The following is a 103711-nucleotide window of genomic DNA, read 5'->3' on the forward strand; positions in this document are numbered from 1 at the left end:
AAGATGTTATCAGCTCACCCTATTCTTTGCACACACATTCACATCTCAATGCATCACCATGTAAAATACACATCATAAATATATGCATCTTTATTAATAAAACTTGATACATACAGAGAGAAAAACAAACATTAGAAGAGCATACATTGTATGCTTCACCTATGCCTGAATCACCTCAATACTTTATAAATAGTTGAAAAATATAATTCTATACTTAAAAAAAGCTTGAGAATTTCAAGAAAAGTGAAATTTATATGGGGGTTGTCTCAGAATTAAACCAACAAAGTTTTAGGGAGGAGATGTAAATGAATCATACTCCACATACGAAAGTATGACCGGAAAGTTATAGCTGGCACTTCTCTCTGGCATCACACTGCCCCCCTTTCAAATTCATCAGATTTATATCTAGCCTTTATTTTTTTTTCCAAATTCAAGTGTGGCCAACAAATGGCCTATGATGATAGTAAAACCAGCATGCGAAGGTTTCCCACAAAGATTTCAAAACAAAAGTATGTGAAAATAATAAAACAAATTAACAAGAAGATAAAACAAAAGCATGTAAACAAAAATATTGTCAATATGATATATTATGCTGTACACCAGATTAAAAAGTTTTTAGCCCATACAATAAATGAATGAATGTGAGTGTTGAGAGTCAAAATTTTGAATTCAAGTAATGTGTGCCCGAGCTTAGCTCAGAATGAGTAGGAGCAGATAAAATTACAAGAAACTCGTATGATTTTTTCAATATTTTTACAGGGCATATAGCAACACTAAATTAGAGCAATAATAATAAAAAAAAATTAATAGTGTGCGTGAAAATTTTATGTTAGAGTGGGTGTACATAAGATTTCTGGTCTTGATAGTTACATGGGTTGTGTATAAAATTGGCTAACACTGCTTTAATTGTGCATCAAAAAAAAAAAAAAAATGCTACTTCTGATACAGATCTTGATAGCTGGAATTGCCAAAGCCTTTGCTTTTATCTCTGAAAACTGCAGGATGGTTCTACCATATTCAGCAGTCAATGCGACATCGGTGTGAGGCATGCATTCCCCTTTAACAGTGCTAACTTTTAAGCATCTGTTGTGATACGATATACTATATTTTTTAACATGTAAATCATACTCTTACATCAGATGTAATATAATTTCCCTTACTGATTATATTTTTCAGCATCTTTCAGTCATTCCATCCATTTGAATATGATTCATTTACATATTCCCTAACACATATATATATTTTGAAACACACACAAAAATTACTATTTTAGTTCTTTCTTTTGTTTCGCAAAATGATTGTAACACCAGAAAAATCAGTATAGAATCTTTTCACAATGACACTGGTAAACAATTCTAAAAAAATTGATTGCAACAACTACTGTCATAAAAACAATATTCCTTCCGTTATTCTGTGTGACTAACAAATTTTAAAAATTTTAGTTTTTTCCCCCTCTTAGTAAAATGAAAGATATGTATTTATTTCTTGGTGCAAATGTTTGAATCCGAACTTAATGAAAAAAAAAGGAAAAACTAAAACACAAATGAGCCAATACATGGTAGGCAGAATGATAAAGTATTATGGGGAACAACAGTCTTAAAAAAAGTTCAACAATAAGAAAGTATTAGTTTTTTCTGCAAAAAAAAAATACATATATTCATATATTTATGTTATAAAAAAAAATTAACCAGTCACGAAATTAGGTAAAGAGAATATTATGCAATATCTATTGCGTGTGCGTAACTTATGCTATATTTTCCATGGAAATAAATCATTAATATATTAACAAACATTCATAAATAACTCTGTTCTTTTTAAGTAGGAAAAGAAGAGAAAAAAAAAATTCACTGAAATACATAAAAGTGCTTTGAAAGCTATCCAATGCAATACTAAGATAAAAAAAGAAATAAATTACACACAAAAAACTTTTACTGTATCATTGGAATATACAGATGTACCTGTGTGTTTTCACCAACATGTCCTGCAAGATGATGAAATAATTTTAGTTATAGAAAAATGTGAACAAAAATATAAAAATCAATAATTCAAAATATTATGAGATGAATACAAGTTATTAGGTACCAGATACAAACAGCTGCATTCAGTGATTTTTATATATAGAGTGAAACTTCACTAAGGGGCCAACTTACCTTCATGGCCAGTTTTTCTCGGAACGGACAATAGGCTCCACAGATATAATACAAAAATCACCCCTATTCCGCGGCCACCTCTGTATGTGGTCATTCTTTTACAGATAAGAATTGGAAAAAAACAGTTTTTGCGCATTTTCCCCCCCTCCCAATGCATCCAGAGCTGACAGTTCTTTTTGTATAATCTTTATACATCAGCATAAATACCTTTTTCCATATAATCAGATTTTCCGTTCATGTGTGACACAATCAGGTTGGAAGCATTTGTAAATAGATGACAAGGGCTGAATGCTATACAGTTGCTGATAATTAATAAGAAAAAGAAAGTTCACAAAAATTTGCTCCTGGGGTGACAAGGTAAACCAGACAAATAACCTACAATCTTTACTGAAGAGGTAAAGCATGTGGAAGTTTTGGCTTTGTGGATATTTTCTTCACTTTTTAACACAAAGAGATTCAGTAGAACAACAGCGAGGTAGTAAAAGAAATGTGAGGAAAGAACAGATCCTTGACAATACAGATTAAGGAATAGATCGGATGATTTGGTATTTCAAGTTCTGGATAAAATACAGCGAAACCTCGATTTACATAATGATGCTGAACTAAGAAAAAATCTTGTAGAGAGATTATCATTATGTTGAGAGGATTTTAATACATATCATCACTTGTTATCAAATTTATGCTGCTATTGGCATTTTTTCTAAATCAACATTGCTAGTACCACCAAAAAATGCGCTTTTGAGGATTTATTCATGAAAAATATTTTAATTCATCAGCTGATAAAATAAATTCCAATATATATAAGTACAAACACTGTGCATAATACAAACAAGGGGAGCATGGCATTTTACTGGTGAACTGCTGATCCTAGAGGTATACTTTCAATTAGAAAAAGTATCCAACTAGCTCAGATATGTCAATCATTTTGCAAGGGATTGTGTAAATATATAGTTTTTAAAATAAAAATATTAACTTTTTATGCAGTCCCATGTGTCCTAAAACTCACTTAGAAAGTTGTTACCCTGTCTCTTCTGATGCCAACAAAAAATATTCCATGTTTCTAAGTGCAATATTCACTGAGATATTCAAAAAACGGAGGAAATTCGGAAAAAAACAGCAGTGTTAAATGTGGGTAAAACGGTTTGTCTGCATTTAACGTTATTTTTTCCCAACTTTCCTCCGTTTTTTGAATTCCAATATCTCAATGAATATTGCATTTAGAAAGGCCGAATTTTTTTTGTTGGCATCAGGAGAGATGGCAACAAGTTTCTAACTGGGTTTTGGGGCACACAGGGATACTGTATGAAAAGTTAATTTTTTATTTTAATAACTATACAACCCCTTGCAACATGAATGACATATCTGAATACTACAACCTATTTGGAAATTTAACTGGAAGTACACTTCTAGGATCAGCGGTTCGCCTGTAAAATGCTATACCCCCAATCCTGTCTGTTTTATATGCATCCTGTATATTGCCCCTGTAAAGAGATTTATCAAAGTACACTTTGGTGTATCATTGGCCAAAAGTAGCAATGCCGAACAATTCCTTGATTGCCAAATGCTGATATTATTAGGCATCCTTGGAGAGAAGAACAAGTACGTGACCAGTTTGAAAATATATTGAAGGATATTTCAAACAATAATAAAAATAACTTTATAGCAGTTTTAAAATCTTCCTAAAAAATATCATAACTGAGAGGTAAAAGATATTGGTATGTCTAGAGGATTTAACATTACAGACTATAGGTGATTCCAAAAAAGATTTGGAAAAATACCTTTGCAGAGGAATTTATCGTAATATCGATAATCATTGTAGCAAGGTTTCACTGCACACGTGTCTGTTTTTTTTGACATTGTAAATAAATTGAGCATAAGATTTTTTAGATTATTAGAGATATTGAAAACTGTTGTTTCGACATCCCCCCCCGAAATGTATTTTTCTCGGTCATACAATTTCTATTTAGTGGTCACCTCTACAGACAGCCACTTTTTTATGTAATGCAGAGTGGCTATCTTAGTTGAATTTACAGTATTTCTTGGCATGTTTTGATACTGTTCTAATACTGCATTTCTTCCTTCTAAATTTAAATTATTACAAAAAAGGAATTAAAAAGCGAGTTGCACTTGAGTGTAAATATTCAAAACAAAAGATACATATATATGAGTATTTATATCGACTAATGCAACTTCCACTCATTTTTCTACATAATTGTTTAAGGAATTCAAACAAATATTGCAGCACACAATTTTTCCCCCACTCATGAAAAATTAGTAGCTCTGAAGTAGTGCTATTAATTGTGGTTTAACCAGTTCAAAATCGCCATCAGTTTTCAAGAGAAATGCTCTATTACATAGGCTGGGGATTGGCAAATTATGAATTATGCAAAAAAAAATTAGCTGCCAATAGAATATTTTCGGAGCCAAGTGTAATTTTTTCCCCGAGAGAGTAATCACATAGAAAATTTTATAGCCACCAATACCAATTTTTTAGTCGCCATGGCAATCTGGCATTTGTCAAACCCTGATATAGGCTATCTAATGGCTCCAAAGCAGAATGTTTTGCACTGTTCTGCAACAAACCCTCAGTTAACTGAAAATGTTCTGCAGTAAAAGTTCTTATAATAGTGTTTTCTACATAGATGAGTTCCACAATTCTTTTCAAGATTGTTCTGCAGTAGCACTGTTTGTTCTGTGACGTACGGCATAGTTTTTGGTATGTTCTGCTTTGGGGCTACTGGTACATCCATATATTATCTTTCAGCAACTTGAATAGACATAGAAGGAAGGAAAAAAAGTTCTACTTCGAGTACTATATTTCTTTTCCTGTTTTCAAAATCTGAAAAATATTTGCTTTCCACACTTTCTACTGCTGAAGAATGAGTTTTAAATTTTAGTCAAATGAGGTTGCACTGAGATCTCAGCCCCCCCCCCCCCCCAACTTGTGATTTGCTAATGTACATGATCATGAAATCATTATTGAAATTTAGTGAATAAACAGCATCAGATGTTGGAGGGGTTATACCTTATCTTATGCAAAACAAAAGCTCTGATGCTTTAACCAGTCAAAGTCAACAGCAATTACAGACTAAACTGACTACGCATTTCATCTTATTAATTATACTATTACTCAACCATAAATGCTTGAATTTTCATGTTTTTAAGTATGATGTTGAAAGTCTGCTCTCTGTGGAGAGGCTTTTTTCAAATGGGAGATAGGGTCACCTTGAAATTAGAAAACCAACTTTGGCTGACCACTACTGTCTCACACAGTATAGATAGTGGCAAACACATAAGAATACTTCATCTCAATATCAAATTGAAGCTGCGATATACATACTTAATAAGCAGCTGAAATATCCAGTATGGAAGTCATAAACTCATCAGCATCCTCCCATGGCTCTCTGTGTTCCTTGTACTGTAATGAAGTCAACACAAAAGTATAATTTTCAACATGAAAACACTAAAATTTATACATGGTAAACACTACATAGTAGAGAAAGTCTCAATTTGATTGGGGGACAGTCGTAACTAAATTAAAGGGGGGAAAGGTAAAATTTATTATGTGATTCAATAAGTTTTGATCCAGTCAAAGCTGATGTGACGTATGGTAGATTCCAGATTCTACTGTACTTCTGTATTGCTCACAAAAAAATTGCCGCATGTAGTATTTTCTATTTGAAGAATGAATAATTTCTTTTAAGTGCAGTTGAATTTTTACTTATACCATCAAGCCAATTTGCAAATAATCTGCAGAATATGTCAAAACCAGTCAACTGCATGGATAATAATCAAAAGTCTACAACAATATTTGACTGGCGATTTTAATATCAGCACATTTCATTTTGAACAGGTTGTTCATTTATATTTGGCAAAATGGTCTAAAGTTTTTCCCCCACTGAAATGAATTTTTAAGATGTTATAATTTTGTAATTTATAAATACACATGTTTTTATATTTGTATAACTTATTAATTCTCTGTATAACTGTATGAAAGTATTTATATAGGTGCTAATTCCCAGAAAACCTGTAGTTTATCACATGACGACGCACTTCGCTGACGAAGAAAACATATGCAAACAAAAGGGGAAACCACATAACCCGTTTTCCCAGGACATTCTCATATTTTCCTGAATTTTTGGTGCTCCAGACATTTCTTTTTCTTTCTGTGTTTTACACGAAGCCAACTTGAATTTATATTTTTCACAGAAACCAAGCATTAAAATTATTTTGCCAACTTATGATTATCATGACTATAAATATGGATATTCATCTCAAATAGGTTTCATCTCAGAATTTTTTGTTTCCATCCTTTCTGTTCATTGAAGCATATGCATTTGTCATGTCAAACATTTTTTTCATGGAATTCATTTCAATCCATTGTGATTCAATCTAGTTTCCAAACTGAAGATCTAAATAAGGCTTGAAAATCAGAAGCATTAGCACCCATGTACTATTGATTCCTGTTTTAATGAATACTGTTATAGAGGAAAAATCTTGTTTTAATGAAAACCTTTCTAATCCCCAGATAAGTTTACATAGGAACAATGTAAAAATCTAGATTTGACTATATTTACATTCAGAAAATAAGAAAAACGGGTTTTTTTACAACTTACATCATCTTTACTGCTGGGTGGTGATGAGAACTTCGAGTCATCCTTTATCTCTGCTATCAAAACTGCCTTTTTATCTCCTTTGACCTGTTGTCTAAAAGCACTGAATGGACTGAGGCAGCGCTGCTCACTGCTCCTGGTGCATTTCTCTGTTGCAAGTGCAGAACTAGCTAGTCTATTTTTATCATCATCCACAGAATATGTTTTTCCCCTAGATTGGGATACCTCTTCATGAGTAGTTTTTACAAGGTTAGTATTCTTACCAAATAGTCCTCCACCACTTTTGGAAAGTTTTGGCACGATTTTCTGTATGCCACTGTGCTGTATTATCTGATTGAGAGAAACCCTGTGACTGTCTGTTCCTGACATGTCATCACTTCCAGCAGGTGATGGACTTCCGCTCAGTCTACTGTAATTTGTGAATCCACTTTTTTCAAAGTATTTGTCTGCTTCTTTGTTTGATTTTGAAATTCTAGAAGTAACTTTTGCAAAACAAACCTGTTCAGTTTCAGGGTGCTGTTTATTTTGTGTTTCACTTCTGTAATTCTTACTAGTATTTGACTCATTTTCACTGCACCAATCTAAGTCTGTGTTTATAGGTTTAAAAATGGCTGTTCGTGAATTTTTTTTCTTAATAACATCATCAGATGAAGAAGAGTTGTGTAAATCTGGAACTCCTTTCAGTGACTTTTGTTGAGTTTTAGCTCGCTTTCCTTTCGATACCCTATTTCTACGATAAGCCCTTTTTTCAAATTTAGAATGTTGATTAGCTTGTATTGTTTCTGAACTCTTCTGCTGAACCCTCATTTTGTTTTTGTCACAATTGCTTTCTATGCATGATTTCTCGATAGCATTATTTAAAGCAGCTTCTGTTTTGTTACTTTTGCTAGCACCAGTAAAAAGATTTGCAACAGAGGATTCAACTCCATTAGTTGGACTGAAAGTTCCACGCACACCCATAAAATCTGATTCTCGATAGGTATCATCATTTATTATCTCGTCAATAAATTTGTTATTCACTCCACTGTCAGAAGAAATTTCATCTTCTAACTGTACAACTGTGGGAATTGCTATCAGACCCTTCAACTGTTCTTCAGAACCTGAATCTGTAGCAAAACTATAATCATCAGATGCAGAGCATTCTTTATCACTAGATGTAATTTTTGGAGACATCAAACCAGTGCTCAGTTCACATGCCTTATAATTATCTATGAAGTCTTGTGTTGGTTGATTTGTAGTAATTACTAATTGCCTTTGAAGGGTTATACGGGTTTTTGGCATTTCTTCTCTATTTATTAAACTTTTAGACATTTTTTGATTATTTGCTCCTTTACCATGGAAGCTTGAATGGAATTTTCCGACCTCATCCTTAGTATATGGCAGCTGATTTGCAGATTCATCTCGACCATTAGACACATGAGTGGATACAAGCTCTTCAAACTGGGGTGGTGAATCACTAAGGGTGTGCTTTGTGAATGGGGGAGGTGATTCATCGAGCCTCTCCTGCCTATGATTTGACATATCATACAATTTGGCATAGTAATCTGTGGGTTTAGAATCCATCCAACTGAACTTTTGTGGAGATGCAGGTGCAATATCATTTAATGACTCTTCTCTTTCTCTCATAATCGGTTCTTTTTTCTTTACCTCCAAATAAGAAATCTTGCTAAAACAACTATTATCTTTTAGACTTTTGTTCCCACTTTGAACTTGAACAAACATCTTTTCTTTTGCCTTTCCATGGGGAGTAGATATTTTTCTATAATGAAATGACTGCTGACAAATATCAGTGGATTTCTCAGGTCTATTTTCTGTGTCAGTAGATTCATCATCACAAAAATTATGAATTGTGTTAGTCTTTCTGATATTATTCTCCTGCAAAAAAAAAAAAGTTTTCTTTTTTTACCTTTCTCATGCTTGAGTATATAATGTTCAAAGTGCATTTAATAGTACTGATATGAAAAAAACAGGTATCCAAAAAAATAATTTATAACAACACAAAGAGAGAGAGAGATTTGGTTAGAAAAAACGTATAGAGTTATAGAGTCAAGGTGGAAATGAATAAAAATGTTTTGTCTACATCTATGGTAAACAGAAGGGATCACTTTGTAGCCACTGAAGGCTGAAGATGTGTATAACAATATATGTTACTATATAAGAAATGCTGAATTTAATTCAACCCAGAAAAAGGTTCTATAGCCCAGAAACTTTTCAGAATGAAACAGGCTGTAAAAGTCAGCATTCTTTACAGCTTAACAGGCTAACTGGTGTTGTTCAACCTTTTTACACCAGCAGAGTGGTGAAAATTTTATGGACCAGCAAAAAATAAGATAAATAATTTGCAGACCTGCTGACAGACCAGGGTTTAAGCTACGGTCACATTTTTCGCAAAATGCGAAAGAAAATCGTAGAATGCAAAAAAAGTAATAGCCACTTTCGCAAAAATGCCTACAGGAGGTATGCAACGAGTAGACATTCAACCACCAATCATTACATTAGGGGTCATTCAAGTATTACGTCAGCATCGGGGGGGGGGGGGCTTTCGGATTTGCTGACTTTTGATGACAAGGAGGGGGAGGGATTTGAAGGTTGCTTACGTCATCAACCACCCTTTTTGAAGATATGAAATATTCTAAGCTGATGACTAAATTTTGCTCACAAGGTGTGGAGGGGGTCAGTGTTTTGCTGACAAGGGGGGAGGGGTCAAAAATGGCTCAAAATCTGCTGACTTGAATGGCCCCTTAGCATTGTGCTAAAACTCCCCCCCCCCTTTCGCTTTTTTGCGAAAGGAATTTTTTATCCAGCTTAAACCCTGTGACATACAAGGCAAATAAAAGCCAACATAGAGATGGTATTTTACATACTACATGTAAAATTAAAAAAGCAACTAAGTGAATTGGATGAATGTTTATTAGACCAGCAGGAAATCCTCATGGACCGGCACACAGCAATTGAAAATCACTCTCTCTCTAATTACTGCTCCAAATGTTTTCTAAAATGAAGACTGGAGTGCATGCATTCATGCATTTTCAGTATGTAGACCTAATGTATAAACAGATAGAGTGAAACCTTCTTTTACAGACACTGGCTGGACAAAAATATTTGTCTACAAAAGAGGGAATGAGGGAGGTCAAGACTTTAAAATAAAACTTGATCGTTAAGTGGGGGTTCCACTGCATTATATTTGCAGTACGTTCCTATCTGTATAGATGGTGAACCCTCCTTGCGCTCCTGGTAATTGAAAAAGGCAGCTGGAATTGTACCACTGATTTGTATAAACGTATGTCTTTCTTCTTGTTATATTTATTTCGCATAAACAACTGTTAAGTTTTGATTGTGTTTTATCTTGTCACTACAAGCATCCGATCACTGGTGACCTCTAGGACGCATCTGATTTTGGACATTAAAGTTAATTCCTTCAGTTGTTTACATTTCGTTTTTGTGCCTTGTGCTTTCCATTCATACGCTCTTCAAAAGATGAATATTTCCTATTCTCCTAGTCTTTTGGATATTTTTTTTTTCAAGCCTATTCATTCCTACCCAATACGTTCCTGGAAATTCAAGGTGAGGAATAAACTTTCCACTCTCGATTTTCCGCTTGTTTATTTTTCCGATCTACATACTTACATTTGTTATGGCTCAACCCATTGCATCAAATAAATAAATAAATAAATTCGGTGATGCTTTGAAAAATGGAAGGCTTTGCTGGTATCGAGCAGTTTGGAGAAAAAAGCTCATAAATGTATTCCGCCATGTCAGTTTCAGGAAAACTAGTGGGCTCATCTGTTTCGGCAACAGCCTTCTCCATAGTTGCATATTTGTCATTGATGTTAATACGGGGGTTTCCGATTTCTAATGGACACTGGCGCATCAATCAGTTGTTTTCCAAAACGTCTGACTAACTTGACAAAACCTCACAAACTCTCACTGTATGCTGCAAATGGAGACCCAAATCCAAATGTTTGGCAACAAAAATTTAGTTCTGAATCTTGGATTAAGGAAAGACTTTCCTTTTTCATTTCCACTGTGGCAGATGTTTCACATCCCATTATTGGAGCTGATTTTTGGAAAGATTTGGTTTGCTTAAAACTCTCGTTTGATTAATAACAAAACTTCGCTATCAGTGAATGGTTTAAAATCCCAAAACGGCTCTTTTGGTTTAATGCAGATCTCTGGTGATTCTCCATACCACAGCTTATTAGCCACCAAATTTCCTCAGCTTACAAGCTCAGTTTTAAATGCAGGTCCAAAAAAAAAACACTGTCATGCACTTCATTGAAACTACAGGACCACTGGTTTTCGCAAAAGCTAGAAGATTGTCTTCTGAAAAACTTGCAGCTGTTAAAAAACAATTCAATGAATTTTTGCAACAAGGGGAAAATTAGGCTCTCAAAAAGCCCTTGATCGAGTCCCATCCATCTTGTACCCAAAGAAAGCAAGGAATGGAGAATTTGTGGGGACTTCCGTGGACTCAATGCAATAACCATCCCAGATAGATATCCGCTTCCAAACGTACAGGACTTTTTCATCAACTTGAGTGGTAAAAAGATTTTTTAAAAAATTGATTTAATAAAGGCATATCACCAAATACCCATCAACCCCAAAGACATTCCCAAAACCGCCATAATTACACCTATTGGGCTATAAGAAAATGTTTATATGTGCTTTGGCCTGAAAAATGCAGCTCAAAAGTTTCCACACTTCATTGACAAAGCACTTCATGACTTACATCAGCGGTTTTCAACCTTTTTCAGTCCGCGTACCTCCAGCTCTTTCATAAAGATTTTATTGATAGGGAGGTCAATATTACAACTGATAATGTTAGTAAAAGTCTCTACCTATTTTTTAATTTCTTAATTCTTTTTTTTTTAGATGGGTGGCTGCCATTACCTTTTTTTTCGCGTACCCCTGGTTGGTAACTGCTGAGTTAGACTGTTACGCTTACCTCAATGATTTGTTAATCGCTTCCATTGACGAAAAATCTCATGAAGCTGACTTAAAACGTGTTTTTTCAAAGACTATACATATCGTGATCAATCCATCTAAATGTGTATTTGGTCAACGTCGAATTAATTTTCTGTGGATTTTCTTGTTTCTCCCAATGTGATTGCACCTTTACCAGATTGAGTATAAATATTGCTCGAATATCCATTGCCACCAACAATCAAATTGGAGTATTTTGGCAACTGGAAATTTCTATCACAGATTCCTTAAAGATGCTGCCAGGGTACAAGCTCCTTTGCATGAATTAGCAAAAAGCAAAATACAAAAAGACAAAACAATTTATTATGTACAAAAGAAATATAACAAGAAGGAAGACATGTTTATGTGAAAATCAGTAATACTTAATGGGCAAATTTCAACTGACTTTTTATTTTTTACAATCACCAGAAGCATGAGCCATCTATACGGATAAGAACACACTACATGTTTAAGCATGTCCATCTCAAAAGTTTGGACACTATAGATTTTTAACTGTGCCATGTTTCAAATTTTGATTTTTTTTGCCTGTGATCAGAATGCAAAAACCTACTTCAAAACTTTGGTCATTGTGTAGGAAAATAAGTTTTGGATTTTTTAAACTTAAAATTTGGAAAATATCTCTCAAAAGCTTAGAAAAACTTCCAATTACATGCAAATTTTGAAGATTGTGTCTATATGGCGTATCAGAGACGTGATAGTACAAAAGTGGAAAGCTATCAGATTGGTATTTATTTTTAAAAAAATGCAGAATTCGTTGCATATTTTGTATGATGAAATCCTTGGAGTACTTCATTTGAAGAAAACAAAAAAAAGCCTGTAAAAGACATTGCTATTGTTTTGAGCAGGTCGAAATGAAGTGTCTGATGAACTGTCCCAAAAGCCAAAACCCAGTTGTGGTACGCAACACAGTACAAGTTTATGCAAAAACACAACAAAACCGTTGGAAAATTGGCTTCAATGCAAAAAATGACCTTGTATGAAATTATGAAAGATCCTAGTGTGAAAATTTCAACAGATACAGTTAATAGACAGATCAGAAAAACTTTTATTTGATCCATATAAGAGTGATTAGGAAATCGCCTGCTACAAAGAAGCACCAGAGGTGGAGAAGAAAGACTAAAATGGGCATGAAATTATGTCTTATGGAGACAAATAGCTTGGTATCATACTTAGTGGTGCAAAAAATGAAAATCACATATTCCAGATGGATTTTTCAGCAGACAGTAAGGTGGAGCTTCGATAATAGTAGGGGCAGCATTTGGTCTAATGGTCAGGCTTCCTTAACTTTTGAAATTGGTCACCAAAACTTTGATGCTTAAAGGAGATACTCGAAAACAATTTGCTACTGATTGGAAAAGATTTAGGAGGACCAAACTTGACATTTCAACATTATAACTTGCCTATATATCGATGAGTCCTGACTTGAACTCTATTAGGAATGTATAGGGCATACTTACAATAAATATGTTTGCAAATGAAATACAATATTCGTCTGCTGATGACTTGAAGAGCTCTATCGAGTAAGCATGCTATAGTTTTGATGTTGAAACCCTACAGAATTTAATTAGATCCATGGAGGATAATGTGAGGTCGTTAGAAAAAAATGAAAAGACTATTAGCTATTAAAAGCCTGTAATTTTTGGGAATCTGAATTTCCTCTAAACTTTTGAGACAGTCATTTTTTGTATATTTGATACTATAAATATTTAAAATATGTTCTTTCATAGAATTTTTTTTTCTATAAATGTAGAAATGCTGTGGGTATTATCCATTAAAAGGTGCTAATTTTACTCGCCGTATCTTTCTCGTTATTTTAAGAAAAGTGTATTATCTAAACTTTTGAGACGGACTGTAAACATTCATTGTTTTTTTAAAATCATTTTAACACAATCATACTCACACACACTCTCTCTCTCCCCCTCTCCTATATATATAATTAATAACTGCGATAGTATCTACAAAAATTACTTTGAAACTTGATGAGCATACAAAGCATGCTAACTGTAATATACTTTTGATTTATATTAAATTTTAGGTAATTTGTTGAGATATGAATAATTATAGTTTGTGAAAAAGTTGGACTTACTAGAACTACTGGTCTGGTTCGATGGATTGGTGTAGCTACTTTGCGCATATCAGATATTATTTTCGTCACCAGTTGGGAAGGAGAGTACTCTGAATATGGTATGATTGCTGTTGCAGAGTCTTGCTTATTTATCTCAAGTGCATCAACAGAACTATAAACTTTAGCCAGACTTTTGTCATTTGAGCTCTTTATCCATTCATTTCCAATCAATACTTGATTGGTTCCTTTGTCCAATTTCTCATGTTTTGCATCAGTTTGTTCAGTTGCCTTTTTTTCTCTAGGCGAGAGATCATAACTGGACTTTGAACTGGTGCTAAGAGTTGACAGACGTTTGAATGCATTTCTTACAGGCGATAAAACATTTGAGTCATCAGTGAAGCTTGAGAGTTCACCCGATAAGGATGCATAATTTCTTTTCCTCTTCAGAGAACCAAAATGTTTGTATCTTTTGACTTGGGTTTTTGCCATAGTTAAATTTTCACCCATATCATTTTGCAAGTAATCTTTGCTGACACTTTCATCATTATCATTGTCCCGTAAACAATTTTTAAATTGCTGGCCGGAAGCCCAATCTACTTTGGATTGCTTAACTTCATTATCTTCAATTTCATCTGAAGTTCCATTCATCTTGTCAATAGGCTTGACTGCTGAGTTGTTTTCTAAATCATCAGGGAATTGATCAATTGGATCAGACTGTTTTGGTAACCTCAACTTCTTGACTGAACTGGCTTTCTTTCTAAACTTTCCATCAGAAATATTCCCTAATTTTTCAGTTGATTGAGAAATAGTATTTTCATCACAATGAATATGTTCTTGTCCATCACTTTTATTGGAAACTGTACCTTTCTCTAGTTCATATTTAAAATCAGAGTCTATAGAGCTAGAGGGTGGTTGAATAAACAAATTTGACGTATCATCTACTTCTGGTTCAGTATCAGATGTTGTTAGTGATGGCTGTTTTGAACGATGATGCTTTTTCTGTGTTAAAGATTTCCCCCTCTTTCTGAGTTTTCGCCTTTCAACAGGGGAAGCAATAGAAGTTATATTGCTGAGGTCACTTAAACCTGGATTATTTTCAGATCCTCCAATATTTTCCTCTGACTGATTCGCTAAATCCTTCAAGCTTTTTTTGAAATCTTTACAAGCTCTTTTCGATATACTTTTTGCTTCAACATCTTTCGACCCCACACTTGGCGTAATGCATGCTATTGAGCTTTTCATGTCAGCGGTCTGAAATTTGTTTCTGGTTCGAAAGTTATACCTAATTTTAGGCTCTGTGTGGAATGAATCATCCGAATGAGTATCACATAAAGATGTACTTGCTGCATTCTGATTAATGAGAGACCAATTCGTTAAACTCTGTGATGATGATATTACACTCTCATTCTTCAGAACATTGTTTTCATTAGTTTTTTCTATTAACTGAGTGTCATATATTGCAGAAGCATTACTTTCATCAGAGGTATAAGCCAAATTTTGCAAACCAACCTGACTTTTGACTTTACTGGTCTTTTTTACACCTGATTGAGTTTTATTTTTAATATTTTTTTTACTGTTCTTTGTTGGAGCTTCCTTGGAATCAGACAAGATTTTACTGCGTCGAATCACAGGATTCTGCTCCATGGGAAGGATATCAAAATATTCTGAATCGAAAGACATGGGAACATTTTCGGGATTGTTTGATGCTGCAAGAGCTGCATTTTTTAGAAGTACTCTGGTATGTAATGGAGAAAGGTCTATTTTTCTTTTAGCTTTAACTTTCTGTCTCTTCAACGGGCTTATGGAAAATGACTTATAAGATTCAAGGGGTGAATTACTACAGCTTGCAGCTGATAGGCTACAGTTATTGAGCCCTTCAATATTTTTCTCTCGAAATGAATCTTCATAAAATTTATCTAGCTCCTCCTTCAGTCGAGAAATTCTATTTTCATGGTCACCATTTCGGAGAGATGTTGTGCCATCTCCTGAATTAGATTCATTCAATTCTGTAACTGAGCAAAAAGAATTTTCAATCACAGAATTTTCATGTTCAGATCTAGAACATGAATTTTCAAATGATATTTTTTTTTCAACATCCAGATCTGAAGGCTGTTTTTTAATAGGAACTTCAGTGGCATTCTGTTTGTCTGTAGGCGGTATAATACTTTCTGATGAAGAGTTGTCACCAGTAGATTTTTCATTTTTCTCACATGTGTATTCTTCAACGTTGCTGGAAGCAAGATTATTTACATCATTATTTGGTGAAACCTGCACTTCAGGAGAGAATCTTGTTTGCAGAATATCCCATTCTTCATCGCTACTACTAGAAGATGAAAATGAAATTTTTTTTTTATTTTTTGATAATTTACTTTGCTTCTTTTTTTGACCATATCTTTCAGTTTGGTTACTGGATCTTTTTCTTTTAGCTTTGCTGAAAGAATTCTTTCTTTGTGAAGCATTTTGTAAAGGGGTTCTTCTACTAAGAAAATCATCCTCACTGTCATCAATAACTTTTCTCTCAGAAACTTGTTTCTTCTCCAAACATGGCGAGTTGTCTTCTGCAGATGAAAGATCACTTTCTGGTACAGTAAATTTCTTTGAAGTAACATTGCTGAAGGATTTGTGTCGTCTAGAGCTTACTTGGTTGAAATTATTTGAAGATTCACCATTAATTTTTTCCATCACTTCCTGGGAAGGTAAACTGTTTCTTGTGTCCCGTATGTCTTTGCCTGTCTTAGCAGATTTGTAACTCCATGAACAATTAGGATTTAGTTTTTGTCGCAATATATCATCTTCATTCTTATCCGATTCAGACTGAAGTTGCTGCCTATCAAAATTGCTTGAAGTCTTCAAGCCACAATTACACATCTTTCTTAAACTTCCAGTACTTGCCTCACTTCCTGTTCTGTAATGGATTTCGGGTTGACTACTAAATGTCACATGCAGTCGATTCTCTGGATCTGAGGCTCTCTTCACCCTTAAACAAAAATTAATAAAATAATAAAATCTGTATTACATATTTGATTTGAATGAAATTTTCTATTTACAGAATATATATGCATCCCATAACAGGCGCTTTGAATCATATGGAATATGTAATTCACTATCTACTGATAAACATTCCATATTGGCAGACAAAAATTTAGGTACCCCCTATCGAGAGGTTTCATTGTATAATAGGTTTTCTTTAAGACTAAATTTTAGTCTGAGAATGGGAAATAGTAATTTAATTTGAAGATTTCAACTGCACCTTATACCTCATACAATTCTAATTTGTAACTAATTTCTTGCCTGAATATTTATTCACTTGTGTTGACCCGTTGGGTGACTTCTCTACTTAATTTAAATAAATATATATATACCCATTTATTACTGACCACGATTTCTAGTGGTCTGCATTGCATTGTGTTGATATAAAAAAAATGAATTAACTCAGTTATTTTATCTACAGTAACTCAACCCAGTGATTAGAAGCATGGAGGAAAGAATAACAGGAGGTGACATCAGGAACGAAAATTGAAGCCGTTATGGCAACCCTATGGGCTGACGAGTAAGCCCAAACAAACCGCTCTTTTCCCTATACTTAACATGTGTTTTGCCGGATCGAATTCTTTTAAAATATTAATAACTAAATAAATTTAAGCACCATGACCATTTAATGCGTCTTCAGGTAATCTACATGATCTAATAAAGGGGGAAAGATAAAACTTTATCCTTGTATAAGGGGTATTTATATTTTTAATTTATTTTTGAAAGGGGAAGATCATTTTTCACTCTCAACTCGTCATAAGTTTTTAGTTCAGTGCCTTCAATTCATTTTAAAAATTTGATGCATCACATTAATGTCTATGGGAATATGATTAATTAAAATAATATGAAGCTGCAATAAAATGCAATTTCATAATTTTGTTCTTTTAACTGTTTATCTTGCCTTTTTGTTTCGTTCATCATTATGATAGATCCGGGACATTTCGAAAGTGTTTCAGGCCCGTGGGCGCTCGTCTTAAGCTTTACATGAGAAATTTTGATTTCTGAATCAATCCTGAGGTGCTCGAGCACCTTCTGACAGGGCCGTAGCTAGGATTTTTGGCACCCGGGGCAAACAGCATTTTGCGGCCCCCGTGCCTCAAACATGGGCGGAGATCCGGGGGGGGGGGGCAAAGGTGGAGTCGACTGATCTAATGTATATATGAGCTGACATCATCATCATCGCGCCCCCCCCAACAATAATGACCTTGCCCCCCCAGACTTCCAAGTCAATCGCCGCCTATGGCCTCAAAGTACTGGAAGTGCTCGAGCGTCGTCCGCCACTGTGTATTTATGGTTTTGCTGCCTGTAGGCTGTACAAATTTCGCCACCCTTCTTCCGTTCCACTCTCATATTCTTGAATACGTATTACTGGAAATATATGCCGCCCATCCGAACTTTCCGCTATGTAGATGTATTGAGAAAAAAATATTAAAAAATAAAAAACTTTTTTTTACGAGCCGCGATAAGTCATCTCTCTGGCCTATAGTGTTTATAAAAATAATCTGGGCTGTTTTTTTCCCTCTTCATTTTGCACCAATTACTTTGCTTTTAAAGTGGTATGTGTACGAAAATTTAACACAAAAAAGTTTCGAATTGAATTTGAAATATAAAATTGTGTCTGTGTTCGAGTTTTTGCCTGGAATGGAGAAATATTTCTACAATATTTTAATATAAACAGCTGAAAGGCATTATATATGCTAATGTTTTGCATATATAATTTTCGCAAAAAAAGTCAGATTTTTTCAAACACCGCTTGTTCAAGTGTCTTTAAACATTGTCTTTCTCTCAGCACTGAGGTGTTACATGTTTTGGCATAATATTTTTAAAATTAAAATGCCGAGAAGAAATTTTGTGGCACAAGATATGGGTAAATTTTGGTTATTTTTGCAAAAGGTTGTTGAAGTTAATATTCGAAAACAAATAACAACTAAAATTGTAAAAGCTCTCGTTCAATTGTATAAATATATCCAAGGAATTTGAGGGTAAAAAATCGAGTTCCTAAAGTGAATAGTAAATTTTTAAATGATTTTTAAAAACGGGGATGTTTCTCATAGGAAAGCATGGGAAGCCACGGTTTGTTTGGGCTTACTTGGTCCCTTTAATAGAGCGATCACTGGCTTCATCTGGCAACCCAGATTCCCCATGGTTGCGCTGGTGGCGTCACCTCCTGTTATTCTTTCCTCCATGGATTAGAAGCATGGAGGCGATTTAAAAAATAACATTTATTCTAGTAATGAGTTAGAATATGTAACATTGATTGACATAGTCTCCTTCATCCATTTGACTATGCTATAATACCCTCACAAAATGGTGTTCAACCTATTTACCGATGCATTTGAGAGTTTAATCTAAAATTTAACATCACCTCAACCAATATATAACTGGACATTCAGGTTACAGGTTAATAGTCAGGTTAGACTTACTATCCTCTGTCTTGGCTCGAACGACAGCACATTAAGACACCACAACACTTGAAAAGTCTCCTTAACTCAATATCTTTGGCTTTTTGTTACACCACGGGGGGAAAGCTTCCTTCGCCCCAACACAGCATACTCAACTTTTCCAGCGGGAAAAAAACTTGTCTCCTAGAAGACTAAAAACTTCTGTCCCCTCTTCCATCAGACATTTTAATTTTACCTACTTTCTGACTTCTGCTTAGAACACTGGATTTGCTCCGTATTTCCATTCTTCTTTCCCTGCTAAACTTTAATTTGATGTCTAAAGCCAGGACAATTCCATTGGACTTCTAGTTGACCATTCCTGAGGAAGATTGGTCCTATTTATCTGTTCTAATAAATCTTGACCCTTTCCAAATATCTTGAATACTGACATGCACCTGACACCTTCGTAATTGCCCTGACATAATAATGCAATTTGGCCACCCATAAGCTACTTGCCGATCACAGGTGCTCCAACGAGGCAATGTGGTTTTGTATTTCTGCACGTGTAGATGTCTTTTCTTATAGTCAATTTCTTAAGTGAACCCATCCTTACTATTCAATTATCATAAAATTTCCTTATACTCGCTCCCTATAACTTATCTCCACACCTATGCTTCAAGAATCGAATCTCATTCCCCGTGTGACAGCTCCTATTCATGCATTACAGAATTAAAAACCTTTCTCCTGTCGCCAAAATCTGGGCTTATCCCATGTATTGCCAAGTGACTAAATCACACACATTTGTGAATCTCTCACCAGCAATGGGTAGGGTACCTAACTCAAATGATCTATGTAAAGATATTGACTCAAATTAATCACATTTAATTTTTTCTTTTTAAAGGTATTTTGATATATAATAAACACAAATTAACCAAAAAGAATTTTTTTGTCAGTTTCGGTTCAGGGTTGAAGAGGATATCTTTTTGACAAGATGAAGGGATGTCATTGCTGAGATGTTAAAATCAAATGTAAGAAAAGACTGAGAGGCAATGCTTAGCTGTTTTACGACATATAGCCCATAAATATTTAATGGTATCATAAAAAAAAAGACATGAGTGAAATAAAGAAGAAACAGCTGGCACAACTGACAGCTACACATATTGCATTGCTTTTTTTTATTAAACAATTGGTGATGCCTGATAATGGCAAGAAAATTGCTATATTCAATTAACTTCATAAACATTAAAAAAGTGATAAGCCACATGGGAATCCTCTCAGACAAACTGAAAATGAATAGTTTATCAAGTTTATTATCACAGTTATATAAAAGGTACCTGATAAAGCACTGAAAAGTAGAATACTGAGTGATTACAAAATTGATGTTTCATTTAAATAATTTAAAATGAATTTTAAAGACTTTAAATAAGATCTCATACTTTTTAATAATTCCTCTGATCTTTGATTTGTCATTTTCCAAACTCACTTTCAGAGGCACTAATGCTGAACGAGATTGTTTAACACCTTTTCGTGTTTTCATCGGAGTGGAAGACGGTTTCCTAATAGTTGTTGACTTTCTCTGCATTTGATGTTGCTTCAAGCTGCCAGTGGACTGACGAGTTCTATGGACAGTCACCCGATGTTTTTCTTTGCTATCAAATTCAAAAAAAAAAAAAAAATCTTTGAATACACACATGATCAAAATATTGTGATGTATTAAAATTCAAACAATTAGAGTAATTCAAAAACATTTAAGATTCTAATACCTCCATGTTTTGATCACACCATGGTGTGTTTTACCTGAAGGGGTTGGCTAATTAAGAGCTACTTAACAGCTTTTCATGAGAAAAATTTGAAAGTCACATTGTTATGTAGCCTTAAGCTCTGGGGGGGGGGGGGATGGCATCTATACTATTCCATAAGAGCTTCACAGCAATTTTATTATCACTTTCGGTAGGTAGACCAGTGCAAAACACTGATATTATTAAAAATCCTTGAAAGATCAAACACTGGTGAAGAATTTAAATATATATTAAAGTCTATTTTCAGTGAGATTCAATAAAATATTGTTGTAGCAGTTTCAATATTTTTTTTTAATAAACTACAGTAAAATCTGTCTTTAACGGAACCTATATTAAGCGGAAACCTACCTTCAACGAAAAAAAATATTGGTCCAGTGATTTCAATGCCAAAATACACATTAAAAAACCTGGATTAAACGGAACCTGTCTAATGCAGAAACGGAAAGGAATTGTACCCTTTAATGGAAAATGTCACACAAACACTGTGAGTGTTTAACAACCAACAGACCAAAGGATCATACAAAATGTTAAAGTGCTCCACCAAAACTTTTTACGCAATCTATGCTTGGAAATACGAGTTCTACATCATCCACCCTTAGATTAGTGAAAATCTGTTTCTGTACTTGATGCTGTGGTTTTGATAAACCATGTGTAGTAAAGCAGTTGCTTTCTGAAACTGTGACAAAACATTTCAGAAAAGCAGGCCTTACCACAGAAGAAATCAGTGTAAGAGTTGAATTTCCTAATGATATGCAAAACTTCCAAAATTGCATGTGAGCCGTGTGCATTCCATGATTGCAAGGCTGACCAGGGGGGGGAATTAATCAGATAGAGGCAAAGGGGCCAACTGCCCAAATTTACATGGGAACAAAAACACCATTACAAAATCCTTAAATTTTACAGTGGTAGCGGCAGCAAAATCATGTTCTATCTCTATTTCTTTCCCTCACAAATTTCTTAGTTATGGCCCTGATGCTGTGGATTACATACAAGTAGTATATAGGGATATGATAATGTATAAACTGAATCTCACACGACAGATATTGACACCCTAATTGAATATTTTTGAGGAAGTTAGAAAGGACGTAAAATGTTGCTATTTTAGAATAAAAACAGTGTAGGGGTCGGAATTTAATATAGATTCTGTCAAAACCTAAATACAGTATTTATAGAACATTAATAATTAATTATAGACTAATTAATTATTAATTTAATATATTTTTTAATTATTTACTTTATCTTCAATCAATTTATTTTGTATTTTATTTCAATTACACACAAAATTGTTACATAATTTTACATATATCAATTGAACCTTTGTTAAGCAGAAACCTGTGTTCAATGGAAAAAATCTTAGCCCCTTGCAATTCCGTTGAAGACAGGTTTTACTATATCATAAAAAAAAAAGACTTATCATAGTTTTTGGTGTCATTGTACCGAAGCGTTAACAGGCAATTCCAGACAAGATTCGAAAAAGTATCGTTGTAGAGATTTATCATTATATCAAGTGTCATTGTAGTGAGGTTTCACTGTAGTTATCAATTGGTTGTTGTTATCAGATTGCATATCAAACTCCTGTCACATTAAACGTTGTATACTGTAATATGCATCAGAATTCTGATTTGAAATTTAAAGAAAATACATAAGATTCATACCTTGGTAATAGTTCCATAGTTTTATTCAATTTTTCCCTAACTTTCTGTTTGATTTGGTTCTCAGTCAAGAACGGTTGAGAGATTTTCATGAGCTTCAACTGTTCATCTAGACACACTGCATAACTTTTCTTTTTGACATCTGTAACATCGTAATTTTTTATGCCATGAAAAGCATAATGATCACTGGGAGAATTTATTTCAGGAGTAACAGGGGAACTAACTATGTTCTTTAACACTTTTTTCTTTCTCATTCTGTAACAATAACAAAGAAAATAATTAAAACTCATGTTTTAAAATAAGGGAAAAAATTCAACTCTCAAATAAAATTTTAGAGTTAGATTTCTGTAAAGCAAGGTATCTTAAACCTGCTGCAGAACTAGTTAGGAGCACTACAGTACAGGATAAGCCAATTTAAATCACTTGATTTTTCTTAAAAAAATCATTGATTTAAATCACGAAATTGAAATTTAATTGTTTTTATTTTATAATGAGGTAAAAATAACCTAGTATGATATACATATTATTGAAATGTGGTAAACTTCTAGAATAAAATAAATATAGAAGATATAGTAAATATAGACTTGAACCTAATCCCTAGACATAGTGCAGAAAGATAGCTGTTCTATTTCTACATTTTGTGTGAGAGAAAAATTACAGAAAAATATAGGGAGCTAAACTTAAGATATAACTGCACCAAGTATTTGCGATGCATGATAATGGGGGCACTAGGGTTCCTCTAATAAAAAAAACCAAATTATTTTTGTATAAAGACTTGAATTCTATACCCTCAATGCTGATTCAATAATAATTGTTGCACCAACATAAATACTGTTGGACTTGAAACTTTAATACGAAAAGTCTAGAGAAAAACTTTCTTATTTTTTCACAAAAACTTATTAAATCTTTGAAAGAATAAAAATGTGTTGATCTAAATTATTAGCAACATTATGCAAGTCAGCAACACATCACACAATAAATGCATGCAATTGTTTGAGCAAGAAACAATCTTGTCAATAGAATATGTTTTTCATTTAGTTGATGCTGAATGACCCTTTGATTGTGCATCAAGTGAATTGAGAAACCCTGCACCATATGTGATACTGAGTCGTCACCAGGCATTTACTTCAAGGGAGTGGAGGTACTCATGAATAAAAGCACTTATCTACACACTAAAAATGTTAATCCATGAAGTTAATTTGTGCTCAACCAACCTTTCATGTTACATAGACAGATGGATGTTCATATCTCTTGCTTGTGGTTAGTTTGTTGATTAATGCTGAATTAAATTTGAGGGATTATATATAGGTGATATGAAAATATGCATTCTTAATGATTAATGAGATGTGTTTTAATTAATAAACAGTCAGTTAATTTTAATAAAAAAATCAGAATTTAAATTTAAAAAATCAGATTTAAATCAAAAGGATTGGATTTTTTTATTTAAAAAAATCATGATTTTTTTGTACTCTTGGGGGTTAAGTTGAAGTTGGTTTGCTGAAGTTTTCCAACTTCAAAGCACAAATACTAGTTGGTCTTCCATTTGAAAAAGTCCCTTGGCAGAGAGCAGGCAGACCTACATCATGGTACTCTTACATAACATAAAATCCAAGCATTTATCATTTTTAAAAATTTTTGAAGTCAGATGGCTGCACCAGTAAGAACATGAAGCAAGTGCAACTCTCACAAGATAAATAAGTTAGGGGCACGCGCTATGTATACCCTTCAGAACACACATTCCAGGATGCACCAATTTGTTCGAATTTCCGAAGAGGAATGTGTACGAGATGCACGTGCAGTTAAGTAGTAATAGTTTTTTAAATAGATAAATAAATAAATATCTATATATATAAAATTGATTTTCTGTGTGTGTGTGTATGTTCTCTATACAAATCTACAATTTTAGATCGATCGTCGCCAAATTTTGCGTATATACCAAATGGGACCCGACTTGAACGATAGGCTACTTTAAAATTTTGTCAGACCAGGGCAAATGCCCCAAATGGACAAAAAACTGTCCGGCAACAATGGTTTTTGGGCCTCAACAATCACTTTCCGAACGTTTACTTTGGTTACCGTGGTTCCCTAGTGATGAGTTTCAGACGTGTTTATGTCTTTACAATGGTTTGTCACTTCTTATGATACCAGTTATGTATAATAGTTTATGCCTTTATAATGGTTTGCCACATTTTCAATACTCTCAGTAATGAGGCTTTTGGAATAGACGTCATAATCATCACCATCATCGCTTTGAGGGTCAGGAAAAGGGTGATCCTCATAGAAATCACTATTAAAATTGCCGATTTAACTGCATAAATATGGAAATTTAGTGTGGGGGGGGGGGGTTCCCTGCCACATCAATAATTTTAAAAATTAAATTGAATTCTCGATTTTTGAAATATGGAATTCACTTGGAGATACGAAGCCCAGAAAATTAAAAATATGAATAATTAGCCGGATCTACTTTTGAGTTGGATATCCATGTAATAACATTGATTTCAACTTTTTATTTATATCTTCTCAAGCATGAAAATTAAGTTCTCCGTATTGTCTTTTGATATTTATTTGCATAAATTCATATAGTTTAGGATGTTTTTAAAATTAGTTATGGGCCCTGTAAAGTGCATCGAAAAAATTCCACAGCTTTAATTAAGCATTTTTGGAAGATAGCGAAACCACAGTCATTTTCTGCACACGGTGGCTAATTTGGCTTGTTTTTTTTTTTTTTTAATACTCATTGAGAGGTTGGTGCACTAACCCTTCGATGGGGGGAAACTCCCTGCGGTAGCAATTTTTTCTGTGGCCATGTCGCCGTTTCTATTGTACCCCAGTGTCAGGAAAGTTTTATGACAAGGACGAACCGGATATCGAACTCACGACAACTCTAAACATCCTTTGGTACTTTAGACGAGTATCTTATCGACCTGGACTACTGCGCTCTGTATATATCTCACCCAAAAGGTAATTTATTTCTATTTAGTTCACTACTCAATCACTTGTGTAAACAGGCCTTAAGTTCAGCAATTATAAAAATGTGCCTCATATTTTTTCTAGTCACTTTTTAATTTTATTTCATTTTATACATATTGAGACCAACAAAAGAAAAAATTCACCATCCAGAACAAGACATCAACAAATTATTATTCAATTAAATGAGATTAAACAAAAAACATTCACCTTTCAAGATAACCACCAACGATACTTCTTATCATCAATATCAGTTTTTTTACTTGTTACAAAGTCCTATATTTATTTTAAAAAAAAGACTAATTGTATATATACATTAAAAGCATGCATTACTTGCGATACAACTGTGTTCCCTAGATCAGAATTGGATACGCATATTCTAATTTCCATAGAAACAGTATTTTGCAGGCGACATTTTTTTTGGGACGACCTAAACACATATGGCAACCTTGCCAAAACAGAATAAAGCTTGTACACCAGACCACACCATTGCTTGTAGGTGTCCAGCACGCTTGACCTTTCTACTAATAAGTATTTTGCTCGGGGCTTCCTGTGTAGTAACAGCCCTACAACCAGGATGTCTAAATTTGATCAACTTATATGAGATACCTAAATATGTTTCATTTTTGGACAAACAATATTTTGCAGACGACATGACAACCATGACAAAAAATAATGAAACTCCCCTACCAGGCCAGTAGAGAACAATTGTCTTTGGGTATCCCATAAACCCTCTTACCTTATCCAGGACTATGGTTTGCCCCCTATGTAGCATGGTCAGGCCTTCTCCCCTCAAGCGCAGGGATGACAGGATCCAGCCTGGGGTGATTCTATAATTTTTTTTTTTTATTGATTCACTTTAGAGGGGACAATGAAAAATCTGGCCTACTGGAAAGCTGAAGATCCCAGCCACAGACCCTGTGCCTGAAATAAAGAAAACATTGGCAAGGTGTAAAGTTATAACTCGTCTTGCATAACTTCTACCATACATGATCAACCCATGTTTACGGGCCACATTTGGCCCGTAACCTCAAATCTAATGTTGCAAAAATTAACTATAAACAACCTATTTCCCCTACTAGAGGGGGAGGGCAGCAGCAACATATTCACAGATAAATTGAGTGACTCATAGCAAGTTCTGGCTCACTTATAAAACCTGTGCAGCTTCACATCACTTGGGCGACCAGCGGCATAATTCCAGAGGACTTAAACAGTCACTGTAATTTACGGGTAACTTAAGTAACCCGTGGAGCAATTGTGCATCACTTTTGTGGTTCGTGACACATTCCCAGATCGCTTAAGTGACCCGCAGCATATTTACAGATCACCTGAGTAACCTGTGACACAGTTACATGGCACTTAAGCAGCCAGTGCTGTGCTGTGTGCTCTCTTCAAACCGCAAGTAAATTTTTCACGTGCAGTTACAAGTACCTGCGGCAAAGTTTGTGATCACTCAAACAAGACTACACATCTACAGATCACTTAAGTGACTCGCAATAATATTTAAAGATCACTTAAGTGATCCTCTGCACAGTTTCAGAGCATTTACGTGGCCCTCAGTACAGTTCCACATTACTTGTTACCCGTGGCACATGTGCAGATCAAGTGAATGACCTGTGGTGCTGCTCCTCCATCTCACTAAAGTGACCTGCGACACGTTTTCAAAGCAATGAAGTGGCCTGCACTCTCCTAAATGGTGAGCACCCTTGACTTACACACATATATGCTGGAAAGGGGTTCCCTGGTCACTCCCTCCACCGTAAATTTGATAATTTATAAACAGTTGTTTTTGGTTCCCCGTAAAAGTTGCCCCCTGCTACCCTCTAGTTCCAGCCCTGAGTCACCTGCCCAGGTCTTCAGACTGGTTAAAATTTTCAAAAGTAAGCATGTGAATTGTAGGAAAGCAAAAATTTACAGCTAGGTGGGTGGGACCCTCAGAAAAATTATTTTCCCTGGGGGAGCATATGATGCTCTAAATATGGACCACGCTCTGCGGCAGTACGTGAGGCAAGACAAGGGGGCCCAGCACTTTGAGAAGCACTTCACACTCAAGGAAATACAGTCAACGCATGATATGACGACCCTCCCCCACCACTCCTTCCATCGAAAAAGGACTGGGGGAGGGGGGTGGGCCATGGTAGCTGCTATTCTCAAATCATGAGAATTTTCTTCATAAATAATTGTACTCAAATTTACACATTGCATGGCCCCCACAAGTACGGGGGCTGACAGGGGTCTGGGCCGATTTTTTTTTCTTCATCTGAAAATTCACTATAGAGGTTCCTGAAAAACCTGGTCGGGGCCAGACCTGGACAGCAACTAACACTTTGTCAGCCAGGGCAAGAATGCATTTTGGCGCCTCCACGCAGTTAGCAAAAAAGGTGAACTCTGTGTCCCCTCTAGTCCAGCGCCCAGGGCACCAGACCCATTTACTTCTTCCCCCCCCCCCACCCCAATGGAACCACAACCATGACATACTGAAATATGAGAGCCTTGCCTTCTCCCCTGAACATTTTGATTTTTTGCCACTTATCAAGAATCATTGGTCCCACAGGGAATGTGGGGTCCACCTGTATATTTTCGAACAGGAGCACCTCACGTGCAGATTACATTTCCCGCCTTTTTACCCCTTCCCCCCCCCCATCCTAGTGCCCGCGCATTTCGCATGGGCATCAGAGGCAATACCCCAGGATCCGAACTTACACGAGGGCATCCTAGCTGTACTAATATTTCCAAATAGTACACGGACTTAAAAATCTGCCCTGGGAAGAGAGCTGTGTGAACTAATGGGGGCCACACGATGATGAGATCCTGGTTGCGGGAGGGGCAGCCTCAGAAAAAAACTTTACCCGAGGGGCCTATAATGCCATAAAAGAAGAGGGATTATTTTCGTGAATTTTGAAAGAAAATCCCAAATATCTGAAACCAAAAATTGCAAAGAAAATCTTAACGGAACTCACGTCTGACAGCGGCCATTTTCAATCATAGAAATGAACTTTTCTTCGGATGAAGAAACCAATACATTCGCAGACGATTGAAACAATTCCAAGAAATTACGAAACAATAATCGAAACAAGTAATTAATCGAAAAAATTCACATCACCTGTTGAAAATAATTCCCACTCTCTCGTATTTCCAATCGACGATAAATAATTCAAATAATTGCGCAATAACCGGCGCACGTATAAACAAGAACTAAAACCCACATGTTACGGCTGTGCTTTCTCATCTCGCCGCCGGCCGTCGAACAACAAGACACAAGATAAGATCTTTCCACCGTCAGGCTGCATCAAATCATCGTACACTTACGAGTAGATTCCTCAAGATAACTTTTTCTCCGATAACAAATCTCAGAACATAGACACATTTACGACTTTTCACCACAAGCTTGATACTTTTATCTTGGAACTTGCGACTATTATCGGATTTGTTTTCCCGCCTTCATACGAAATGAATTGTGGGAAGGAAATTCGGAATTAATTTAATTAAAGCGTTGTAGTGATTAAAAACAGTTGTCGCTTTAACTTTTTTTCATAATTATTAATTAATTGTCACCTAATTAATTAAATTGAAATAATTTATTTTTAGCGTGTTGGGACATTATAACTGCGCGTACTCTATCGAGAAAAATGGTAGTTGTGCGGAACATGTGACAAAGTTTTTATCTTCTCTTTTTTCAATATTTTCCCCCTTTCCCGACATTCGATAGTTGTGGTGATGTCAGGCTCAGAGGCGTTCGCAAGAAGGGGCGTTGGGCCAGTGTCGCTACTATGGGAGGGGGTGCCGGACCAGCTGGGGCGCAAATTTCACACTTTAAGCTCTTCTCCAACATTGCAAGGGGCCGGAAGCCCAAATACGCGCTTGCCCCAGCTTACCAAGCATCCAGAGACGGATTTATATATTCCACCACCCCCCTTAATATAATTAGCGCTTTTGTTAGACTTCATCATTGTTTTTGGCGACAATTGACACAACAGCCTGAGTTTTACCGTTATTCCAAATTCCTGAATGTTTCTCGGGAAAAAATCCACGCCAAGAGAAATACTGCTACTCAACCGTACATGTACCTCGTATACATTTCCTCTACGGAATTTCTAAATTCGTACATGTCGGAATGTGCGTGTGGTGAACTTGAAGTTTGTTGTTGTGTAATGATTGCTATGTGCATAGTGCCGCCATCTGCTATCAGTTTTTTTAACTATGAGTGAAATGTGATTTAATAAGTGTACTGTTGTGGGCCTGCTGCTCTCTGTGTGTTTTTATTTCAACGCCAGTGTGTTAATTATGTGGGCGCCATGGTGAGTGGTTATTATATTTTCCCCAGGCTCACAATTTATAAGATTATTCTCTTAATAACCGAAAATCTTTGATTATCATCAGGGGCCACTGCCGTCTTAACTCATAAGCAGGGCCATCTCAAGAGTATCATGGACCCCGGGCCAAGTGGTTTTTCGGAGGCCCTACCTGGTAAATCCTAGAAAATTTCAACTGGATCTCATTTTTGTGAGGCCTCCGGACTTTGTCCGGGTGGGCCCATGCGTTAAGACGGCACTGCTCATGAGCCCACCCGGGAAAAGACCCAGGAGCTTCAGGTACATAGCAGGCCATTATGAGATCTGCTATATGATGGCTTTCAATGGTGAATCTAGATAAGCTTTCTCCCTTGCTTTCTTTGAAACCGAGCATAACTTAGGTATATCGCCATGGACAATTTACTACTAGTGAGTTGTGTCGGAAGTGTAAGTGTTTGTACCTAACAGTCTGAGTGCGTATCTAGTGTTGTGCCTGATTTTTCAGTGCTGCCATCTATATTTTAGAAGCAAAGTGTAATGGTTGAATATTTGTACCGTTTGTAGACAGGCCTGTTGCTCTCTGTCGCGAGACTTTTTAACGGGGAGATCAGCTCACATTCGCGCCTCAAAGTTGGAAATCCCAGAAAACCAAATTCAGCCGAACATCACTGCGGCGCCAATAGGGTTTGAACCCGGATCCCCGCGATGCGTATCCGTCATTATGACCACTCGACCACCGCAGCGGCTACATACACATTCCAACATGCACCAATTCGTTAGAGGTTCCGCAGAGGAATATGGACGAGGTACATGTGGGGTTTAGTAGTAGTAGTAGTAGTAGTAGCTCTTGCAGTCAGCCGCTGTGGTGGTCGAGTGGCCATAGTGACGGACTCGCATCGCGAGGATCCGGGTTCGAACCCCACCGTCGCCGCAGTGGTGGTCGGCTGAAGTTGGTTTCATGTGGTTCTCAACTTCGAGGCGCAAATGAGAGCCGATCTCCCCATTGAAAAGTCTCGCCACAGAGAGCAACAGGTCTGTCTACAAACGGTACAAATATTCAATCATTACATTGCACTCACCATGAGTTGAGAAAAACTGATAGTTTGAAAAACAGATGGCAGCACTACACGTAACAAGCGTTACACAGAAACAAACTTCACGGAAGGTTCACTATACATACACACACATTCCAGCATGCACCAATTCGTTAGAAGTCCCGCAGAGGAATATGGACGATGTGCCTGTCTGGTTTAGTAGTAGTCATTTTCTGCACACGAGGGCTAATTACGCCGGGACCTACAGTTTATTGCCGATTCCGAACGGCAGCTTTTTTTGTATTATACTCACCGAGACGTTGGTCCTCTAACCTCTCGGTGTGGGACACCATCGGGTGGCAATCTTTTCCTGTGGGGTCATGTCGTTTCTGTTGTATCCCTGTGTCAGGAAAGTTTCTGACAAGGACGAACCCCCCCACCCCCCGCCGATATCGAACTCGCGACACCTCTATACGTCCTATGATACTTTAGGCGAGTACCTTATCGACCTGGGCTACCAACGTTTTATTATTATTATTATTTTTTACATGTCAACAAACATGGCAACCCTCATGTTGAATTTGAATCCAGGCCCTAATGGAATGTTCCTGACCATATTGCTGATTCAGGCTACCATCGATGTAACTAACTATCCCCTAATAAGCGCCAGTTGGGAAAAAAGTAGTTGTCCAACAAGTTCCAATGGTTCTACCGATGATCGACAAGTACAAACACAATTTATACACGTTACTAATGTAAATACGGTCGGTCTTGACTAGTTTCTCCCGAAAGCTGTACGGCTTTGACACCGTATTGTGAAAATTATTTCTTTGATGAATGGTTTGTTGTCATCTCATTTTCAAGGATGGTACTAGAAGATGTGAGTTTTGTTTTATTTTTATAAATATCAGACGGCAGCAGCTGTTCCATAATCGTTTTCATTTTAACGATGATGTTGTCCAGTCTGTCGATAGATGTCACCAAAGGTCCCAATGTTTAGCCGTTAAATTAATATTCAAGAATGTAAAATAAAACTATTAACCCGCATTTAATGCTATTTTTTCTCTTCCCAACTTTTCTCTGTTTTTCGAACATCTCAGTGAATATTGCACTTGGAAACGTGGATTTTTTTTGTCTTCAGGAGAGACAGGGTAATAACTTTCTAATTGGGTTTTTGAAGACAGGGTGTCCGTATGAAAAGTTAATTGTTTTATTTTAATAACCATGCGACTCTTTGAAACATGAATGACGTATCTGAGTTCTACACGGTATTTGGATAATTTTTTTTTAATTGGAAAATTGGAAGTATGCCTCTTGGATCAATGGTTCGCCAGTAATTTGAGGCAAGAGGAGTTAGTTATGCACCCTGTATACATGTACTACTTAACTGCACCTCGTATATCGGTACATGCCGAAATGTGTATTCTGAGTTCATGTGCGTCCCCTAACGTATTTCTGTACCAGATTAGTGCTTGTTTCGTGTTCAAGCTGGTGCTGCCATCTTTTTTGCGATATTTTGAAGTGAAGACTCTAAATGTTATGTAAACATCATATGGTTAGGTCTACTTGCTATCTGCAGACGTAGATCCAGGACGATGTGACGGGAATTGCGCGAATTGTGTCAGTTTGATCGTCCCGTATTATTCGGCTCTTAGGAACGACCGCCCCCCCCCCCAACCCGGATCCACTTCTGCGCGGAGGCAAACATCATCAACTGGGAATAGGGCGGAGGCAGGCGGATCCAGAGTGAGATGTGTCGGAGAACCGACTTATAGTATAAGTGCATTGGATCATCCCATATTTTACGAGACAGACAAATTTTCCCTCTATTATTTGGCCCTTGGGAGGGTCGATTGACCACTCTGGATCCACGCTTGGTTCTCTGCGGAGAGAGGTTGTAGGTCTGCAAAACTGCCAACTTTATTCTGCAGCAATTGAACCAAATTAAAATCAAGATTAATTTCATCCATTTTGCATTCCGAGACCACCTCGCGCAAATGTGCGTAATGCTCAAAAAAGAAGCCTTCAAATCAATTAAGAATTTCGACTTTGAGAAGATTATCGCTTTTTTCCCCTCCATACACCCTTCCGTGTGTATTATTTCCCCTTCAGATGCGCGTACATGCCCTCGTCGTTTTTACTGTAATTTTTTTCCCATTTGAACTTGACGAGGGTGTGTGTGTATGTGAACGTGCGCAACGAAAGGCTACGGCGCCGCACGTCTCGAAAACCAAAACTAACCGAGTTTTATTATTATTATTGTTATTATTATTCCTCCCTTGTTATTTTTTTTATTTTGCCGCCGCTGCTATTATTACTACTATTACTTCCGTCAACTTGAAGGAAACTTGTTTTTGCAGTGTTGTGACGTCAGTTCAGAAGACCTCGAAGATGCCCTCCTAGAAAGAGTTCACCAACCAGATCGCCGCCGGTCCGTTGTTGTTTGTTGTAACCTTCCACGCAGCTGCTGGAAAAAAATCTCTCACTACACGCACCGTTATATAACAACAACGTTATTATTATATATATACAACACGCATTCTATACTTCCCAAATAGAAACGAAGAATGAGCTTCCCAGAGAGACCTAAACGCATTCTTCTTCGTTTCTGGTGGTACGTTTTGGCATATTTCATTGCAGCTTATTACGTGGTTCGCGAGCTGATTGCCAGGAAACGTGGAAGAAATTCTGGTCTTAAAGAAAAAGGTATAGAAGAAAAATTCTTTTTCTTTCTTTCTTTCTTCGCATACTTAAAATTTTTAAATAGCAATGGCTATTCAATGATTTGAAATGTAATTTAATGATAGAGAATTGCAATTTTTACTTTATTCATCCATGTGTTTTATGCGTGAAAATCATGTACGAGTGTGAACACAAATTACCCGGAGAGAGAGAGAGAGAAACATTGCGTATGATCTAATAAATTCCTCTTTTCTTTTGGCAACCACAAAAATTGTTGACCCTTTCCTCCGGAAACGGTATCTGAATCCGATATCGATTTCTTGTTGAATGGATATCCGCCGTGCTGCCAATTTTTCTAATGTCAACGGATTTGTGTAGTATATCTAATGCTGACACTGAGGGTTCGAAATCGCAAAAAGATGGGAACCTGTGTGTGTGCATCTGGTTCTTCGGGTTCAGTATCTAATGTTGGAAGACAGATGACAGCACCGGTATACATCGGAACAAGCCACAAGCTCTGACCAAGGGCGGCTCGAGAAAAGCCTTTACCCGTACGGGACTATTTTTGGCGGCCCCTGAAAATGGTTTTTTTTTTGTCAACAAAGCTTTCTCAATTCAGATTTGGCGCTCCTTTTAGAGCAGCTTTTGATTGTGACGGCATAAATACGTTACACACACACACACACCACGTTTCTGCATGCAACCAATTCGTTATTTTATACACATATATAAACGGTCAATTAGTGGTATAATGGATATCTAAAGCCGATTTCCTGATTCCAAGGAATTTGTATCTAATGCCTAGTGAAACAATCCGTGATTCATTTCCTGATGAATGAGTATCCATTTGGGAATCAATGGCTAATATCAAAGTGTACTGGCGTTTGTTCATCTTTAATATATGATAAATGAATACCTGAAGACGTTTGTTATTATACCTGATGTTTAGAAACTTACGTCTAATGCCTGGTTAATGAATATCATATATGAGTATCAATACCAACGGAAAACGCTTTTTTCCCTTATTTATGCTGTTTTTTTCCCTTATTTATGCTGTTTTTTTCCCTCCCTCAACTTTTCTCCAATTTTTTGCATCGAAATATCTCAGCGAATGCTGCACTTAGAAACGTGGAAGTTTTTTGTTGGGCCTAGAAGAGACAGGGCAACAACTATCTAATTGGGGTTTTTAACGCACGGGGACCGTATGAAAAGATTAATGTTAATATTTTTATTATGTGTACGATCCTTCGAAAAAATGACGTCATTTAAAGAAACCGCATGCCATTTGGAAACTTTTTGTAATTGGAAGTATACATTTAGAGTCAACGGTTACGGAGTTAGTCCTGCGGACAAACAGTTTGAATCACCCTGTATAGTGTAATAATCCAGCGTATTTCTTTTACAGCTAATTATTTTGCGTCTCCGCAGCAGAACCTTCGTAGGTCTGGCCCTATCTGGTACGGCCTGACTCACAAGGAAAGAGTCCCAAGATGATATCTTCAAAAAGTTTTGAAAAAATTAGCACTGATTCTACTCATTGGAATGTGCACGAAAATACCAAAAATGAATTTAACCTCCTTCATGTACAAGCTGTTGGCGATAAATTTGAATGATTTATATTAGACGTATAGGCGATAAATATGGTAGCCTTGTTTCATGTTAAAAAAAGGAAGAAAGGGAAAGGCGAAAAAAAAACGAAATATAAGGGTGGGGAGAAACAGTACAGAGAGATAATTGGATAAGTGAGTATTAGTACAGTGTCTTGCTTTTTCGCCCTCATCCACAAACTTGTAGTTTTTTTTACTTGTTCTCTTTCTCACTTCTATGTACTGTATATAATGTATAGAAGGATTAGTTCTGAGATAGATACATTATGTGTGTGTGTGTGTGTAGAGGGATGCAATTGAGAACGAGGAGGGGGGGGGGAACTTAGGAGAATTGTCATCATCGTTATCTCAATTACTCGTTATCTCGTTGAGATATCACGATGGTGGTGAAGGGACGGGTGGGGGGAACACACACACAACTTTGTTTCATAGGGTCACAATAAACCTTCGCAATGAGGAACAAAAGGGGTTGAAAAAACAGTCAGCGCTCGGTTGAATTTATTGCACTGGCGTTTGTATGCAATATTTCGTCCCTGATCGTAAAAATTCCGTAACCCTACAGTCTCAGGGTGACGGCATTCAAACAACAATGATCACGTACTGCACAAAAAAGAAAAGTTTAAAGAAGAGAAAAAAAATAGTTTCTATATAGAAGATAAAAACAGCTGGAGGAGAGGAAAAAGAAAAATGAGGAAAAAAAGGAGAGAGAGGGGGAAAAAAAGAGGGGGAGTTTTTGAGTGTGGAAAAGAATTTTTTATAAATCTCGCCAAGAAGCGCATGAGAAGGGGATCAGGGCCGTCTTAAGATTGTCATGGGCCCCCGGGCCAAATGATTTTTCTGAGGCCCTACAAGGGAAATTCTCGAAAATCTCAACCAGATCTCATTTTTGTGAGGCCCCTTTTTTCTTGAGGCCCCCCGGGCCGTGCTCGGGTGGGCCCATGCCTTAAGACGGCACTGAAGGGGATATGAACAGAAAACTGTTGTCATCATGATTATTTTTTGCGGCTTTATTAATTGAACTTCGCCGCTAATATTTCGGGTTTTATGTGTTTCTGGGTGCGATGAATGTACTTGCATTTTTTTTCAAATTTTTTTAGGGCGACACCTTTGGACCCTTTCCTTGTCAGTCATGTTTAGTTAGTTTTTTTTTTTTGTATTTCAATGGTCCTATTTGTTACTCAACGACTATTTTTATATAGGAGGATATCGAGGCTTATCGGAAATGGGCCTACATTAGGGCTGTATTGTTGTTGGCGGTGGGGGCACATTCTGCTTTATTTAACTTTGAATGAGTTTCGCATGGTTTTAAACCAAGGCTTCGGGAAAATTCTTTAAATATATTCTTTTATAAAGAATTCTCTAAATATATTTTGGTATACAATTTTTTTTTAATATTCTTCACTTTTCAGATTTGCAAAGGAGCAACAACGGAGAGACAGTTGTTATTACTGGCGGCAGTCGAGGCATCGGTCTCGAAATAGTCCATCATCTATTCGATTATGGTTATCACGTCATCATCGGTAAGTCTTAGGTCAGGTACTTCATGTTCAGTTTTTAACACATGGAGGGTCTAGATTTCTCTTCTTTTCTCGTGCCAATTTCGTATCATTATTCTTTTTCCATGGAATTCTTGTATTTCTGGAATACGCTTAGTGATAAGGGTGGGGGCCGCTCTATATCCACCCGACCGAGTCCAATTCATTCATTCATTACAAGGAGAATAGTGTCATTGCAGAATGAAATTTAAGTTCTTTTTTCTCGTGGCTTCGCATCGTGGGAGGTTTCTTTCATAATGTAATTTCTCACCCGAAAAAGAAATAGGTGTTGACCGAACTTATCATATACACGTCCCGTCCATTCTCAAATAATAATACACAGTCGAGTCACATTATTCTGACCACTTCCTGTTTCTGACATCAACTGCGTGTAGCTAATGAACTAGAGCAAGACTCTCAAGTTGGTTTGGTGTGAGTATAAGGTGGTATCTATAAGCATTTTGAAAATTCACCAGTCATTACTGTCAACTTCGAGATACGAATGCAAGCCGATCTCCCCATTAAAAAGTCTGCAGAGGGGCACTAGGCCTACAACAGTAAAATCTTCAAACATTACACTTCACTCATAGTTCGAAAAATACGTGGCAAATGGCAGCACTATACAAGCATTACACAGAAACAAGCTTCACGTTAGGTTCACAACACAGACACGTATATCCCAACTTGCACCAATTCGTTAGAAGTTCCACAGAGGAATATGGCGTAGGTACATGTGTGGTTTAGTAGTAGTTGTCATTACTGTCATTTCTGTGGTTTCCAACGTCGAGGCTCAAATACTAGCCGATCTCCCCGTTAAAAAGTTCCGCCTCAGAACAACAGGCCTACAACGGTACAATTATTGAATTATTACACTTCATAGTTAGAAAAATTGATGGCAGATGACAGTACTGCATATAACAAGCATTACACATAAACAAACTTTGCGTTATAGGGTTATTTAAATTTGTGTTTTGATTCACAACACGGACACGCGCATTTTGACATGTACCAATTCGTTAGAAATTCCGCAGACGAATATGGATGAGGTGCATGAGTGGTTCAGTATTTATTACTGTCACAGGTTGAACAAGCTACTCATAAGGTTTCCAAAAATGCTCTGGGGGGGGGGGGGGGGGCGACTGTCGATATTCAGCTAATTATCACAGTATATCTGAAACCAACAAATTAAATTATAGTATTATTAATCGCGTGCTGGTGCTATTTAAGTGTACCGTAAGAAAACGGATGGTCCCACTGCCATTAAACTCGTTTTTTTAAATTTTTAACTAAAGTAAACACAGTGGAGCACCAAGTGCCATTGATCTGGTTCATGAATATCGGATGTGTGAGGACCCGGGGCGTATGCAAAATTCTGTGGTGTTTGGTCAGAACATAACTCCGAAATCACATTTTTCAGATATAAGCATTTTCATTGTCATTTAAAAATCAAAAATAAAGCATACACAAAAATACAAAGGAAAATATCATTTATTAGCATGTTGTTTAGCTGTACACAGGTATTTGTGCGTTTATCTCACTTCTAATTAGTTATATGTAATTAGCAAGACTTACTTTTAGATCAAAAATCATTTTTTGGAGATATCATGTTCTGACCAAACGCCACAGAATTTTCAAGTAATGTTGATTTTTTTTAGAAAATTTAAAACGTATTTATTTACGAAGCTACTGCTTTAAGTTCATGCACGATTTCTGTTAATTTGATAATTTTCAAGACGTATTTTTTTATAATAAAAAAATTAACTGGGTGCTACTCTAACTCCTCTTTATCCTTTATAGCAAGGGTGCACAACTTCCGGCCCGCGGAAGGTGTTCCGGTAGAAAAGCATCGATACACACAGAAGGCTATACAGGTCGATTCAGAAAAAATGGGGAAACTTTTAAGAGGTGATAGTACACACCAATAAGCGCCCGAGTGGCGCAGTGGTAAAGATGCTCGTCTTCCACTATGAAGGTCCACGGGTTCGAATCCGGGCATAGAACATCAGAAGCAAGTTCTTTACCTACCGAACCTAGGGCGACGACCGATGGATGGAGACTTCCTTTCCCACCCAACTCCACTGGTTGGAAATTGCTGTATGGCGATATATGACCGGGGTTGGTGTGCGGTGAAATAGTAATAATAGTACACACCAATACAAACAATTGTCATCAAAGAGTGCATGGTCTAACATGAAACGCAAACGCGCCAGCGCGTTTCGAAACGGCCGCTCCGCAAACGTTAAAACGGCCATTTAAGGCCATTAAACGGCCAAGTTGTTCCAGCGTGCAACCGTTCTAACAGTTATAACGTACGGGATGATTTCACAGGGCTAGCGTGCACGCCTTTTATTCACTGTGACGCAGATTTGCATACGGTTTCTGTGTGTCTGTCAGCAAATTATTTCTCCTTTCAGTATTTTCGCCGGTCCGCAAATATTTTTTCAAATTCATGTATTTTTTTGCGGGTTCGCAATACTTCTGACATTTGACGGCCCGCAAATGCTCTCTCCTATTTGTGTAGTGTTTTCCCGGTCTGCAAATTATTTGTTTTTTTCAACTGATTTATTTTTTAATTAATTTTTTTTTTTTGCAAATTATTCCCCCCCCCCCCCCCATTTCCACCGATACGGGGAAATTTTGGACTATTTTCGCCGGTCCGCAGCTGTAAGAAAGAGGCCGCTGTGGTGGTCGAGTGGTTGTAGTGACGGACTCGCATCGCGAGATTCCGCATTCAAACCCCACCGTCGTTGCAGTGGTGGTCGACTGAAGTTGGTTTTCAATGGTTTCCAACTTCGAGGTGCAAATGCAAGCCGATCTCTCCATTACAAAATTCTCGCCGCAGAAAGCAACAGGCCTACAACGATAATATCTTCAAACATTACACTTCACTCATAATTCAAAAAATATGTGGTAGAGGGCAGCACTATAACAAGCATTACACAGAAACCTTCTTCACGTTAGGTTCACAACACGGACACGCACATCCCAACACGTACCAATTCGTCAATTCGTTAGAAATTCCGCAGAGGAATATGGACGAGGTACATTTTTGGGGTTTAGTAGTAGCTATAAAAAGGTCAGAGAACATTGCCGTATCGTACATTGTTTAGTATTTTCTATAAAAATGACTCTCCAATATGTATATGAATACCTCCGTATCCTGTATATCCTCTCCAATATAATTTATGTTTTCCTTCTTTTTCCCTGCATAGGTTCGTCATCGAGAGAAAACGTGCGAACAAATCTGGAGAAATCACTCAAGGACAGGTACCAGAACGCATCAGGTAAGAGTGACTTTCAAATGATTTCTAACGCAACGTTTCTCAACCACTCTGAGCCGAAAGACATTTGAAATGTCTAAAATAATTTCATGGACCACCAGCTTTAATACCAGCTATCTGGCCACTTTTGAAATTTAGACATTTATTATACGCCATTTTTTGCATAAAATCGCGGAAGAATTGATTCTAGTAAAAAAAAAAAAAAAAACGGGAAAAACTGGACAATTTTTGCAATGAAGAAAGTCGGAACGGGTGTAATTCTGGAAAAATACAGTATACAGGTCATATTAATTAGAGGTCCTTATTTCATTCGTTAGGTATCAAAAACGCCACAGAACGACGAAAAATTCGTCGTTATATTTGAGTTCGTAACGCATTTTCATCGACGTTATATGCAAGGATCACTAATATTGTTCTCTATGGGGATCAGTCCAGACCAATTACTGACGTTACATCCGAGATGTTACAACCTCGGTCGTTACAACCGAGTTTGACTGTACTTCAAATGGCATTAGCGATGAATGAACCGGATATTTTCTTGATTTGATATTAACTTGAGATTTCGATAGAGAAAATAGATTGTTTTTCCGATGATAATCTCTTTCTGACGTTGTCTAACTTCATATACTCTTCCCATTTGAATAGTCGATGTATGGTACCTGGACTTGGCATCACTAAAGTCTGTTAAGACGTTCGCTGATAGGTTCCTATCTTCTGGTCATCAACTCAACCTCCTCATCAACAACGGTAAGTTGTGAATCCCACAAAGTTTGAATGTTTGAATGTTTTCAATGTCGTTTGTGAATCCACATATTTTCGTGGCCATTCTCGGTAAGTAGCATTGAAAAAGTTATGCTGATCGTTTGGCAAATATCTTTCTTTCGACATTTGACCTGCTGGAGTTGCGGAAATCTTCGATGAACGACAGTGACTATTACTCCTGAACAAGGCGGCAACTAAGGGGGAGCAGGTGGTGTTAAAGATGCTATTAATTTATATGATCTTCATTATTATAACGAGTCGCGGAATGGCAACAGTAGGGCATTCCAATGGCGGCTCGGTTGTTATGGTAACTTAGGGGCTCAGCTGGATGTTGAGTATTAAAGTGTCAGTTGTAGTCACGTTCGTAATAGATGTTGTCGCATCACTAAACAGGTGGGTCTAATGCTCCGGGTGCTGGACCAGAGAGAGAGGGCACAAATTTTACCCTTTAACCTCTCCTTCACCATTAAGAGGTGCCAAAATGCATACTTGCCCCAGCTGACAAAGTATTTAGTTGTTTCCCTGCTCCTGAAGATCTTCACCACAGAATTGGCCTAATAATTTTCACATAGATACAGGGTGTTTCGGAAAGGACTCCTTAACTTTGAAATGACATAACTTGCGATAAACAGAAAGGTGAAATGAATAGTTCGCTTAATGGATATGCCTGGAATTTCAATGAAGCCGGTTTGCAAAATTGTTTACAATTTTGGTTAATAGATGGCACCACTGTCTCGGTGCAATGTTGTTTCTTTTTTACAGGGGGAAGAATCAGAGGTTAATTTATGGTTTTCCCGCTTGTGGGCTACACGAATTTCGCGTCTTTTCTCCTATTCTAGACTAATTTTCTCGATCACTCACTCTTCTAATTTACAGGCAATAGCACACATCCTGTGCTATTGCCTGCTTGGCCTCCACCCCTGTAAGTACATCTATGTCTCCACTCTTGGCCACTCCCATTCTCACATACTCTCTAGATGTCGATGATTTAGTCCCCTCGCTCTCTGGGTCATTCCCATGCTCATTCATTCCCTGGATCACGCTTTTTGGTCACTCAGTGACATGGTCCTCCGCTTTATGTGTCACTCTTTTGATCATTCACGCCCTTGGACATGATCTAGGTAGTTTTTTCGGTCATTCATCTGCAGGACCATAGTGTGCCTTGTCGGAGTTCCGAGGCATATTTTTTCTTGCGCTCCCCTTGAAAGGGTCATGTTCGGAAAAAAAGAGAGTTTGCTATCCTCCCCCCCTCCCCTATTCCCTTTACAAATTATTTCAAACAAGAAACTCAAAATTTTTAAGAAATATGCAAAATAAGTGCATTTATTTTTTTTGGGGGGGGGGGCATTGCCTCGTTTCCCCGGTCAGCCCAACCTAGTTACGGGCCTGTTAATCTGCTTGCACACGATCTAGGTCACTCATTTATCAAATTTGCCAGCCTGGGCCATAGCCCGTCAACCCCCCCTCCCCCCCCCCCATAAATATACCACTGTGGGCGATATCGTCCTTCACAAAGAGATAAATTCAAAAATGGTCATATCTTGCTTTTAGCTATGGCATGACAAAAGTGAACGATGGAATTTGAAGCCATTTTTCTGCAGTCTATTACAATGGATGCGCATGCCTCACAAATGAAGTATTCAGGCTGGTGCAGTGTTTGAGGACCCTGTCTGAAAACAACGACTTTCAAATAGCCTCACAGAAAGAGTCGTCAAATGAAACGACCATGGCACCATGTACAAGTTAAAATTGTAATGAATTTTGAAAACCAGAGAGAGAATTTAAAATTCCAGGCTTGCTTATTAAACATACCACTTGTTCCGTCTTTGTATCTATCATATTGTTTCCAAGTTGCAAAACTGCCAACTTTGGAGAATGAGAAATAGGGAGGTTTTCACGCGAATACGGATTCCGTACAAAAATAAACATAAAAGGGATTTTTATGTTTATTTTTATCAGCAAATAGCGCTAATTAGTGCCAAGTCGCCGATCATCGCCAACCAAATACGTACTGCTCTCAAATCAAATCGCTCTATCAACAAAATAGTCATCGGGCCTGAAACGAGATATACAGACTCAACGGAACATATAGTTAGGGCCGCAAATAAGGACATGGCCCCCACATCCTTTAGCGGGGGCCTCTAGGCTGGGACTTTTCACGAGTCCCTTCTTTATTTAATTTACAGTGTGGACAAGCAAAACATGATGAGAACTGTCCCGGGCCTAGAGCCCTGTCAGCCCCCCCCCCACTCTTTGAGTGGGCCATGACTAGGGAGGAACAGGAGCCTCCGGTGTGACTACTGTCAAGGCTCGGTACTGGGCCGCGGCCGGCGGATGAGAAACGCGGAACTAGAGGGTTCGTGCTAAATTCACCCTTTAATTGCTACTTTTATATTACACGGGGGCGCCAAATGCGTGCTTGCCCTGGTTGACAAAGAATCTACAGTGGATCCCGCTTATAACGTTTTTAATAAAACCGCCATGAAAAAGCGTTATAAGCGAGAAAATGCTTTAAACGGGAAATCTTTGAGTATATTAGAAGAGTTTGGGCCCCGAAAATAAGTCGTACTAAGCGGGGAAACGTTATAAGTGGGAAAGTTATAAGCGTGATCATCTGTTGTTTCGATCCTGCATTTGGTTAAAGCAGACACAAGTTATCTCGTCAATTTCTGATGTCAAAAGGCCGAACTGACGCTGACCGTTTGGCGAATTTCGTATCCCCACCGAAAATATGTATGTATTTCTTTTGTGATTTGACGCAGTGGTGACAATTTACACTACGCTTGTGACGTTATTTCGGGGATTAAAACGAAACGGTCTTTTTTCCTAGGTAAATTCTTTGGGAATAATTTTTTCCCCTAAGTAGGGATTTTTTACAATCACGGGCGAAATTTGGGTGGAATAAGAATTTCTCGAGAGAGTCCGTTAAATGGACTAGAAATTCGGGAGACTTAGCAGCTATGAAATCATGTAATTTCAGTTTCAGAGAGTCTTTTCTGAAACACCCTGAAAAAAAAATTCATGATCTAAAACTGTTATGAATGCACAGCCTAATTAATGAAAAAATTCTTTTCAAAAGTCTTGAATATATGCATTTTTTTTATACAGCTGGTATAATGTTCGTACCACGAGAAGAAACTGACGAAGGTTTCGAAAGGCATTTCGTTGTGAATTACCTTTCGCATTTTCTATTGACCTCATTGTTGTTACCTCGTCTTGAAGACGCTGGAAGGAAAGACAAGAAATCACGAATCTTAAACTCTACGTCCTGCATCCATTATGTGGCAGGTTTGAACGTCGATGATCTGCAAGGAAGGTAAGTCCAATCTCGGTACACTCTTACCGCTTGATTAAACGGTAAAGTAATACGCAGCATTTTTCATTTATAAGTTTGCTATTTCATGGCTGGAAACAGAAAGGGCAGCTCTGATTGGAAATTCAGCGCATGTGGTATCGGGAGACGGCTCTGGAATGGTGTATTACACACACACTATATAGTCATAAATCAGTGCTTACTTTGGAGTTTTGACATTTTTTACAATTTCTAGAAAGATATTGTTTCGTTTAAAAGAAATCGTTCTGTAACTCTGGGAATGTAAACATTATACTTAAATGCAAATTTATTCCCTAATAATCAAAGAGCAGAAAATAATCAAGATGTCAATTTGTGGAATATCAACTAACATACAGCTACTTTCAGCAAGTGACTGAAATTACTGCTCACTGCATCACCGATATCTTTCTGAATTTTCGCGACATTTCAACTGGAATTGTCGTATAAGTTGTTCTATGTATCAAGTGCCTTAATATCCCTATACATCTAAGTGTCCCATGTATGGGCAACCAAATTATTAAAAGTAAAATTGAAATTTTTTTGTGCATGTGTACTGAAAATCATTTACTTAAAACGCTCATATTTAATCAAATACAGTAGAACCTCTCGATAACGGACACCCATGGGACCAAAACTTTAGTCCGCTATTATGAAGGGAAGATATACAGTAGAACCTCTTTTATACGATTTTCACATTTATACGACGTTCTTCTTCTGTCGTAATTGGTTCCTATATGTCACTGTGTGTAAAACTGATATACCGGTGGTTATGCATAATCATGAATCGTCTCGATAAAGAAAGTTTCATTAAATTTCTACATTTGTCACTTTTACCGGCGATTATGCATAAATCCCAAATAAAGTTGGAAAGTGATAAATATAGAAAATTTATAGACTTTTCTTTCCATGAAAGCAATTATTTTCCCCCGTACATGATACGTGCACTGCGCATATTTTGCAACAAAAATTAAATTAAAATAAGTGTGAAGAAGAAATGAAGTTCATAACAACATTATCAGTTTTATGTTGGCTTTCTTCTCAAGTATCAACATGTGCAAACAAAACAAACATTACCATTCGGAATCAGCATTCTGGACCATAGTTATTAATTAATTGACGGATTATCATATTTACCAATACGAGCTTGGGATTATACATAAACACCGTCGAGTATCATAAATTCCCGATTTATGAACAAAAATTCACAAATTAGAGTTTGGAAATTAAATTAAGTTAAAGCAAAATTAAGTTTGCCTGATTTTACTGTCCGCTATCAAGAGTGTCCGCTAATGGGGAGTGAAATAGATTATTCCACGGGACCGGGGATCAGAAAAGTGTCCGCTAACGGAGAGCGTCCGTTAAGGGATGTTCCACTGTATTCAATTGTTTCATTTCAAATCTCATTACAGCAGCGTTTCATGTATTTTCATCGCCTTCCAGTGAGGATTCGGTGTTGAGTGCTTTTAGGAGACTGACAAAAAAAGAAAAAAATGCTTTTGATCATAAAAAAGCTGGGAATGATTTTTTAACTTTCGTAGAATATTTTACTTCCTTTGTGCAATAGTTGTATGCATTTTCGTGGAAGTAGCACGTATATATTCACGAAGATGATTCTATAAATGTTTTTTTTCCCCTAAAAATTCCGATATTCATCGCACGTGTTTTTTGCTTACAACCTGAGGAGTTTTCAACCATTTTTTACGAAACTCATTGAGACTGACAAAATGTCGAAATTCCACCCTAGAACTAGAAACAAAAACCGATTGAATATTTGATGAGATGTACACATTTTATCGAAATTTTAAGTACGCATGCGCAAAAAGGTTTCAATTTTATTTTTTTCTTAATTGGGTTGCCAGATATATAGAGAAACTCACGAAAATTCCCGTTGAGTGTCAGATAGATAGATGCCGGCGTTACAGTGAGCGCAATTTTCAGTTGCTTGCTGAAAGTAGCTGTATGTTAGGGGGGATTTTTCTACAAATTGACATCTTGATTAGTTTCTGTCATTTGATGATGACATGCTTATAATTTTTTCTTTCAATAACAATTAGAATGTCCTAATTTTTTTTAAATAAATTCGAGGCAAATATATTTTCAATTCCAGGGTGAATTATTCCAAGTACTACGCATACATGCAATCGAAACTGGCTCAAGTCATGTTCACATACAGCTTGCAGTCCTTTCTGAGTATCAGAGGAAGTAACATAACTGTCAATTGTTGCCACCCAGGAGTGGTAAACACAGATCTGATGAATTGCGTCTGGTGGACTTCGTACATAGGATCAACGTTTTTCAAAGTGAGTCCAAAATAATCACCATAAATTTTCTAAATGTTTCATTTCTTTGGAAACATTCGGATCAACAAAAGTATGCTAGACCTAAAAATGTATATGTTGGTTCAGCTTTGATATAACGGGATACTGGGCAAAGAGGTACAGGTATCCCTCTCTTTACGCGATTTCGCTTTGATGCGATTTTTTTAAAAGTTGTTTTAAGGAATTCTGACCTGCGCGCAAAATTCGGCTTGGAGTCAGCTTTAATCCTGGCAATGGGCTTGCAAATTGAAGATATACATACAGCATAGTTATATAAATCATTTGATGACGAAATACGTTGGATTTGATGATGTAGCTGAGACAAATATGAGAGAAATTCTCAAACACAAATCTCCCTGATCAACAACGTTTTGTAACGCATTGACAATGACGAGAAATTTAGTCGACAAAAAGCGGTTCCAGTGAAACTATAATTTTGATATTTACGAGAAATATGAGGAATTACCTGGCTGTGCTACCAAAGTTTTTATGAGACAAAAAATGCTGCTTGCCAGCCAAATTTCGACCGTTTCATTAAAAAGAGTTATCAGCCTATCATACCAGGCTCTTCATTAAAGGAAACATCCACACTCACTAGAATCTACCAGAAGTAGTGAAGACAGAAAAAGCAGTAATTTAATTAATTCATATTGCCTAAATTCACAGGATTTATTCATGTTTGGATAATTAATTGATTAAAAGAAGTTCCTTTGCTGTTGAATTAAATTTTTTTACTCTTCTGAAGAAAATCACCCCCCCCCCCACCCCCCAATGATTCCATGTTCAATTCAACACACTTTACGCGGCTATTTTGCAGAACTGATTAATCGCGTAAAGCGAGGGACGCTCGTATTTGAAAAGTCTCCGCGCAGAGCATCCATCAAGAACATCGTGGACGTTCAGGGACTCCATATCTGGCAGAAATTGCCAGCCCGCTAGATTTACCATTGAAAGCCCATGCGTTAAGACGGCACTGCCTGAAGCTCTTGGGCCTTGTCCCGGGTGGGCTTATGAATTAAGTTGGCACTGCCTCCATGATGGTAGTCAAAGATTTTCGGTTATTAAGAAAATAATCTTATAAATTTTGAGTCTGGGAAAAATGTAGGTACCCCTCACCATCACTTTAAAAATAAAGAGAATTTATACAATTCACCGAATTTCTTGAAAACTGATGAACAAATTTTGATGAAATTTGGTATTAATGCAGTTAATACTTTATTTTTATATATATATATATATAAATAAAGTATATGTGAGAGCAAAAATTTAACCATGTAAGAGTCATGGTATAATAACTACCCTCATGATCTACACAAAACCCACAGTGCAAGATTGTACATAAAATGACTCTAATATAGAGTACGATCTCCTCTAACAATGCAGTATCTTACCAGAAACGAGGCAGTCGGTCCCACTCCTACAGAAGTAGTAAAAACTACTTCATTACTCTGCTTACCAGGTCACTTTTTGGAAATTTCAATACATATTGTCCTCTATAGTGATGAAATATTAGTAAAACTCCTGACGTGTCTTTAAACTCCATTTAAGGGGTCATTTTTCTGAAAGCGACAAATGAACAAAAATTTTCATTGAAATCAGAAATTTTTTAAGCAATAAGTTCAACAGTCACTTTTGCGGTTTCACCTCCATTCGATATAGTATGACTTCAATATGGGTAAGGTCGGTGGTCTTATAGCCCATTCAGGAAGGGGTATAGGACAGCTTGACCAATATTAGCGGCTTCAAAATGACCGAAAAAATTTCCAATTTTCTGTCTAATCTCAATGAAAGGACTGCTTTCTTGACCTCGTTATTTCATGATCTGATTAATCAATTATGCAGACTGCACTCATGTTAATCAAAAAAGTGATTTGTTGTGCACAAATGTATCGATGGAGTAAAAGGGTAGAAGTGGGAGGGGGGATATAGGGAGATTATCGCTTACTCCATTTAGTGGGCCACATTTCTGCTTTTCAAAGAGTAACCCTTTTTAATGATGACCGACCGCATAAGATATAAATATTAAACAACGATATAAAATGGATAGACGTCTACATTTCCCAGAGAATTCTTTTTAAAACAAAAAACTTTTTTCTTCCTCAGACAGCGAAAGAAGGTGCAGAAACGATAATTTACACAGCATTGGCAAAAGAAATGGAAGGCATTGGTGGTAAATATTTGGAAGAGTGCAGAGAAGTAAGATCGAGTAAGCTATCCAATGACGAAGCAAGCCAGAAAAGGCTGTGGCAGGAATCGCTGAATTACCTGAAAACGTGGTTAAAGGACGATCTTTATACAGGAATGGTCAATTTCTATTCATAGTACAAACGAATATAGATACGAGAATCTGATTACAGCTAGAACACTGCGCTAAAAAAGTTGGATTATCCGATTCTGATAATTTTGAAACTGGATCGATCAGACACACAATTTTCTCTTCTTATTTATATTACACGAGCATTTTTTTAAAATACTGAACATGCATTTTTGTCCCATTCACAATAAATAAAATATTTAACTAATTGTAATTTATGCAATGTCTAAACTCACACAAAAACTAGTGATATTTAAATGTGTAAATACTTTTTATGAAAATAAAACTATCATTTGTATATGAATGTGGTATAATTATTTGAAGATTGAAGAGCGTCAATGAGCAAAAAATATTGCGAAACCTCACAATGATAAATCTTTCTAGAACAATTTTTTTTCTGAGATTTTTAAGAACAGCTATAACGATAGTTTTCAAATAATTTGGTCAAAATCGTTTAGAATTTGATTTCAACTTCATCACTTGTTTTCGTTCTTTTGAATGCGTCTTATTACATTGGTATTAGTACCAAAGGATCACTGAAAACGCTAAGAAAATTGATAAGTATTGTTACTTTCCATGAATGACCGAACCGTGCAACGCAGAAAACAACTTTATGGGGTGCAATCTATCTGAATTTTATTAATCAACTATATATACGATTTTTTTTTGCGGTGAATGAATGCTCAAAAGTACATTTTCTAGTAATACTAGCAATGTCAATTTAAAAAAGATGACAACAACGGCATATATTTGATAACGTGATAATGTTGCCTCTTGATATTATGATAATCCCTCTACGATATTTCTTTTTGGTCCGCAGAGTATGGTTGTATCGAGGATTCACTGTACTGCAATTTTTTTCACACGTGCTTCATTTTTGTCGTCAAAATTTCAGTGGCAGCTCATTACAGAAAATTCTCAGTGTCGTCAAAAAATATCATTAATTAATTGAAATCCATCTCAGTTTCAAGAAAATTGTCATAATTAATAGTTAATTACGAAATGAACAAGTTTCAGGAACTTATAAGTTAATGTTGGTTAACTGATTCATTTAAAAATGGGCTTTTACTATTTAAAGTGAACTAATTACTTCATTGGTTAATTATTAAATTATAAAAATTAATTATTTTTGATATTCACTTTAAAACAGATACTTTTCACTTTGAATATAAGTGCAAAGTATCCATTTTAAAAAGTGCAAAGTATTCGAATTCAAGTGCACTTGATATTAAGTGGAGAACAAAGTTCTTGTCAGAAATTTATTGTTTGGACAAAAAGGATGCAGGAAAAAAGGGAAGCAAGAAATATGTTTTTGGAAGAAATCCGTTGTGATACCACTAGACAGACAATATGACTTTTTTGTGTGTCAGTGTGGGTCTGGTGAAATTTTTTTTTTTTGCCCTCTGACTGGGTTATTTGCAGCTGGATTGTTGAGGGGGAATGTCCATAGTAGAAACAGTATCCCACTGTTCTGGCACTTGCAATGGACTCTCCTAAGACAGAATTTATTGAGGTTTACAGCTTTCAAAGCACCAAGTTTAGATTTTCAGTGAAACCAAATAACACGTCCCATATTACACCAAAAAGTTGCAAACAATGAACAAAATTTTCGCACTACTAGAACACACTTTAACGTTTCCAAAACAATTGTGATTATGCAAATTAGACTGTAAACACGACTACTGTAGCTTGTCTGGCGCTACCCATCATTTCTGGCAAGAACTTTGTTCCCCACCTAATATTACCCCATAAAATGGTTAAAAACCACTGGCTTTAGAAGTATAAGAATTGCATTTGTCTGCACCACATTAAAAATAAACTAAAAGCTCTCGAGTGTTTTCCATCAATCACAGGAAAGTAACTGTCCAGACAAATGACAGCGTAAATACAGGCCTAATCCTTACATGATTTGATCACTGTCTCTCAAAGATTCTCATACCACACAAAAGAAAGGACAAGTTTTACCTTTCATTCATAACATCCAGATAGAGTTCAACCTTGATTCCAAGGATTGTGGGTGTTTCATTGTTGAAGTCAGGGCTGAATTCTCTGAGGTTAAAGAAAAAGTGTATATGGCGAGAGAGACACCCCCCCCACCTCTCGTATACGTATATCAGATCTAAAAGAGCTATAAATGACTACTACTACTTCACCACACACCAACTCTGTCCATATAGCTATTTTGCAATTTACTGCCATTAACGAGTTGGGTTGGAAATGAAGGCGCCATCTATTGGTGGTCACCTCAAGCTCTCATTAGGGAAATTTCTTATCTATATTCTTCCCCCGGTTTGAACTTGGGACCTGATGGCAACTTTTAAGGTGGTAGACGAGCATCTTACCACCACGTCACTCAAACTATAAATGTATACATGCACCTCGTACACATTCCCTTACGGAATTTCTAACAAATTGGTACATGCAGGAACACATTTATGCATGGCCCTAACATATTTTGAAGAGAAGATGGTAAATGCTTGAATTTTCATGACATGCATGTATCATGTTGAAGGTTTACCCGCTTGTCTCTGAGAGACTTTTACAAATAGTAGACTAGCTCAAATTTGCACCTTGCAGTAGGAAAAACCGCAGAAAACAAAAACTTCAGCTGAACACTGGGGTTTGAATCTCCATTCCCACAATGAAAGTCCAGCACGATGCCCAGTAAAATTGTACAGCAGCACTATAGATGACTGCAGTACCAGTGTATCATGAGATGATTAGCCACCACGAAAAAGGGTGTCTGATGGACATTCATAAAATTGAGAGACAAAATTAATGATGGTCAAAACAATCACATATTCACAGATCTTTATGAGTTCACAAGGGACAAAACTTAGAAATGAAAGTGCAGACATAAAAAGTCTAAAAGCATGAAGTGGAAAAAATCATTCAAATTTCATCAATATGATCATAGCTGTCTGCATCGAGCTCTTCATCGTCCTCTTCGTTGCTTTCACTCTCATCGTCGTCATCATTATCCTCATCATCGTCTTCGTCCTCGTCGAAGTTCTGTACAGGAAAAAAATTGTATTGTTACTAGAGTAGATGCTGCTGATTAGAATCACAGATAATATCATCGTTCAGCATTGGTAACATGTTTTGAAAAATATGGAATGACCAATACCATAACATAAGAAAAAATTCATTTATAGTTATCAGGATTATGGTTTGTTATAAATTTTCTTTCGTCAAAACAGTTTTTTTATCGCATATTTTGCAGCTAAAGTTGAACCAGACTAATTTTTTCCCACTATAAGTTATCGTTGCTAACCTGCAAGACTATGTAGGAAGTCAGAAAACTTTTGTGGACAGGGTAAGGAAATTTTTTTCAAGTGTCCTAATTGGCTATAATCAGGGTTGGCAGGTTTTTGACGTATAGTCATTTTTGACTGTTTAAACTGTCACATCCAAAACCCCTGTCAAAAAACTGCCAAAAACCTCAAATATTGCTTTTCCATATAAAAATTCCCATTGGAAATACACACGTTAATTGCATGTAATGTTTAAAGTGACTATGTTATACAAAGAATAAATATTTAATACAATTGTAAAATAATTTTTTACTCTCTACAGAATTATATTGGACAATATATATGCTTTTTTTTCTTATGAAATATACAATTTCAATAAAGTATAGCATAAAAGCTGAAGGAAACACTATGGAATGATTTGATGTTCTTCAATTCATGATGGTTCTTGACCTTCCAAAATTTCTTTAACTGCATATTTATATGTGTATAAATATAAACATCCACTGTACACTTTTTATAACAGAGACAGGTGTTAAAAAATATATTTTACACCATATACATAATACTGATTTCTATTATTAAATTATCTAGATAATCACTGATACTTAAAACCATACAATACCCATATTATATTAAAATATATATAGCAACCAAAATACTAAATTGTAGGACTACAATGTCCTTTAATTTGGCAGTGCTGGCTTCACAGTTTTTGACAGTTTAAACCAGTTTTCACATTTTGAACCAGTTTGTGACACTTGTCAAAAACCCAACTCTGGCTGCAATAGAGGCTATGAGCCATGTACGTGTTTACTGTTTTATTGTTTTAATTTTTTACATAAATACAAGATGAAACAAAAAAAATTAGCCAAGGGGGTCTAGAGACCCATACTGGATGATACATTGCACGTTTATAATGAATAATAAGGAACACAGTTGCTTATTAGTAAACAACATCAACAAACTAAAACGAAATATTAGAAAAACACACACATACAGTTTTACGAAAATGGGGATGGGGTTTCAAAAAAAAAAAAAAAAAAATCAAATGTCAAAACAAAACTTTCCCATAATTTGCAGTATTTTTGGCAACAGCAAGGAGTGCAATTACATGAAATACACACTGCATGATTTTCAGATAAGTATATACAAATAAAAATCAGTATAATGTTGCAATGCTTAAGATCAAATAGATTCAAAATTTAACTGATTGAGGAGCATAAGGCAAATCAAAAGAAACTCTCGATGTCACTGATTGAAAAAGGGTATTGCTTCATGCGTCTTTTGAAAGGTAATACGGTAGAAGGGTTTAAGCTGGATAAAAAATTCCTTACGCAAAAAAGCGAAAATGGGGGGGGGGGGAAAGCTTTAGCAAAATGCTACAATGCTAAGGAGCCATTCAAGTCAGTAGATTATTAGCCATTTTTGACCCCTCCACCCCTTGTCAGCAAAATTTAGTCAGCAGCTAAGAATATTTCATATCTTCAAAAAGGGTGGTTGATGACGTAAGCAACCTTCAAACCTCCCCCCCCCCCCGTCTTGTCATCAAAAGTCAGTAAATCCGAAACCCCCTCCCCCGATGCTGACGTAATACTTGAATGACCCCTAATGTAATGATTGATGCTTGGATGTCTACTCGTTGCGTACCTTCTGTACACATTTTTGCGAAAGTGGCTACTACTTTTTTCACATTCTACGATTTCATACATAGAAATCAGTGTTAATATTGCCAATTTTAATGTATAAATGTGGAAATTTTGTGGGGTTTTCTGTCACATCAATAATTTTAAAAATTGTATTAAATACTCAATTTTTGAAACATTGAGTTCGCATAGAGATATACGAAGCACATGAGATTAAATGTGAAGTAATTAGCCGGACCTACTTTTGAGTTGGATATCCATGCAATAACATTGATTTTAACTTTTCATTTATATCTTCTCAAGCATGAAAATTAATGTTCCAATATTCAACTGCATAAATTCATATAGTTTATAGGTTGTTTTAAAATTAATTATGGGCCCATAAAGTGCATCGAAGAAATTCCACAGCTTTAACTAAGCATTTTTGGAAACTTAAACAAGCAGATGGAGAACTTGAAGTTCAAAAAGGGAGGGGGGGGGGGGATCGAACTAACTACCTAGCGCCCTTTAAAAAAGGAAAAAAATGTTCATTTCTTTTCAGTTCGTTTCTTTAAATCTAGATTTATTTATTTCATGAGTCGCGCGGGAAGTTGCCATATTGGTTAACTTGGACACAGTTTGTATGTCTCTCAAAGAAAGAGGGAGATATCACGTGATCCAAAAAGCCTCATTGAAGAAAACCCGGGCAACGCCGGGTAATATAGCTAGTTTAAAATAAGCATAAAAAATACTTATAACAGAAATTTACAATAAAAAGTTGGTGATGGATAAAAAATATTTCTGGTCGATGTCTGGGTGTAATATCTTATATTCATTACCATTAATGTATGTCATAATATACTATTATGCCCATAATTATGATTTATATTAACAACTCGCTTAAATTTAAATAGTTAAAACCAATTTCTTTGTATTGAAAACGTTTTGTGGTAATCTTAAACTTTTTTCTTTGCTGTATCCTCATGCTAGATTAGAATGGTTCAGAAAAAAATTATTAATTAATACAGAACATCTTGAAATATTTGCAAGAACTTTTTTGCGAATTCATTTAAGTTTTTGAGGTGTTTGCCATTTCCTTAACCGTTTAAAGGCAGAACTATGAACAAAGTCACTTACTGAAATTTGGAATTTGAGGTCCTTTTGCATGCCTATACATAGATAGAGTTTGAAATTTGAAGAAAAAAATTTTTTCCTTTGTTTTTCCTGATGTTCCATAAATGGAACATTGGCACTTGGGGAGAGGTGAAAGCGGAAACTGGTATCGCCTATATTCTCACGATTATTTATTTCTGGAGTACAGTTATCACACGAAATTTTCTATTTTCTATTACGAATTCGAATTCGCAACATATACTGATTTTTTTAACATAAAAATGAGTGCAGTAAATTCAATTTTTTTTTATAATGTCCGTGATAAAAGAAGAAAAACATATATAATTGATGGGTCTGTATGTCATATTGGTAGCATTTATACATAGTGTTTTGTTTTAGCAAATGGCACACCATCCTTGCGTCGCAGACACAATATTATGGCCATCAGATGACCTGACATCTTTTTTTCAGTTGACAACGTGGACCTGGATGAATAATTAACCCCTTCTTAGATCGTAGAAGGTTCATTGTCGCTTCTCTTCCGAATTCCAAATGAGAAATAAGATCCGCTTCTCGACACTCTGAATGAACTATCCAACGTGCAATAATAGTCATATGGTAAATCTTTTCCAATGGAATCCAGAGCTGAGGTTTTGATCGGATTCTGGAAAGAATTTTTTTTTATCCCATATAATAATTTTTTTTTCAGATTGCTCAAGACTGTCTTGCTTTTTCTTGAAACTTGAGTGTTGCACTTACGTTTTGCTCCTTTTTTCTGCCCTACATCTTTTGAAGAACACCTTTCAGGAGTTTTCTAACAACCCATCCTCGTTGTTGCAAAATTACCTAGCATTTCACATACATCAGTTGGAGCTGTTGATTCTAGATGATTTTCAACAATATCATCTTCATCCACAATGTTCCCATTTTCATTAGCACGTAATTGGAATATAACTACATCCTCTAATTAGGAATCTGAAAGAGTTTCTAAATATCTTACAGCTTTTTCTAATGTTAGATATCTTTTTGATATGGTTACACTCAGCTGAACACAACAATACTATCTTAGATTGTCGAACTCGGTTTGATTAGTCTGCAGTTTGCTAAAATATACATTTCTAAGAATTCAAGAATAAAAAGTATTCATCCAATATAAACAATCCACCCCAGAAAGCACATTCCTCTGTGTCATATTACCCAGAATTAGTCCCCAAACGATGACAACACCCTGGGGTTCGAACAGTAAAATCAAAGCAGTGCACTACACATTAGATATCCCTAGAATAACGCTCTCTTGAAAGGTCAATGTTCCATAAATGGAACATGCATTTTTGAACGCGCGTGGCTCTTTAACGTTTAACAGTACAAAGAAACTAATTCATTTACTTTGATTGATATATTAAGTGGCAGAAACACACAAAATAATTTTCAATTTACTTCAAAATTGAAATTTTGGCAAATTTTAATCGAAATGGGGAAAAAATACCCCAAAAATGTCAAATTTCAAAATTCTGCCAAAATTTTTTATACCGACCTGAAGTTTCCTAATTTATTTCAAAAAGTACTTCGAACACTCCTCTATACACGGTAAAAAACTCGAAATGTTTGAATCAATTTTCATCTGATATTTTTGTAAATAAAAACTATGTTACATTTATGGAACATTGGCCTAAGGTTAATGAATCAGTTTTTTTCTCCCTTTTTTTTGTTTTCTTATTACTCTCAGCAAATTCTGGCACAGGTTGACCACCGATTCCTTGTGTGTATTTTACGAAAATAAGTATTTTTTTGGTAAGGCCAGTAGAGATTTTTTATGTATCTTGGCCAGTCAAGACTTGAAATTGATACTTTTTTGCATTTTTTATGCATCTCAAATTTTTCTTAATTTTCGCATCTAAAACTTCATGCTGTGTTAATTTCTTTAAGCGACTTTCTAAATTGGTGCATTGCTGCTTAAAATTCGAGCTATGATCCTTTATAAGAATGAATGTCATTAATTCTAATTATATATGAAACTAAAAAGATGAAAAAAACAACAAAAAACTGAAACACGTTTTGCAGTTTTCAATTTAAAAGCTCCAGTCAATAATATTCTATTTTTCTAGAAATTTTCTTAAATTCAAATCCATTCTGCATTTGTTTAGGCAATCTTCAGCTATAGTATGTTGAAGAAAAGTTGCCGCGGTCAGCAGAGTAGCAGATATTAGCAGCCAATTTCCCTTTTTTCGTAAACTAAAAATGCTAAAGTCCATTGAGAAATTAATGTTAAGATGACGCATCAGGACTTTTTTCCTACCACCACTCACAAAAATGAAATTTGGAAAAAAAAGAGACTTCATTGGAACAATAACTTATTTTTTAATAAAAATATCAAAACAAAATTTGAAATGTATATCTAAATCGCTAAGACACTTGAAGAAAAGAATTGACTGACTAAAATTTCCTGGAGAGCTAAGAAATTTCTGAACGAGAGCGGTTTTGTAAGAGGTTTAGATTGATGTGCTATATGCTGTTACCTGATTCGCCACCTTGGAGCTCCTTGTGGGCGTAAACCAAGAGGTGATGGACGAAACAAAAACATACGTCAAGAAGCAGGGGTTCGCTTCTTCATACTTTACATGTGAAAAACTCGGGGATGAATGGCAATACTTTGTTTTTGGGTTTTTGGCCATGATTTTTGCAAAAATTTACCACAGTGAGTTGTCCAAACTCTAGTTTGTCAACTCTTCCTCGATTATCAATCAGTTATTGCTATTAAAAACCCAGAGTCCCGATGTGATCACATTAAGCAGCATGCATTGTATAATGAAAAGCTATCTTTTGCTATTTTTTATTATGGATTTTGTTGTTTGAAAGACATAACCATAACAAATTTGTTGAAGCTTAGGATGTTTTTACACTTTTCCAAAAAACAAGCATTGAAAAAAACTATACCTCTGATGCCGATTTCCCAATAGGCACAATGTCCTTATCTCTTTCAGCAACACTAGTCAACTAAATTGGGGAGAAGAAAAAAACCTTTATAAATCGAGAAACACAAAAAAATCACACACACAGCATTTACATAGCTGCCAACTTTGGAGAATAAGAATTCGGGAGGTTTTCGCACAGATCCAAATTCTGTATAGAAATAAATGTAAAAGTGATCTTTTAAAACATTTTAGGAATTTTTCATTGGTAAACGGGAAATTTATGGGATATTTTCCCATTGCAAAAACCGTGACACCGTGCAATCCATCGCCAATCATGGTGAACCAGTAGGTTGAGTTAAATTAGTCCTTGGTTCAAATTAACACTCAAAAATCGAATCTCGCAAACCAAAACAAATCTCCATCGGGCACGAAACGGGACATATGGATAAAGCAGATTCACATGATCGTGCCAATTTTAGATTTTGAAATGCCGGATTGATGCTTGCTGATTGGCAAATTTTCTGTTTTCTCCGCAAAAATTTTTTTTTTTTTTTTTGTGATTTGACGAAAGGGAGACAATTTGCACAACGTTTATGAAGCAGCATTTTTTTGGTTTTTTTTTCGGGTAAAAAAAAAAAATTCTTGGGGAATAATTTTTCTCTTAAATGTAGGGATTTTTTACAATCACAGGAGAAATTTGGGAGATGAAAGAATTTTTCAGGAGTCCGGAGTAGAAATCCAGGTTCTTCAACCAATCAGCAGTGACATTGAATTTTTCGAGCATAAAAATACTAACCCCTTCAATGACATTGTTATGTGTGGCTGTAAATAGATTATCATCTGAAGCGGTGTCTGAGATGGTAACTCGTGACAAAAACATAGCTCTTGTGGTTACGGTTACAGCAACAAAATTTCAAAAAATTCAAATGGTAGCACTTACTTTTATGCATTGCTAAGTGATCTACGCAGTAAAAAAAACATGAATGACATTAGAACAGTACCTGTAGCATGATAAATGCCCAGCGCTAGACACAGAAACATGGCGGAACAACCAATGTAGATCACATTACTGCCGCAGGAAGTCCCCCGCCAAGGGTTTAGTGCACCAACTCTTTGGTTAAATTTCTTTCCTTTTTCTGCATCTTGCGCCAGCATTTATGGTGATACTGTTCGAACGTCATTCATGGTTTTTCACTGCACCTATCACTTAACGATGCATAAAGGAGAATGTTGTCTTTGGTTTATGGGAACTTTGCCTCAGACATTTCGTCCTTAGCATGTTTTGCCCCAGTACATTTTGTGTGCCTTGACCATGTGAGTGACCGCATGAGTGAGCATGTAAGTGACTGTGTGAGGGGCACCAATTGAGGGGAGGATAAGAAGATTCATTTTTACAGACACTCACCCACTCACTTGATGACTCATATGGTTACTCATTCACTTGGTCACTCACATGGTGATTGAGTCATTCACTCGGTCACTAATATGGTGACTTACTTTTTTTGGTCTCTCATAGATACAATAACTCATTCCCCCTCACTGATACAGTTGCTCGTTCACTTGACCAGTAATACAGTCACTCTTTTCATCAGGCATAAGGTCATTTACTCAATCATTAATCACTCACACTCACTTACTCATATGGCCACTTTTTACATCACTCATTTGATCATTCATATGGCCACTCATTAATACAGTCAATCACACACTCACTTGGTCACTTATACAGTCACTCATATATCCCTCATACGGTCAGGGCAGCCAAAATTTCTGGATCCCATTGCCATTTAAAAATTTTGCTTCTATTACCATAACCGCAAGAGACGATTTGAATGTGAAGAGAAAAAAAAAACCTTGCTTTTGTTTCTCTTTTCATTCAAATCTGGAATACTTTGATACCCATATCTCCAATTATATTCGACCATCCATTAAATTTTGTGGCTGATGGGGGCGCTCTTATATTGGCAAATTTAATTTATGGCCGCCTTGTACTGACATGAAATATGAATTGGCACAATAAACAATTACATTACTTATCTTGTGAATCGTCTTATAACCCATCCTCACTTTCAACTCGCATCGTGTACACTAATGCTACTACTCAACAGTCCATGCGCCTCTTACATATTCTTCTCTATGGAATTTCTATCATATATATTATATACAGGAGCTCAGCAAATGATTCAAGGACAACATACACAGCATGCTTCATGTGGAAAACTAATTGAATCAATGAGTTACTTAAATTACGAAAAAACGGAAAACTAAACCATACACCAGACATCACATGCATGTACAATATTTTTCATCTTCAGAAGAAGGAAAAAAAAACCTCACCCAACTTTGATGGTCTTTTTCCATTTGCGTTAGTTCTGCTTCGTCATCGCATGGCCTGTCAACGCTGAACCAATGTGCCTCGGCAACTTTTGGTGCAAGTGATGGGAAAGCGGGAATGCTCATGGCAAATGAAGTAAATTGAGACCCTACGTCTACAATAACCTATGGTATTAAAAAAATAAATAAATAATAAATGCTTTTACAGCAAATCTTCTAAACAAGTCTTGATTTACTCACTAAAAATTTCGGACCGAGATACAGATGCTACTTTTGAGCAAATGCAACCAATAAGCTTATTGGCTACAGTATTTGAGCCCTTGTTTAGTCTAGAATTTTACTTTTGATGATTTCTTATTTAGTCTAAGAATAATTTCATTCCAACTTTCATTTTCGTTGTCATTTTTACATTTTTTTCGTTAGGGATCTTTCTTTGGCGAGCAACATGAAAGCATGACTCAAATTTTTTGATTCCATTTTCCCAAAAGCATGACCCCATTTCACTCACCATGCTTTTGGATGTTTTTCTTGTCAAAGGAAAAATCGCTAACACATCGCCAAAAATGAGATTACACTATAGTTGTTGCAGTATAGATATTGGGAAATAGCAATACAGTAAAACTTGTAAACCCGGAAATATTTTACATCTTAATGAGGTTGGACTGTAGTCTGGGCATTGGGACTCACGTATCAACGAGGAGTATGGGAATGGGTCATTTGATAATTTTTGTCACACTGCAGTCATTTTCTGCACACCAGGGCTAATTAGACCAGAACCTACAATTTATTGCAGATTCCGAACAGCAGTCTTTTCTTTAATATTCACAGAGAGGTTGGTGCGTTAACCCCTCGATGTGGGATTCCTTGTGGTAGCAGTCTTTTTCTGTGGCCATGTCTGCGTTTCTGTTGTACCCCTGCGTCAGGAAAGTTTCTGAAAAGGACGAACCAGGTATCGAACTCGCGACAGTTCTAAACATCTTTTGGTGCTTTAGGTAAGTATCTTATCAACCTGGGCTAACTCGCTCGAGAGGAATCAGAACTCTAATTAATGGTATTCAGTGTATAAGACAGATTCAAAAAGCTTATAGACCAGGGTTCAACTTAGATATTATTACTTCACAAAACGCCAACTCTGGCCATATCGCTATATTGCAATTTACTGCCATTAATGAGATGGGTTGAAAATGAAGGCGCTATCTATTGGACGTCACCTCAAGTTCGTTAGGGAAAATATCTTATCTATATATCTATATCCTTCTTCGGGCTCGAACCCAGGACCGTGACAGCAACCTTCACGGTGGTGGACGAGCATCTTATTACCACGCCACTCGGGCGCTCAACTTAGATATTAGGCTTCCCCTACCCACAAGACCAGTACTGACATCAACACCAGAATGGAGTGGTTGCGAGATGCTCGTCTACAACCATGAGCGTTGCCGTTAGGTCCAGGGTTCGAACCGGGGTAAAAATATAGAACAAGATATCTTTCCTAACGAGCTTGAGGTGACCACCAATAGATTTCACCTTAATTAACTCATTAATGGCCGGAGTTGGTGCGTGGTGGAGTAGTACTTACATTCCTTTACAAGACTGACGTCATATATCTTTTGGCTGGTTAGTGAACATATATTGTTCGAGTTTAGGAGCTCTTACAATTACGGGACCCTGGATGGGGGCCCCCAACTCACCGAGGTGGGATTCGGACCCTGCGTAGTTCAATTCATAGCAATGATGTAATGACAAATTAATGCATACATCGAATCCCAAGCTACAACGTAAATGATAATTTAAAAAAAAAAGATGTAATTTAACTGATTATTTTACTCAATCAAATAGATCTAAATTATTATAAAAGAATCTATAGACTGAATCTGTTTTTAGATGGGAATTCTCTTTCTGTCAATAAAAAAATAGGGAGATACAAATATCAATAACATACTTTTCAACCAGAACCAATGAACGGCTTTGACTTGAAACTTACATGTTTGACTTGACTTGAATTTTATTGGTTTTGACAGCGATTATTTATTAAAACACAAGTAATTATTCGAAAAATATAAATTTTTGAAACTTATGTACCTTAAAATTACACAAAAAAGTAGTTTTCTTAGATCATAGTTTCAAGTAAGAAACTTTCCACAACCAACACTTTCTATCGTTGACATAGACCATATGTCCCGTCCGAAATAGAAATCGATTTCATGCCTTCATATTTTTGGTCAAATTTATTTGTTATTTATTTATTTGTACAATATTGTTGGCCCTTGGGCCTATACAAGAGGATGCGATTGAGAATGACAAAGATATTGTTTGATATTGGATAAAAAACTAGTGATAGAGGGAGATTCAACAATAGAGCTTGGGAGTTTGTTCCATTCACCAATGGTATGAGGAAAGAAGCTGTATTTAAAGCAGTCATTGGAAGCAAAAATAGGTTTTCATTTAAGGGAATGGTTGAGTCTTCGAGAGATGTAGGATGGTTTGGCTAGGATACCAGAAGTATCTATGTGGTACTGACCATGGAAAATTTTATAAAGCAATGTTAATCGAGAAATGAGACGAAGAGTAGAGAGGGGGAGGAGATGAAGTTCATTTTGGTCAAATGGAAAATATAACTCCAATTTCATCTTTTTTTTCAAAAAGCTGACTCAAAATCATGTTTGTGTTTTCGATTTGTGCTGTCATTTGTTGACAAAGTATGGAAACTGCTTGATCAGATTCAGATACAGAGCTTATGCTGCCATCTAAGGGCAGACAGAAGATATTGCCGTGTAGTTGTGGATTTCAACGATAGATAACGCTAAATTAGTAACACATTCAAGTAGGAAGTATATTTTGACTGACCATACTTTGTGGACAAAATACGGGACAACACCAATTAAAGCAAATGATGCCAAAGATAAGCAATGTTACCAACTGTTTGTAAATCACTGGAAAAATCGCCGAAATGAAGCACTACAACCCCATCGAGCTTATATTACGGTATTAACATCGCAGTAAGATAGGGTTAACAGATTAGAAAACTGAGGAAGGAAGACACCTGTCCACTCACCCTTGATATCGTTAGTTTTCCCAAATTTCCGCAGCAGATAGCGCCACTATACTGATCCAAAACCGGTCAAAAATAATTTTGCAACAATATTTTGTCACAACAATAACTTTTCCGTCTAAATACACAACCGCTAAAAAAAAAGCGAAAACGGGAAAAAGTTCAGAGAATTTCGACGGATTTTGGTCAATGCGTATGGGGGAGGAACATTATATCAATGAAGAGAAAAATGTTTCAGAGTAAAAAAAGAGAATTCCTCTGAGAAAAAAGGAAAATAATCCCGACGAAAATGATTTATAACGAAGTGATTTCTCTGGTTTCTCTTGGAGTTCGTTATAAAGGGGTTTCGTCTGTATTCAAGAACTGTCTGGATCTTTAGATTGTGTATATTCACCTGGGTTCCATTCGTCGTATACATACGCTCCAAGGAAGAAATAATATACATGCTCCGATAGCGTAGTGGAGGTGCACTCATCTAAAATACAAGAGAACGCGTGTTCGAGTCCCCTGTAGAGGCAGAGATGAATGCTCCTTCCAAAAAATTAGTTTCTCTTCATTAGGGCGGGACGAATCCCAGGTGGCATGTTGCCATGGCGACAAAAAAATTGGTATTGGTGCCTAAAATTTTCTTTGTGTAGTTACTAAATTGCAGGCTGAGAGTAACACAATGTATTTTGGAATTTGTAGCAGCATATCTGCCAACATATGAAAGACAGTCACTATACGCCTTGGAAAAAGTGAAAAAAGCATTATTTTGGACCTTTTTCTCGTTGTAAAAATTTTTTGGCCCTCAATTTTCTTTCTGGCGAATAGATCTTTTTCCGATTTGTCCAGTCCTATATATGAACCATTTGGGGGAGGGGGGAAGAAAGATTCAATAACAGATGGTTAAATTTTTGACAGCCAGTTGAAAAAGTGGGGCTTTTTTTTTATCACAGTTGTCTTTTTGCTATGGTCCGAATAATGTATGTATGTTACCGCCAAAGCCCGAAGTAGGTAAATTCGCGATGTGTCCAATTTCGTTGTAAAGTGACTGAAGTCAATGCTGATAAACCGTTTTTCCCCGCATTGAATGTTGTCTCTTCCCCAACTTTCCTCCGTTTTTTGAATTCTAATATCTCAGCGACTATTGCATTTAGAAAAGTGGAATTTCTTTTGTTGGCATCAGAAAAAACAGAGCAACAACTTTCGAATTGGACTTTTGAGCCCACAGTGTCCGTATAAAAGGGTGGGACCATTTATATTTTGATAACTATACATTCCCTTCAAACATGAATGACATAACTGAGTACTATACGTTATTTGGATAGTTTTTCGTAAACAGTTCGCCAGTGAAATGCCGCAAGCCCTGTTACCTATGCACCCTGTGTATAGCCATGTATCCTTTTACAGCAGCACATCGAATATTGGCCAGGGATCAATAACCACTTCTGGAATCGGCCGGCGGAAGCCCGGGCCAAAACTCTCTGCCAATTCGCAAATCGGCTTTGGCAGTAACGTGTACATATCAAGTTTCAATGAAGTACGTCCACCACAACGGGCGCTACATAAGTCAGCGTAGTGTCAGTACAACTCAACAGACAACTGCTCAGCTTAATTATTACTCCGTCCTGTGTAGTGCCAGTTGTGGTGGACGTATTTCATTCAAATTTGGTACATACGATATTTGGACCACAGGAAAAATAATGCGGTAAAAAGCGCCACTTTCCATCAGGTGGTCAAAAATTGAACTACTTTTCTTTTATTGCATCCTTCTTTTCCCCCAATGGTCCATATATCTAATATACGAAGTTTCATCAAAATACCTCCTTAAGAATGGGCGCTACATATTTCTGATAGTGTGAGTTTATTTACAATCACCCTGGTATTTAGTAGAAAGATGCATTATATGTGAGGAAAAAATCCCCTAACAGGAGTATAGAGCAAACGGGAATGGGAAAAAAAAACTTCGGTTAATAGGGTTACAATAAAGCTTCGCGATGGTGAGGAGAGAGAGAGGAAAGAAAACACAGAGAACTAAATATTGAATTTATTTCACTGGCGTTTGGAGGAAACATTTCGTCAGTGATCGTAAATGGGGGGGGGGGCAAATGGGAGATCGGCTCGCATTCAAATGTGTTGCTACAGCAAAAAAAGATTCAAGATCGTCTGAATAGGCTTTGATGTTGTTGTAATGGACAGAAATGAGTTCACAAAAGGTTCGTGGGAGTTGTTTTTTATTGAATGAAATTCAAAAATCTCCAAAGAGGTTATTCGCGGGAGGACGAGCAATACTTCGCCATCATCGGCCCCATTTCCTCGTCGAGATGAACGCCGGACTGAATCGAATCGACCGAATCGTAGACGTGATATCCATACGCATCGAGTATCTTCCTGCACGTATTCTGAACGGATAACGCATCTTGATAATCCATCTCCTTCCTCCAGATCATCGACGTCGCCAAAGAATCTCTGTAAGTGTTGTAGGCGTAATGAAGATTCTCGCCGGCGTCGATCATGAAGCCAGTGGTGTGACTTTTCAGGAACGATCGCATCTCCGAAGTGACGTCGAGTCCCACGAAGCTGGCTAACGAGTTCGTGAGGGCGTCCGGATCCCTAGATATGTCTTCGTACCTGAGCACCATGAAGTCATCGGATCTCTCACGGAACAGATTGCAAGCTACGTCGAGGTCAGCCTGTAAGATCGCGCAGAAGCTGCTCGTGTCGTTGCAGTGCACGTCGTACTTGCACCAGCTCTGGATAGCGTGGCGATTCCGCGAGTTCATCGTGCCTCTGGGATCTCTGATGAGGTATATGATTTTGAGGTTGAGTTCCGGGAAGTGCTCGAAAAGTTCCGACGCATCCCCGAGTGTCATTCGGGACTCTCTAGTGATGACCGCTCCCTTCTCGGAACAGCTGGAGTCGTGGTATTCCGCGTCGAAGCAGGACTCGCGTGCCGAACAATCGTGCCAGTACTTGCGGTTACGCTCGACTTGCAGGTACCCTTTGTGGGTCTCCAGCCAAGTCATGAATCCCGGGATCTTCGAAGTACGGCAGAGGAAGAGGCTCCGCAGCAGCAGCTTTGATTCTGGACCGCTTTTGAGGACCAAGTGGTTATTGAAGAGGTGTAGAGGTTCGAAATAGTAGAAAGTGTCGGGATGACTCTGCAAGATGTCTCCGACGAAAGAGCCGCCGGTCCTCGCGTATGACACGAGCAGTACATGGACGGGTCCCGAAGCTTTTCCGTTTGTCTTGGCGGCATGGTCATGATGAGCGGGTTGTTTAGCAAAGATGCCTGCATGAAAGACACGCTTGTTTATAGGATTTATTTTAGTTGCATTTTTTGAACAGAAAATATATGTTCCTACATACATACACCCCCAATCTTAAAACATGTCGGTTTGGTTCGAAATTGTACGTTTGCACCAGTCATGGTCCAAACGCAAAGCTCGTGATGTCACTGAAGAAGGTCATTTCACCTGCAGCTATTGGATATACTACAAAAAAAGAGTAAAGATGGCGCATGCGTTGGCCTGTTATATCCACAATGGCTATGGGTGAGATGACCTTCTTCAATGACGGCACGAACTTCGCGCGGATGCCTTCTGCTGTAGATGGTGCTGGCTACATATGCCTGAGTAGTCTCAGTTCATCTATGACCACCCTGTATGACCACAAGATTTTGAATCCGAGAGTGATGTATTGGGAAAAGCTACTAATTAATTTTGTAGGGCTCGTAGATTCGTCGCGTATTTTACTGGACAACTAATTCCCGCCCCCCCCCTGGCTTTTGAGAGGGCGGGGGGGGGGATCGTCATACTCTGAATCTGCGCCTGAATTCAACTTGGGGAACAAGAAGTATAACTCTGTTAGCCTCTTTCATACCATCATCAAGACCGACTATGCCTCTCCCACTTTGTCTTTAGACAGGGTCGTCGGAAATGTTTTGAACCTGTGTGGGTACTCGTCTTTTAACTCTATGTAGGAAGCTTTGATATGCATCGAATCTGGGGTGTGCCCGAGTGGCGTGGAGGTAAGAAGCTCGTATACCACAGTGAAGATTGTCGTCAGGTCCCACGTTTGATCCCGGGGGAAGAATAGAGATAACAAGATATTTTCCCTAACGAGCTTGAGGCGACCACCGACTGATGGCATCTTTATTTTCAACTCAACCCGTTAACGGCAGTAAATTGCGGTACAGTGAAATGGCCGGAGTAGGTGTGTGGGGAAGTAGTGCCAGAAATTACCGTGGGTGCTCAAGCACTCCCGGCTCCGACATCACTGTCTCCGGAGGAGATAAAAGCTATATGCTCTCAGGTCTATTGGCCATGGAGGAAGAGCCTAACGATGCCAGAACCGGGGAAGTCTAGGCACCCAGACAGTGGCCGCAAGTCACACTCCCAACAATGTGCCGTCTTCAGTTCTTAGCCACATCCCCCCACCCCATATTGATTTTAACAAAATTGCCATCACTGAGAATTATGGATTGAAAAACGCGTCGAAATTTAACATCTGGCAGGTTCTTTACGATCCGCTTCCATATGGAAGGGACAAGCATAGATCCCGGCCTGATTAGCTCATTTGAGGGCATAAAATGAAGACTGCGATAAAACGAGCTGAAAAAAAAAAAAAAAAAAAAATCGAAGTGGAAGCGAACAAACATCATTATCAGGGAAGCAATGTTTATTCAGATATTATTGACATTTAGGTAGAAAGGGAGCAATGGCTCTTGATACTGGGCATCATATCCATATCAAGGTTTACCGAAGCTTCCATAACATCGCTGGAATTGTAGACCTGATAGCCATAAGCGTCGAGAACGTTTCTGCATTCATTCTGCACCAAAACGGCGTCGCTGTACTTCATCTCTTGCCTCCACATCAAGGACGTCAACAGGGAATTCCTGTACGTATTGTACAAGAAATGCAAGTTGTCGCCGGCATCTAGGACGGAAACGGTCGTGTGGTTCGCCAAGAACTTCACCATCTCTTCCGTGCCTTTGTAGTTGAGGCGATGGGCTAAAGAGTTCGCGTATCGGTACGGCTCCCGCGACAAGTCTTCGTACCCGAGTACGACGAAATCGTCGGGCCTCTCACGTAGAAGTCGGCAAGCGACGTCGAGGTCGTCCCTCAGCATGGAACAGAATCGGATGGGGTTGTAGCACGTCTTGAAGTACTTACACCAATCTCGGACATAGGGACGCGTGCGGGAATTCATGGTCCCTCGGGGATCCCTAACGAGATATACTATTTTGAGGTTCAGATCGGGGAAATCGTCGTAAAGAGCCGAGGCTTCCCCGAGAGTCATCCGAGAGGTCCTCACGACGACCGCGCTTTTTCCAGAGCAGAAAGAATCCATGGATTTCGCATCGAAGCAGGTACCGCGCCCCTTGCAAGTCTCCCAGTAACTGCGGCTGCGTTCGAGTTTCATGAGGCTCTTGAATGTTTCTTGCCACTCCATGAAACCAGGGATTTCCGAAGCCCTGCACAGGAACAGCCTGTGTAGCAAGCTCTTGGCTTCCGGTATCGAACCGTCGATCATATCCCCACCGAAGAAGTGCAGAGGTTCGAAGTGATAGAAAGCGTCCGGGTAACTTTGCAACAGGTCCCCGAGGAACGCTCCGCCCGTTCTAGCGTATGAGATCAATAGTACGTGGACAGGTTTGTTCGGATGCTTTTTCGGATCGACGACCACGACGTCCATTTTTCTGTCCGGCACGTGTGTTGTCGGTTTCGGTCTTTCCCGGTGACCTTGATTAAAGTAAAAGGTTCAATTTGAACGACTCAACGGATAATTGTGGTAAATTGTGGTAAGAAATAATTCATTTAAAAGACTTCATTGAATGCACCCTTAAGGGCGGTATTCACCGACGTGGTTTAAACCTGTAGTTACAATTTTTGGATAAGAGATCAACATAGATTGGTAAAAACCCTGAATTTAACCAATCCGTGTCGATCTCTTATCAAAAAATTGTGACTATAGCTTAAACCATGTCGGTGAATACCACCCTAAATTATCTAAAAAAAGGGATTCAATTTTCTTCATTGAACTAGTTATTTTCAGTTAAGAGCAGCTGATTCAGGGTGTCTGGCAACCTGGAAAGTTAAAAAAAAATCAGGGAAAGTCAAGGAAGCGAAAAATGGTCAGGGCAAGGAAAATTTATATTTGGTAAAAATAGGGGAAATGAAAAATGTGTGTGTGTGGTCAGGGACATAAGCGGAGATAGACTTGGAAGTCTGGGGGGGGGGCGAAATGATGTCGATTCATCTATACATATATGCATTAGATCTATCGACTTCACCTTTGATGCTGGGGGGCAATGCACCCACGCCCCCCCCCCGTATCTCCGCCCATGGTCAGGGAAGCTAGGGGAAATTAGAATATTTGGCAACAGTAAGGGAAAATGTAAAATATTTGGCAAAAATCAGGGAAATGAGAGAATATTTGATAGAAGTCAGTGAAACGTTCTGTGAAGGGAAGAAACAAACTCGAAAACAAAAATTTTGATTATACTGTGAATTAAAGACTGTCTCGTACAAGGTCTGTTCCTCATAAGTTGGCAAACACGACATTTTGGGGACCCCCGAATATATAAAATTCTGAAGCATCAAGAGCATGGGCGGAGATACCGGGGGGGGGGGGGGGGCATTGCCTCCCCCCCACCCCGGGACTTCCAAGTCTATTTCCGCTTATGATCAAGGGTATTTTCGGTGTTTCATTTCATTCATTTATATGAATGGAATACATACAATAATGTAACAGAAAAAAAAAACAACACAAAGACAGACACTCTTCTTAGAGACAGAGGCGTACTCACTGGTGGAAAGGCATGGACGGCTCCAAGACGATCAAACATTAAAAATATCTGTTGATATTTTTGTGAAAAAATTAAAATATCGAATGAATTTTGCCAATTTTGGCATCCGATGGGCCAAGGAAATTTGTGGGCCCTGGGCACCTGCCCCGTTTGCCCCATGCGAGAAACAGACTATGGTCTTGTGCGTTCTTTTAAGAGTTCCTGGAATTTCGTTCAGCTTTTGTGTTACGTGAACGAACAGTTCTCCAAAGATGAGTTGGAGAGCACCGCGACCATCCGAATTAATTAATGACCTGGTTGTCAGAAATTTCTGTAAGCAAGCTCTTCAACCACAATTGGTTACGTCAATTTTCACTTGTAAATATTGCAAATAGCGTTTGTTCTCGGGGAAAACGATAACTACAGACGAAATTTCGCATTTAGTTTAAATCGCGCCAAGTTGGCGGCAAAATTTGGTGACATTGATAACGTTTGTCTTGGGGGTGGAAAGCTTGTCAGAGGAAAAACTGGCATCCGGAATATTATTGAACGGACTCGTCGTCCTGCATCTAAGGCAGCGCACATAGAGGTGCGACCAAGTGTATAATAAAGACTTGCGACGAAAACAATTGTAGTGCTTTTCTGTACACCGCACATACTCGAGAAGTGAGACGGAGAGAAAGGGGGGGCCACTCAACGAGGTGCGCGACTTGAACAAACGTGTTTGTTTTCACCTCGATCTGCTGATTTGTCCCGTTTCTCCATTTTTTTCCTTTCCTTCTTCCGTAGAAGGGGGATCACATCCCACCCTTACACATTTTCTCTATCCTCTTCCTCCACCCCAACGCTTTTTCTCCCCTTCCTAGTCTCAATTCTTGTAACTCCTAACTCTTCGCTCTACTATGAGCGCACAGAATTAGAGTGGCAAAAACCAGTTTTTTTTTTTGTTCGAAGTGATGTCTAAATCGTTCAAAAAATAGGAAACAGCAATTGGCTGTAGCGATAATATTGACGTCACACTCTGCCTAAATATTGAGGAGAGAGATGTGTGTGTGAGCCTTTCTTTCAAACTGAACACAACTACAGTCTATCGCTACGGGCAATTTACTACCGAATCAGTTGTGGCAGAAATGTGAGAGAGTATTTAATCGTGAAAATTTAGTGCTGCCACCTGTGTGTGTGAAATTGTGATGGAATGTTTGTACCGCTGTAGAGGCAGAGCCGAAACTAGACGATACTTTGTCAGCCAAGGCAAGCACACATCTTGGTGCCCCCCCCCCCCCCCCGAGTAATGTTGAGAAGGGGGAGGACGATGAAAAATATTAACTTACCGACTGTGGAATGATAACGATTATCAGAAAAGAAAGTGAAATCATTTAAATCAGTTTCAACACAAACACTAAAAGAAATACAACAAAAAAATAAACATTTATTTCATTATAGATTATTGCCATTTTGATTGAGATAAGTACATGGTGGGGGTTAGAGAATAACTTTGTCGATATAACAAGCTCCTAGCGACAAAAAAAAAAAAAAAAAAAAATCAACGAATGCGAATGAAATTTTTCACATATTGGTGTCTCGGAGTATGCGCTCAAGAATGAGAGGATAAACAAAAAAAAAAACTAGCTCTCGCGGTTACGGTCACAGCAACAAAATTTCGAAAAATTCAAATGACAACTCACTTTTATGTATGATCCGGCGCAGTGAAAAACCACGAATGGCATTGAAAACGGTACCTATAGCATGAACGCCGGCGCTAGACGCAGACAAAGAAACACGTGGAAACAGCACCCCAACGCAGATCACATTAATACCACAAGCAGTGCCCACCGAGTGGTTAACGCACCAACGCCCTCAGCAAGATCTTAGTCTGCGCCAGCGTTTAGGGCTCTGCTGGTACCGTTCTAACGCCATTCGTAGTTTTTCACTGTCCCGATCAACTTAGCAATGCATAAAAGTGAGTGTTGCCAGTGCCGTCTTAACGCATGGGCCTACCCGGGCTCCTCAAGAGAAGAGAAGCTTCAGAATAAGTTGCATTTTTTGAGAATTTTCCAAGTAAAGGGCCTCAGACAAATCACTTAGCCCGGGAGTCCAAGGTACTCTTAACACGGCCCCGAGTGTTGCCATTCGAATTTGTCGAAGTTTTGTTGCTGTGACCGTAACTGCGAGAGCTACATTTTTGTTCTCTTTATTTTTGAGTGCATACTCTGAAACACTTTTATCTTGATTTGCATTCGTTGACTTTTGCGGTCGCTAGGGGGTGCTCGTATATCGGAAAAGTTATTGTATAACCACCCTGTATTTGATTAAGAATTCACGAAATGTTATAGCAATAGTTTGTTAAGCTACTGTGTAAGTCCCTGTCTAAGTAGAAATCTGATTTCATAGCACTAACAGTATCGTAAGGGTGGTACCCGATCGCTTCGAGGACCCTCCCGCAGTATTGCTGCACCTTGAGCGTCAGGGTGAAGTTCATCTCCTGCCTCCACTTTATGGACGCGAGCAGCGAGTTGCGGAACGTGTTGTATTGCTCGTGGAGTCCGTCGCCGGCCTTCTCGACTTTGGCGGACGTGTGGTTCCTGACGAAGAACTCCATCTCCTTGGTGCTGTTATAACCGAGGAATTTCGCCAGGGACCGCGCGTGCACGTACGGTTCCCTCGAGAGATCCTCGTACCTCACCACGGTGAACTCGTCGGCCCTCTGACTCAACAACCTGCAGGCGACTTTGACGTCGTCCAGTAGCGTCGAACAGTACTCCCTCGTGTCGTAGCACTTGGAATCGTTCTTGCACCAGTCCTTTATCAAGGTTCTCGTCCGCGAGTTCATGGTACCTCTGGGGTCCCTTCCGAGATAGATTATTTTCAAGTTGAGTTCCGGGAACTCGTCGAATAGAGTCGACGCTTCGCGGAGCGTCATGCGGATCGTCTTGATGACGACTGCGCTATGCCTGGAGCAGAATCGATCCATGTACTTGGCGTTGTAACAGGTTCCCTTCTTGGAGCAGCTCTTCCAGTACCTCGGGTTGCGCTTGAGCTTCATGAAGTTCTTGTTCTTCAGCTGCCAGATCATGAAACCGGGAACCCTGCCGACCTGACAGCTGAAGAGGCGCCTAAGCAGAAGTTTGGCTTCTGGGTAAGTCGAGTTGATGATCTTGTTTCCGATGAAATGCAACGGTTCGAAGTAGTAGAAAGCTCCGGGATAACTCTGCAGCAGGTCACCGACGAAAGACGATCCCGTTCTGGCGTAGGACAGCAACAGAACGTGGACGGGTCCCGGGGGTTTCGTTGCCGCTACACGTTTCTGGACTTTCCTCAGAGAATTCGACATTTCTAGTTCGGAAATAACACACAGGGGGGGGGGGGGAAAGAATTTCAAAATAGAAATTTTTTTAAATCAAAGTAGAATTCACAGAGAATTTTATAATTTTAAAAATTATCACAATCTTTATTAAGAGCATTTAAGTCTCTTACCCAGTTTTTGGTTTAAAAAAAAAAATCCAATTCGTTGTGTTTAAAAAAAATCTTAAGCTAAAGAATCAAAAGGAGAAATTGATACATAAAAAAAACACACATCGTTTAAGAGACAAGAGGAAAAATTGTTCAAAATTCTTCGTATGCATTGTTCCTCCCTCCTTCTCAGCCAGTGATGGCATCACCGTAGTTGAAGGATCCGACCATGTTCACAGTAGAATCCGCTTACCCCTCCCCCCTTCCCGTCAGTGACATCGCCGTAGAAACCAACCGTCAGTGACAGTATCACTGTAAAAGGTCCCCGTGAGTGACATTTCGTAGAAGCCAACTGTCAGCGACAACATTGCCTCAGAAGTCAAACGTTAATGAGAGTATCACCGTAGGCGGCGTCTGTCAGTGACACCATCGTCGCAGAAGCCAACCAGTGTGACAACATCGCCGCAGAAGCCAACCAGTGTGACAACATCGCCGCAGAAGCCAACCGTCAGTGACAACATCGCCGCAGAAGCCAACCGTCAGTGACAACATCGCCGCAGAAGCCAACCGTCAGTGACAACATCGCCGCAGAAGCCAACCGTCAGTGACAACATCGCCGCAGAAGCCAACCGTCAGTGACTGCATCAGGGTCATCCTAAGAGCACAATGGGACCCCCGAGTGAACGTTTTTTTTCTGAGGCCCCCTACCTAGCCAGAAATGCCTGCCAACCAGTTTGCATGCTATTTTAAGAGATGGTATTTTTTCGGCCCGAAATATACTGAGAAATTGAATTTTCTGGATGTCATGCCGAAACTAATATTTGGAAAGAAAAGTTGAAAAAAAAACCTCCTCCTCGAGGAGGCCAAAAATCACTTTTCTTTCCAAATATTAGTTTCGGCATAACATCCAGAAAAATTCAATTTCTCAGTTTGCATGCTACATATAACTCTCGAAAATTTCAAATCAGACCTCCATATTTTCACGAGACCCTCCGGGGCGCGCCCAGATGCCCCCTCCCATGCTTTAAGACGGCACTGGCGTATGCTTAATCGGTACGGAAATTGAATTTCAATTGAACTGCTTTTGAATTTCAGCATTTTTCAACTCAATGGAGTAAAAAAAAAAAAAAAATCGCCCTTTCAACCCCTAAATCATTCGGACAAATTCATGTACCAGACATAAAATGTCAAAAAATGTCACGAAGCAGCCGCAAGGAACTGATACGTACTCCCCGAGGTGTAACAGTTGTCCTGGATTTTCCAGAATAAACGATGATTAATTCCGTGGACCGATCGTGACCGACATGCTCCAAGGGGTGCCAAAGAGAAAAACGTTCTCGCACTTTTTTTTTTATAGGGCGCAATTAGGGACCCGGTCTCTCGCCTAAGCATTTAAGTGGAGCCCGGTTAATTGGCTGCTTAGCGTCGAAAGTCAGATCGGTTAATAACGGAGCCGATCTAATACGTGGACGGCGTTATCATGAGGTCTCCGGTGATGAATGACGAGTTTACGCGTCCGTGCTCACCAACCGCAAACAAAATCGGAAGTCATGGGAACCGTATAGTGTCCGGAATCTCATTTTCTCTTGATAATGGATAAAAAAAAAAAAACCAACACAAAACTCAAAAATGACCATTACTGATGTCACCATTATGAGAAATGGCGTCGATAGACAACGTTTGTGTGGCTTCAGAAAATCATTAAAAAATTGCTTTTTTTTCAAGATCTAAAAAGCTGGATTGTGCATTATAAAAGTTTGATAAAAGTTCTTTCATAAAACTTGAAACAAAAGAGCAATTAATAAGCTTAGATTTAACGGATGCGCTTATCGGTTGAATTTTCCCAAGTTTTATAATTATGGATTATAAAAGTTTTATAAAACTTTTCTAATCCAATCCTGGACCGTATTAACCCGTACTTTACGAAATATTCCCGTAAGTTTTGGCGATCCTAACTTTTTTTATAAAAATGTCCCGTTTTTTTCCTGTTTCCAACAAGGCTTAGTTGAATTTATGAAATCAAGGGGGAAAAAAAATTGTTTACACGACTTATAATTATGATATAATTTATGACTAAAATTATCATATAATTGATTATATTGTAAATATATCCATCTCATATTTTTCAAACATGATATATTTAGTGAATCACATTTCGAGAGACTTGCAGTACCCATTATTTTCCGCGATTGGCAATTTTTCTGAAATTTTAGTTATAGTTGGCATTTTTACTTGTCTTTACCAATTATTTTTGGCTGCAAATGGAAATTTAATTTGACAATTATTTTTGTCAAATCTACGCTACATAAAAAAATAATCAAAGTACAATGACCGACAGTTAAAAGGTTATTTCATCTGTGTACAGTACAGTCTCCAAAAATGGAACTTTCAAGCCAAGCCAGCGAAAAATGTCGCCAAAATACATAATTTTTCATCTTCTATATCCCGTTAGATATTGCATTTATAAATATGGAATTTGTTGATAATGAATTTTCTGAGCAGGTTCTACAGTTCACTAACTGGGAATTTTAGCACAAGGGGACTGTAAAAAAGGTTAATTTATTATGTATACGACCCCCCCCCCCCACAAAAAAAAAAAAAAAAAGTAATTTTTAGAAATTGCATGTACTTTGAAAATTTTTTTGGAATTTGAAGTTCCGGTTGTCAGTGCCGTTTTTTAACGCAAGGGCCCACCCGGGCACTGCCCGTGGGCCACAAAAGAAGAGGGCCTCGCAAAAATGAGAGAACCATTTGAAATTTACGAGAACTTGTCAGGTAGGGCCTCAAAAAAAAATCACTTGGCCCAGGGGCCCCACGATACTCTTAAGACGGCCCTGCCGGTTATTCCATAAATTCGTAAATACAGTCGAATCCCGTTATAACGAACTCCAAGAGACCGGAGAAATTACTTCGTTATAACGAACACATCGCAAGGTGTGTACGATTAACAGCTCATTTCTGAACTCTCCTGTTACTCACATAAGGTTTTTTATTGTAATGTTGAAAATTGGTGGAAAAAAACACTATTGGTGAAGTTGTTTTACCTTAGCCACGAATCGTGGTTTGAAGCTTTACCAGCGTTTCAAACGCAGAAGAGAGCGAGGAAAGATTCAGGTCTGGAATTGAACGATTTGTTTTCGTGTAGCGTCCTCTATCGACGAAAATTTCCAATTTTTTTAAACCAAAAAAATCCCTGTTCGTGAGAATAACTTTTGTAAACCACATCAAAATATACCTTATTTACAGGGACACCCTGTACTTCTAAATTCAACGGTTGCAGAGATAGTCCTGAACAGGGCCTCAACTAGATACTTTGTCAGGCTAGGCAAGCATGAATTTTTGAACCCCCAAGCCTCACCCCCGTGTTATGTAGGAGGGGCAATAAAAGCCAGGGGTGCTAAACCTGTTGGAGAATGGGGGCCACTTCATTAGATAAAGATGTGCCGCGGGCCATTTAATTGAAGTGAGAATGTGTCTCGGTCCACCCATGATGTGGAATTGCATCGCGGGTCGCTTAAAATGATCTGGTAATGTGCCACTTAGTTCATCCTTACAAATTCAAGTTTGAGGTCGTGGGCCATGGCTTGAGCATGTCTGAGTGAAAGGTGAATTTGGTGGCCCCTCTAGACCTGCACTACTACAAGATCCGCTTGTTCCTCCCCCCCCCCCCCCAGTTGAGGTCCTGGTCCTGTGCACAAACAATTTGGGAAAGCCTGTATACAAACAAATAATCCAAGCTCACGAACCCCCCCTGGAATCGCTTCAGGGATTCCTGAGTGGGTCCGTGAATCCTTGGTTACGAACTTCTGATCTGAAGAGCGATTAATATGTAGATCTTTCTCACCTTTGGCTGGCCACGATTGCTTTCCAGGAGGTTACGCTAAAGAAAAAATGAAAAAAAAAAACACCACGTAAAATACATCCTTAGGAAATCACGTCAATCACTCACGCAAATACTCACTTGAAAAAGTCGTCCTCACGTAACCGGCGAATGGCTCGTTCATGACGAAGATGTAAACCTGAGCGAGACCAATCACGGCCAGGACTATGATACATGGATAGCATCGTTTCAAATTTACCAGCGTGAACATTTAAGCTCCTGCGTTTGTGCGTCGGTGACTGGCCATTCGAAATAAAACTCTTCGTCCCTCCAGAAATCGGTCATCGAAGGGGTTTTGGAGCCCAACTCTTAATCCTTAAGACCGTGGGGTCACCTGGCAATGAAATACAAAAATCGAATTTCTCGCGAAATCAATATTATCGATAAAATATCTTAAAAACCTTCATAGTAAAACCACAAGCATGTTAAGATATTGTCAATAATATTACATTATTATACTATATAATGACGTCGTTGAGAGGTTTTAATTGTTGATCTGACAATTGTGACAGACAGATCATGGAAACTTCGTGGGAAGGTAATATCAACTCTTTTCGCCTCCATCAAATCGTGACTGTTCATTATCAACGAGAGCGTGGTAATCCACAAAATTGTGAGTGTCCCTTATCGAAAAGAGCAGAACAAGCCACGAAAATGTAAATACTTCTTGCCAAAAGCGGAACAATCCAGAATTTGTGAGTGTGTCCCCCCTTTTACACTGAAAGCGGAAATATTCCACGAAATCTTCTCGCCGACAGCGGGATAATACATGAAATCGTGAAAGTCATCGTAGAAAGCAAAATAATCCACGAAATCGCTAGTGTCCGGTATTACGGAGAGTGGAATAATCATCCATGGAATCGCTAGTGTCCGGTATCACGGAGAGTGGAATAATCATCCACGGAATCGCTAGTGTCCGGTATCACGGAGAGTGGAATAATCATCCACGGAATCGCTAGTGTCCGGTATCACGGAGTGGATCATCCATCACGGAGTGGAGTATGATCATCCACGAAATGGGTAGTGTCCGGTATCACGGAGAGTGGAATAATCCACGAAATCACGTGCCTTTTTATCACAGAAAAAGTCCCTTTTCTGGTGTGGTTTTTATCACCTTTTACGAGTATCATTGAAAAAATCTCCAAAATTAGTCTTAGTTGCTTTGGATGTAACCGATACGCTTATTGGTTGCATTTTTCAAGTTTTATTGAAGAACTTTTATCAAAAAAAAAATCCCACTAACAGGTGGCGCTGTAAAAAGAAAAAAAATCGCCATAACTCTTAAAATGCTACACAAACAGCGCATATAATGTAACGCAAATGGTCATAATCACATTTCAACATGAGCAACCTTCCATCCGTTTAGATGTAGTCCGAGGTAAAAAAAGGGCGCTCATTAAAATATGAATGTTTTATGTATTGCAAATTGTCATAGCCAATAATTTTGCACTGTTTGCGTAGCATTTTATACGTCATGTCGAGTTTTTCGTTTTACAGCGCCACTTGCGAGTGAAAGTTGAATTTTTTTTTCTTATTAAAAAATAAAAATAAGCCACCACTTCGAGGCTCAACCTGTGACCCCTGAAGTCATGTGATGCGGCCCGTGACCTCAAACATAATTTTGTAAAAATGAACTGAGTGGAACTTTTATAGATCACCTAAGTGATCCGTGCTACAGTTCCACGTCACACGAGTGGCCTGCGGCACGTTTCCAAGTTATTTGAGTGACCCACAGTATATTTCCAGATCACTTGAGTGACCCGCAGTACAGTTTCAGATAAAGTGTTTCGCGGCACATTCCTAGAAGATTACTCGAGTCACCCGTGGCATGTTTACAGATCCCCGCCGTGCGGTACCAGAGCACTTATGCGACCCATTGCACAGTTTTCAGCATCAAATGACCTGCACCACAATTTCAGATCATTTAAGTGCTCATCGGCACATTCCCGAATCACTTAATTGACTCGCAATACATTTAAAGATTACCACGGCACAGATCCAGAGCATCTGAACGAGGATCCGCGAGGACCGGGATAACTTAAGTGACTGGCAGCATATTTACAGGCCTCTCAAGTGATCTGGTGCCATAGGTTACTCAAGTGGCCCTTGATACGTTTTCGAATCAGTGAAGTGACCCACTCCTAAGGGTTCAACACCCTTGCTCCAGGCCAAGGGTGGTCAACCTTTAGAACAGTGCGGTCCAGTTCATTGGTTTGTAAAAGGTGTCGCGGTTCACTGTAGTGATCTGGAACAGCACCACGGGTCAATCAAGTGATCTGAAAATGTGTCACGGGTTGCTTAAATGCTGGGAAGTGTGCCGGGAGGGGCTTAACTGCTCTGGAAGTGTGCCGCGGAGCTCTATAAATACGTCGTGGGTCACTTAAATAATCTGAAAATGTGCCGTTGACCAGTAAAGTGTTCTAAAACTGCACCGTGGGTCACGTAAGCGATCTGGAAATGTGCCGCGAGTCACTTACGTGCGGTGGAAGTGTCCGGGGGGGGGGAAGAGATCTGTAATATATATATCTTACGATTTTGATCTGTAAATGTGACGATCAATCATTTAAAAAATATTAAGTTTGGGGCTACATTTGGCTCGCGGGACATGGGGTCGAGCATATATGCTCTAGAGAGAAGGGGTTCTCAACCGGTGCTCCGTGTGCATATCCCAGGGGCTCCGCAGTGACTCGAGGAAAATAATATAAATCAACAAATATGATAGATAAGTAAATAAAAGAGGCCTACAAGGTTCTGCCATAAAAATTATGCACAAAAAGGGCACCTCGAGTCACACAGGGCTCCGCCATAAAAATTATAAAATGGATAGGGCTCCGCGAGTCGAAAAAGGTTGAGAACCGCTGCTCTAGAGCAATGGGTTCTCAACCTTTGGAAGCCCGCGGCCCGGTTTCATTTATTTTTGTAAGTGGAAGGCCCGATCAAATACACGACTAATGGGAAATGAATGTGGGGAAAATGAAACGGCAGATCAGTCACGGCCCAGTACCGGGCCGCGGCACGGCGGTTGAGAGACACTGCTCTAGAGGCCACGGTAAGTTACCCAGCAACACGAAGTTTCTCAAAAACCGGAAGAGAAAAATTTCATAATAAATGAGGTAACTTATAATTTTTCCGAGACACGCTGTAGTAAACGTGTCGTAATAACAGAGTTTGGATTGTACGTAATCGATTGAATTTTTGGATACATAATCATAATACTCACCTCAAACGGAATTATTTCATAAGAAACCATGTTCTCAACACGAAATGGATCTCGGAGCCGTTTCATTTATGGAAGCTCACGATCCAGAGCTTTATATTCTCGAAGCCACGTTTCCAGTTTTACCGCCTATTCCCAAATCGTTCTAGAACTGGATTTGGTGTGGGCATGGGTTTCTTTTCCTGCCCAATTTTAGCTTTTTCCTGTGCAGCACGTGACGAGTTTTCGACGCCGCACGTGAATCCGGTTTTTTCTCCCCCCTCCTCTGTCCTGGAGAAGCAAAACACACGGACAACTACCCCCTTAACAACGGAGGACACAACGGTTTGTCCGCCCTTCCGCAACGATCGATACCATAAAGGCTTTCGCTAGCTATTCTGAGTTTTGTTGTTGTTATTGAATGATGGGATTCAAAAGGAGAGAGGGGGGGGGGAATGGATCTGAACGTAATAACTGTCACGTGAGGAAAAATGATCCTGACTCACTCGGATCAATCCGAAATCTCTCTCTTATTCTCTCCTGAAAGGTAATCCGAGAATTTTGGAGAGTTATAAATGTTAAGTTATGGGCTGCAAGAGGGAGTTAAGTGGTGGTTGGACTGTTGGATGTACGAGTAACAGATGTTATTTCAAGGGTTCGGTAAGGGCAAAAAAAGTTGAGTAAAGCTTCTTAACCTTTTTCATTCCACGATCCTTTTATGACAATAAGATTCAGTCCCTGGCAAGGCCCCCCCCCCCCCCCGCACATCCTGGGACAGGATCCCTGGGCTGGGACCTTTTGTGTACCCCAAAGGTCTAGAAGACCTAGTAGACTTTTCACGCTCCCCACTATTGTAAATTTATAGCGTGGAAAAACAAAGAAATCGTCCCGGGCCCCTGTGCGGAGCCTTGTCAGCCTCACCCTTGAGGCAATGGCCCATGGTCCCCACAAGCCCTTTTATAAAATACCCTTATCTATATCTTATATATAAATGTGAAAGTATGTATGTTCTTTATACAAATCTACAGTTTTAGACCGATCGTCGCCAGATTTTGCATATATACCAAACAGGTCCGGGGTTGAACCGTAGGCTACTTTAAAAATTCGTCAGAGCTGGGCAAATGCCCGAAATGGGCGAAAAACTGTCGGGCAATATTTGAGGCCTCAACAATTACTTTCGGAACGTTTACTTTGGTTACCGTGGTTTCAGACGTGAATATATGCCTTTACAATGGTTTGCCACACTTTTAATTCAGTTTATTCCTTTATAACGGTTTGTCACTTTTCCAATCCAAGCAGTAATTGAAGAAAACTCGGGAAGCTCCAGATAGTTTTGCTTGCCTAGGGGTCATTCAAGTATTACATCAGCATCGATGGGGGGGGGGGGGTTTCGATTTGCTGACTTTTGATGACAAGCGGGGAGGGGGGGGGGGTTTGGATGATGCTTACGTCATCAACCACCCTTCATGAAGATATGAACTATTCTTAATGGCATCTCATTCGGTGCGCCAAAAACGGAAAACTTTTCGATAGTTATTGCGCACCTGAAGTAACATTCTACCTATTGATAAGTCCCCTACAGAGCCACTTTGATGATCTCTAAATATTTCACGGATCCTTCAAGTGCTCTGGAAATGTTTCCGGGCCGCTTAAGTGCTCTGTGAAACTATGCCACGCATCACTTAAGTAATCTGGGAATGTTCCGCAGGTAAATTGAGTGATGTAGAACCGCACTGGGGCCACTTAAGTGCTCTAAAACTGTGCCATATGTCACTCAAGGGATCTCTAAATGTGCCACGAGCCACTTAAATGCTCTGGAATTGTGCCACGGGGCATTTAAGCGATTTGTAAATGTACAGCGTAGTTCATTTTAACAAAATTAGGTTTGAGGGGGGCAGGTCACATCAGATAACCTTCAGGACCACATTTGGTCTGCTATGGCTTAAAGGGTGGGTCGCAATCAATTTCTTAAAGAGAAATTTTGAGTTCTTACCCTTCAAATAGCATCGAAATGAACAGAAATCGATTATAATAACATATAAAGGAATTTTCGAAATTTTAATTAAAAAAAAAAATTTTTTTTTGCATTAAAAATATTTTTTTTCGTCTGGGGGGGGGGGGGAGGCACACGAACTCCCTATGTGCCCTTCCGCGTACGTTTCTGATCCTACCAATATGCGTTAGGAGGTAGGGGGCAGTGATGACGAAATCTTTCGGACGGGGGGGGGGGGTTAGAGTTTTGCTTACTTTTGCTGACAAAGGAGGGAGGGGTCCAAAATGGTTAAAAATTTTCTTACGTAATACTTGAACGGCCCCCTATATACAGGGTGTTCTGTAAGTGGTAATGCGGCCTTTATCTCATCAACCGCCCATCGTAGAGATATAGTTTCAATTTAAAAAATGCTTAAAACGCGTTTGAATAATATTCGCTGCACAAGCTGGACATATGACGTCACTAACAACAGAGAACAACAACTAAGACGACAAAATTGGGAAAAAAAATGTTTAACGCCAGCCCAGCTGATGAACTCAGCCGCTGTGGTGGTCGAGTGGTCGTAATGACGGACTCACATCGCGAGGAACCGGGTTCGAGCCCCACCGGCGCCACAGTGGTGGTCCGCTGAAGTTGGTTTTCTGTGGTTTCCAGCTTCGAGGCGCGAATGCGAGCCGATCACCCCGTTAAAAAGTCTCGTCACAGAGAGCAACAGGCCTACAACGTTACAAATATTCAATCATTATACTTTACTCCCAATTTGAAGTATAGATGGCAGCACTGAAATATCAAACACAACACTAGCTACACACTCAGACTGTTAAGTGTACTCACTTCATACTCTGCCACGAAGCTGGGCTGGAAGAGATTTTGGGCCTCAACAATCACTTTCCGAACGTTTACTTTGGTTACCGTGGTTCCCTAGCAATGCGTTTCAGACGTGTATATGCCTTTACAACGGTTTGTCACTTCTTTAATCCTGTTAGTATGTGTATGTTTACAATAGTTTATGCCTTTATAATGGTTTGCCACATTTTCAATACTCTCAGTAATGAGGCTTTTTGAATAGACGTCATAATCATCATCAGCATCGCTTTGAGGGTCAGGAAAAGGGTAATCCCCATAGAAATCGGTATTAAAATTGCCGATTCTACTGTAGAAATGTGGAAATTTAGTGGGGATTTCCACCACATCAATAATTTTAAAAATTTTATTGAATTCTAGATTTTTGAAGTATTGAGTTCGCTTAGAGATATACGAAGCCCAGGAGATAAAATATGAAGTAATTAGCCGGACCTACTTTTGAGTTGGACATTCATGCAATAACTGATTTCAACTTTTTATTTACATCTTCTCAAGCATAAAAATTAATGTTTCCGTATTGTGTCTTTTAATATTCAACTGCATAAATTCATATAATTTAGGATGTTTTAAAGTTAATTATGAGCCTGTAAAGTGCATCGAAAATATTCCACAGCTTTAATTAAGCATTTTTTTGCAGCAGAAACAGGCAGATGGATAACTTGAAGTTCGGGGGGGGGGGGGGGAGAGGGCAATCGAAATACCTAGCGTCCCTTAAAAAAGGGGAAAAAAATTCATTTCTACGTTTCTTTAAATCTAGATTTATTTATTTCATGAGTCGTGCAGCAGGAAATCGGCCCATATTGGTTAACTTAGATACAGTTTGTATGTCCTTCAAAGAAAGAGGGAGATACCACTTGATCCAACAAGCCTCATTGAAGAAAACCCGGGCAGCGCCGAGTATTATAGTTAGTATGTAATGAAAGTAGAGAGGGTGTCCTGTGTAAGTCCTAATTCAGTGTTTATCTTATCAGCCGTTCGTCATAGAGATATAGTTTTAATTTAAAAAAAGATGCTCAAAACGTGTTCAAGAGTCACTCTGTATCAGTTTAAATAGTGAAAATACAGCGTATCGTAAGATTAAAAAAAAAAATCTAAATTTTTATACGCCCCCGTTCATTTAACAGCAGTTCCTTGAGGGTCACAAAGTGGTTGTGTATGTGTCCATTTTTGTTTATCTTTGTTTATTTTCTATGCATTTTTGTCTTGTCATCTGTCATTCTTTTGTATTTTGTAAAATGTTCTGTCCAGTTCAATTAAAAAAAAAACACACTTCAAAACAGAAATTTGTTTTCCTGTCCCTCCTGAGGCCAACAAAGAAGGTTACACGTTCCCAAGTGCAATATTCGCTGAGATATTTGAGTCCAAAAATCACAGTAAAGTTGGGTAAGAACAGCATAAACTAACGAACAACGCTTCTTTTCCCTTATATACGCTGTTCTTTCCCCATGGATTCCCTATGTTCTTTTCCCTTTGGATTTTTGAAATCCAAACATCTCAGTGAATATTCCACTTAGAAACATGGAATTTTTTTTGTTGGCCTCGGGGAGACAGGACAATAACTTTCTAATTGCAGGTTAGAGGACGGGGGAAACCATGTAAAAATTGTTATTTTTTTATTTTATGACACACTGTATTTTCACTCTTGAAAATGGTACAGCGTGATTTCTGAACACATTTTGAGCATTTTTTAAATTGGAACCATACGTCTACGACGAGCAGTTGACGAGATAAATGCCGAATTAAGACTTACAGGACACTATTAAGACTTACTTACACACAGCGATGTAAAAAGTTTGTCAATTTTTTTCTCATCCAAAGCTCAGGAACACCCCGAAATCTCTCCAAAAAAAAAAAAACCTCGAGAGATGACCATAAAACCCATAGTTAAGAACCCCTGCCTAGATTTCTTGGCGTTTAAATACAAGCAAAAATTCGTGGAAGCGAAAATATGTAGTTGTTGAGGACGTAGGGGAAAATTATAGGGAAAATTAAAAGAGAATTTTTTTTTGTTGAATTGTGTGTGCTCTTTGGCAGGGACAAAGGAAGCCAGGTAGGTAAGTGGGGGGAAAAGTGCAAAAGTTTAGAAAAGGTAAAGAATGGGGGAAAGAGGGAGGGAAATTCACACACACGCACACGCGCGCACCCACACACAGAGAGAAAAGGGGAAGGAAGGAGGGCAGAAATTCAGAAAAAAGGGGAAGGAAGGAGGGCAGAAATTCAGAAAAAAGGGGAAGGAAGGAGGGCAGAAATTCAGAAAAGGGAGAAGGAGGGCAGAAATTCAGAAAAGGGGAAAAAAGAGGGATTTAGAAAAAAGTGAAAGAAAGAATTCAGAAAAAGGAAGGAGGGGAGAGCATAGATTCTCAAGGGAAAGAAGCGGGAGAAAGTCGACAGAAATTCAGAAAAGGGGACGAAGGAGGGCAGAAATTCAGAAAAGTGAAATGAAATATGGGCAGAAATTATATATATATATATATATAGGTAAAAATTAAAGGAAAAACAAAATTTATATACTGTTTTTCGTTAACAAACCATCAGCTGGGAAATTTCAATCTGACTGATAAATTGGTGGCGCAACTAGGGCAGTGGGCAGTGGCAAAAGGTGCACCAAGAACAATGTGTCGGGGGCAACTCATTGTGTAGTAATAACCACTGTGCTACGTATTTTAAAGGACAGATCCATTACTATCCGGGTCTTGGGAAGTTCAGTCGCTGGGTCACAACTGGAAGGCCCACTGGCACAGGACCAGGGATAGCGGGGACGAGACGCAGAAACAAATTGACAGCAAACGCGGATCCAGAGTGGAGAGCCGAGTAATGTAAAAGAAATTTGCCTGTCCAACATAGGATGATCCAACGCACTACACAATAAACTTTTCCGATACATCGCCCTGGTTCCGCCTTTCTCAGTTCTATTCCCAGCTGCCTCCATTTTATTTCGCAGCTGAGGATGTCTGTCTGATCCAGATGTGGGAAGGGGGGGGGGGCGGTAGAAACGATCGCCTCTTCCAAGAGCCGAATAATATGAATAAACTTGACTGTCTCGTAAAATACGGGACGATACAACGAAAATTACACAATTTGCCCTTCCCGACACATCGCCCTGGATCCACGCCTGGTTGACAGGGTAGATTTTTTGTTTCTAATTGCTGCCCCGTGAGTTCAATTGGCATCCATCTTTTATAAAATAACACAAAGAAAACAGACTTTTGTGTGTGTAAAATTCTTGTCGAAATGCTCCGTTGGAATAATTCAAAAGACTCTCTAATTTCTGTGAACGCGTTAAATAATGCATTCGACACGCATTCAGCGCTTCACTGCTCTTCTTTAAAAATAATATTTTGTTATTGTATTTCAGTCGCGGATATCAGCTACGTATCTGCACTGCGCAGGTGCAATAACGGTAATCGTGCCCCCCCCCTTCTCCCCGACCGTAATAACGAAATACCCATAATCCACCATCATTTTTATTTTTTTGACAATTATCTTTATGGGGACGAAATGACTGATGACACTACGTCAGTATTTTCCTTTCATACTATTAAACATTATTTCATGTTACACATAATAGCTTTTCAATGATTCTGGACATTGGTTGTAGTTCCAGTTCACGCTGAAAAAAAAAAAAAATATATATTCAGGTTTTTAATCTGATAAAATGGCGTTCAATCGCGCGGCGTGTAATAAATGTAATTAAATATATTAGAGCCTCTCTGAATAAATGACGCAGGTTTTAAGGGGGGCGATGGAACACACTGAAAGATTTATTGGGCTCAAGTGAGGCGTTTGGACTGTTGTGCCCATACGCAGACGCTACTGAATTATAGTGGTATTGGGTTAACACAATAATAATATAGCGCCTAAATAGGCCGGTAGGACCCAAACTAGTCATTTGCGCCCATGTTGTTTTTGTCTAAGTTGGGATTACGCTATAAAAATTTGATAAAGACATTTTGAAAACTTTGAAAAACCCCCCAAAAATCAACCAATAAGCGTATTGGTTAAATTCGAGCTAATATAACCAATAGACGTATTGGTTGATTTTTTTTTTCCAGATTAAAAGAACTTTTATAGTGGTCTAAGGCCTAGATTACACTATAAAATTTTGATAAAAGATCTTTTATAAAACTGGAAAAATTCAACCAATAAGCGCATCGGTTACATTCGATCAAATGCAACCGGTGATCTTATTGGTTGAATTTTTCGAGTTTTATCAAAGAGGTTTTACAAAACTTTTATTGTGTGATTCCGGCCTCAGACGAAAAATATTGTTTTGAACGGCTCCTCACCAGGAAGGCAGGTGAAAAGGGTGCGACTGCATCGTCCGGTGAAACATTGTGAGCCAAAAATCAGGATTAAAATACAGGGTTTGCACAAGTGAATGACACGATTTTAAAATTTTAAATTGCGAAGCTGTTACACATAATCTGTGATACCTAAAAATAATGATAACATTCAAAGTATTTCCTTTCAACATCGCTGAATAGATGGCAGCACCTCCGTCGAACGCAGTGTCTGAAATTAAAGATGGTGGACAATGAGAGGAAAAAAAAAGTTTTTTTTGTGTATTAGAAAATATGCACACAAGGACTGTTTCCGCTACTTCTGTGCAGCGCACATTTGAAAATTTGTAACTAAGAAAACAACACCAAAAACAAGAAAAAAAGAATGGTTCCAGTCAATTTCAGTCCCTGCGTTCTACGGAAGTGCTGCCATCTATTGAACGATCTTGAAAAAAAACAACTTTGAATGTTTTTCTTTATTTTCATGAAACATAGATTATATTATGTGCAATAGTTTTGAGAATATAAACTTTTGAAAGCGTGTCATTCATTTGTGCATACCCTGTACATTGAATGACCTGTAACAGTTAAACCCGTAGTTTAAATTTTATGTGATACGGAAAATAGAGTTTTACAAACACAACTATACTGAGTGACAATTTTTAGGCTTGTCTCTTTCTCTCTACGCCAGTGATTCCCAACGTGGGATTTAACGCCACCTGGGAGGGCGATGGAATGTTACAGGGGGCGGTAGAAGCTACGGTTATAACATAGGATCCTATGGGTTCACTTGAGTTCGGGGGCGATGAGAGAAAAAAATTTCTGAAGAAGGGGGCAATGGAACTCAAAGTTTTGGAAACTATGCATCAGAACTATTAGAACGTCTTCCAGAACCCTCTGAGATGTATAAATGCGATTTCGATCACCCTGTATATTGAACCAGGTTTACCCTTACCAGATGCGGGGCCCGGTACGGAAGTTATAGCGGAGCCAGAAACATCTTAATAATTTCGGGGCCCCCCTGAGCCAAATTTTATATATATTATGTAGGAGAGAAGCATCGCCATCCGGAAATTTGTACACTACGGTCGAATCCCGTTTTAACGAATACAGTTATAGCCAAAATCTAGTTTTAATGAACACTTTTCTAATGCCCAGAACGATTCACATAGGAACGATGCAGACCTGGAATTCCTTTATGACGAAATGATTTCTCTGGTCTCTTGCAGTTCGTTATAACGGGATTTGATTGTATTGGAAAATGTACAGAAATGTTGGAAAATATGCATACAAAAAAAATGTAGGCAGAAATAAATGTAAATTAATAAAAAATAAATAAATAAATAAAATAATAATAATAATGGAAAATTTGTGATGAAAGAAATAATTTCAAAATCAAATAAAATTATAACTTTATGAGAGAAATTGTTCGAGAACTAATGAGAAAATTCGAAATCGACGAATCAAAAATTTAAAAAGAAAACCAATTCACAGGGATAATTTCAATACGCATGAAAATTAAGAATTCAAGCACACCCATGGGAAACTCAGTATGAATGAAAGAAACAATTTCTAGAAAATTAAGAATATATTCGGGAAACAGTACCAGAATTGGTGAAAATTCAGAACTTATGAAAGAAATAATTCCAGAATTATTGTTTTTTAGATGGAGACACAGAATCCCATAATTATTTTTTATAGATGAAGAGATACAGATTTCCAAAATAGATGAAAATTCTTAATACCAAAATGGATGAAAATTCTTAATACCAAAATGGATGAAAATTCTTAATACCAAAATGGATGAAAATTCTTAATACCAGAATGGATGAAAATTTATAATACCAGAATGGATGAAAATTTATAATACCAGAATGGATGAAAATTTATAATACCAGAATGGATGAAAATTTATAATACCAGAATTTATGAAAACTCTCAATACCAGAATGTACGAAAACTCTTAATACCAGGATGGATAACTAACAACTTCATAACAACAAAATTGATGAAAATTTACAACAGAATGGATGAAAATTTATAATACCAGAATGGATGGAAATTCTTAATACCAGGATGGACGAAAACTCTTAATACCAGGATGGATAACTAACAACTTCATAACAACAAAATCGATGAAAATTTACAACAGAATGGATGAAAATTTACAACAGAATGGATGAAAATTTACAACAGAATGGATGAAAATTTACAACAGAATGGATGAAAATTTACAACAGAATGGATAAAATTTATAATACTAGAATTTATGAAAATTCTCAATACCAGAATGTGTGAAAATTCTTAATACCAGGATGGATGAAAACTCTTAATACCAGGATGGATACATAACAACTTCATAACAACAAAATTGCTGAAAATTTAAACAGAATGGATGAAAATTTAAACAGAATGGATTAAAATTTACAACAGAATGGATGAAAATTTACAACAGAATGGATGAAAATTTACAACAGAATGGATGAAAATTTACAACAGAATGGATGAAAATTTACAACAGAATGGATGAAAATTTACAACAGAATGGATAAAATTTATAATACTAGAATTTATGAAAATTCTCAATACCAGAATGTGTGAAAATTCTTAATACCAGGATGGATGAAAACTCTTAATACCAGGATGGATACATAACAACTTCATAACAACAAAATTGCTGAAAATTTAAACAGAATGGATGAAAATTTAAACAGAATGGATGAAAATTTAAACAGAATGGATGAAAATTTAAACAGAATGGATTAAAATTTACAACAGAATGGATGAAAATTTACAACAGAATGGATGAAAATTTACAACAGAATGGATGAAAATTTACAACAGAATGGATGAAAATTCATAACAACAGAATTAATAATACTAGGATAGATGAAACTTCATAACAGCAAAATCGATGAAATTCATAACAACACAGAATTGATGAAATTCATAACAACACAGAATTGATGAAATTCATAATAACACAGAATTGATGAAAATTCATAACAACAGAATTGATGAAAATTCATAACAACAGAATTGATGAAAATTCATAACAACAGAATTGATGAAAATTCATAACAACAGAATTGATGAAAATTCATAACAACAGAATTGATGAAAATTCATAACAACAGAATTGATGAAAATTCATAACAACAGAATTGATGAAAATTCATAACAACAGAATTGATGAAAATTCATAACAACAGAATTGATGAAAATTCATAACAACACTATTGATGAAAATTCATAACTGTATTACCTTGAGTGCGGGGTTCGATGTGAGCACATCTGTCGTACACCTCCCAAGGGCGTCAATTTTTTAAACTGGTTTCGTTACGCCACTTTAAAAAAAAAAAAAAAGAGAGAATCCGGGTCATTTATATACTGTGAGTCTCAATAATACTCCCACTATTTTATTACATCTTGTGCACGTGAAATGAGTAAATCATGGAAAACTCTTTAATGCATGTTTTCGTCTTGGTGAAGGAAATAAATCTCTAGAAACACAAATAGTTTTCTTCATAAGATTATGAAACAAGACAAATGTACTTTTTAATAGAGTCCACAGCTGGCTCTACGTAAACAAATCCCATCGGAATGAGGAAAAAGAATTGGTGAAACGCGTTTCTTACCCTTATTTATGCTGTTTTGTTCCCAACTTTTCTCCATTTTTTTTAAAGTCAAATATCTCGGTGAATATTGCACTTAGAACCGTGGAAGTTTTTTTGTTGGCCTCAGAAAAGAGAGGGCAACAACTTTTTAATTGGGTTTTTAAAGCACAGGGTATCTGTATGAATGTTAAGTTTTTTCGTCGCAATAACTATACAACCTCTCGCTATATGAATGACTGATCTGAGGTCTACACGTTATTTGGATACTTTTTCTAATTGGACGTATGCCTTTAGGATCAACGGTTCGCCAGTAAAATGCGGCGTGAATTGTTAGCTATGTGAATCCTGTATAATTCCATCACCAATGAAAGTTTAGAATTACTGAAAGAGAAAAAAAAATCTCAGAAAAAATTGATAAAGTCCGAAATAATGAAAGGAAAAAAATCCTAGAATTGATGAAAATTCAGAATTAACGAAAGAAATAATTTGAGATGAAGAAAATTCAGAATTAATGAAAGCGGTATTCGCCAGAATTGATGAAAATCCAAAATTACTGCAGCTGATAATTTCAAAATTAGTGGGACTGATAATTTCAAAATTAGTGGGACTGATAATTTCAAAATTAGTGGGACTGATAATTTCAAAATTAGTGAAACTGATAATTTCAGAATTAGTGTCACTGATAATTCCAGAATTTGTGGAACTGATAATTCCAGAATTTGTGGAACTGATAATTCCAGAATTTGTGGAACTGATAATTCCAGAATTTGTGGAACTGATAATTCCAGAATTTGTGGAACTGATAATTCCAGAATTGATGAAAATCCAGAATTAGTGGAACTGATAATTCCAGAATTGATGAAAATCCAGAATTAGTGGAACTGATAATTCCAGAATTGATGGAAATCCAGAATTAGTGGAACTGATAATTCCAGAATTGATGAAAATCCAGAATTAGTGGAACTGTGATAATTTCAGAATTGATGAAAATTCAGAATTAGTGGAACTGTGATAATTTCAGAATCGATGAAAATCCAGAATTAGTGGAACTGTGATAATTTCAGAATTAGGGGAACTGTGATAATTTGAGAATTAGTGGAACTGTGATAATTTGAGAATTAGTGGAACTGTGATAATTTGAGAATTAGTGGAACTGTGATAATTTGAGAATTGATAAAAATTCAGAATTAATGAAAGAAATAATTCTAGATTTGAAAAAAATTCACAGAATTAATAAAATAAGTATTCCCAGAATTTTCGAAAATCCAGAATCAACGGTAAAAAAAAATCCAGAATTTATGAAAATTCAGAGTTAATGCAAGAAATAATTTCAGAATTGGTTGGAGCCTCCAATAATTTACAGTGAGTGCGGGACCCGGTGCGACCGCACCAGTCGCACACTCCTAACGGTGGCTCTGGTCCCACATACAATGAAAGTATGAACTCAATGAAGGCGATTTAAATACCTCTCAGAGCAGGTATCTTCAACCTGTTGGATTGCTTGTGACTTCCGCGGTGCTCACTGAATAAATTAAGATTGCTCAATTCAGGTATACGGTCGACGCCCTGTCGCATTTAGATTTTCGGAGATCGATCTACGAGTTCTCTTCTATACCGGTGCTCGCCGCGTCACGACAAGGAAAAGGGCCGAAGAGCCCTGGCCTAGAGCAGCATGAAGCAATGGTCTTCAACTTTTTTAGCAACTAAATGAACTGAATGAACCTTTTTTACAACTGCGCGCAGTAGTTGAAAATTTTGCGGACTTTGGAAATGGAAGAAATTATTTGCAGACCCCCCAAAAATATGAGAAATAACAGGCCTCGGAATCTTGACGACTAATAATGTATTATAGATTGTATCTTATGACATATTTTGAACTGGGATAAAAATTGGATGGAACTGAAAAAAAAAAAAAAATTCAGGCCCTTCAAAAATGCATAAATAGGAGAAATAGCTTAACGACCAACAAAAAATTGGAAAAAATAAATTAATTTATGAACCGGCAAAAAATACACAAATAGAAGTATCCTAATTTGTAGACTGGCAAAAAGTACACAAAAAGGGGAAATAATTTGCTGACCGGGAAAATACGTAGATAGGAGAAATAATTTGCGGACCGGCAAAAAATACACAAATAGGAGAAGTAATTTGTAGACCGGCAAAAAGTACACGAATAGGAGAAACAATTTGCAGACTGACAAAAAATACACAAATAGGAGAAGTAATTTGAGACTGGCAAAAAGTACACGAATAGGAGAAACAATTTGCAGACTGACAAAAAATACACAAATAGGAGAAGTAATTTGAGACTGGCAAAAAGTACACGAATAGGAGAAACAATTTGCAAACTGACAAAAAATACACAAAAATGAGAAATAATTTGCTAAAGAAAAATACATAGATAGAAGAAATAGTTTGTAGACCGGCAAAAAGTACACGAATAGGAGAAATAATTTGCGGACCGGCAAAAAATACACAAATAGGAGAAGTAATTCGCAGACCGGAAAACAATACACAAATACGAGAAATAATTTGCAAACCTATTAACGAAAAAACAGAAATAAAAACCAATATATAGACAGCATTTTAGTTATTAAATCTAAAATTATTTAGCTGCTACATGAATTGGGCGAAATGTTTTGCGGACCGGTAGGAAATACCCACGGAACCATTGCCCGGTCCGCAGACCAATGGTTGAAGAACACAGTCTAAAAGTATATCATTGTCACATACCGTGTCTTACACAGGTTCCGTCTCTTCTTGATGATGATAATATCTGGTCTGGTACATTATTACAAAGACGAATTTTTCTGTCGTGTTTACTTATTCGTCGTCGTAAGAAGGAGGAGGATGCATCTGGCTGAAGAATAAACATTGATCAAGGGCCGCATTCACAACGGAACGATCTTGAGTTGTGGTGAATTGCTAATAAGGGAACACAATCTCGCATACAATACTCTTCGAGGATGAGTTATGGACATGCCCTTCTTCCAGACCACGACCGACTCACGTCATAAACGTCCATTTTATGAGTTTTTCGCGCGCGTCACTGGAAACTGAATATAATGTTAAAAAAAACAATACGTTTTTTTTCCACGAATTTTTTTCATTAGCTCGTATACAAGGTGATCCAAAAAACTGCCCACACCATTGCCATTTCGTTTTTTATCCTTTAAATGCCCCCCCCCCCATTTCAGTTCGGGGGCGTTACTCTATCAGAAGCCGCAATATTACACATTCGGATATTACTTATTACATATATTACTTTTCGGCTGGCATTGGGCTTACCAAACATTTTCGAGGCACCAACTGGTTACTGAGGCCCTAACAAGTTGGAGAACGGGCCATTTTTCCACATCACTTCAGCGAAAGGTCCCATTCAAACAGAGGTTCTTAACCTTTGGTGTTCCACGGACCACGTGAGATGTGGTATTGCAGACCACGTGATGGCAAAAGGAGAAATAATGACGAACTTCAGATACAGTACAGGGTGGACGAGAAGTCCTGGACACATTTTAAAAATTAATAAAAACCCAAACAATTGACATAAAGAGGTGAGGTGACAAATGGCGTACATAAAAGCATCATATTTCAATATGCGCGCCTTTTGTTTAGCTCGGGCTGCATAAGGGTGAAAAACGAGCGAATCTATATACAGGGTGATTCAAAACTCAACGTACAAACTTTTAGGGGAGGTAGAAAACACAGAAACCAAACAGAATCACATAGGAATGCATGACCGGAAAACCCAACCTGATCAGCTGGTGGATAAACGATGATGCAGAAATGACAAGGCCAATAATGGGTGGAAAAACTATTCAGCGATATTTTACACGAGGAGAGTTCATGTACACTTTAAGTTTCACTTTAAGTGCTCAAAGTTCTTACCATCCACAGTTATGCAAGCTTCACCAAGGCAACGCATTGATTGTTGAACCATTTAAAAAATACCCGGCATTTCGCGGACGTTTGCAGCTGCGACGAGGTCGGTGTCGGAGCCAACTGTCGCCTCGTAGACCATGGCTTTCACGGCCCCCCCCCCCCATAAAATGTAAAATATCGTTAAATAAAGAGTTTTTCCACTTATTATTGGCTTATCATTCCTGCATCTTCGTTTATCCAAAAGCCGATCAGGTTGGGGGTTACCGGTCATGCATTCCTATGTGATTCTGAATTGAGCACCCCTATTTATATACAAATACAAATACAACGCCACAACAGGCAAATTGCCCAACGAGGTGGTTTTGTGGTTTTCTGTTTGGTTTTTGTGTTTTTTACCTCCCCTAAAAGTTTTTTCGTTGAGTTTTGAATCACACTGTATATGTAAAACAACATGCCCTGACTGCTGACTCATCACCGCCGAGCCGAAACTGCTCATATTTCATATAACAGTCGTTTCATTTCGCGATGTAAGGACTCACTAAGAAGGAGTTTTTTTTGCGAATTCGAACCCAAAGGGGTCATAAGTTGGTTCAAATGTAACATATGAAAATTACGCCGAACCGATACCGCTGACGCTACAAATATTAAATTTAGTCAGTAATTATATTTCATGATCTAAAGGGTCGTTATGAGGAATTTTTCAAATTTAAACCTCTGGGGGGGGGGGGGGGTCATAAGACGGTTCAAAGATTATATGGCGCAATCATGGCCGAGCCAAAGCCTCTAAAGCTATAAATATGAAATTTGGTCAGTATTATATTTTACAATGTAGATACTACAATATTCACAAAGGCGGAATTTCTAAAAATTCTACCCGCAAGGGAGGTCATGAGGCGTTCAAATATTACACGGGGGAGGGGCGGGGGGGAGTTTATCATCACCGAGTAATTTCCAGATTACCAAATCCACGCGAGTGTAACAGCTAGTAACACATGAAATGAAAAAACACAAACACTGCATGATTAGCGTTTACGGATTGCGATTTGGGTGACATAAAACCGCCGCATGTAAATATGAGCATCCTTTTACCCGTTGAGATATGGCCCGAGCTCAAAAAAGGCGCCCGTATTGAAATACGGTGGTTTTCTGTAACTCAAATTGTCATAAACATTAATTATGCACTGTTTGTGTCGCATTTTTATATTTCACAGCGCCACCTGTGCGTGAAATTTTAATTGTTTCCTTAATTACTTAGAAAAACAACTCGACGTTTTGATAATTGTATTTCGGTGCGAATCGTACCTGTTTATGTTAATTGGTTGGTTTGTTATTCATTTTTAAAATATGCCCAATACGTGTATAACACGTAATTAAATGAATTAAAACAAAGTTTTTTACGGCTCGTCGTTTTCACAATTGTCTAAATCACGAGGCCCTCGGGCCTTACCCGGTTGGGCCCAGCTAAAAAAAAACAACAGTCTCCTGTGAATAATGATAATAAATTGTTAACGTGACACACGAGAGATTTTTCATTCCTGGTTTTTTCTCCGGTGTAAAACAGGAGTTTTGTTTTCAAGGATAAGAAAGGAGAGAGAGGGGGAAGGAAAAAAAAAAGGAATAATAAGTAACCACGCAACGGTGGCTGCTGACACGACACAGATACGGCGAGTGAGTGAGTGCGGTGGGCCCCCCCCCGCCCCCCACGAATGAATCCACGGAATCAAAAAATGGCTTCATTACATGCGAGCCCCCCACCGGTGATCAACCCGATCACACGACATCCATGTACATACTATTTAGTGTCGCCCCCCCCCCCCACACTCATCTTCTCCAAGACAAATACACCAGAAAGGAGGATAATGTTAGGAAAAACGCCGATCGCGCACAGGTGGTCAGCTCAGTTGTCCATCAGGACGGGGACATTGATGATGACAACTTGGTGCTCTCTCTAGAATTATTTATCAATTAAGTATCTTGTGTCACCAGCTTTGGAAATTTTATCTTCAAGAGAGAGGTGAGAGGAATTTTATTTTATTAGTTTTCTTTTTTATTGAAGTGACTACGGGGCCGTGGGTGCTCGAGCACCCCTGCATTAATTCACAAATTGGAATTTTTTATTCTTAAAAGATCAGGCTGAGCATCTGTGGGTCGGAAATACTTCTGATGTACCAGACAAGACCCGGACTCTGTCCCTTGAGGGATATAAGCCCTTTACACGACTGGGTTGAGTCTTGCTGAGGAGGGTCGGATGACCGGGGCGGACCCCCACGGGATCTTCTCCCAAGAATGTCCGCCCCGACCTCCGACCTTCGGCATCCCACTGTAACCCCTAATTCACCCCAGCAGTCTCCCGACGGAAATACTTCTGACGCTTACGTCTGTTTGTATGGGTGTTCTAAACCAGTGTTTCTGAACCGCCGGGCCGAGGCCCGGTACCAAGGCCCCGACATCAGTCAAACCGGCCCATGAGTAGTATTCACTCTGTTACATTTTTCTCTATTTATTCGTGTGTATGATTGGGCCTTCTACCGAGAAAAAAAAAATGAAATCAATCGAATGAGGGTTTGCGGTTCTCAAACTTTGGATGCCCTGCGGAAATCAATCAATGCAAGATCAATCGTCATCCAAAGGTTGAGAACCGCAAACACTTTGACCGATCTTCGCTAAATTTTTGATTTTTGTATCTATTACCCTGGGTCTGTGAAGCATTTATTTGTCCGGGCCGTTATAATTAAAGGTGGCTTTAAATTCAGACAACATCTGAATTTAATACCCGGGGTAATCGTCCCTGAGTAGTAAGTAAATTTTAGGGGAAAAAATCCTGTTATAAAACCATAGATTTTTACAGTGAAGGGGGGGGGGGGATTTGACTCCACCGTTTAAAAATATCCGGTTACTTGTGCTAAACTATCCCAAAAAACTCCTGCCTTCATGGATCCCAGATCCTGCAGCAGGGCCCTTGGCATAAGTGGATACAGGCCCTTAGAAAGGGGGTGTGTGGTTGTATAGTGCACGGGGGCAGATCTTCCAGCGGGGGGGGGGGGATGGCTAGTAATACAAATGTTTTAGAGAACGAGGGTAGGGGACTTGCCCCTCGGCCCTCCCCCGTGTCTGCCTATGGCCCCTAGGCTGTAATCTTTGGTGCGCCTCTTAATTATGATTCTGGTGCGAAAAACAAAAATGATAAGAATCGTTTCCGGGACCCTGTGAGCTGGAGCCCAGCCAGTCCCACCCTCTGGGGGGGGGGCGTCACCTCCCCCAGCATGGCTATATTAAATTTATGGTTTCTACCACCATATGGTTTATTCTAGCGCCCTTCCAAAGGGACAGTAGAACTTATTTTGTCCTCCGACTCCCTGCGAAGAAACGCTATAAAGCTCCAGTGTTATATCTATAGCTTCGACCCCCCCGGGTCCCGTCCCAGCGTCTTTCCAGAGGGCAATATCGCACCTCCCTCTCCCTTCTGGTGCCGTCTTATCGCATGGGCCCACATGGGCACGGTCCGGGCGCCTCACAAAAATAAAATCTGGTTGAAATTTTTTAGAATTTACCAGGTAGGGCCTCAGAAGAGCCACTTAGCTCGGGGGCTCTCCATGATGCTTTTAAGACGGCCCTGTCTTCCCCCACCACTGTTGAGCCACCTCCCCACGTGATTCATTATTGTATGTATATAATCTAAAGCTTATATCATCTCTTCGTCCAGTTTGGGTCCCCCCTCCCCCCCAACTCCCGCAGAAGCTGCAATACCGCACACTTTACGGAAACCCTGACACAGGGTTTATATAATATTACGTCCCCTTCCCCAACTGATTGCCCTCTTTGCTGATTGTCTCAATATAAAGTTAGCACCGGGGCCCCCCTATATCACTTGGGGGGGGGGGAATAGGTCCCTTTAAAATCTCTTTATAATTCTATAAATGTTGCTCAACCATTGGTTTCTGGGATTCAACAATAACTTCGGGATGCATATTCTCGGTCACTATCGTCTCAAACAATGGCATTTTCAACAATGCAACGGCATCCCTTCAGAATGACTTGCGACTTTTTGTTGATGCTTCTTGAATCCTGCTAAAGCCAGGTTTTCCTAGAAGCAGGTTTCTACAGTGCTTTCAGCGTGAAAACTCTGATTGGTCAAAAAAAACCTGAATTTCAAGTTTTTAACCAATCAGCGTTTTCACGCTGCAACCGACGCAGAAATTCTACTCCTAGGAAAACCCGGCTTTATACGAATATTTCGATCACCCTGGGAAACGCCGGATAATTAATTGTTCTACTCTCTCTCTAGGTCTATCTATTTGCTGTTCAGGGTGCAAGCTCTACGTGCTCAGTTAATGAGTTCCTCGGAGTCATCTAATGTGGCCCACGACTTCAGACCGAAATTTTCAAAAATAAACTAAGCTTCACATTTACAGATCACGTGACTCACAGCAGGTTCTTAGACCACTTGAGTGAAATGCAACACATTTGCAGATCACTTAAGGTGACCCGCGGTATGTTTACAGACCACCTAAATTATCCGCGGCGCAGTCCCAGATCACTTAAGGAGACCGTATATCCCACAGAATATTTACAGATCAGTTAAGCAACCCACGGCGTAGTTTGATTCACATCACTTAAGTGACCCACAGCACACATTTGCAGATCACTCAAGCGGACCGCGGCACAATCTCGGATCACTTAAATGACCTGGGGCATATTTATAGATCCATTGAGTAACCCACGACATAGTTACAGATCACTCAAGTGGACCGCGATACATTTACGGATCTTTACAAGTGAGCTGACACATTCTATAGATCACTTACGTGATCTGTGGCACATTTACAGAACCTACTACAGTCGAATATCGTTTTAACGAACACTTTTCTAATCCCCCAAATAAGTTTACATAGGAACAATGCGGAAAAACACGGAATTCCTTTATAACGAAATTTCGTTATAACGAAGTGATTTCTCCGGTCTCTTGGAGTTCGTTATAACTGAAGTTCCGGAGCACTTGAGTGGCCCGTGGTGCAGTTCCACATCACTTAGGCGGCCTGCGACACGCTTTCCAAACAATGAAGTGGCCCCGCGCTCGCGTAAAATTCGAGCCCCCCCCCCCCCCCCCCGGTGTAAACTAATGTTTCCTCATACTTCTGTGACCCTCAGCTTCCCTGCCGAATTCACAATTCATGTGCGCGACTCCTTATAATTTACTGGCTTGTTGGAACACTACAGATCTCAGTCTAGAGCAGTGGTTCTCAACCGGTGCTCCGCGGAGTTCTTGGTGCTCCTTGTGTGCTCTCCAGGGGCTCCGCGGTAGCTCGAGGAAAATTAAAAGAAACAGTAAAATTAAGAAAAAAACAATTATAAATATTTTTAAATAGTTAAAATAAATCACTAACTTGATGAATAGTTAAAAAATTGGCTTACGGGGCTCCCCCATAGAGTTTTTTTACTTGTAAGGGCTCCGCGAATCAAAAAAGATTGAGAACCGCTGGCCTAGAGGCAATGCTGCATGATGGTTGGGAGGAGGAGGTTGGCATATGCTTGGAGCTACCCCCTAACAACTCCTATTGTTTTTGTCATTCAATGATTGTTGACGACTTGACCGGAATAACGCGTTTTCAGATGAGGAATGTGCCTGAAATTCCAAAAAACCTACTTTTTTTCACAAATAGGTCAGTTTTGGTCGTAAAACGATGGAACGATGATGATTTTTCCAGAATTTTTAAATTCGATTTTAATTTTTCCCTCGAAAGTGAGTTCTTCCGAATTTTTGCTTCGGGGTTTCCACATTTTCCCCAAACAATAACTTATTCAGAACTTTTATTTTGGTTCCCATTGTTCCTAAATAATGCGTTTTTCCGAATGTTTACTTCATTGTTCCTAAATAATGCGTTTTCCGAATGTTTACTTCATTGTTCCTAAATAATGCGTTTTTCCGAATGTTTACTTCATTGTTCCTAAATAATGCGTTTTTCGAATGTTTACTTCATTGTTCCTAAATAATGCGTTTTTCCGAATGTTTACTTCATTGTTCCTAAACAATGCGTTTTTCGAATGTTTACTTCATTGTTCCTAAATAATGCATTTTTCAAATGTTTACTTCATTGTTCCTAAATAATGCGTTTTTCAAATGTTTACTTCATTGTTCCTAAATAATGCGTTTTTCAAATGTTTACTTCATTGTTCCTAAATAATGCGTTTTTCCGAATGCTTACTCTTCATTTCAGAATGCTTATTTCATTGTTTCCAACCAACAATGACTTTTCCAGAATGCTTATTTCATTGTTTCCAACCAACAATGACTTTTCCAGAATGCTTATTTCATTGTTTCCAACCAACAATGACTTTTCCAGAATGTTATTTCGGTTCCCATTGTTCCCAAACAATGCATTTTTCCGAATGTTTTCCTAATTGTTCCTAAACAATAATTTTTACAGAACGCTTACTTCATTGTTCCCAAACAATAATGATTTTTACAGAATGCTTACTGTATTGTTCCGAAACAACGACTTCTCCAGAATGTTATTTCGGTTCCAATTGTTCCCAAACAATGCGTTTTTCCGAATGTTTTCTTCATTTCAGAATGCTTACTTCATTGTTTCCAAACAAGAATAACTTTTCCAGAATGTTATTTCGGTTCCCATTGTTCCCAAACAATGAATTTTTCCGAAAGTTTTCTTAATTGTTCCCGAACAATGATTTTTACAGATTGATTACTTCATTGCTCCCAAACACCAATTATTTTTACAGAATGCTTACTTCATTATTCCCAAACAACAATGACTTTTCTAGAATGTTAATTCGGTTCCCATTGTTCCCAAACAATGCGTTTTTCAAAATGTTTTCTTAATTGTTCCTTATTTCATTGTTCATCGTTCCTTATTTCATTGTTCATCGTTCCTTATTTCATTGTTCATCGTTCCTTATTTCATTGTTCATCGTTCCTTATTTCATTGTTCATCGTTCCTTATTTCATTGTTCCTAAACAACAATGACTTTTCCATTTTTGAAACATTTCATGACAGAATGTTTACTTCGCTTCCCGTTGCTCCTAAACAATGCATTTTTTCGTTCTTTATTGTTCAATGAGTTTTTTCGAATGTTTATTTTGGTTCTTATTATTCCTAAAAAATTAATTTCTTCAGATTGTTTACTATGGCTCTACCATTGTTTCCAAAAAATAAATTTTCCAACAATGCAGAAAAACGTTTCACATCCGTTTATACCGGGTGTCCTGTAAGTGCTAATACGGTCTTTATCTCATCAACCGACCGTCATAGAGGTGCGATTCCAAATTTAAAAAAAAAATGATCAAATGGCGTTCAGAAATTACCCTGTAGCAGTTTTGAATGGTGTCCATATACTCTTCCTTCAGCCTTTGACTTCTGTCAGTAATAAAGGGCATTAGATCCTAAAATATATCTCAGCATCCAACATTAGCGGAGATGCCGCTATTAGTTACGAAGTCTTCAAATAGCTGACTTCACAAAACTCAAGCAGCAGCATTTCATTGTATTTAAAGTCTGCACGACGTCAACAGACGGTTCTTGGCTGACCACTGAAACTATTTATTATTGAACTTTTTATTACCACTGAAACTATTATATCGGTGAGCTCATCCCGTGACACGTTCGTTGAAAAAAAAAAATATATATTTGGATAAAAAAAAAGCTTTCTAATAACGAATTTGTGTTCAAAGATGATGCAAGTGTTGTCGCGGCTTTAGATGGAGCCTTAACTATGTGTTGGAGGGGGTAGATTTGCTGCGTTGAATGTGTCGCATGTGTGAAATAAACTTATTTGCTGCTGTGCTCTCTCTTCCCATCAATTTCATCATCAATTTTTTTTCTGTCTTCTCGCAAAAATGCTCTTGACTTAGATGCTCATATGAGAAAACTTGCGCGAATGATAATTTGAGCTAGAAAAACCCTTATCTCTAAGGATGATATAAGCACCATAGTTTGATATTTTCCAGATTTTCGGATAGAACTCAGGAACGAAAGTCAACTGAACTCGTATTTTACGAGCTAGAATTACAAAGAATTCAGCTTACAAGGAAAGGGTCCCTCAAAAAATTATTGAAAAATTTATAAGCACATACATCTCGCCTAGAAACACATAGAAACCAAAGAAATTACAAGCGGAATACAATTAATAAAGCCGCAAAAGATTATTAAAAGGACAACACTGGGCTACTCATCGCCTCTCGAACTTCTCGCGATATCTATAAAAAAAAAATTATTTTCATTGTTATTACATTTTATAGTTGGCAGGGGTGGCCAACAGCTGGCCCGTGAAGTGATTTTGTGCGGCCCGCGACAAGGTGAAAGTACCGTGGAAAAAAATTAAATTTGTGATCATTATTTGAACTATCGGTTCCAACAGCAGATTTCTTGATTGGCAAACTGCTTACAAACTTCTTATTTCTAGTGACGAAATTAATTTAAGACCTAACTAATTAATTCAATTAATAAGGTATTCTTTATGGGCATTGTATAATATTTTATCACGTGTATATATTGTTTATAATTTTTGTTAATTGCATTTTTAATTGAGTTGCTGTATTTTTGAAATATATGACATCCATATTTGTTATGGGCATCTTTTTCTCAGCCGCCTCGTTTGGGCATTTTGCCTGTTGTGGCGTTGTTTTTGTAACGGAGCGGCTTATATACCGAAGTTGTACCACTGATGCTGGCCGTG

The 103711-nt window shown here is 38.1% G+C and overlaps 4 protein-coding genes across 10 annotated transcripts; 1 reads left to right on the forward strand and 3 right to left on the reverse strand.

Moving 5' to 3' along the window:
- Positions 1 to 1749: 1749 nt before the first annotated feature.
- LOC149064990 (uncharacterized) lies at positions 1750 to 28895 on the reverse strand. Its single transcript, XM_089254985.1, has 7 exons — positions 28744 to 28895; positions 22677 to 22928; positions 20659 to 20871; positions 13833 to 16788; positions 6767 to 8638; positions 5491 to 5568; positions 1750 to 1981 (listed from the first exon to the last, which is right to left on the reverse strand). Exons 2-6 carry the CDS (start codon positions 22925 to 22927, stop codon positions 5491 to 5493), a joined length of 5370 nt encoding a protein of 1789 aa, XP_089111111.1. The 5' UTR covers position 22928; positions 28744 to 28895; the 3' UTR covers positions 1750 to 1981.
- Positions 28896 to 33345: 4450 nt separating this feature from the next.
- On the forward strand, positions 33346 to 49096 carry LOC149064991 (polyprenol dehydrogenase-like). Its single transcript, XM_089254987.1, has 7 exons — positions 33346 to 33672; positions 36665 to 36775; positions 40003 to 40074; positions 40717 to 40818; positions 43942 to 44149; positions 46275 to 46467; positions 48589 to 49096. The coding sequence occupies exons 1-7, from the start codon at positions 33534 to 33536 to the stop codon at positions 48805 to 48807; spliced, it is 1044 nt and encodes a 347-aa protein (XP_089111113.1). The 5' UTR covers positions 33346 to 33533; the 3' UTR covers positions 48808 to 49096.
- A 2497-nt stretch (positions 49097 to 51593) lies between these two features.
- On the reverse strand, positions 51594 to 62010 carry LOC149064992 (anaphase-promoting complex subunit 15-like). Of its 3 annotated transcripts, none has more exons than XM_089255211.1 (4): positions 61974 to 62010; positions 60038 to 60199; positions 57723 to 57782; positions 51594 to 51811 (listed from the first exon to the last, which is right to left on the reverse strand). In XM_089255211.1, the coding sequence occupies exons 2-4, from the start codon at positions 60158 to 60160 to the stop codon at positions 51692 to 51694; spliced, it is 303 nt and encodes a 100-aa protein (XP_089111337.1). In that variant the 5' UTR covers positions 60161 to 60199; positions 61974 to 62010; the 3' UTR covers positions 51594 to 51691. The 3 variants fall into 3 exon arrangements, with proteins under 3 accessions (XP_089111337.1, XP_089111338.1, XP_089111339.1); XM_089255212.1 differs by having other exon boundaries at positions 61611 to 61978; XM_089255213.1 differs by lacking the exon at positions 61974 to 62010 and adding an exon at positions 61723 to 61826.
- Positions 62011 to 65282: 3272 nt separating this feature from the next.
- On the reverse strand, positions 65283 to 93992 carry LOC149064993 (carbohydrate sulfotransferase 1-like). 5 transcript variants are annotated; one of them, XM_089254791.1, is made up of 3 exons: positions 93872 to 93992; positions 77270 to 77522; positions 65283 to 66357 (listed from the first exon to the last, which is right to left on the reverse strand). In XM_089254791.1, the coding sequence occupies exons 2-3, from the start codon at positions 77397 to 77399 to the stop codon at positions 65333 to 65335; spliced, it is 1155 nt and encodes a 384-aa protein (XP_089110917.1). In that variant the 5' UTR covers positions 77400 to 77522; positions 93872 to 93992; the 3' UTR covers positions 65283 to 65332. The 5 variants fall into 5 exon arrangements, with proteins under 5 accessions (XP_089110917.1, XP_089110915.1, XP_089110916.1 ...); XM_089254789.1 differs by lacking the exon at positions 65283 to 66357 and adding an exon at positions 67730 to 68812; XM_089254790.1 differs by lacking the exons at positions 65283 to 66357; positions 93872 to 93992 and adding exons at positions 67730 to 68812; positions 80409 to 80573.
- Positions 93993 to 103711: the final 9719 nt, after the last annotated feature.

Source organism: Pholcus phalangioides, unplaced genomic scaffold (genome assembly GCF_987345545.1).
Source record: "Pholcus phalangioides strain wild (caught in Gottingen) unplaced genomic scaffold, Ppha-v1.0 ptg000042l_1, whole genome shotgun sequence".
NCBI classification, from domain to species: domain Eukaryota; kingdom Metazoa; phylum Arthropoda; class Arachnida; order Araneae; family Pholcidae; genus Pholcus; species Pholcus phalangioides.

Bases quoted from the DNA above. Each gene is read 5' to 3' on its own strand.
- LOC149064990 (XM_089254985.1), bottom strand. From the start codon at position 22,927: ATGAGAAAGAAAAAAGTGTTAAAGAACATAGTTAGTTCCCCTGTTACT. The intron at 16,789-20,658 runs GTATGAGATCTT...TTTTTGTTTAAG, and splicing joins ATCAGAGGAATTATTAAAAA to GGTGAAGAGAGCCTCAGATC. The intron at 8,639-13,832 runs GTAAGTCCAACT...TTTTTTTTGCAG, and splicing joins GAACCAGACCAGTAGTTCTA to GAGAATAATATCAGAAAGAC.
- LOC149064991 (XM_089254987.1), top strand. From the start codon at position 33,534: ATGAGCTTCCCAGAGAGACCTAAACGCATTCTTCTTCGTTTCTGGTGG. The intron at 33,673-36,664 runs GTATAGAAGAAA...TTCACTTTTCAG, and splicing joins TTCTGGTCTTAAAGAAAAAG to ATTTGCAAAGGAGCAACAAC. The intron at 46,468-48,588 runs GTGAGTCCAAAA...TTTCTTCCTCAG, and splicing joins TAGGATCAACGTTTTTCAAA to ACAGCGAAAGAAGGTGCAGA.
- LOC149064992 (XM_089255211.1), bottom strand. From the start codon at position 60,160: ATGAGCATTCCCGCTTTCCCATCACTTGCACCAAAAGTTGCCGAGGCA. The intron at 57,783-60,037 runs GTGAGGTTTTTT...TCCCCAATTTAG, and splicing joins AAAAAGACCATCAAAGTTGG to TTGACTAGTGTTGCTGAAAG. The intron at 51,812-57,722 runs GTATAGTTTTTT...TTTCCTGTACAG, and splicing joins TTGGGAAATCGGCATCAGAG to AACTTCGACGAGGACGAAGA.
- LOC149064993 (XM_089254789.1), bottom strand. From the start codon at position 77,399: ATGTTCACGCTGGTAAATTTGAAACGATGCTATCCATGTATCATAGTC. The intron at 68,813-77,269 runs GTGAGTATTTGC...ACTTTAATCAAG, and splicing joins CGTGAGGACGACTTTTTCAA to GTCACCGGGAAAGACCGAAA.